We start from the raw sequence: 130,617 nt of genomic DNA, 5'->3' as shown, positions 1-130,617 counted from the left end.
ACAGACATTAAGGAGGGCACGTGATGTAATGAGCACTGGGTATGATACACAACTGATAAATTATTGAATACTACATCTGAAATGAATGATACACAATATGCTGGCTAATTGAATTTAAATTTTTAAAAAATGAAATAAAATAAAAGACTGAGTTCTCCTCTGCCTTTCGTTAGGGGTGTGAACTGAGAAAATCATTCCCTTCTTTGAGCTTGCATTTCCTTAGCTACAAAACTGGGAGAGCAGTGAATGCCCAGTTCTTGGTGTTTTGGGGAGAGCGTGTAAGGTAACCCTCGATGCCTCTCAAGCTGCCTGTCTCACTCCCTGAATTGCCTTTCCTACCTCCCCATCCCTTCTCTTTGATAACTTCTACTTCTCTTTGAAACCTTGGCTTATGTAGTACAGCTTCCGGTTAGGAATGTCTCTCTGTGATGGTGTTTAACACTCTCTCCTCTTGGCCATCATTGTACCCATCAGGCTTTTATACTGTAGTTACCACAAGATACTGGCACAGAGAAGGCGAGAGCCTCTGTCTTATTCCCACGTTCTGTACCTAGCATGGTGAAGAGTAAATGAAGAATCTGCTGAAGAGTAAATGAAAAAGATGTTGAGGAAAAGATCGATTTCAAAGTATTAAACAAATATAAGGTATTATTCTTCCCATCACACTGGTAAAGAGGCACTGAAACCAAAAGGCACTTGGTGTGACTGAGCAATAAATGTGTATTCTATTAGTCCTATTAGTCCTCTGATTCTTTGCCATTTTATTCATTACCACAGAATAATCTATCCTGACTGCTAGTCACCAAATCACTTTAGAAAAAAAAAATAGCAATTTCCTGGTGAAATAAACATGGGAATAATCAAAATAAAAAGCATAAGTGAAAAACTTGTCTAAAAAATGTACATCTGAGAGTTGAACCGTAACACAGAGACTCTAGTTACTTTATCAGTGTTGTTAAGTCTCTCTTAATTTGAGTCTCCTTCTTAAAATCTAGAGAAATTTCTCTTGTAGTCAGCAGGAACCGAATCCTGTACTTACCTCAGAAGGAAATTAGATGCAATACTTTTTGAAACAAGATATTTAGCAAAATCCGTTTTAAGAAAATGTGCGTGGGATCTTCTACCAACACAATCACTGCTAATGTGGTCTGTCCACAGTACCTCTTCCCTAAATGTGAATGGTAATGAGGACTGTCTTATGATTTTCTACTCCATGAGTGCAAGAGGGAAACGTTCTTTTGTGGGTTTAGTTATGCTTTCCATTTTTTTTTTGTTTTATTGTGAAATACACACACATAAGTACATGAAACATATATTTGCAAGGTAACAATAACAATAAAAAAACCCTCTGAAGTGAAATTGAGGGGTGCCTGGGTGGCTCAGTGGGTTAAAGCCTCTGCCTTCAGCTAAGGTCATGATCCCAGGGTCCTGGGATCCAGCCCCGCATCGGGTTCTCTGCTCAGCAGGGAGCCTGCTTCCTCCTGTCTCTCTGCCTGCCTCTCCGCCTACTTGTGATCTCTGTCTGTTAAATAAATAAATAAAATCTTTTAAAGTGAAATTGATAGAGCCACTACGCAGGCCAAGCAATAAAACACTGTGAAGACTCTACAAGTGCCCCATGTATTCCTCTCTTGAGAGGAAACCACTGGCCTGCCTTTGGGATAATTATTTTCTCACTTTTCCTTGTGTTTTACTGCAGCAGCTATTTTAAAATGTGTCGTGTCATTTATACTGTGGCAAAATTTATGTACAACGAAATGCACCATTAAATAATATAGTTTAGTGACTTTTGCAGGTGTATATGCCTATGTTACCACTACCCCAATCAAAATATAGAATTTCTGTCTTCCCGGAAGTTTCCTCATGTCCCTTTGCAGTAAATCCTCTCGGTCCCAACCCCAGACTACCACTAATCCACTTCCTATCACTATAGGCTAGTTCAGTCTCCAACTTTTGCATAAATAGAACAATACAGCATATACTGGCTTCTTTCACTAAGCATAATCTATGTCTGATTTTGATCTGTATATAAGCAGAATCATAATGCATGCTATGATTCTTCTGAGTCTTGCTTTTTTGGTCAACATTACATTTATAAAATTCACACATAAATTTGCATATACCTATAATTCATTCATTTTTATGACAGTATATAAACCACTGTAAGACTACAGCATAATTTATTGATCCTTTCTGTTATTAGTACAGTTGGGATATTCTATAGTTCCACTGGGAACACGTGCTGATTCTGTAGGTTGATTTTATATCCAGCTAGCTGGCTAGCCTTCTTATTAGTAATAGCAACTCCTCTATAGATTCTTTTGGATTTTCAGGGCATACATATATTCGTATTATCAGTGAATAATGACAGTGTCAATCTATAAAATCTCTATATGTTTTATTCATTTTTCTTGTTTGTGTGACTGCTCTCACAAGGACCTCTAGTACAAAGTTAGATGGAAGTGCTGATAGCAGCATCCTTGTATGGTTCCTGATCTCAAAAGAAAAGTTTTGTGGGTTTTTAAAAAATTTTAATTCCAGTGAGTTAACATACAGTGTTATATTCATTTCGCCACTTCCCTACATCACGCTGGGCTCATCACAGGTGCCCTCCTTAATCCCCACCACCTATTTCACCCATCCCCCTACCCACCTCCCCTCCAGTAACCACCAATTTGTTCTGTATAGTTAAGAGTCTGTTTTTTGGTGTGTCTCTCTCTTTTTCCCTTTGCTTGTTTGTTTTGTTTCTTAAATTTCTCATATGAGTGAAATCACATGGTATTTGTCTTTGACTTATTTTACTTAATATAATACTCTCTATTATTGTCATTGAATATGATATTGAATATAATACTCTCTATTAATGTCATTGTCATTGAAAATGGCAAGATTTCGTTGTTTTTTATAACTGATATATATATGTATATATATACATATATATGTATATGAACGGATAATTCATATACATGTATCCATTCATCCATTGATAGACACTTGGGCTGCTTCCATAATTTGGTTATTTTTGGCTTGGTAGGATGTCTCCTATCAAAAAAATAGAAAATAACAAGTTGATAAGGTTGTGCAGAAGTTGAAATTCTTGGACAGTATTGGTAGAAACATAAAATGGTACAGCTATTCCAGAAAACAGTATGGTTGGTCATTCCTCAAAAAATTAAAAATAGAATTACCATATGATCCAGCGATTTTACTTCTGGGTATATATCCAAAAGGATTGAGAACAGGATCCTAAAGAGATATTTGTATGTCTTCACGCTTATAGTACTACTGTTTATAATAGCCAAAAGGTAGAAGTAACCCAAGTGTTTTCTGGCAAATTAATAAACAAAATGTTTATTCCACACAATGGAATATTATTCTGCCTTACAGAGGAAAGAAATTCAGACATATGCTATAACATAGATGAATCTTGAAGACATTTTGTTAAATGAAATAAGCCAGTCAAAAAAGGGTTAATATCATACAATTCTACTCATATAAGGTACCCAGACTAGTCAGATTCCTAGAGACAGAAAGTAGAATTGTTGCCAGGAGCTTGGGGATGAGTGGAAGAGAGAGAATGGGGGGTTGTTGTACAATATGGAATTTCAGTTTTGCCAGATGAAAAGGATCCAGAAAACCTGATACTCTTTCATGATAAAAACTCTCGGTAAACTAGAAATAGAGGTGAACTTTCTCAATTTGATTAAGACCATCCACAAAAATAGCTACAACTAACATCATGCTTAATGATAAAAAAACCTGAAGCCTTCCCACTAAGAATGTACAAGCCAAGGATATCCCCTCTCATCACTCCTTTTCAACATTATATGGAAGTCCTTTTATAAAAGAAGAAAAGCAAGAAAAGGTATATAGATAGGTAAGGAAGACATCAAACTGTCTCTGTTTGCAGATGACATGATCATCTAGATGGAACACACAAAAGGACTGACCAAAAAAATAAAATAAAACAAAACAACAACACCAAAAAAACCCTACTGCAATTTAAAAAGTGCTTATAACAAGTTTGCAGGATACCGGGTTAATCCACAAGAATCAACTGCTTTCCTATATGCCAACTCTGAGCAAGTGGATTTGAAATTCAAAACATCATACCATTTAAGCACTAACACCCCCCAAAATGAAATACTTAGGTATAAAACTAACAATATATATAAGATCTATGTGAGGAAAACTACAAAACTCTGGTGGAAAAAATATCACAGAAAAACTAAATAATGAAAAGATATTTTATGTTCATGGATAGGAGGACTTTTTTAAAAAGATTTATTTATTTGAAAGAGAGAGAGAGAGCAGAAGCGGGGGTGAGAGGGAAAAGCAGACTCCCTGCTGAGTAGGGAACACAATGTGGGACTTGATCCCAGGACCCCAGGATCATAACCCCAGCAGAAGGTAGATGTTAAGCGACTGAGCCCTCTGGGCACCCCATGGATAGGAAAACTTAATACTGTCATGATTCCAGCTCTTCCCAACTTGATCTATAGATTCAATGCAAGGTCAATAAAAATTCCAGCAAATTAGTTTATGGGTTTTAACAAACTGACTCTAAGGTTTATATGAAAAGGCAAAAGGCCCAGAATAGTCAACACAATGTTGAAAGAGAAGAACAAAGTTGATGGACTTAACACTACCTGACTTCAAGATTTACTATAAATCTGTCGTAACCAATACAGAGTAGTATTAGTGAGAGAATATATAAACAGATCAAAGGAACAAAATAGAGAGGTCAGAAATAGATTCCCATAAATTTATTTGCTAGCCTTCTTATTAGTACTAAGATCAGCTGATCTTTGACCAAGGAGCACAAGCAATACAATAGAGCCAAGAGAGCCTCTTCAATAAATGGAGCTAGAGCAACTGAACATCCACATGCAAACAAAAAAAAAAAAAAAAAAAAAGGAGAACCCAGTAAGCGACCAAGAGAGAGACAAAAATTAACTCAAGATGGATCATAGATAGACCTAAACATGAAGTGAAAAACTATAAAACTCCTAAAAGATAATATAAGAAGAAACCTAGGTGACTTTAGATATAGTGATGAGGTTTTAGATACAACACCAAAGATATGATCCACGAAAGAAATAGTTGATAGGTTAGACTTAATTCTGCTCTTTTAAAGACAATATCAAGAGAATTACAAGATAAGCCATAGCAGGGAGAAAACATTTGCAAAAAAATTTTTATATAAGACTGTTATACAAAATAAAGAACACTTAAAACTCAGCAAGAAGAAAACAAACAACCTGACTTAATAATGGGCCAAAACGCTTCAAGACACACTGCACCAAAGACGATATACAAATGGTAAATAGGCATGTGAAGAGATGCTCCATATATATCATCTGGGAAATGCAAATTTAAACAATAAGATACCACTACACCATGTATTAGAATGGCTGAAATCCAAAACACTGACAACACCAAAGCCTGACAAGGGTGTGGAGCAACGGGAACTCCCATTCCCTGCTGGTGGGAAGGCCGTGGCACTTTGGAAGATTGTTTGGAGGCTTCTTATGAAACTAAACATACAATCCAGCAATCATGTTCCTTGGTATTTACCCAAAGGAACTGAAAACATGTCCACACAAAAACCTCCAATGGATGCTTATAGGAGCTTTATTTGTAATGGCCAGACTTGGAATGTCCTTCAGCAGGTGAATGGTTAAACTGTGATACCTCCAGACATTGGGATATTATTCAGTACTAAAAAGAAATGAACTATAAAGCCATCAAAAGACAAGAGGAACCATAAATGCACATTTCTTAGTGAAAGAAGCCAATTTGGGAAGGGTATATACTGTATGATTTCAAATTCGTGATATTCTGGAAAAGACAAAATTATGGAGACAGTAAAAGGATCAGTGGTTACCAGGGGTAGGGAAGTGAAGTGATAAATGGGCAGAGAAAAGAGGATTTTTAGGATAGTGAAAATACTGTGTATGATATAATGATGTAATATGTCCTTATACATTTGTCCAAACCCATAGAAAATACACACAAGAATGAGTCCTAGGATAAACTATGGACTTTGGATAATTATAATGTATCAATGTAGGTTCATCCTTAGTAAAAAATGTACCATTCTGGTTAGTGATACAGATGATGGGAAAGGCTATGCAGGTGTGCAGACAGGGGGGTTATGAGAAATTGCTGTACCTTTCCTCCAATTTTATTGTAAACCTAAAATTGCTCTAAAAAATAAAATCTTAAAATTAAAAAAAATGAGAGTTCTGGAAATGGATTGTGGTGATGATTGCACAACAGTGTGAAAGTACTTAATACCACTGAACGGTATACTTAAAAATGGGTAAGATGATAAATTTTATATGTATTTTACCATATTAAAAAAAAATTCTAGGAGGAATGTTGACTCAAACAACTTCGTTGACTGTTACTAGAAACGGAAGTTGGCAACTCACATTTATTTGCTTTGAGTAAATAACTATTCTTTGCCAACAATGATGCCATGTGCTTTCCATTATTACATCATATAATTAGTAATTTAAGTAAGAGCTACTTGTTTCTTCGGCAAGCAGCCACTGAGTAGTTACGTACTTTTGAAGTAGGTAGGCATAGTGCTAGATGCTAGAGATTGAACAGTAAACAGCATGAGCTCAGGGGTGTCCAGGTGGCTCAGTCGGTTAAGCGTCTGCCTTCAGCTCAGGTCATGATCCGAGCTCCCCAGTGGACTCCCCCACATGGTACTTCCTGCTAGGCAGGGAGTCTGCTTCACCCTCTCCCTCTGCCCCTCCCTGCCTCTTATGCTCTCTCACTCAAATAAAATAAATAAAATCTTAAAAAACAAAACAAAACAGTACAAGCTCAGTTCATGCCTGCAAAGGGCTAACAGTCAATGTTCTAGGGCAAGATACTGATGCCATTTCTGGACCACGCCTAAGAACAGAAGGGGAGCACCTCCCCCGGCTTGTTTTGTGTTCTAGGCTTCCTGCCCAACATTTACATACCTTATCTCATTGAATTCACCCAACAACTCTGAGTTAGGAATTCTTGCCCCCACATTCCAAAAGATAACCTTAAATCTCAGGTTTAACGTACGTGAGATTGTGCAATGGCTAAGGGAATAGTAGAGCTGACATGCAAAGACCAAGTCTGCTACTCCCAAGGCCACGTCCGCTCCATATGTGGGCTCCCAGCACAGTTCTGTGGCTCAAGCTGCCCAGCGGCAGCAGTTTCACCATGAATCTAGGAAAGAAAACAGTGAGGACAATACTGTGAGTTTTCTACTTAAAAAAACAAAACAAGGGGCGCCTGGGTGGCTCAGTGGGTTAAGCCGCTGCCTTCGGCTCAGGTCATGATCTCAGGGTCCTGGGATCGAGCCCCGCATTGGGCTCTCTGCTTGGCAGGGAGCCTGCTTCCTCCTCTCTCTCTCTCTCTGCCTACTTGTGATCTCTCTCTGTCAAGTGAATAAATAAAATCTTTAAAAAAAAAAAAACATATTCCGTTAATAAGCTGTCCTATATACTGCAACTTGCCCCTTTTTATAGTTTTGTGCTAAATTTTTTTCTCTCATGAACTATTTATTATGAACCCATCATAATAAATAGTAGTTGCCACTCTTTTTTAGGATCCCAATATCTCTACTCTATTCTGACATTTGAGAAAGTGTGCCCTTTGTAAATCATTTTGGGAAGCACAGCCGCCCTCCACACCTAGAAACTCGCTCCCCCATCGACCTTGTAGCAGCGAGGACGTGAGTCCAGGAGCAACGCTCCACTAATGCTAAAATGACCCAAGACTCTGAGTTTGAGACCAGCGTTCTGAAGAAGCAAGAAATGCCCAGAATCCACTTGGGGGATGAATGGTGACAGCAGCAATGGCTGTTGTCGATTCTGGGGGCTAAGTGTCTGCTGAGTCATCTAACGGAGACATTGACACAGCCATAGCTGGTAAGCTGTGTCGTCTCCTGCTTGAAGGCAAGGGCAGTGGTGTCTTCATCGCATCAGAGATCTGGGCATTGTCCTTGTGAGCTTGACCCTGGGCCTCCAGCCCTCCTGGCAATTCTGTGAGCCACCTAAAATCCTCATCATAAATTCTTTCTTCCTTAAAGCTGCCAGAATCTGTCTCTGTTGTTTGTAGCCAAGAACCTTAACTGTGAGAGTGGTGGTTTGTTTTAATACTCCTCTAGACAATCTAAAAAGGACCAATATTAAGCCATTCCCCCAATTTCAGAAAAAAAAAAAACAGATACTGGTGTATGAAATTTAAAAGTATCTAGGAACCACTGCTGTGTATTGTAGTGCTCTATGTTGTGCATTTAAAGCTCTATCTACTGAATTAAACCCAAATTGATTTTTCATTTGGACTAGGATAGTGACTAAACATAACTCTGGGTAACCATGTGGGCTGTATTATTTCGTTTTTACATGGCCAGACTTGCAACCAGTCTGTCTTCTTAGCAAACAATCCAGATAAACCATGTGTCTATATAATTGCTTTCTCAGCCATTGTGAATTGTTTGATCCAGTTAACAATATAGATCCGCTCCTCTTTTAAAAAGATTGAAACAGCATGTAATTAATTAACTAATTACCATATTGATTCATTATATTTACTTACTGAGCACAGCTATAGGTTTTTATTGAGCAGGATGCCTTGCATGCACAAGACACAAAGCTTATGATCTCAATTATAAACCATTCTTTCCATCTCCCCTGAAACCACCATTAGTGGGCCAACCACAATGACTTCTTGTCTGGGCTTTTATAACTGCTCCCTATCTAATTTCTTTTCTTCTAACCTCGCTCTTCTACAATCCATTTAACATCGAGGAATAGGGCGTTCTTTTAAAACATTAATTGGGTCTTAGGACTGCTCTGCCATAAATCCTTCCAAAATGTTCCAGTATCCTTAACCTTAAATCCGAAGTGTTTAATCCAACCTGGAAGGCCCCATGCAATCTGCCCATATAAATTCTAACCTATCGCACTCCTGCCCCCTGGTCCCCGCCCACAATGTCCCAATCATACGATCCCCTCAATTCCCGAAATGCTTTGATCTCTTGCCTGCCTCAGGAATCAGGACATACGATTCCTTCTGCCTGGAATGTGTCCCCTCCTAACTGTTCACTTGGCTAACCCCTACTCAGACTTACTGTTTTAGATTTCACTTCCTCAGAGACACCTTCTCTGACCACAGCACTGAAGATAGATTCTGGATTTTCCGTCTCAACACATCTGATTTTTTATATTTTCATTCACCGTTCTTATATTTCCATGTCTCTTTGTTGAGTGTCTGTCTCCTCTTCCCTAGTCTGTAAACATTAAGAAGACAGGGGTGACTGTCTTATTTACCACCTAGCACCTGGCAAAGCTCCTTGGATGGGCTCCTTGAACATTTGTTGACTGAAGGAAGGAAGAAATTAGCAAATGAATCCAAAGCTTATAAATGCCACATAAAAATGGTATTCGGGACAGGAAGCGCTAGAAATCACAGATAGGAGGGAACTCGACAGAAAGCTAAGGGAAGTCTCTTAGGGAAGATAGCACTCGAGAGAGACCCCCAAAATTTGGGTAAAATAGGCTTTGGTAAGACCTCTGGGGAGAAGCTTCATTGTTCAGGGAAGGGGGGTGGTGGCCTGGGGAAAAGGTGGTCTCTGAACGGCAAACAGAGAGGTCTCTGTAATAGAGTAATAGAGTAGCTTGATTTCGAGTGTATGGTGAGGCTATGAACTGATTTCTCATTAATCCTGCCTCTTAAGTAAACACATTCAGGGAGCAAATCTACTCAGGATATAAACTGCCGGGTTTGTGGTGTCGGCCCTGTGGTGGGCATGCAGGCTGGCTCACCCAATTCCGTGCCTACCCCTCGAAGGAGTGCGTTTGCGCCCTGCTGAAGGCCAGAAGCTCTGACTGTATACCCAGACTCAATCTAGACTCTGTTGGCCGATAGCCCCACGCCGGGTTTGGGAGGCCATGAACATCATGCACAAAGGTCCACAATTCTGCTACTGCTTTTTGCAAGCATGATGGTCAAAGCAATTGGTACCTGTGTTTGGTTTGTTTTGGTTTTTTGAGGCAGTTGTCGCAGAGATCTCAGAGTCTGGGGATTAACTTCCTGGCTATTGAAAGGCATGGTACGCTATCTCCCTTTGGCTCTAAAGTTGATTTAAATTGACAACTTTCTCTCCTCCCGCCCTGAAACTAGGTAGGGACTGCTAGAGGCTGGCCACGTGCAGGGTGTTTAAGGGTATCACCCTTCTTTCTTTCCCTGTTCTTCTTTACCCAGCTTACTTTCCGGGGTACGGCCCCTATGGGAGCGGAGAGCAGAGAGGTTGGAAAGAAAAGTGGAAAAGGAGGTTCTTACAGGTACTGCTGTCAGATGACCTCAGACTTTCTGGGTTTGGCCAGTGTGTCAAGTTGACTCACTTTCCAGGATTCTTTAGAGCCCCCCCTATCATGGTTGTCTGTCCCCTGCGGTTGTTCTAATTGGGGCCAAGTCCGGTGATTCCTGCAAGTCCTTGCTCTCCAGTCGAGCCCGAGGGAATGCGTGCGCTCCTCAGCCTCATTTCTGGTGAGGTCTCATTGTTCCTGCAGCGTGGCTAACGGACAAGATCTAGAACAGTTCTCCTACTGACTCTGGAGTTCACACATATGGCACACACCTCTGCCACAGGAAACATTCACACATTCCTCTTCCAGAAACCGGATACACAGAAGCCGTGTGTGGCAGGGCAACCACCCTCCCTCCTCCGTCACCAGCACAGTGAGTGAGCCCGCTCCAGCCTGTAACCCTCCAGGATAGGAGCCAAGCCACACCCATGCTGATTCTCTAACTGGGTTGTGGTGGGGGGTGGGGCAGGAAGGGACAGAGAGCTCCCAGAGGGATTCCCTTACAGCCCCTCTTGCTCAGCTTATGTTAAGAGTAGACACTGCGCCCCCTTAGGATGAGGCTTGAGATACAAAGCACACCAGCATCTTCTTTCAAGCCCTTCACACCATACCCTCTCTCAGTCTCTGCCCTGTGCCATTTTAAGCCCAGGAGTGACTCACCTAATCAGTAGTGGGAAGTCTCTGCCACCTACTCTGAACGTTTTGCGGTGTCACCTGTATCACGTTGTCACCTCGGGGGAGACAAGCATTTTAACACCTTTTTGCATTTAGCGTTATGTCTCCTTTACATTACGTCACCTTTAGCATTACGTCTCCCCACCTCTAGCTTCCGCCTTCCTCAGAAAGCATTGCTCTTTTTGGGCTATCCATCCCATCTTTAGCTCCTCGTGTAGATTCCAAGCAGCCCTAGACTAACTAGGAAAATATTCTCCTGGTCTATGGCTGTTCTATGCAGTCTATATTCTCCTGGTCTATGCAGGTTCTCATGGTCATGAGAAAAACAGCCCAAGAGCAATACTGAGCCATGGAGGAGGCAAAGCTGAGACCTGGAGCCTTGATGCTGGCGTGGTTTGGAGTGCTGCCCCTTTAAACTTCTTTTTTTTTTTTTAAGATTTTATTTATTTATTTGACAGACAGAGATCACAAGGAGGCAGAGAGACAGGCGGGGGGCGGGTGGGGGGGGGCAGGGAAGCAGACTCCCCGCTGAGCAGAGAGCCCGATGCAGGGCTGGATCCCAGGATCCTGAGACCATGACCTGAGCTGAAGGCAGACTCTTTAACCCACTGAGCCACCCAGGCGCCCCCCTTTAAACTTCTTGTAAGGGGAGATAAAGGTCTACATTTGACTCAGGGTTTCTGTTATTAGCAAACGAAAGGCTGTGATCTATGCATTCCCTGGGTCAGGTTTTCCAGCGTGAACGATTCATTGTGGAAATATTTGGTAGCGGAAAGCATTTGGTTGTGGAAGACATTTACTAATGGAAACCAATGGAAATATGGAGTGATGGAGAACATTAATGAGCATAGCATCATCACCTGTTTCTTCACTAGAACCAGGGGTGGGAGTCATTTTCCAAACCCAACAGGCTCCTCTCTATTTGAGGGGAAGGGGAAAATGTAAAGGGATGCCAGAGGGGCAGATACCCCACTGAGAATACAGGCAAAGCCTTCTCCTTTGTGACTGTTGTTTTAATGTTCTGGTTGCCTGGGCTCTGTTAACAGCACCTGGACAATTAACATTCATTCAATTGCTTCTCACCCTTTGAAAAAGTCCACTATGCTTGATTATTTCCTTTCCAATGAAAATTTTAACTTAAGTTGTATTGTCTTATGAAGCTAATAGATATTTTCCCCCCAAATAATACAGAGCTATTTTATAGAAAGATACCAAATCAACACACAAATTTATGAACTTCTTTTTTTTTTTAAGATTTTATTTATTTCTCATACAGAGAGAGAGAGAGAACATGAGCAGGGGGAAGGGGCAGAGAGAAAAGCAGGCTTCCTACTGAGCAGGGAGCCCAATGCCAGGCTAGATCCCAGGACTTAGGGATCATGGCCTGAGCCGAATTGCTTCTGCACTTTTCAACCGACAGAGCCACGTTTTAACAGACTGAACCACTGCTGAAGTCCCACGAACTCCATTTTTAATTAAATAAATGTCTTTAGGGGAAGTGGCTGTTTCCAGCCAACAAGGCCCTTTAGTTAACTGTTTTGTTTTTATTCTATTAAAGTATTTAATTCTCTCAGCCTGGTAAATTACTTATGCACTCTGTGTTTATTTCTGGGAGGCTCAGGATCTCTTTGTGAATATTTTAATGTGTTCAATGTGAAGAAACACAATCACATAAGCAATGCCACTTTGCTGCTAGCTACCTATAGCATCGATGATAAAAATAGACAGGAATGAGATAGTTAGGATGGCATCATCTGTATTATGGTTAGAGAAATGATCAATAACCTCTGAATGTCTTTGGCTTCTTCCCCTTCCACCACTTTGGCTCAGACTTTCATTATCTTGCTGGATTACTGCAAAGCCCCTGAAGTGGTATCTTCTTAATCTCTTGTCTTTCTCCTCTTCAGTCTAGGCTTCACGCTATTTCCAGATAAATCTTACAGGCACACAGCTCCCATAGCATCCCTGTCTCACTCAAGACCCTCCAGGGACCCCCCCACTGTCAACCCAAATCAATAGCTTTCAGGGGTCTGGTGTTCAAGGGCCATATAAATATGACCTGCACACACTTTTCAAACTTTCTCTCAATCTTCCTCAGCGGGTACCATATGATTTCAATCAACTGGATTGCTTGCGATTCCCCAGATATCCCTCATGCGCCTGCTTCTCTGAGCCATGGCTGTGATCTGTTTTCTATGATGACTGTTGTCGTTGTCTGTTCAGGCTGCTATCCCAAAATGCCGTCCGTGGGTGGCTTAAAGCACAAACATCAATTTCTCACAGTACTTGGTGTCTGGTTCATAAGCAGTTGTCTTCTTGCTGTGTCCTCGCATGGATGGTACTTGGATAGGGTTTCATGAGAAGCAAGGTCCCTCATTGTCTGAGAATGTCCAAAGTTTCTGGTGTAAAGGTGACCATTCAGGAGGAAAGGTGGGCAAGGGGTCTCCCAGGGGAGGGGGCTTACGTGGCTAGGTGATATGTCTCTGAGGGATCCCTGAAGGGCCATAGCGGCTTCCAACCAGAAGGTTCTACCTTGCCATGGCCACCAGACATGGGCTCAGATTTCACCCAGCTATACAAAGCAGTGAGGCTCTAAATGGTTAAAAAACCTGCTTGTTTGGGCTATTTTTTAAATAATTGGCTGTATAAAATTCTTGAGTGCGGTGCCAGTAGGCTTTTGAACTAATAGATCTCAGCCTGCAGGGAAGTAATAAGCAACCTACCGGTCAATACCCACAAACCATCTTTGGCTCATTTATATAACATTTTGGGCAATAACTAGCAGTCACTGCCAAAGCAACCATTTACAAATTGAATTAAGTATTAAACATTTACAATTTAGGAGGTGCTTTGGCAAATGACTTGACATATCCTACTTTGGAATTATAAACTAGGAAAGAATGAAACCGATTTGATTGGCGATGGTATTACTTAGGAATGGGGAGAATAAACTCAGCCTTGATGTCCCACTGTGTTTTTATTTAGAAGTTAAACCATCACTCACTCTCCCATTTATTTCCCAAATAAATCCACGGGAACTCCATTCAGCATTCAACTCAAGATGCCCAAACCACCCAGTAATTGTTGCCCAGTAGGATGGAAAACAGATCCTACCTCCCACCCCCAAAGTTCTATGATCATGCTAATGGTGTCCCCTAACGGTTGCCGTGTAGGTTAATTTCATGAAGGGACTTCTTCCCAAATGGAGGAGATGGAATATTGGGTAAAATGTATTATTCTTCCATGAGGTGGTGCACCATTAGAAGTGTTTATGTAGGGCACCTAGGTGGCTCAGTGGGTTGGGCCTCAGGCTTCCGCTCAGGTCATGATCTCGGGGTCCTGGGAATGAGTCCCACATCAGGCTCTCTTGCTCAGCAGGGAGCCTGCTTCCCCCCTCCCTCGCTCTGCCTGCCTCTCTGCCTACTTGCGATCTCTCTCTCTCTCTCTCTCTCTCTCTCTCGGTGTGTCAAATAAATAAATAAATAAATAATTAGAAGTGTTCATGTAATCACAATTTAAAATGTCCCATAATTCACATTATTCAGCCAGAGAGTACATCTTCTTTGTTTTGAAATTGGAAGCCCCTTACAATTTGGACTCATTTTCTCTAGTCCAGAGTTGCTGAAAACCTCAGTGATTTGTCTGCATATAAGTTCAGAAACACAAACAGATGCTTTAAAAAATGACACCTTAGCTATTTAGAAATTCGTAAGTCCCTTAAGAAGTTTCTGGGACATGGGTCAAAATAAAATATAAGATTTGGTTTACCATTTAATAGTCCCTCGGATGTTTTCTACGTTCATTTAAAGAGGTGGTTTTAATTGTGTGACTCTGGATGTCTAGTTTTTGCTCAATAAAAATTTATTGTAAACTTACTAATGCCAAGCACTGGATCAGAAAATGGGGACATGGCAGTCACCAAGTTCAACGTGATTGCTGTCCCCAAGGTATGAGGAATGATGACACAGCGGTCGTAAAACTGTCCCGACCTTTGCTTCCGAATGGAAAATTCTAAGGGGCACCTGGGTGGTTCAGTCGGTTATACAAATTGAAGATTCTGACAAGGTAAGACCAAAATAAGTAGTTTTGCTGTTTTACTTTCTTCAGTCTGCTCTTCCCTGAGGATGGAACTGATTGATTCCAGCTGCAAATCCTGCAAGGAAGTGCTTTTTTATTCTTTTCTTTTTCTCTTTTTCTTTTTTAAATTTTTTTCCTTTTTAAGGGGATTGACAGCTGTGTAAGATATCACTGGTCTGAGGACTCGAGTTTAAGCTCCAATTTGCTTTGCCAAGGTCCCTGATCAGCCTCAAGGAGGCCAGTTCTGGAATCCCACAGTCTGACTTATCAAAATATTCATTTGACCTTGAAAACATTCTTGTTGATACCATGCGGCTAGAAAACAAATGAAGTATTTGAACAAAATGTTTGCATCAATGATTCCAAATTGACACAAACCCTGTAGGTTGTCTAGGATGAGAAATCTCTCCAAGGCTCATTTTCTTCGGTGCCTGCAGGGTTTTGTTATTCTCTGTGCTCAAAGATGACAAGCAGCATGTTAATTAAAGAACTGACATCCTTCAATTTACTCTTTTCTCCCTACTTGCCACATTCCTCCTCTCCCAGCTCCCAACCGCACTCCTGCCGTTCCCACAGAAGTGTAAATGAAAGGTTTCTCAGTTTTTTCACAGTTTTTACATGAATAATTTTGGGGCAGATCCTGTTCTTCTCATCCACCACTTCGCAGCAAAGTCAAATTGTGTGCCCTGTTATGTTAAATTTTGATCTTTTAAACACAGGAAAAATCGTTTTGATAAAGGTTAATGCCTCCTTAATATTTATACACTTGAATCATATTGAAAATGCATTTTGAAATTCTGAAATCTTGAATTAATATGACAATGTGCACAGAGTGTGTGACACTATTTGTAATTCATTAGCACATACTTTACAACATATTAGCATCAACTGCAGAATGCTCTGTCGTGGGTCTGGCAAGCCGGTGAGTTTCGACCTCGTCTAGTCACTAACGCTTTAAGGTTTTGACGTAGACGTCCAGAGACAATTCCAAATGATTCTTGCAGATCAGGAATACATTAATTTACCCAGCAACCTGCTAGGTGTAATATATTACCCTGAGAAACATGCTTACCTAGCAGCCATCCAGCATATGTTTGCTAGTTTCAAGCAGATTTTGAACACCAGACTGCCATAATGGAAATGAATTGTGACACGATCCTGGTAAATTGGGGACTGCACCTGCTCTACGGCACCTGGCATGTGTCCTCCTTGCATAGTGAGTCTGCAGGTGATTAACAGCCCCTACGACTCACATCATTTTGAAACAGTGCCTGGATAACCCCACATGTATTGTCAGTGGCTCCTGCAACAGATGGAAATATAAACAGTGTTGTAGATTGCACGAGTTCCTTCTCTGCTGATGCCGAAACCCTCCAGAGTATTTATTTTAATGACCTGTGCTCCTGGGCATCTGAAAACCAGTCTCTGACTGACAGATATACACAGTGTCTAAAAGCAGTAATTGCAAGGCTATACTTCGTTTGACTCTCCCCTCAAACATTTAAATCCTAGCTCTGAAAAATTCTCAAGTGTCCAAAAAGTCCTTTGGCATCATGGAATATTCAGAGTTCCCCTGGGGGCTTGAAAACTTTCGTAAGGAGCATAGCACAGGAGTTTGTGTTTAAAAATATTTATAAGGATGTTTCTGGTTTTATTATCATTAAAGAGAAAGCTGGATCATCTGAGGTTTAGAATTGACAGGGCTCTTTCCTATTTATTATTGATCGCTGGGACCCAACTAATTAGAACTGTGGTACAATATTTATGAGCTGTTGTGTAGCGTGTGTGCACAAGCTTATGTGTGTGCAGGTACACATGTATATAGGTGCACAGATCTTTATGCACTTCTGAAAATACACAATTGGATGCATGAACGTGGTCTTACCTTTGTGATTGTTGTTGCCTATACAGTGGAGTTGTTCCTGCTTCCTCCCCTTGACCAATGTTGTACAGGTTTGTTGTCAGCCCCCTCCCCTCCATGCTGTTTCATCCCTCCAGTACTGTGTCAGGGACTGCTAATTTCTTCCTGATATTTATTTTATCTCCTTGCTGCCCACCAAAATACACATTTTCCAATCTTCCACACAGCTAGTTCTGAACAAATAAACTCCTTTTATTTTTTTTATTATTTTTATTATTTTTATTTTTTATTTGAGAGAGAGTGAGTGAGAGCACAAGCTGGGGGACAAACAGAGGGAGAGGGAGAAGCAGATTCTCCACTGAGCAAGGAGCCCGATGAGGGGCTCAGTCCCAGGACCCAGAAATCATGACCTGCGCAGAAGGCCGATGCTTAACCGACTAAGCTACCCGGGGGGGCCCCAAATGACCTCACTTTATACATTAAGACATAAAAGAACACTCCTGGGACCCCTTCCATCCACCTGCTGCCTGGAACACCAACTCAGCGGCTTGAGCCCCACCGCCATCTTGTTCAAATATCAAGTGAGCTCCACATGGTGACCTGGACAGACACTTGTGCTCTGACTCCCAGGGGACCTCACCAGTCCCAGGCTGCCCATCTTCAGAGTATTTTTATGTAAGGGAGAAATAAATCTCGATCTTCTTCAAGGCATTGTTTTTTCTGCTCTCGTGTGCTCAGACAAACTGAATCCCAACTGATGAAATTGCTCTGGCCACTTTTCTCCACACCTGCCCTTGAGCCCGTCTGTCCCAACTCTCCACCCTGCCATCCATGTTGCTGTGGTGCTCCTGGGGTGCCTGTGCTTGCCTGTCTACCCTTGACTGGTCACGTGAGGCCCCCGAGATCTGATGGCGGCCCTTCTGTCCAGCCTCAAGTCTGCAGTTCCTCCTCATCTCCAAACTGCCTGGCTCAGCAATACTGCTCTGCCTCCTCACATTCCCAGTCAGGGTTTGTTCTCTCAGTCTAGAATGTTCTCCCCATGCTCAAAAACTGGAGAAATTCAAGTCTCAGCTCAAATACTCAACCCCTCTTTGAGATCTTCCGGGATTTCCCCAACAAGAGCAAACAAATGCGCCCTTTCTCCTAAATGCCCCTGCATTGGGCTAACTAATGGTACTAAACTCCCTTGCATGCCTGTGTCCATGTTAAACTATAAGCTGCAGGCGAGTAAGGACTCCGTTACTTCTTCCTTGTACATCTTTTATCAAGCTCAATATAGTCACTCAAAGTATGAAGCTGAAAGTAAAAGGAATGAATGGGTGATGCTGCCGGGGACTCCTTCCATTAGGAAGCACTGTCCCCGCTTTAAATAACAGCTTCAACTCCTTAGTTGCCTCTGTGACAAAGAGCTTCAATAATACTAGAATTTTCTAGTCTCCTATCTTTTTTCAGATTTTATTTATTTATTTGACAGACAGAGATCACAAGCAGGCAGAGAGGCAGGCAGAGAGAGAGGAGGAAGCAGGCTCCCTGCTGAGCAGAGAGCCCGATGCGGGACTCGATCCCAGGACCCGGGGATCATGACCTTAGCCGAAGGCAGAGGCTTTAACCCACTGAGCCACCCAGGCACCCCTAGTCTCCTATTTTAATGTTTTTGTTTTTACCTTCTTCATTTTGAATCTTTTTGGGGCTAAAAGTGGCATAAAGTAAAAATAAGAACAATTGAGGTTTAATCAGTTCTAATAATGGCCACTGTGTTTTCAGCACCTTACAGCAGCAGCTTGGCCAGGCTAAGTATTGTGCTAAGTGCTTTATGTATTTTTTTTTTATTAAATTTTTGCCATAACCTTATGAGGTGAGTATCATGTTCAATCTAGTTTAAGTGAAAGGAATTTACTGGCTCATGTAACCAGAAGATCTGAGGGTATGGGTTCAGCTGGATCTAGGGGTTGAACGACACGGTTAAATGCTGGACATATCCCTCCCTACATCTGACTGTTCTTGTCCCTTCCTGCCTCTGCCTTGTTCCTTGTCCCTGTCCCTACCTCTAACTCCATCCTTGTCCGTATCTCTAACTCTATGCCCCGCCCCACCTCTAACTCTATCCTCATTTCCATCCCAGTCTCTATCGAGATCCCATCCTGATCCCCACAAGTCTCTGGAAGTCTCTCTTCCTATAGCAATCATGGTGGGCATCAACAGACCCAAACTTGTACCGTCCCCCTTAGCAACCCAGACAGCAAGGGAACATCTTCCTTATAGCTCTGGGAGTTAAATCTCAGACAATTGTCTGACTGGCTCTGTGAAGTCATCTGCCTATCTCTGAAGTTGATAGAAATTAGGGAGAAAGGTAATGTGGTTTGCCAGGTTTGGGTCATACCCAACCATGTGAATAGGACAGAGTGGGTTCAGCCCCTACCTGAACGAACCACATGGAGTGAGCGTCCCCACAGGAAAAGAAAAAAAAAAAAGGGAAGATTTCTACTACTGATATGTTCTCTCCTTACAGAAAAGAAAACTGAGCTCAGAAAGAGTGTTTCATTTTCCCAAGGACACACAGGAGGTAAATCATGAAGCTGGGATTCAAATCCAGCTCTGACTCTAAAGCCTTGTCCCCAAACCATTTTGCTGAATTATGTTATTTTATATAGTCCTAAAAAGTAAACTTACTAGTAAGCCTTCAAAATTTAACATGACCAAAAATAAAGAAAAAATAATTAATTCATCTAAATTTGTGAGACAGGGCTAAGGCTGTGACCAGAATTGTCATCCACATGCAACCCAACCAAAGTCAGTCTCCTTACCAGCGTACACTATTCCTTTTTATAATGGTTCATTAAAAAAAAAAAAAAAAATACAGGGGCTCCTGGGTGGCTCAGTGGGTTAAATAAAGCCTCTGTCTTCGGCTCGGGTCATGATCTCAGGGTCCTGGGATTGAGCCCCGCATCTGGCTCTCTGCTCAGTGGGGAGCCTGCTTCCCCCCCCACCCGCCCAACTCTCTCTGCCTGCCTCTCTGCCTACTTGTGATCTCTGTCTGTCAAATAAATTTAAAAAATTTTTTAAAAACAATAACATATAATTGTTCATAAACAAACAAACTTTGTACCCTTAGGGATTTTATTGTTTTTCTTTGGGGGGAAGATTTATTCTTTAAATAGGTAGTCTCCGGAGAACTATTTTCTTAATGATGCTCGGCTTCTTAATACCTTTTCCTGACTAAACATAATTATAGCAACATTAAACTACCAAGATGGATTCCCATGTATATACATTATACGTGTCTTGATGCTGTTCTTTTCTTTCCTGTTTGCATTTAATTTAGTATTTTTTTAAATATGAGTATAGCTGACACACAGTGTTACATTAGTTTCAGGTGTACAATTTAGTGATTCAAAACCATAGTCATACATCAGTTAGAATAGCTAAAATCAAAATGACAAGAAATAACAAGTGTTGGTGAGGATGTGGAGAAAAAGAACCTCGTGCATTACTGGTGGGAATTCAAATTGGTGCAGCCACTGTGGAAAACAGTATGGAGGTTAATCAAAAAATTAAAAATAGAACTACCATATACCAACAATTCCATTATTGGGTATTTACCCAAATAAAAACCACTAATATGAAAAGATATATGCACCCCTGCTTATTGTTGTTTATTGTAGCATTATTTAGTTAAGATATGGAAGAAACAAAGCATCCATCAATAAATGAATGGATAAAGAAAATGTGGTGTGTGTATATGTATATGTATGAAATATTATGTATGTAACCTAAGCATCCATCAATAGATGAAGGGATAGAAAACATGGTTGTGTGTGTGTGTGTGTGTGTGTGTGTGTATAATATTTCAAGCCATAAAAAGGATGAGTGTGTCATTTGAGACCACATGGATGGACTTATAGTGTACTACACTAAGTGAAATAAATCAGTCTTAGCATTATTTTTAATATTGGTCATGCCGTTTGGTTTCCCTAACACAATACAGGCTACTCTACCCACATACTTTCTATGTTTAATCGCTCATCCATAGGAATCCTAAAGATGTAAAACATGCCATGTAGATATTAAGGGATTTGGGTGCAGGGAATCATCCTAGAGATCATTAAACCCAATCATCTCATTTCACAGATGAGAGAAACAGATTCAGAGGTTAAGTGGCTTGCCCAAAGTCATTCTACTGGTTTGGCAGAAACTGGGACTAGGTTTTCTGGTGCTTTTTCTAACATTTTACCATTATTCAAATTTTAATTGTGCCTTATCTCATTTACCATGCACAGTTAGGTCTTCCTCTGTGAGACCTGAAATACAACCTTCTCTGAAACTCGGTGGGCCAGAAAATTCAAGCAGTGAATGTTTTCCCTGGCATACTAGTCATGTGATTAGTATGAAGATGAAGCAAATACAGTCAAATTCCAAGAAATATAAAGGTTGCCATTGAAAAGTACCAAAGATAGATAGATGGATTGATTTAAATTTTAAATTTCTATTTGTTATTTATTAGAGAGAGAGAGAGACCAGAAGCAGGGAGAGGAGGAGAGGGAGAGAGAGAAGTGGGCTCCTCACTGAGCAGGGAGCCTGACATGAGGCTGGATCCCAAGACCCTGAGATCATGACCTGACCTGAAACCAAGACTTGGATGTTCAACTGACTGAGCCACCCAGGTGCCCCAAGGGTAGAGTATTTATATAAATTATTTGAAATTTTTCTGCCCAGAAGATCTGTCTCCTCTCTCCCATTTATTTATATCCATATGGACTCATAGGTATTTATTGTATATTCTGAACTATAATCCAAAGCTACTTCATTTATTTTGTTTCTCAAAGTATTCTAATTTTGGCATTGGATGTTCTTTCAGCTGATTTCTGTATTGCTTTGACATACCTTCATATTAGTTGAGTTTGGTTTTGTATTTTGAGATGTTCCAGGCTCATCTTGTATGTGTATATTTCCTTCTTCAGTCCTAGAATCCGATATTTCTCCAAGGATCTATGGTTTTTATTTTTTAAAGGGCAAACAAGATATGAGCAGTAGGTATGTTCATTTCCACTTGAGTGTCATTGATTCTAAGCCCTCCTAGTTGACAAGCCAGGAAATATTTACGTCTATACTAACTCGTGTATATATAAATATCTGTAACTATTTATATATATAACCATTCATACCTGTATTAGACTAAACATGAATTCCCACTATACAAATTAAAGACCACAATACAGCCATTTATAAAACAAGACAATATGGCTTTAAAAATTATTTAAAACACAGAAATTCATATTAGGAAATTCAATTATTGTTACTGTGTTGTTATTTAATTTTATTGAAATGACTTCTATGAATTAAGAATGACTTTCTGTGTATCTCTGCGTGTCATGTTTTCTGGTTATCCTATAAACAATGGTTACCGCACACTTGGCTGAATAAAATTGAGTTAGAGATACATGAAAAAGTACTTCAAACAAACATTAATGAATAAACCTTCTGTCATCACGGTGCGGGCCTGTTTTAGAGAGATACCAGTGTTTTATCCATTTTAGTGTCACACTTCAACGATCACGTGCAACAACACACAAAGTGAAGAAAAATGACTCCCAGAACCCTCGTTGCTTAGGTCTGTGTGGCAAGACTACTCATCATGTTGCCACCATTATTGCCTCCTTTTGTTCCCAGTATAAAGCACTCTAGCCTTGTCACTGCTGAGGCTGAAGATGAGTCGTTACGCCTTTAATAAAATGTGATTCTGGGGAGGCTTCTGAGTTCCGCATTGAGGGAACGTGAGCTGGCCGTTTCCAGCTGGGGAAGAAGACCCAAACATTTCTCTCTTCTCCTTTTCACAGACTAAAATTATGAAAACTCTCAGATGCGTCCAGAAAAAGAAGCCAAGAAATGTGTAGCACGAGATCTAGTTCATGGTGCTCTTGCAAACAGAGCTATTTCCTGCCCACATGGTTGCCTTCTACAGTGTTGTGATTCCGAACAAGGCTTGTTAGAAGCAACTTTCGGCAATTTAGGGGAGCTATCTTCTCTAAAAACTAAATTCACATTATTCTGGTGGGACATTTTGGAATGCACCTGAGCGGTATACTCGCCTTCAGTCTGTGGTTACCTCCACATGCAGAAACCCAAATTATCTCGGAAGTCTTGTAAATTGCTTTGTAAAGAAGGCATCAATCTCATTATCAGTGGTGTTGTGTTGAAATTCATTACGCGGTCTTATTTCTGAACAGACTGGGGAAGTTTTCTCAGCTTGACATAAATCCTTAGATGGTAGAGAATGATGATCAGCGGTGAAATAAAAACCACACTTTCTTTTTTTCTCTTTTCATAGTTAAGTGTTTCAATTGCATTTCCTCACTTTAACTGGGCATAAGTCACTTACCCATTGATGGCTGAATTAAGTCTGCAAACCATGAAGGGGGAAAAAAGTTCATTTTTCTGAGAAAGGAATCGACAGCAGTGAGCAGTTACCCTTCAGGCAAGAAAAACATAATTTCAGTGTTCATTATTTAAAATTGTGCCGTTGTTTTCTTTTCTTGAAACCTCCTTTTTCTTTGAACATACGATATAGGGACACAACTATATAAATGTCTATTTCCAAGAAAGTCAGCTGAGCTTTGTAGAAAGAATGTGGGCTTTGAATTCATACAGACAAGAATTTGAATCTCAGCTCTACCGCTTAATAGCTATGATTGTTACTAACTTATTTATCTTCATTGGATATTAGTTTCCTCATTTCTATAGCGGGAAATAATAATGCCTATAGGGCTGCAGAAAAGATTAAATTAGATCAGTTATGTATATGATACACTTGGCACATAATAGGCGCCTAATAATGGTTGTAATTAGTTATTGTTGTTTTACCAGTATTATTATTTGTATATTTGTCATGTAGCTATTTTGCTATGTTTAAAACAGACAGGAAAGTATATGGCTACTTCTGGAAACAGATTGGCCTGAGCAAATTATATAATAAAGAGCTTAGTCAGAGAATACCTGAATGATAATCAAATAGTGATAAAGGGAAAAGGAAAAGCTGATTAGAATAATTGGTTGCTAAGGTATTTTTTCCCCCAATTAAAAGTCCATCCCATGGAGTTCAATGAAGACTTTCTGCACATCTGAATTTCAATGATTCCATCACCCATCCATTCAGAAACTGCCCATTTATGTCACATGACAGGCACTGGGGAAGAGGAAGTATCAAGGAATAGGTGGATGCAAGCAAGTCTTCATCTGAATTGTAAATATACCAAAAAAAAAAAAAAGCTCATCCATCTAAGCCAATGTTAAGAAATATAGATTAATAAAAATATCAGATACTTTCTCTCATAGGATTGAGAAAAATTAGAAAGACTAATAGCATGTAAATTGGCAAAGATATAGAGACACTCTCATCCAACCAGATGAGTGTAAATTGTTAAAATTATTTAGGGGAGGAAATTTGACAATATCTAAGTTTAAAATGTGCACAGCCAGACCAGTTTTAAGAATTCATCCTACAGGGACACCTTGGTGGCTCAGTCACTGAGCATCTGCCTTCATCTCAGGTCATGATCCTGGGGTCCTGGGATCGAGCCCCACATCAGGTTCCCTGTTAGGCAGGGAGCTTGCTTCTACCTCTCCCACTCCCCTGTTTGTGTTCCCTCTCTTGCTGTGTCTCTCTCTGTCAAATAAATAAATAAAACCTTAAAAGAAAAGAAAAGGAAAGAATTCATCCTATAGAGGGGCGTCTGGGTGGCTCAGTTAATTATGTGTCTGCCTTCGATTTGGGTGCTGATCTTAGGGTCCTGGGATCAAGTACCACATCAGACTCCCTGCCCAGCAGGGAGCCTGCTTCTCCCTCTCTCTCTGCTCCTCTCCCTGTTTGTACTCTCTCTCTCTCTTTCAAATAAATAAATAAAATCTTGGGGGGGAAAAAAAGAATTCATCTTATAGAAATAATATCCCGAGGACATAAAGATATATATGCAAGGAGGTTTGGTGCAACATTGTTTATAATTACAAAAAAGGAATTGGGGAGAACAACACACTTCTGTTACGTATTTCTGGGTGATAAGTTTTCCTCAAGATTAGCAGTTCAAAACAATAGTTCTTTATTATCTCCCAGTTTCTAAAGGTGGTGAATTTGGCTGTGGCTTTGCTAGGCGGTTCTAACTCAGGGTCCTTCGTTAGTCAAGATGTTTGCCAGGAGTGCAGTCTTTGAAGGCTTGACTGAGACAGGAGGTTCTGCTTCTAAGAAGGCTCACTCACATGTCGGTTGGTCAAGGGGGCCTCAATCCCTCTCCACACCAACCACACGACTCTCTCCCTAGAACTGTTTCTGCATTCTCATGACATGGCTGCTGGCTTATTCCAGAACGAGTGATCTAAGAGAGAGCAAGAAAGAGCTGCCATGCTTTCTGTGGCCTTGCCTTAGAAGTCACACACTATCATTTCTACAATACTCTACAGCATTACGATTCTATCCATTCTACAATATTCCAAGTCATCAAGTCCAGTCTAAGCTCAAGGAAAAGTGATTTTGTCTCCACTTTTTGGAGGGAAGTGTTGACTGATTCTTGGACATATTTTAAAACTACCCCAACTTGTCTTCTGGCCATAAATTATTAAAATTACTTTCACAGAGAAAATATACTCATCCCCTTCTAAGCCTACCCCCGTCTACCCCCCGAGTCTCAAAACTTTACAGTATCAGCTTAAAGTTCAGAAACATGTCATGTTAGTTGGATCAAGGAATGGCTGAAGCTTCTCGGTGTCATTCCTTAAGTGCAGTCCCTTTGATCTCAAGCCCTATGCACTAAAAAGATAAGATAACATACGCACCCAGCATACATATATGAGACAGGCCAAGGATAACCACTCTAGACATTCCTGACTAAAAAGAGGGGAAATGGGAGGCCCAAAGCAATCACTGTTCTAAGTTACAAGTTAGAAGTCTCTTGATTTGAATTCAGTCTTACTCCTGCCTAGGAATGATTCTCTGTGGCCCTTGGCTCCACATTCCGGCTGCTTGATTACCTCTTTTGATTTATTCTGCCTTTTCCTTGAAAGGTAGCCTGTTTTGGAGCTGTGTAGCTTTCTCAGTAAAATTTTGGATTCCAAATGCCTCATTTCACTGTGTAATATCTCTGTCTCCTTCAGTCTAATACAGTGGTATTTCTGTAATTATAATTATTTTTAGTAACCTGTGGGCCTGAAGGCTTGACACAGGCTGGCAGTCCCACTACCAAGATGATTCACGGAAATGTATATTGGCCGGGGGTCACAGTTCCTCACTGACTGTTGGTAGGGGCCCCTCGCTTCTTGCCATGTGGGCCTTTCTTTAGGGATACTTGAGTGTCTTGGTAACATAGAACTTGTTTCTCCTTGAATGAGTGGTCTGGGAGAGAGGGAGCAAAGGAGAAGCTGCAATATCTTTTATGATCGATTCTCAAATGACACACATTGTCACTTCTGCCATATTCTGTTCATTAGAAGTGAGTCACTAAGCCCACACTCAGAAGGGAATTATGCTCCAAATCTTGGAGAGGACGATCAAGAACAAGTGGAGTTATTTTATTTAGGAATCTGTCTTAAAACTACCTCAATACCCATTAAAATTAATGAAGTATGTAAAAAAAAATACTAACTTGGAAAAATGTTATTGATATACCATTAAGTAAAAAAGAACAGAGCAAGCTTTTTCTTTTTAAGTTTTTTTGTTTGTATGTTTGTTTTTTGTTTTTTTTAGTGGTGTTTTTTTTTTGTTGTTTTGTTTTGTTTTTTGACAGAGAGAGAGAGATCACAAGTAGGTAGAGAGGCAGGCAGAGAGAGAGGGGGAAGCAGGCTCCCTGCTGAGCAGAGAGCCCCATGTGATGCGGGGCTCAATCCCAGGACCCTGAGATCACGATCTGAGCCAAAGGCAGAGGCTTAACCCACTGAGCCACCCAGGTGCCCTCCAGAGCAAGCTTTATAATAATATGTATAGCATGATCCTGTATTTTGGGAGAAACAAATCTAACCTTACATATGTATGTATAAACACAGAACTATCTAGAAGCCTACAGACCAAAATGTTGATAGTGCTTACAGAGATCTGGTAGAGTGAATTTTACATATTACTTTGAAAAAAGAGTAATGAGGTGGTTGTTTTTTTGTTTTGTTTTGTTTTGTTTTTACTGCTTTGTGTTCTTCTGTGTTTTCCAAACGTGCTAAAAGAAACCTGTGTTGCTTATGTAATTAGAAGGTAGCAAGGTATAGAATTGAGAGAGATTTAATAGTTAGTTATAAATATTGAACTGAGATTGAAAGAGAACAGAGATGATATCCTAGCCAAGTCTCAACATAATGATCAAATTTCCAGGAAGAAAACCAGTTTGTTCCTACTGAAGATTTGATTTGTTAGAAACTGATAAAAGCAGACATGTCAATTGTGAAAAATATTATTTCAATTCTACTTGTGGTACTAAACAGTAAATGTTGACAAGATTGTAAGAAATAATATGTAACAAGGGATTTCTAATTAACACAGAAATATGGAAGACTGAACCATGCTTTACCTATTCATCCCTCCTAATACTCCACTACAGTGACAGGAAGGGGTTACCAACACATACATACACACACACACACACACACACACACACACACAGTGAGAGAGAAGAAGGGAGGAGAGGGAGATACAGATAGAGATGGAGGGAGAGGAGGAGTAGAGAGAGCAGAGGGAGAGAGTAGGAAAGAAGACAGTGGTATAATTTTAGCTGGATAACTGTTCTGGGTAACTCTCACAATATTAACTATGGATAAATGGTGACTAACTCCACAGGAAGCTGAAACCCAAGCCCACCAGGACTAAACCTAGAAGCATATCAACCCATGCCAAGGATTTAAAAAGAAAAAGAAACTGACTTTACCAAGTACTTCAGAATATGGGAGACCAAGTAGAGAAGAAAACAACAGGGTTGGTTGAAAGTCCACAGAGGATATAGATCATTACCTAGGTCCTCTCCCCAGCCAGGTAACTGCCTCTTCATGAAGTTGACAGAAAATCGGAGGTTTACTCTCTGAAGATGGCAAACCAGAGGTCTCTAGACTTAGTGCACTCAGCGTAAAAATAGTGCTACCAACTAAACACGGGGCCACTGAATGAAAGCCTCTATTCTAAACAACTTCCATGGCTCAGCTCTTAGATGCTGGCAGCCATGTTTAGGGGCAGGATATTAAAGGAATTCTCTCAGAGGAAAGTGATCAGCCAAAGAGAAAAATGGGGGAAGAAATAAAATGTTGACACTTGGGAGTCCCCTGGTGAAATGGTTGTGTTCTGCCCAATTACCCTCCAGTGAAGTCCAGTATTTAATAAGCCCTACCCTGTCTCACAACATAGGGCTTCTTTCTTAAATATGAGCCAAAATAAGAATAATAAGAGATTTGAAGGCAACTTTTAAGATCATGGAAACCAAAACTAATAGGAAAGATAACGGAGATGAAACTGACAAGAAGCAGAAGAGAAACAGACAATAATTATCTTCAGGAAAATAAGAAAAAGCATTACATCCATCACACACACACACACACACACATTATGAAAAAAGAACATTTAGAAAACAAAACAGACCACCTAGAGGCACCTGGGTGGCTCAGTCTGTTAAGCATCTGCCTCAGCTCAGGTCATGATCCCAGGGTCCTGGGATCGAGCCCCTGTGTTGGGCTCTCTGCTCAGTGGGGAGTCTGCTTCTCCCTCTGTCCCTAACCCTGCTCATGATCTTTCTCTTGCAAATAAATAAATTAAATATTTTTTAAAAAAACAGAAACACAACAAAACAGATCACCTAGAAATTTTAAAATATGACACCAGAAAGTACAATCTGGAATAAAATTTAGAATAAAATTTAATGACAGGTATATAGAAAACTATCAGGGGTGCCTGGGTGGCTCAGTGGGTTAAAGCCTCTGCCTTCGGCTCAGGTCATGATCCCAGGGTCCTGGGATCGAGCCCCATATCGGGCTCTCTGCTCGTCAAGGAACCTGTTTCCTCTCTCTCTGCCTACCTCTCTGCCTACTTATAATCTCTGTCAAATAAATAAATAAAGTCTTAAAAAAAAAACTTGCAGGAAACTATGAAATGAAAAAAGCGATAACTTAATTTTAAGGGAAACATAACATACAAGAAAAGAATATAATAAGATATTGGCTCCGATAAAAATAATTTTACATGTATAGAATAATGTAAACTCAAATACTGATCTATGAAAAAATATATGGTTATACAGATGGGTGGATGCAGAGAAATCTGTGTTTGGGGGGAGTTATGATTGTCTTCAATAGTGGGGACCAGCCTAGGTAGTATGTAAAATACAAAATTTAAAAATAGTAAAATAAACTCATCCATTAAAAAGCTGTGAGGTGTGCCTGGGTGGCTCAGTGGGTTAAAGCCTCTGCCTTCGGCTCAGGTCATGATCCTAGAGTCCTGGGATTGAGCCCCTCATTGGGCGCATCGGGCTCTCTGCTCAGCAGGGGGTCGGCTTCCTCCTCTCTCTCTGCCTGCCTCTCTACCTAGTTGTGATCTCTGTCACATAAATAAATAAAATCTTTTAAAAAAAAAGCTGCGATAGATATTTGTCATTTCTTTTCAGTCTGTCCAGCTCCTTTTGTACAACATCTTATTATATTTGGGAAATTTACTGCCATATGTGCTCCCAAAATAATCCCCCAATTCTGTTCCAGTGTCCTCGGCGGCTGGCATAGTCACCTGGGACCTGTACTCCTCTGCCAGACTCGCTCCCTTGAGAGTCTGCCTTAGAAGAGGGCACCTCGAGGAAGGGGCCCCTTGGGAGAACATTTGGCCAGTAAGGGAGTGGCAGAATCACTGAGCTTCAGAACATGGCCACAAGTCGAGTTTCCGAACACATTGGTACCAGTGGTGAAGCGGTGGTAGAACTTTCTTTTTTTAGGGCAGTGTGTCACATGGCTTTAACCTCTGTTCCTAGAAACTAAGCACCCCTGTGAGCTACCCAATTGTCCGAATTGGTCTGCTTTTGCTACTAACAACCCTGAGAACTGCTGGGGCAAAGAAGAACCAAGGAACTTCAAAAGGTCGTCTTGGGGGTGGACATGAGGAGCTCCTGAGGCTGCATCAGGAGACGACTATTTTTTATTATAAGCCTTCGTCTTCCTAACGGGCTCTTTAACCACGAATATTTGAGTTTCTAACTATGCATATGTATAAGTTTGATAAAAATTAAAATTGAAACAAAAGGAAAGAAAACAGAAACAATGAGAACAATCTTTTGGAGTGTGAAATGCACAACACAGACCCTTGGTCTGTGGGAGATACTACTAATGGATAACAGCTCTTTTTCCCTCTGGGGCCTGGAAACAAACTCACAAACCTTCCCAATATCTATTCTAGGTAATGAAGCTGGGTCGTCCAATGAAAACTATCTGCAGTCTTAGTCTCAGAGGAAATACTCAGTCTCTTAGAGGCCTGGACCTGCATTCCTGAACTTAAGTGAAAACAAACCCAGAATATATTTTATGGTATACAGAAATTCTGTACTACTTATATCCTGGTATACCTAATTCTGACAAATACCTTAATTAAAGGGTATAAGTCACCACTCTAGAACTGTATTACTCCAGTGAAATTGCTACGGTTGAAAAAAAAAAAAAGCCATTAGGTTTCTGAACATGAACATGAAGATATAGTTTGAAGCTTTACAGCACTATGACTAATAGAATTTTATTACTTGAGAGTTCTCAAAGTGCTGCATATCTCTTCACTGGCAATATTGGCATAACACCACAGAAGAAAAAAATGTTTCTTCAAGTCAACATATAGTTAATTCACGTTTGGAGATAAGGCTACCGCGACAACATGACAATTTAATGAGGTTTGAACAGCTTCAGGAAAGGGAATATTAAAAGGAATAGAAAAGAAATGTTTTGTGAGAGGAAAATAGAATACCAGAATTACCTGGATGATTTTTTTAACAGTCATTTGCAAGGATTTCTTGTCACTTCTTTTATTATAATTCTCTTTCTTTCTTTCTTTCTTTCTTTCTTTCTTTCCATTTCTACTACTACAGTGGTTGTCTTATTTGTCTATGATGATAATGAGTTTCTGTACAAAATTCAAGACGAATACTTAAATCCATCAAGCACAGCATCTGCTAAAAATCCTGGCATTTTGGAGAACTTGGGTAGCTCAGTTGGTTAGACGTCTGCCTTTGGCTCAGGTCATAATTGTGAGCCCCATGTTGGGCTCCCCACTCAGCAGGGAGTCTGTTTAAGGATTCTCTCTCTCCCTCTGCCCTTCCCCACAGCCCTGCTCCAGCTGTCTGTTTCTCTCTCTCTCAAATAAATGTATCTTGGGACATCTGAGTGGCTCAGTGGGTTAAGCATCTGCCTTCAGCTCAGGTCATGATCTCAGGATCCTAGGATCAAACCCCATGCCAGGCTCCCTCCTCAGCGGGGAGTCTGCTTCTCCCTGTTCCTCCTCCTGCTTGTGCTCTCACTCTCTCTCTCTAATAAATCAATAAAATCTTTAAAAAAATAAATAAATCTTTTTTTAAAAAAAACCCTTTTTTAAATTAAAAAGAAATTACTCTACCCTTAAGAAGGCAATGGAGCATATTCCTTACGTGTGGGCCACACATGGCGACTTTCTTCACAAGAGTATAGTATGGAAAGGGTTGGGGAGTAACTTTATAATGGAGAGAAATGACAAACACCCTCCCAGCCAGTGACCAAGATCAATGCCAACATAAATCAGGTTGGTAGAAGGTATCCTTGATATGATATGCTAAAAATGGCAGTTTATTTCTGTGATCTTCCTCCCCCAAACCCATAACCCTAGTCTAACCAGGAGAAAAACATTAGACAAATTCCATTTGAGGGACATTCCACAAAAATCCCTAACTAGCACTTCCTAAAACTGTCAAGATGATCGAAAACAAGGAAACTTAGAAACTGTCACAGCCAAGAGATATCCAAAGAGACACGGTAACTAAATGTAAGGTCTTACCCTGGATGGGGCCCTGCGATGGAAAAAAAAAAAAGACATCGGGTAACAACCAAGGAACTACGAGTAAAGTATGGACTTTATTTAATAGTAATATACCAGTATTAGTTTATTAATTATAAGAAAAGGACCATATTAATGTAAGATGTTGTTAATAAGATCTACCTGATTGGCATATCTGGAAACTTTCTGTATCATCTTTACAGTTTTTCTATAAATCTGAAACTGTTCTAAAAGAAAAGACACTTTTTTTTTTTTAAGTCACAACAATAAGACAGCAGAAAACACATCCATCGTGACTTTGGCCCTGGGTAAAGGGAAATTCTTTCTCTGGAAATTTCATCATGAGTTGTCCCTACACTTGTTTTTCATTCATTCATATTACCTGTGCTGTCTGAAAAGTTCCTATGAAGAATTTAATAAGTCACTCGGGGTTAGATAGGCCCCAAGGCAACTCCAAAAGCAAATGCAAATCCTCTTTGGAAGCATTTAACCCCAGTGTAACTCCAAAGATGTCTCAGAAATCAATTCTTCTGCCCAAATTATCTCATAGTCAAAAATCATAAAATATACACATAAAAATAAGACAACATGTAAGAACTAGTAGTAATAAATACTGAAAATTTTGATATTGGAATCATAAGAAACAAAATAAAAAATAACTGTGAGTAATATGTTTAAAAAACTAAAAGGGAAGCTTGGGGGTTACTGGGTATCTCAGTCATTGAGTGTCTGCGTTCAGCTCGGGTCGTGACCCCGGAGTCCTAGGATCAATCCCCATGTCCAGCTCCGTGTTCAGCGGGGAGCCTGCTTCTCCCTTTGCCTCCCCTTGTTTATGTTTCCTCTCTTGATATCTTTGCCAAATAAGTAAAATCTTTTTTAAAAAAATTAAAAGAGAAGCTTGAACATTTGACACAGAAATGGGAATTATAAAGAGTGACAAAGATGATTTGCAAGTTATGCAAATTAAAATTTTTTATTTCAAATTAAACAAATACTTCTTGGGTACCCAATACAGACCAGGACATATACTAGGCATGTTCATATATATATTATCTATTTTATTTTTATAACAACAAATAACTATATCAAAAAATACTAAAGCTATAAACCTTCATCTTAAAATATTTTTCATTGTTCTGTCTTCTACCATCTGCAAGCTTTCTTCTGATCTATGCTCTAGTTCACGAATTCACTCTGTACCTGTATCAAACTAGTATTACATACATCAATCGTGTTCTTAATTTTGGTTGTTAGTAATTTTTCTTAGTTCTAGAATTTCTATTTGGTTCCTTTTCAAATATGCTAAGTCAGTTTTTTTTTAAAGTATTGGTTTATTTATTTTTTATTTGAGAGAGAGAGACAGAGAGAGTGAGTGGGAAGGAGAGGAGAGAGAATCTGAAGCAGACTGTGTTGAGAATACAGCCAGACATGGGGCTCGATCCCACAACCCTGAGACCATGACCTAAGCAGAAACCAAGAGTCAGATGCTCAACTGACTGAGCCACCCAGATGTCCCACTAAGTCACTTTTTATATTTAGTCTCCCTAAAGACTTTTCCAATCTTGTCTTTTATGTCTTTAACCATAGAGTTTTACAATTGTTTTCTGATTCCAGTAACTAAGGTTTCCATGGTTTGGTTTCTGTGGTCTGTAGTTTATACTGGTTTTCCCTGAGGGTATCTTGTTTCCTGGCCCCAGATTATCTTTGAGTGTGTTTCGGTCACTGTATTTGAGAAATTATTCTTTGGAGTAATCTGAGGCCTTGAATGATTTGAATCTTCACCAAAGAAAATGTTTGCTTCCTTCCTTCTGCTGTCTTAATCACCAGTTCAATACTGCCTCAGCCTTGCTCTGACATTGAGGCTGTCCTAAACTACCCAGGCAATCCAAAGCTGGGTCGCAAGTCACTAAGGGTGCTTAATTATTTCCATCTTACCATATTCTTGAAGGCAAAGCCCTGTCGGGTTCCAATTTAAAGGCCGAACTCCTTACTTGGAGTGAGCCCAGGCTTTGTCTTTTGTTCCGTTTGCTTGGTAAGACCAACACAACTGCCACTCAGTTTTGTAGTTATTCCTCCCAAAGCATCAAACACCTTCCAGGCAAAAGTAGCATTGAGGCTGGGCCCACTTCTCTAGGTTATTTCTTGCCTTTTCCTAGACTTTGACCCAATAATTTCTCACTATTTTATTAGCTTGGTACTTGAAAAGCTTTAACAGAGATGAACTTCTAGGAAGAGTTGACTCCCCAGAGGGGGATCCAAATTCATTTTCCCCACTGGAAACTTTTCACTTCAGCATTGCCCCTCCTGTGCCCGATTCCAGGAAATAAGTTATTCCATCCATGAAACTTTAGCTCAAGTTGATACAGAATCCTACATTCCCCTTAATGCTCAAGAGAGGATGACTTTTCAAAACCATAGTGCTAAAACACTAAGGGTCTATAAGAGGGCAAAGTGAGGGAAAAAATTATGATTGCCATTTTCCAAAGACTTTGGTTTTGTTTTCTGAACCTACAATGAGTCCTGATGCTATAATTCCCATCAGGAGGACACACTCCTTTGGCACCTAAGCCCCCGGTCAGCCAAAACTAAGAGGTAAGGCCCTCCCATTTCCTCTGAATTCTCTTTGGAAAAGCAGCTGTTACTAGGAGAATTGATAGGACTGTGAATCATAATGCAGTGAAAGACCTCTCCCTGCCCATCTAAGGGTCCCAGGGATGCATTTCTCTTCTTCCAACCTAGAGAGGTTGGAGGAGACTTTCTTAGTCCCTCTCAAATCACATCCAAATAATTTAGAATCTCTGTCATTGCATGACCCTTCACACTTAACAAAGGGCTTTAGTACATTGGCCAGGCACCTGTATTCTGGGGCTGGTCTATCCAATATGGTAGCCACCAGTCACATGTGGTTATTGAGCACTTGAATATGGCTCTATGAACTGATTGTGCTGTAAGTATAAACTACACAGGAGATTTTGAAAACTTAGTATGGAAAAAAAAATGCACAGTATCTTAATAATTTTTTTATATTATAATTTTATATATAATTTTATTTATATTGAAATAATATTTTGGATAACTTAAGTTAAATAAGTATATTGTTAAAATTAACTTCACCTACTTCTTTTTATTTTTTTAATTTGACTACTAGAATATTTAAGATTACATAAGTGGTTTGCATTATATTTCTATTGGACAGTACTGTCCCTATGGTGATCTTGTTTGTAAAAACTAAATTTCCTTTTCCTGAATAGTTATATTCCCAACTAGAATATGTACTGAATATGTATTGAAGTATCTCCAGAAAATTCCTCAACTTGCTTCCACTTATAGAAGCAGCATAATATAATAAAAAAAAAGCACTCTAAAATCTCTATGTTTCTTATTAACTAGCAATGAAGGTAGTCAAATCATTTTAACTCTTCAGATCTGAGTTTTTTCATATAAAATGAAAAGGTTGAACCACATCCCCTCTATGGTTTCTTCTATTCTATGAGTATTTGATCGTTATTATGTTAAAATTTCTTCTAAAATATTTTCTATGGATAAGATAAACTTTTTATTGTAATGTCTATACAATTTCTGAATCTTCTCTTGGAGATATAAAAATAAGTATTTCCCTTGTAAAAAAGACAGACGTTAATTTATATAAGCTTACTTATGCTTAAGTGCATGTTCCTTTTCTGTGCTAGCATTACAAGTTATGCTGTGAAAACTACTTTGTTTTTCCATTTTTAAGGTTCAGTCGATGGGTACAATTATTATTTATTTTATATCATTGGTCCTCCAGCTTCTCCTCCACAGATCATTCTCATTCCTCAATCATACATGTCTCCTATACTCTCTTTTGACCGTTTCTGGTTATACTTTATGTTTTATTCTGTACTTACTGTGTCCTCCAATTCTCTTACAGGACTGAGCTCTCTTGCCATCTCTCACCAGCAGCCTGGTCACACTCGTCTCCTCCTTTAGACTCAGAGACTTCCTGCTTTCCTCATCCATTTCAAAACAATCTCATCTGAAAAGGTAAAATAATAGGTCCGCTTCAGGGTAAGTTCCAGTCTTTGCAGTTAGTATTTATTTGAGCGGTGAGGGGTGGTGAGGTGGTGGGAAGGTAGGTCTTTCATATCAGGCCTTAACTTTCATCCCCATATGAAAGCCTCTACTCCTATTAAATTGAGGGGAGTGGTTCCATCCTATATTTAAATCTTCTTAAACTCTATCACACACTTACGCTTTGCAAGCCCTGCCCACACCCATTTTTGTAAAAATGTGGCTTTAAACACATCTACAGTTACCTATGCAAAATTCTGTCTGCTCAAGAAAACTACTCAATCTTAACGTTTAGGCAGAGTTTGAGGAGCACGGCATTTAGAGTAAAATGATCTAGGATCGTTATCTTAGCTGCATTTGAGCTAGATGTATCATCTTGGACAAATTCACTATTCCGAGGTTCAGGTTCCTAATCTGCCAAAAGGAGCTGGAATAACCCCTGTTACACATGTCACATGGTACTTCTGAGCATCTAAAGAAATAATGAGCATGAAAGTACTTACAGTGGTAAAGCGCTACACAGCGTGAGTGATACTGGACATTCTGAAACTCCATGAAATTTTGTTCCTGCTTCCATTTTCCCTTCTTCGGGTCAGAATAAATACATTGACCCATTAAGTTTAGACAAGAATAAAGAATATGACTTAAGGTTTCCTGAATAATGGAAAGTTTCAAGTTAAGATGAAATGATCACTCTCTTCATTCAATCATAATGAGAGCTATGAAACACTTATTAGAACTAATGACCTAAATTACTTTACACAATTCATCTAGGAAACTCAATTTGTCAAGAAACAGCAGACGGTTTTTTGAAATTCAAATGGAACCTGGATGGAGGGATTGGGGTCAATGGTAAATTGACAGTCATTTTAAGGAGCAAATTAATGTTACTGTCATGAAAGTGGAGTGCAAAGAAAAGATTTTAAGAATTAGATGTTAATCAACCAGATTTCCGAGCAAGAATGATGTTCCTAAAATTGGTGCAAAAATATTTTCCAATTACAAATTCAAGTGCTTAAAAATATCACCCAAGGTATCAATAGAAAAAATCGCATGTATGTATACATGTATATATGCATATATTCTTTCCTGTTCTTTGAAATCAGAACTATGACACAGAGATTCTATCATCAACTATTCTTGGAATTTAGTGAAAAAAGAAAAGAATCTGGAATCAGTCAGTCGGTTCCCTCCTAACCTACTTAGGAGCTATTTCCTTCTCCCTAAAAAAGGGAGGCAATCCTGTCTGCTCCGCCTAACTGGCAAAGTTGTGAGGACCCAAAGGACCTGGGCGCTCTATGGGAAAGACAGGTGCGGTTGCTGCTGTTGGCTGAGCGGCTGTGGGCGGAGCAATGCAGCTTTAACCGAACCCCCTCCCTCCCCGCCCCGTTCTTCCGAGGGGAAGGACACCTTGACCTTGGCAAAGAGAAAGGTAGTTCTCTTTACCCCAAGTGAGAGTTCTCTTTACCCCAAGTAAGAAAGTTGGATGCTGGGGAGAATGGCTGGCTCATTCAGTCAGTAGAGCACGAGACGCTCTGATCTCGGGTTGTGAGTTCGAGCCCCACCTTGGGTACAGAGGTTACATTAAAATGGGATCTTAAAAAAAAAAAAAAAAAGAAAGAAAAGAAAAGAAACGTGGATTCAGATCCTTCCCCCCACTTTTCCTTCCTTCACTGAACAAATATTTCTCCAGCCCTGTTGGGTGCCCGACCCTGGGCTAGGGAGAGCCAAGAAGAGGAAAGGACCCAGGATACGGTCTCGGGGAAGACTGTCCAGGGGGCAGAGACCGCACGGGTAACCGGGGGAGGGCGAGGACCCCGGTGCCACCCAGCAAGGGTGCTCCGCGGCGGCTGCCGAGCCCATCCCCCCGCTCCCCTTCCCTGAGGCGGCCGCGGCGGCCGCGAGTTCGGCCGCGTCGCCATGGCAACCAGTGGCGGCGCGGCGGGCCGTACGGTGGCCGGGAGGGAGAGGCCCTAACGGCCTCGGAGGCCGCGCGGCGGGCGGGCCCGGGTGGCGGGAGCGCGGCGGCGGGCGGCGGGGCCCCTGGGGGCGGGCCGGGCTGGGGTTGACCCCGGCGTTCCTGCTCCCGGGGCCTCAGACCTCTCGGGAGAGCGCGGCGCGGCGCAGGTAACCCGCCCTGGTCCCCGGGACCCGGTTTCGACCCTCCGCCCTCGACCTCGCTCCTCGGCCAGGCCCGGGGGACCCCTACAGGCCGGCTGCTGCGCTGGGGGGCTGGACGTGAACCGTGCGCAGTCCGGGGGGCGGGGGCGCGCGCTGGCGGGGAGAGCCTCGGATGTCCCGAGGGGAGCGCAGAGCGCAGAACCCAGAGCCGGGTCTCCCCGAGTCAGCAGGTGTAGGTTCTAGCTTTGTGGCCTTGGGCAAGTCAACTAGCTTGTCTGTGCCTCAGTTTCCCTGACGTTAAAGTGAGTGATTGGAAGAACCTGCAAAATCAGTTTACTCATCTGTCTGTTCTGTCAAGTTTTCCCTCCCCATCCCTGCTACGCACCTCTCCGCTCCACAGAGTCTCAGAGCCTCTCTTTAAATTCCTTTAATTTGGAAATGATGTGAGCTGGGAAGCCTTCCTCTTCGTTCTACCATCTTGAATGCTATTTTAGTGGCTTCAATTCAGTGATTCAGAGCAGCTGAAGTTCTTCTCAGTACTTTGTCCACTTATCCTCATATGTTGTTGTAATTAAAACTTTGTTGCTTGGGAAAACTTTTTTTATCTTTCTTTTCTTTTCTTTTTTAGAATTTAGGCAAGTACTAACATCCAGATAAGCAGGTGCCCACAAAGCCACTGAGGAATTGTAGGATTTATATTTTTAGGCAACTCTTAATCCCTTTGTCCTAAATCTCGTGGTATATTCATTCTAACAAAGCCCAGAAAGGGCCAAAGAGAGAATTTACTCAAATAAAAGGCAAACTTTTAAGGGACAAGAAAGTTTGAGAACATTTAGCTATAACTCCTCTACAGCAGGAATTGTTTTACTCATCTCTTGTGATGAGCGCTTTGCAAGGTACCTGGCATCAAGCTGTTCTTCAGAAAATAGCCAGTGAACGCTCGTTTCAGCCAATACCACCTATTTCAACTTATGACTAAGCCGATGTCATAAATACAGGGGAGGGATTTTTAAAAAGGCCCAAATTTCTACATTTTGTAGAATCAAGAGCTACTACCCTTGGAGAAGCACACACACCATGGTTTGCCAGTAGTAGAATTTTCCTGTTTCAAAGGTTGATAAAGTAAGCGTTTTAGTAATCTAGATCATTTTCCCCCTAACAGATTAAAAATCAAGACACAAACCAGATGCAACAGTTTCTTGACATGGAGAACCAAACCCATAATGCGATGGGGTAAGTGTTGATTGAAAATTTTCTGTTTAATAAGTAAGTCTTTAACTATCTCCTAAACTCTCAGATAATGAATTTTGAAATTGGAATATTAATAGTAGGATGTACCGATTAGTATTGGTGAGGTAGATGGAGAAAAATTCAAGTGATTCTAATCAAGAACCTATGGTGTGAATCTCTCCAATTTTGACTATGGGTCTGTACTCGAAAATCACCATTTTCCAACTTTTAGTGAGTTTTTCTGGTGTTTTACGATGATGGCTGCCCACAAAGGCCAATGTGCGGGCTCTTGGGTTCCCAGCATGTCCCACCCAGTTCATTCCTTTCTTGCTGCACTGAGTATCCCAGGTTTCCCTCCACACTTGCCCTTAAGGCTGAGCTCAGTCTGGAAACATAACCTCATAACAGATTTGGCCAGTATAGACTCCAAACTACAGAGAACAAACTGATGGTCACCAGAAGGCAAGTGGGTGGTGGGATGGGTGAAATAGGTGAAAAGGATGAAAGTGTCTTTATCATGAAGAGTGCTGGGTGATGTATAGAACTGCTGAATCACTCTATTGTATACCTGACACTAATATAACAATATGTTAACTATCCTGGAATTAAAATTTTAAAACTTAATAAAATTAAAAATAAAAAGATTTGGGGGTACCTGGGTGGCTCAGTGGGTTAAGCCTCTGCCTTCAGCTCAGGTCATGATCCCAGGGTCCTGGGATCAAGCCCCACATTGTACTCTCTCCTCAGCAGGGAGCCTGCTTCCCCCTCTCTCTCTGCCTGCCTCTCTGACCACTCTTGATATCTCTCTGTCAAATAAATAAATAAATAAATAAATAAAATCTTAAAAAAAAAAAAAGATTTGGCTTCCCATACAACAATAAGAACTGGATATTTTACCAAAGGTTTCATGAAGAGATAAGGAATAAAATTTGTATAGCGTTCCGCACTGTAAAAAATTAAATTCCCTTTCACAGATATCTTGTCCCCACCCCTTCCATGCCACCAGGACCACAAAGGTTTCTTTTCCTGTTGTTTCATTAGTCAGCTGGCCACTGGCTAACCCCAAAGCTGGGGACTGGGAAGCGGGGGCAGGTGAGGGGTGAACATGGGAGGGACAGTGGGTAGGAGTGGTGCTCTAGTGCCTAATCTTGACTGTGTCTGACTTGCACTCGTCAAACCACTCCAATAATAACTCCTTTCAGTTGTTCTGCTCAGATCATGACTTTGACATCAGGCTAAAGGAAAACTGCACAGGTCTGGGTAAGAACAATGGTCAGTTTTCTAGATCTTGCTGCACACACACACACATCTTGCAACAGCCTGGCTGGGTACTGTTCTCATTGTATAACTAAGAAAATCAAATGTGCTTGTTAGACTCGAGTCTAAGGTCTTATAATAAGGAGACCCCAAAAATACAGTGGTTTAAATAAGATTGAAGTTTATTTCTGTTTCATGGACAAGTTTTGGGATAAGTAGCGCAGGACTGGGAGGGCAGCTCTGCCATCCTCCCTGCATGATTTTTATGTCTGGACCCGAAGCGATGGCTTCAGCTTCCACCCCTGTGCTCCTGCCAGAGGGAAAGGGCAAGGGCAAGAGGAGAGGAGATTTGGGTCCTTTTTGGAATGTGTCCTGGAAATAGCAGGCCTCACTTCTAGCCATTTCCTGTGGGCCAGAACTTCGTCCCAGAGCTACAGCTAGCTAGCTGCAGGAAAAGATTGGGACATGTGTTCTCTAACTGAGTAGCTCGATGGCCAGCTAAAGTCTAGGTGACGAAAGAAGAATGAATATTGACAGTTAGCAGCCTTTGCTATATTTCTGAGCTCAGAAAGGTAGAAAGAAAGCAACTGTCAATAAATATTGACAGTTAGCAGCCTTTGCTATATTTCTGAGCTCAGAAAGGTAGAAAGAAAGAGAAAGAAAGCAGCAAATTGCTCCGAATGTACAACTGGTTGATGGAAAAGCAGGATTTGAATTCAGATACATGTGGCTCTAATCCCTGCAGGCTTTGCTACACTGGAAATAGGTGGCAGTGAGATGTGGGAGCAGCCTGCCTACTATGTGCAGAAGAGCCAGGTTAGAATCTGGGACTGAACGGGTGTTAGGTCCCTGATGTGATGATGGCACTGAGGGCTAAGAGGCAGACTGAAGGTCTTGAACCTTCGGTTGGTACCAGATACCTCTTCACTCCTGCAGATCTGAGGCCATGGGGACTGCTGTTTGTCTTCATTCTTTCTTTCAGGGGGAATGTGTATAATATTGAATGCATGGCAAGCACAACATTAAGTCTCTTGGTTTATACAAAGATCAATAAGAAACAGACCTTAAAGAACTTAGAATTAGTCGAGAGTCATAGAGCTTGTCTGGGTACAATGTAACTGCAAGCCAGAAGTGAATGAGAATCACTAGAGGTTTCCATGAGGAACTACCCTACTCATCCCAGCATGCATGGGACCAGACGCTGTCTACCATGGTCTACAAAGCATGGGGAGCCAGGTTGGCTTTGCTTCTGTCCTTCATGCTATTGAGATAATATGTAAAAATCTAGATCATAAAGACAATAAAACCTCATGGGGGCATGTAAAAGAGCAAACCATGTCACCTACATACACAGTAATATTTTGTGGCACGACTTCATCTAACAGATATCTAGAGTCTACTATAAGCCATTGACTGGTCTCAGCACAAGGAAGAGAGCAGTGAACAAAACAAGGCCACTCCTCCAAGGGTTAGTGGGAGATATGAAATGTTTCACATGGTCATATGAAGAAAAGCAAAGCAGGCTAAGGTTGGGAGATTGAATGGGATGATCAAACAAGGTTCCTGGTAATGTGGTATTGGAGCAGAGCTTGTATTGGGCAAAGAGAGCTCTGTAGACAGTAGGAACAGAAAGTGTGAAGGCATAAGGAGGGAGCTTCTGCACAGAACATTTGTTGGGTGAATCATTATTTTCTGACACTTGGGTTAGCACAGGGTTTGATTTTAATTTTAAATCCATGATTCCCCCGATTATAGGTGTTTACATTTCTGTTGTATTAATCAACCTACACTCCTTCTAATCAAAACATCCATATCTGAGTTTGTCCTTTCCGTTTGCTTTTAGAGTGTGTGCCCAGAACATAAATTACTGCAGAATGAACGAAAGGTCTATTCGTATTGGGCCTGTTAAAGAGCACTAAGTCTAGATTTTGCTTTGTTTCTGTTTCCTTCTTAATTTCTACTCTGACTAGCTTGTCCTTATATGATTTCTCTTACTTATCTTTTTCTCCTGATTTTTGAGTTGAAAATCCTGGTTCAGTTATTCTTATGATTTCTGAATTTTATGATTTCTTTAAGTAATAAAAGCATCAAAACTCAAGTTTCTCCTGAGTACAGCTCTGCTGTGGGCCATACTATTGGTGTTTCCACTCTCATTTCCTAAATAGTCTGGTATTTCAACTTGGATTTCCTCTGTGACTAATTTGAAATATTTAAGACATGTAACTTCCAAGGGTGGGGGGGTAATTATATTTTTATTACTATTACTTTTTAATCTCACTACTGCCACTGTGGCCCATCCAATATTCCAGTTTTGTTTAGCGTGTTCTTATAATCTATTGCATGATCAGCTGTTAGAAATGTCCTTTGGACATTTGAAAACTCATGTATATTCTGTAATGCTTACATAAAAATGTTAACAAATTTTCACACAGGTCATCTGACCTTTTACTATGTTTAAATCATGTTTTTCAAATCCATCGTTACCTTACCTTTTGTCTATTTGATCTGTCAAATTTTAAGAAAGCTCTTTACCATATTGTAGTTTTGTCCAATTCTTATATTTGAAACGGTTTTTGTCTGGTGTTTTGTCTACCATTTTATTCTACGAATGAAATCTGAAACAGATTTCAGTGTTCTGTTGCTTAATGCATTGAGGTTCATGGATGTTGTATCTTGATGCATTACATGATGTAGTTTTATGAAAGAACTCACAAGTATAGGTTCATGTGTTTTTTTGTTGTTGAAATTCTGCTTCGCCTGATATTCATCTTGCCACCTCCCTCTCTTTCGTTTACTTTAGTCTGTCATGTCCTTCATCATCCCCTTTTGTAATGGAAGAAACTCAGTCTTTTCCTTTCTCTTGTAGGGAGAAACCAGTTCTTCTCTCCTATGTCTTTCTTCCCTGTGTGCCTTTATCTTCACAGAGAACACTTCACCTCTGACACTTCTGGTCATCAAATGTGTGGAGGTTTTCCCCCACCGAGCCATTGTCTGTGTTCCCCCACCCCGGGTGTCGTACAATTTAGCACAATTCTGACACTGCCTACCTGGAGATGGCATGGGGCCACACAGGGGAAGGGCTCAGCCCCACAAGACTGCTCCTGCTGCCACTTTAGATGCCAGGAGCAAGCCCAGGTTGCTGCCTGTGCTTCGGGCCATTGTAGATAGGACATTCCAGTGCCCCCCACCTAATTTGCCAGAGCGGTTCACAGAAGGTGGGGAAACATGTTTACCAGGATGAAGGAGAAAGGCTAGATGGAAGAGAGGCAAGGCAAGGTGTATGGGAAGTCGTGCTTGGCTTCCAGGCTCTTGCCAGGTGGGCCAGCCTCCCAGCACTTCCTGTCTTACTTGACCCAGAAGCTCTCCGAACCCTGTTGCTTTGGGGATTTCTATGGCCACTCCATCGGATAGGCCTAATGGACCATTAATTCCATTTGTAGCCTTTCTCCCTTCTCAAGAGAATGGAAGGTGGGGCTGAAAATTCCAAGCTTCCAGTAATGGCTTGGTCTTTGCAGTGACCAGCCCTCAGCCAGGAGACCGCCCAGTATTGCCTCATTAGAATAAAAGACACTCCTATCACCTGGGAAATTACAAAAGTTTCAAGAGCCCTGAGCCAGGAACCCAGGTCAAAGACCAGATGTTAGAGCAAAAGATGCTCCTGGTGCTATTATCACTAAGGAAATGGCAAGGATTTTAGCAGCACTGTGCCAGGAATCAGGACAGAGACCAGTCCGTATTTTCTATCATCTCACACTCTTGTTTTGAAATTTTTTATATCATATTGTGTTTCTTGTAAAGAACATATGATTAGATATAAAAATATACTCAATTGGAGAGTCTTTGCCATTAAAAAGAGGATTTATTTACTTATTCATTTATTTACTTATGCTAATATTTGACCCATTTTGATTTCCCCAAACTTACTAGTCTGATCTAATCTTCTTTTTCCTCATTTTCTCTTAGAAGCTTTACATCCTATTTTTAAGGATTTTTACATCCTATTATTTAAATAAATAAAGCTTTTATTTATTTATTTTAGAGAGACAGAGAGCCCAAGCAGGGGGAGGGGCAAAGGGAGGAGGAGAAGCAGACACCCCACTGAGCAGGGAGCCTGAGGTAACGCAGGGCTCTCTTTCAGGTTTGTTCTTCCCTCCTTCCTTTCTCTCTCTCTCTCTCTCTCTCTCTGTATGTGTGTGTGAAAGTTTATAGGATTTCTTTTTATCCTTCCAACTTACAATTTATCAGGAGAACTTTCTAGGTACGGATTCTTTTGCAGTAATCCTTCACAGCATTTGGTGAACTGTTACACAAGATTCAGATCTCCTCAATTCAGTGACATTTTCTTCTATTTCTTTGGTTAATGATTCCACACTCTCTTCTGTCAGTCTCATCTCCTAGAAGGATCTGATCTTTTTCTTTTCTCTTGTAATTTCCATTGTTGTCCTGGAGGAATTTCTTGAGTTTTCTCACTTTTATTTCAGCACTGACTTCATGTTTTTACTGCCTCTCCTGAGATCTTTAGTACCAGCAACCATGCCAGGACCTGAGTCAAAGTCAGAGGGTTAACTGACTGAGCCATCCAGGCACCCCTAAAGGACATTTCTAAAAAGGAATTTGATCAGAATAAAATGCATTAAGTAATCCTCAGCTCAACGAAATGCATATATAGAGTTCCAAAATGTATGAATTCCAGAGTGTTGCTTTTAAGAAATGTTTTTTTCCCTTGTGTAAGTGGATTCCCCTATAGTGGCTTACTTCTTTAAAATATCTTTTCTAACTGAAACAGAACATTTATCCAGATCTTTCTTTGTTGAGTTACACATATATATAGTTTAAAAAGTCATTTGGTTTCTTATCACTGTTATCAAAAAACAACAGTCTCCTGTTGCCTCCCCATTTTTCCATTCCCCAGAGGAAATTCTTCTGGCAGATTATTTTGGTATTTATCTCCGTATCTCTATATAACATGATTATTTTGCTACTTTTTGATTTTTCAGTTTTAGGCATTATCTATTGATGCCCATTTTGGTTACTTTTCCTGCCTCCACCACTTCATCCCCACCATATACAGAGTCTCACACACACACATATACACATACACACAGTCCCACACATACACATACACAGTCATACAAACACACATACACATATGTACAGTCCCACACAGCCACACACATGCACATACACGGAGTCCCACACACACAGTCCCACACATACACATATACAGTCATACACACATACATACACATAGTCCCACACATACACATACACAGTCATACACACAGTCCCACACGTACACATACACAGTCCCATACATACACATTCATACACATACATATACTCCCACACACGTACATACACACAGCCCCGTCACACACATACACATATATACAGTCACACACATATACATACGCAGTCACAAACATACAGTCACACACATACACACAGTCCCACACATAAATATACACACAGTCACACACAAACAGACACACACACACACACACACAGAGCCATACTTCTTATTCTTCCATCCACCCAATACACCCTAATTCTGATTTCATCAACATTCCCTTTGCCTCGTTATGCCTTTATAAATGCTCCTCACCTCTGAGACATATTGCATGCTGTGGCGACTCTTCCTTTCTTATAGAATGTTTTGTTTTCTCCTGGAGTTAAGAATTCTAGAAACTTAGCTATAATTTTTAAGTTTTCTTCTTCATGATTTCCTTCCAAAAATGTCTTTCTGTTTGCATTTGACCTAGTTGCGTGAACTGCTTTCCTCAAACGTCTGTAATTGCCGGCTGCTCACCCCTGTGTAAGATGGCAGAGTCAAAGCTGACAGGAAACTCCAATGTATACAGAAGCTGCTCATTGACAGGGAGCATCAAGGCATGTCATCAGCCCCATCTTGTTCAGTCTCTGTCTCAGGCTGATCAGATTCTAGAGAACACTCTTCTAAATTCTCCGGCTTAGAGGGTGTAAATTGGGCTGCCAGCACTTACCTTCTACTTCACTGGGTTGCTTCTTGGCTTTGTCTACTGCTGGCTACCATTATCTTTACCCTTGTAGGTTAAACATATCCCTTTGCCTTATTTTAGTAGGATTTGGGAAGGAAAAATATTTATGTTCATCTGTCTTCAACCAAAAGTCTCATTTTTCTCTACTAAATCATTTACTCTATTTTTTGATTCTGTGACTTACATCTTAGTCATTGATCTCATTCATAGAATCTTATCAAATCCTTCCTAAAAATCTGCTGCATGATCTGCCAATTTTTTTTTAATATGCCATGAAAGTCATATTTTCAAAGAGCCAAGGCAGATGGATAATAAAGCATAAACTTCTCACATCTAATTCAGAAAGATCTTTAAAGCAGTACTCTGTGTGTGCATCTTTCTTAACCTTTTATGTGTTCTTTCCCTCTGAGATGTGTTAATTCATAATCACAACTTTACTTTCCCAGTTGCTTAGTTTAATACAATTTTAATTATAATTTGTAAAACATTCTAGTGTAATTAATATATTAACAGTTTAATACATTGCAGTAAAATATTCTTTTTTAAAGATTTTATCTATTTTTTTGAGGGAAAGAGAGCACAAGCAGGGGGAGTGTAGAAGAGTAGGGAGAAGCAGGCTCCCGGCTGAGCAGGGAGCTCAATGTGGGGCTCCACCTCAGAACCCTGAGATTATAATTGAGCTGAATATAGCCGCTAAACTGACTGAGCCACCCAGGCACTCCTAAATTGTTGTGATTTATTCTTTTTCACATTGAAAATTCTTTTTTAAAATATGATTAATTCTCTTGTCTTCTGAATGGCCCCATTATTCTCCTTCTACTCTTTATTCCCAGCCACACATATTCCTTTCCAGAGTAATCAAATCTTGTAAATTGTACTTCCCGGTTTTTCTGAAGAAGAAACAAAGTGAAATAGACCTAGGGTAAAATCCTGATATTTTACTTTGAAGGTAGATCCTGAAATGTTAGATGGTACTTAGTGCTTATAGGAATTCACTGAGTGATTTTGAAAGGGAGGAAGAAACTGGGAAGGGAGGGAGTGGGGGTTGGGAGAAGGGAGGGAGAGAGCAGGGAAGAAACAAAGGAAGGGAAAGACTCCTTTGAGAGACAACTCAGCTGCTACTGAGTTTAGGCAAAGATTCAAAACACCACCAAGAAGGAAAACATTTGCATAAACTTTTTCCAGCACAATTTTTAAGTGAGGTTAATTGCAGTAACCTACACCATGGGTTAGGCACAGGGGCCGTTTAAAATCGGAAGTCACTGGAGGGCATGGAGGAAAGCAGTGACATTCTCTGACTTAGCGTTTTAAAACACTTACTCCGGTTACTCTGCAGAGAAGAGACCACAGCACGGCAAGAGCAGGACGGATAGACAAGCGAAGCCATTGTAGTAATTCGGGTGGGAGATGACAGTGATTGGGATCAGGTTGGTAAAGTAGTAATAGAAACAAATGGGTACATTTTTTAAAGATTTTAAAAGATTTTTAAAGATTTTATTTATTTATTTGACAGAGAGAGAGAGAGATCACAAGTAGGCAGAGAGAGAGAGGAGGGAGCAGGCTCCCCGCTGAGCAGAGAGCCCGATGTGGGACTCGATCCCAGGACCCTGAGACCATGACCCAAGCTGAAGGCAGTGGCTTAAACCACTGAGCCAAGTGCTGACAATATTTAGAGATCGTGGATTGGATATGTGGTGTGCAAGAGATAGATGGGCAAAGGATGATGCAAGACTCTTTACCCACCATCTGGAAGGATAAGACTGTCATTTATTAAAACAAGGAAGACTAGAGAAAACGCAAGCTTGGTTTGAGATGCCTGTTACACATCCAGCTGAAGATACCAAATCATTAGCTATGTATACAAGTCTCTGTGTAGCTTTCTGCTTCCCCACCCTCAGGGTGGGGCTTTTTTGTTTGTGGTCCCCTTATGACCACAAGATGGCTACCTGCCCCAACCATTACATCTCCTTCCAGAGTGGGAGCAGAGCAAGGGCAATAGGGTAAAAGCAGAAGAGCGCACACCAGCATTTTATTTTGGCTTCTTCCAGAAGCCAAAGCCCCAAGAAACAAAGATTTGGATGCATGTGGTTTCTTTGGGAGATGAAAAATGTGGTGTATTAGTTTCCTCTGACTGCTATATGACAAACGTGGTGTAAAACAACCAAAATGGATTCACTCACAGTTCTGGAGTCCAGAAGTCCAAAGTCAGTATCCCTGGGTCAACATCAAGGCATCTGGAGGGCTACATTCTCTCCAGATGCTCTGGGGAAGAATCCATTCCTTGCCTCTTCTGGTTTCTGGTGGCTTCTGTCAGCATTCCTTGGCTCCTGGCCGCATCTCTCTGACCTTTCAAGCCAGCATCTTCACGCCCCTCTCTGGTTCATCTCCATATCTCTTCTCCTGTGTGTGTCCCATCTTCCTCTGCCTCTTTCTTAGGGCACAAGCAGATGATCTAGGATAATCTCCCAACTCAAGATCATCAACTTATGCCAAGACCTTTCTTCTAAATAAAGTAGCATTTATTTACTTATTGCAGACTTTCAGATGTGATATCTTTGGGGACCGTGTTTCGGCCTACCACCTATAGGGACAGGGAAGTGAAATAAGAAAGGGCAAGTTATGAAACCAGCTACCACTGAGAGTGATTGAAACAAAACCTACTGGGGAGATTCTGGAACCCAGTCTAGAGCTCAGTCTAGAGCACAGCCCTTAGAGATATCCCATCCAGGGAGAAAGTGAGTATTTACATACCAATAACTGAGATTCACTGGTTGAGGATTGCTTCCGGGAGGGCTTTAATTTCCTGTTACCTCTGGCCTATCACACAGGTGGCACAGAGGACCCCAGTGGCAAGAAGAGGGATTCAAGCAAAGAAATGCAGGTTTTGTACCCTGGAAATCAGGCTGAGTGCCCCCAAGTGGAAAGTGTGAGCGATGCATAGGCACAAGGACCACCACTCTAGCTCTCTTCTAAAGAGCTTCATGGCTATTACCTCTCACAGGCCAGATTTTGTTGCATGGCCATGCCTAGCTCCAGGAGAGACTGGCCAATGTAGTTGTACTTTTAGCTGGACACATTTCCACTCTGAGTAACACTGGAGATCTGTTATGGAAGAAAGGAAGGGTGGATGTTGGGTGCAGGCACCTATCCAAGTGGGAGATAAGAATGGAATCAGACAAGTGATAAGGATGACTCAGACCAAGTTCTTACCACTGGACAGGGTGAGAAGTGATCAGAATTTAGGGTATATATTGGAGGCAATGCCAATAGACCTGTTATTCTGGGGGTTGAGGAAACACAAATCTCAGGTCATGAGGGTTTGGATCTTGAGCTGCTATAGCTGCAATGCCAATTAAAGAGACTGAGTGGACTGGAGTGGGAGCAGGTCTGTGGTGTGGGGGTTCAAGTGCTGTTTTGAATATGAGAAGTTTGAGATGCCTATAGACGTCTTGTGGGAATGTTGATGTTGAATGGTAGTTGGATATTGAAGTCTGGAACTCAGAGCTCTGGCTGCAGAGAGAGATTTGGAAGTTATAAGAATAAGCAGGCATTGGACGGTTCATTTCCAACATTCAGGAACCAGCATCTTTTTTATTTTCCTAATATTGGAAAAACAAATTTTATCAATGCTTAGCTAATTCTTTGCTGTTAGGATCCAGTGAACTAGCTGGCTCTAGTTTTAAATAAAAAAGGGGTTAAGTGGCTACCCTCCTTTGTACTATCACTGCAGTCTTTCATCAGATAGACCTTTTAGCAAGAGGGAGTTTTAATTGTCCCAGAGATTGGCTTATAGAATCCAAACTAACCTATATATAGTTTATTATTAATCATATCATGGTTCTCCATATTAATATGAAATGTGTCAGATATATAAGTTTATGGAGATAGTTTGGTTATTTGTATTTTTAAGTAATTATAAAAATCACCTGCAGAAAGAGGGTTGGTGTTTGCTAATATTTCAACTATCCTCTTCTATTATTCAGTGTGTGAGCCAAGATGTTACTCAGAAGAGGAGTAGTCATTATAGAAAAAGTTTTTAGAAAAAGTTTAACTGTAATACAGGTATTTACAAGATCTTCCATTCTTTTTAGAACATAAAAGCTGTTAGATATTAAATTTGTATATATCTAGAATTCCTTTTTTTTTTAAGGATTTTATTTATTTATTTGACAGAGAAAGATCACAAGTAGGCAGAGAGGCAGGCAGAGAGAGAGGAGGAAGCAGGCTCCCTGCTGAGGAGAGAGCCCAATGTGGGGCCCGATCCCAGGACTCTGAGATCATGACCTGAGCCAAAGGCAGAGACTTAACCCACCGAGCCCCTGTATCTAGAATTCTGATAAAACATTGACAGGGACTTGAAAGCTATCACATTGCATTTTATTTCTGTAAATGTCTCTCTTTGATGATTTTGATGAAGGCTCTAGAATAAAGCCTTGATAAGTACATGTAAGCATGCTTTTGAGGAATGTAGGGATTTCTACCCCTCCACATTCCAACATTAAGCTTATTACAGATGAGTGAGAAGAATAGACTAAGAATAAGCCACCATCTTAAATATGCAGTAAAGATAGGCGTTGTAAAGCTGGTAAGTCAGCACACATTAGTGATGACAGTAAATAGCATTTTTTGGACAATGAGAAAAGTGCTAGAGAAAAGCTATTTTTAGCTATAATTTGGTAGCCAATTTTGAAGGAAGGCAACTGTGAAATTGTGATGGAGGAGTCATAAAGTAGTAAGCCTTTCACTTTACTGTCTTGGGGGAACAGTCAACTATAGAGCAGGTTGACATCACAGATATGTCTATGAAAGTGGGTTCTGGGGCATCTGGAATATCTCCCATTTGGTTCTATTTAAGTTTCTGGGGTGGTACAGTATTTGATATACAGAACAGGGTCTATGAGCCACCACAGAAAAGTTAAATTATATTGGTATGACTAAATATATAGCAATATAAACTAAGTAATATATAATAATATATATTATATATAATAGATATAATATATAATATAATAATAATATAACTAAGTAATATAACTGCTTCATTTTAGAAGAGTTTCATTAAAATATCTGATATGATGGTCTATATTACCCATCAACCTTTTGGAGACTCATTCTCTTAGACTCTTCCATGTTGCGGAACATAGTCTTCTCTTTCTCTTCAGCTTATGCTTTCCTTTCTCAATCCCTCCACTTCCTCCACAATGATTACCATGTTTGTTTTTCAAACCCCCTCTTCTCTCTCTCAAACCCAAGATCCATTTCTATTCTGACATCTCTTACGTCCCCAAATGAACTCACTTTGTCTTTACAGACCTCTTTTTCCATTTCTATTTTCCAGATTGATGATGGGTAGGCAGGTTGTCCCTACATCCCCCTTGGCCCAGAACAATCACTGTTTTATACCTTTGTCCTGGCATAATTGTCATGAGTGCCTCTTCCACTTTCAAAATTGTCCTGGTTTGGATAATAGATAATATGGTCACCATAGCCGTCTGTCTGATGAAGGTCTGCCTTTGTAAGGACCAGCACGTAAGCCCATACGTGAAAGGACTTTGGAGTAACCTACATGTCCATGTATCTTACTCTAGCTCTTTTTACTCTGAATGACTCTCTACTTTCCATCTCCTGTCCCCCTACACTCTGGCCACCTACCACCATTTTAAACCATCAGCTTTGTATTTTGCTCTCTTCACATATTTTGACTCTAGTCCCCTCAGACTAGTACATCACCCTGCAAATCTCAGTGTGTCCCCTTCCTTCTGGTTTGAGACCTCTCTCCTGACCGCACAATCCTTCTCTTGGGAATTACCCCCTGGGGATAAACCCAGTAGTCAGAGCCAAGTTTTATATGTCTACAGTAGTGTATCAGCCACAATCCACCTACTTCTTAAAGCTGGAAGACTCAGAGGACTTTTTTCTTTTTTAATGCCTCCACCAACTTTTCTAAAATTGGAAAAATAAGACCTACTTTATGGAATGTTGTGAGGATCTGTAAGAGGAAGAACAGGAAAGTAATTAGCGTAGTGTTAGTCAGCATTTGACTATGGGAAGAAATGAAACTATGAATAGTGTTAGTGCCCAGCTCTGTGGAGAATGCTAAACTAAGCCTTTTGTATTTCATTTTGAAGTTCATTAGATTTAGGAGAAAATACTGATTCTGTGGAGACCAACTTGCTCTTAATTATCCCTGAAAAACTGAAGAAGGGAAGATACACTAGTAGATTAGTCAATTGAATTTCAAAAAGGAATATTAAATTTGACAGAAAGCTGAGCTGGATGTAAATCTGAGTTTGACTAAGTCTTCAGGAAGATTCTGGAAGGGATTATGGGTGGCTTGTGAGCATCCAAAGGAGGAAGCAGTGACCCCAGGACTCAGCACACACATACTAGATCAGCTGGGCTCACGGGGCTGATATACCGGTGCATCAGGGAGCTTATAGATAGAATCTTACTTGGGCTTTGCCATATTATTTTACAGGGCTTTTCATGACATTTTTATAGGGGGAAAAAAGAGAAAAGATTATAAATTTAAATAAGTGGATTAGAAACTTATTATAAGAAAAAAAATAATCACCTGATCCCTGTCACTCTGACGAGCTTGGTAGTGGAATGCCAGAGAGCCCTGTCCTCTGTCTTGTCTGGTATGATATTTTACAGTCACTTGTAGGAAAAAAATGTATTTATATATGAAACAACTAATGCTTTGCTTATCAGATCTGCAGATGACACAAAACTGAGAGGTATAGTGAATATATTTTCTGACAAACAGGATCCCAAAACATAATAAGCTCCTTGAGGAAGGCTTCTGTGGTAACCCATCTTGTCCAAGATTGTATTTAGTACCTTTGCTTTCTAGTCCCCGAAGAGCTGCACGTATTCATCAGTCTTGTATTGTCCCTGCCTTGCAGGTGTCTCTATGCACAGGTCATGTGTCTCTGTCTTCCCAGTTCCTCACACAGTGGGCAGCAGTCCCTGAATGGATGTTTGCTTCATTAACAAACCAGTGATGACAACACACGTTGAGAGGCTGAAACTATCACAATGAAATGTAATAAGGATAAATATAAAGCTCTGCCCTTAGAGCAGCCCCCCACCCCCCAGGATGAAACAAGCACAGGATAGTGGCCTTGTTTGTAGCATATGTGAAAAAGGTGTTCGGACATGACTAAACTCACCTTGAAATGGTATTATATCACTGCTTTGCCTTTCCCCTTCCCAGATTCAAAGCTAAGGTGATCTTTATCTGCTTGAATAAAAATGCATAGCACCAAAAACAGGATGTGAGAACCCCTACCTAAACTGGTTAGACAACACCTGGGGTGTTCTGTTAAAGTTCTGAATGGTACATTTCAAGGAGGAATCAACACAGGAACTCTTGTTCAGTAGAGAGCCACCAGGATTATAAAGGGTCTGAAAATCTTAACGTAGTCATTCACTTTTTCATTCATTCAACAAATGGTATGTTAAGCATCTAGTATTTTCCAGGCAGTATAGTAGGTAGTGAGGGGTGGAGAAAAAAGAAATTTCCACGGGCAATTGGAGGAAATAAAGATACTTATGGACATAAGCAAAGACCACCCAAATGAGAGCAAAAGAAGCCTATTTATTCAAAGCTTGCTATTGCAAGGGAGTCAGCAAACATCACTTACATTTGGCAGAGACTTGAAGGCTAGTGGGAAAGCTTTACAGTAAACAAAAGAGAAGGCTTTGGGCATGCTTTCTTTGGATGGAGGTTGTTACAGGGAAGACGGAGGCAGGATTAGTAGAAGGGGGGTGTTCTATATGATTAGTTTGGGGACTGTATTTGACTTTCTCCAGTTGGTCCTGAGTTGGAAGTGGGGGCAAAAATTAAGGAAGCCATCAGTCATTGACCGAGTCCTGACCATTCTAGGACTATTGCTATAGAAGTTGTGGGTAAGTGTTCTGGCCATTGTCTGTAGGAATGTTCAGTATCTACTACTAAATACTGAGAAAACCTGGAAGAATCTGGAGGTACAGATAATGTATTTGACATATTAATAACTGTATTCAAGTACTCAAAGGTCTACTGTGTTGAAAAGGCACTTGTTCTGCATGGTCCTAATTTATCAAATTAGAACCAGGGGGTGAAATAGCTCTTCAAAATAAGAAAGAACTTCTTAAAACTCATTGCTATCTGGCTACAATCTCAGATAGCGGTTACCTGGTAAAGGAGAAATTCAGACCTAGGCTGGTTGACCTTTTGGCAGTGATACTGTGAAACAGATCACAAGCCTTGGCATTCACCAGGATCACCTGATATCTTTGCTAGCGATGCAGAATGACCTCTGTTCTAGATCTGCTGAATCTGATCAGCAGGGCATCATAGATGATTCTCATACGAAACATTGTGAAAGACGTGCAAACACTGGGTGGGTAGTTGGACACGGTGACTTGTAAAAGTCCTTCCAATCAGTATAATATCCTGATTTTTGCATGGCATAGTCATAGTCAGGAAAGAAACCATACGCTCCTTTATTTAACAATATTGACTGAGTGGCTTCCATTATGTTGCTCTCTACTTTTGGCCTATATTTTAATTCCATTGGCATGGTGCGTTCCTACATGCTGAGCAAATAATGATGAAAAGGACTCATTTGTTCGTTTTTCAAAAATTTATTGAGTATCTGCTATGTGCTGGAGCACTGTGCTGAGCTCCAGTGAGATGGTGATAAAATGGCCCTTTCAGAGCTTACAATAGCAGAAAAACAATATAATTATGGCAAAGGTGATACACGTTGTTATGAAAAGAAAATGGTGTGAAAACGATTCTTTTTGTTCTGCTGGTTTTCCCCATGTCGTAACTCCAATTAAAATTCAATAAGCTTATTTATAGAGGAATTAGTACTTCCTTTCCCTCAGATTTTTTTTAGGTTTTAAGTGAAAATGGAGAGCCTTTGGGCCTTAGTCCAGAAATCCTACAAGACTTCAGAATGGCACTTTGTACTTAGAAGCTCTCTGATGTCAAAACTGCTGAGTCCTCTGGTGAATGAGCCTATCAAAGGGACACCCTTCGTTCAGGTTGCCTGGGCATTTTAGAAATTGATCCTGGGAATTCTGAGTTCTTTGGGTTCTCCTACCTCTTCCTAACCTTATTGCAATGGAGCTAATCTACGCTGTATCTTTCAAGTGAGTTCTTATTCAAAACATTGTGTCTTTTGCTATGTGGTACACCGAAAGGAGCTGAAGATGGGAAGCAGCTGCCTACGATCTTGACCTGGGTCTCCCACTAATTACTGTGTGACCTTGACCTCTCTGGGCCTGACATTTTTCAGAATATGCTAAATGACTTTTAATTACCTCTAAAATTCTGATTTGGTGAAACTAAATGGAGGAGATATTTCTCGCCTGCCTTTTCCTCCTGCCTTCCTTCCACCCACACAAATATATTAGAAGCCCCGTCACCACCATTGAATGGATACTGAAATAACTCGCTTTCTAATCCTGGATGTGTGTGTGTTCCGTAGGCTGAAATCTGAGGCTTCAACATCTGCCTGCATATCCAGTCTGAATAACTGGACTTATTCCAGGCCCCTGTGGAATACATCAGCTTCTTTGAAGGAGAACCCTGCCCTGGGAGCAACAGCAATCTGTCCTCACAATTAGCACCTCTATAAATCTAGCTATTACAAGGGTTTTGTTTCAATTATAAATAGACCCTCTGAGAACCAAGATATTGCCCCTTACCCGACTCACAGTATCCCCATTATCTAAAGACTTACATTATTCTGCCCACACCTGCCTGATCAGATTCCTTCCAAAGGGACACCAGTCAGATCACACTACAATCCCTGTCACCCAATTAGTACCCTTGAATCGGGCCCTTCCTAGCCTGGGGTTGCTCTTCTATCCCTGATAGGCATGGTTGGAGTCCCAGGTTGCCTGCCACCAAACTTAGTCAAGCTATGACAGACATAGGTACATGTTCATACATTTACATAGAAGAGCATTGGACCTTTTTCATAATTCAAATTTTCCATAGAATCAGTCCACTCTAAAATTGTTATTTTATTTAATTTTTTTCAGCTAACTTCATTTATTGTCACCTTATTTCTGATATAACATAATCTGCACATGTGTTTTCATTTTAGGACTTCCTTGTCCAAGTCAAAATTTTTGGCTCTGGGAGACCCAGGTGCTACCACATATACTAAGAAGAGAACAGAAGCAGTGTCTTTATCAATTATTGCATTATATTAGGACAGCAACTATAATTTAGGAGATGTCATTTTAAAAAAATTAATGTATATTCATTGTTTACTCTGAAATTAGCTTTCAGTTTTAGTTTAAAATTTAACCTCTGGCTTCCAGACTTCTTTCTATTTAAGTATTTGAACAATTTGAGGAAACAATGATCAGCACTATTCAGAGCAGTGGAATAATTTTTCTTGTCCTCACATTTCCCTCTTTTAAAATGTGTTTCACTTTTCAACCATTGCCAGAGCTTCTCCTTGTGAGGCCGAACTTCAGGAATTAATGGAGCAAATTGACATCATGGTAAGCAACAAAAAATTGGATTGGGAAAGGAAAATGCGGGCTTTGGAGACACGATTAGATCTTCGGGATCAAGAGTTGGCAAATGCACAAACATGCTTGGATCAGAAAGGCCAAGAGGTACTGAATATATGTATTGTTAATTCCTCAGGCAGTTATAAATAATATTTATTCTCTCCAGGGTATGTTTTTCATTATGTATACTTTTTATCAGGCAACAGCGGTAGCCTTTACTGCTTGGAATTCTGTCGTAGCGTGCTAAATGTGTTCCATCAAATAAGTGACAATTGGAACCTCAACCCATAAAAATTTGCTGATGCAGAAAAACAAAATGCAATCTATAAAAGTAAATAGATATTTAATATATATATGTGAAATAAATATTGTTTGCAAGTAAAGATGTCAGTGCTTTTGCAACTGTAGAAACAAGCTAGTTGTCCAAACTCTGTCTTTGGTAATGGCTAAGTCAAGTATCTCTTCAAATCTACTAGGAGAACATTTCCAGAAAGAAGTGAAATGTCAACACATGATTGTGGGACAGGGAAGAAAAAAGTTAGGTGAAGGGGGTGTGTGAATATATGTGGGCCCCCTCTTAAGAGGAGTGCCCCCAGCCTCCACAAGGTTGCTTACAGCAGGTGGAACGTACGAGTACTCTCGGGCTTCCAGACGAGTTCCAGAAAAATCACGAACTTGACCTAATGCAGACTTTTGTGTCTATGAATTTTTCTTCTGGGTGAGGCCTAAGAGAAGTATTTACTTTAATCTTATACAAAACCATCATCAGCCAACTTGTTCTTCAGCCATCTCTCTACCTTTGTTGGCCTCCCAGTAGAACTTCTCTCTTGACATAGTTAACTGAGTTATTTAGTTACTGGCATTTGGCTTCCCTTCAGGGTGGAGGCAGGTCATCAGGCCCGGAATATGCAAGAGACTATTTTCTTGCTCCCATATCTGTGATGACCCAGATGTGTACACAGGTGCTTCCCTTGCATTTTCAGCCAATTCTGCAAGCCAAACCCCTGGGAACTCCTCTGAGACATCATTCTTCTCTTTTTGAAATGTTCTTCTAAAAATGCAGCCCACACTCTGTGGTGCCCCCGAAGCAGAGCGCCCACTGAAGACAGTGGTGCCCAAAATAAAAACAGAACTGCATCCGCAGAGGCTCTGCCTGAGTGATGGTGACATGGCCTCCTGAAAAAATAATGCAAAGTAAATTCTAAACCTTAATGTCAGATGTGATGGTGACACGGATCTTTTGTCAGACATCCATACCGCCCTGTTCTTATGTGTACCCAGTGGAATAGCACCAGCAATGTGGGGTTTTGTGACTTTCATTATTAATAGCTATTTTAAGAACTGCAGTGCAAATATTTATTCTCGTTTGAGGACAGCAGTTTTACTTAAAGCATGCTCCTCCTTTGCACATTTTCTGCTTTCATCAGGCAAAATTTAGAAAAAAATCAAAATTAAGTTTTGTTCTTGCTGCAGGTGGGCTTACTTAGGCAGAAGCTGGACAGTCTGGAAAAATGTAACTTAGCAATGACGCAAAATTATGAAGGACAACTGCAAACCCTAAAAGCTCAAGTAAGGAAACAATGTAAATTAATCTCCTTTGATGATTTAACACATTTTGATACATGTTTTCACATATAAAATTATATCAAATTTATGTATTTATAAGTTGTATTGATTTTATTAAAATGGTATATTTTTAATACAAGTGAAGTTTTTATATTTAATGAAGGGCTATATGTTTGACTGTCTTTCATTGTTTTATTAGATTGTTTCTTTTATTAAGACTGTCAGCTCTTTATCCCTTTAACTGTTAGCATAGTGCAAGACTATTACCTTTCTATTCATCAGATGACTTGTTGATTAATTACATGATAATAGCTAGCAATATGAACAACAAAAATGACTTTGCTATTATGAAATAGATAATTGAAGAGAAAAAAACTGGTCTTTGGTACTTCGATACTGGTAGGGCTATAGGTCTTCTGAATAGGGATACTGATTTCTTTGTTATTTATTCCTCCACTTCCTCATTGTGCTAGCAAGCCAAAAATCTTCTCTCCCTTACCACAAATATTGCATAGGGCAATCATTATCTGTGCATCTCAGATCTAGTAGCTGCTCTTGTCCTTGCTTAACTTAATAAATGAATCAATGGGAAATAACAGTTTGATCATGAAATTTATGAAGTGCAAAGATTTCACAAGTGATAATACAATTAAGTGAGCTTGAAGTAGTTAATTATTTCTTAAGTACCTTCTTAGGGAAGTCATCAGCTATTAAGATTGGATATGAAACATTTGATACCATTCAGCATAATCTTAAAAGACTGGCCAGCTAGTAAATTTACACATTTTTCCTGCAATTCAAAGAGCTGCCACTAGATGGTAGCTTGAATTACAAAACTAAATGGTTTTTCTAAGACTAAGCATTTAACACTTAACTCAATCAACCTTGTTTTTCCTGTAATCATAAAGCTCTGAAATACCAACATATATATTAAATCACTGTATTTGTTCAGTATAAACACGATCTGGAATAAGTTTTTAAAAGAAATAAAGAAATGGAGATACAAGTGATATACCATCTCAGAATTACATTTCATTAGTTCAGTTACTGCTTACCAGATCTTTAATCTCTGGGTTTCTTTTCATGTCCATTGTTAAAAAGTTGTAAGGCTTGTTTACAGGTGCTGAGTGGTCATGTAATACATGAATCCCTGCCATTAGTTGCTTTGCAGCTTCATTTTATTACTTGGCTGCTGGCTAACCAACAAATTATTGCCTTATGGCAATTTCACAAAATTGTGTTCTGTGGAATGCTAATATTGAAAGTTTTAGGAAATGCTGTTTACTTCCTGGTGGCTCCTGGACATTCACAGTGCATGCTAGCATATGACAGGCTGTGCAAATTCCTGTTTCAAACAAATCCATTTAACCTTTTTAATCCAGCATTTTTCAAAACATATTTGATCATGGAACTGTATTTTTTAAGCTAAAACCGGCTTATACTGTAGTACACTATTACAGTGTAAACACTGTAAACATGTGTTTCATAGGATACATTTTGGAAAAACTACATTGTTCTTGAAAGAGCAGCCATCTGCTTCCACTACAGTTTTCTGCTCTTCTTTTCTTCTCATGTTAAAAGAAAGAAAAGCGTTAAAGAGGAGAGCAGCAGAGAATGAAAGAGGGAAAAAGAGAGAACTGGTTTGCATAATAGCTCGTAATATGTCATTCTTCTAACTAGAAAATGCTATCTTGTAGCAAACATGCTTTGGTTGCTGCTAGCTCACTCTACTGATTCCTTCTTTGAAATTCCTGGTTTATCTACAATTTCGTTTTCCTAAAATATTTTAAGGATATACTTTACCATACTCTTATTTGAATAACTCAACTCTATCAAAACTTTCTCATAGAAACTGCTTCTTTTTATTTTTTTTATTTTTTTTAAAGATTTTATTTATTCATTTGACAAACAGAGATCACAAGTAGGCAGAAAGGTAGGCAGAGAGAGAGAGAGAGAGGGAAGCAGGCTTCCTGTGGAGCAGAGAGCCCGATGCGGGGCTCGATCCCAGGACCCCGAGATCATGACCTGAGCCAAAGGCAGCAGCCCAAACCACTGAGCCACCCAGGCGCCCCAGAAACTGCTTCTTTTTAAAAGAGAATATTTTCTTTTCCTTCTATCCATTATGAAACTATGATTAAATTATATATTATATAATATATATATATTATATATATATATATATATATATATATATATATACATACATATATATTTGAGATTTCCACTTCTGGTAAGATGGAGTAGATGCATTTAGATCCTGCTAATTAAAACTAGAAAACCTGGACATTATTTATAAAATGAGAAGACTCTAAGAAGTAGAGGGAGACAGGCCAACTAAAACCTTGGTATCCAAGGAGTGACATAGTAGTGAGTTCCCTGGGATTTCTCTTTGCCCCTTATATCCCATGCTGGGGAATGGAGAAGTTGACAACCCAGGCACAAACAAAAACAATCCCAAGGAATGCCTACTTTCTGCAGCCAAAAGACCCAGAAAAAGACTACTTAGCAAGATTATACACTTTTAGATAATAACTGTTCCACTCCAGCCAACACCACCGAAAAAGACTTCAGCCCCAAACCCACCCCCAGCTCAGCACAGACTATGTAGACAGCCTCTTTCTCATCAGCTTATAATGAGGTAGTCCAGGCTCCGGAGCCTGGGTGGTATGAGAGAAGACTGGAGTGGAGAGCCAGGAATCTCGTGACCAGTAAGCGTTGGCAAGGCCCTCCCCAACCCATGGTGTTAATGGAGGCCATGTGGAGAGCCTGGACTAGTATGCCCATTTGGTGGTGAGCAGGCAATCCCCCTCCTCTCTGAATGGTATCAAGGGAAGCCTAATGAGGAATCAGGATGTTTACCACCTCTCAGTGGTAAAGAGTCCACTTGCCCTCATTACACTTTCACTGAAGGACAGGTGAGAGGCAATAATAAGGCACCTAGGCCCCTCCAGTCAAGGTGGTATCATTGAAGACTAGTGGGGATCCTGAACTCCCATTTCCACCCAGCAGGGATAAGGAACATCTCCCTCGGGTTACCGACTGAGGCCAAGAGCTGAACTCCCACTGCCCCCTGGCAGTGATGAGGCAGCGTCTCCCTTTCCTTGCCAGAGTGCTGTCAGAAAAGGATGGCTGAAACACAATCCCTAAAGAAAATCTAGTACAATACCCAAAATGTCCAAGTTTCAGTTAAAAAAACAACCCATCACACCAGGAACCAGGAAGATCTAAACTTGAATGAGAAAAGACAACCAAGAGATGGCAACACTGGGTGAATACAGATGTTAGAATTATCTAACAAGGATTTTAAAGCAGCTGTTATAAAAATGATTTAGCAAGCAATTACAAACACACCTGAAACAAATGAAAGTTATAGCCAAGAAACAAAACTATAATAAACAAAACTATAATAAAACTATAATTTTCTCTCAGTTAGAAATTTTACCTCTGGAAAATGAAATAGCCAAACTAAAAGAATTCAGTGGATGTACTCAAAAGTAGGATGAAGAGGACAGAGGAAATAGTTAGTGAGCTTAAAGATAACGGGATGGAAATTAACCAATCTGAACAACAGAGAAAAAACAGACTAAAAGAAAATGAAGCTAAGGGACATGCAGGACTATAACAAAAGATTGGAAATTTGTGTCATAGAGTCCCAGAAGGGAGAGGAGAGTGGGACTGAGAAAGTATTCAAAGAAGTACAGGTGAAAGTGTCAAAACTTGGTAAAAGATATAAACCTACAGATTCAAGAATCTGAGTGAAAGTCAAACAAGATAAATACAGAGAAACCAAGACTGAGACACATTGTAGACAAAGTTCTCAAAACCAACAGACAAAGAAAAAAAAAATCTTGGAAGCAGAAGAGAGAAATAACACCTTACCTACCTGAAGAATCAATTCAGATAACAGATTTCTCATCAGAAACCATGGAGGCCAGAGAATGTGGGACATTTTTCATTTGCTGAAAAACATAAATGTCAACCCAGAATTCTATGCCTAGAAAAAATATCCTTAGGAATGAAGGGAAAACCAAGTCCTTCTCAAATGAAGTATAACTAAGAGAATTTGTCACTAATAAACCTACCTTCAAAGAATGGCTAAAGAAAGTTCCTTTAGCAGGAAGGAAATGACAAAGAAAGAATCTTGAGATATCAGGAAGGAATAAAAAACAATGGAAAGCATTTTAAAAAATGGATAAAGCAATACTTTCCTTCTCTTTGAGTTTTCTAAATTGTTTGACAGATAAAGCAAAAATTATAACCATGTCTAACACAGTTCTTAATGTATGTTGAAGGAATACTTAAGACAATTATGTTACAAATGGGTCAGGGCAAAGAGAGACATAAAAAAAAGTAAAACCTCTGCATTTCACTTGAACTGGTAAGATGTTGACACCAGTAGACTGTAATGACTTATGTATATATAATGTAATACCTAGATCACCAATTGAGAAAGCTATTCAAATAGATAATATTCAAATACCCTATAGATAAACCAAGAAAGAGTTATAAATAATGCTCAAATAACCCTGAAGAAAACAGAAAAGCTAAAATAGAGAAACCAAAAACTGGAAAACAAAAAAGAACAACAAGAGTAAGGCTTAAGCTCTAATATATCAATAATTACATTAAATGGGAAATGTCTAAATACATCAGTTAAAAGATGGAGATTGACAGAGTAAATTAAGAAAATATGACCTCACAGTATGTTCTGTTCTAGAAACTCACTTCAGACATAACTATATAGGTAATTTGAAATAAAAAGGTAGAAAAAAATACCATGCAAATACTAATCAGAGCAGAAGCGGTGCCACGATAATTCTGTGGAGAAAGAAGAGTCTTTTCAACAAACATAAAGGCACAATTGAATATCCGTATGTAAAAGAACTAAGTTAAACCTAAACCATAAACAAAAATGAACTCAAAATGGATTAAAGACCTAACTGTAAAAACTTAATCTATAAAGCTCTTAGAAAAAACACAGAGTAGATCTTCATGACTTTGGATTAGGCAATGGTTTCTTAGATTTGGCACCAAAAGCACAAGAAAAATCAGATGAATTTAACTTCATTAAAATCAAACCACCTCTGTGCTTCAAAGGACACCATCAAGAAAATGAAGAGACAACTCACAAAGTGGGAGAAAATATTTACAAATGATATATCTGATAAAGGACTAGTGTCCAGAAAAAAAAACTTGTACTAGTCAATAATAAAAAGTAAATGACCTAACTTTAAAATGGGCAAAGATATGAATAGACATTTTTTCAGAGAAGCTATACAAGTATCCAATAAGCATACGAAAAAATACTCAACATCATGAGTCATTGAGGAAATGCATATCAAATTACGAGATACTCATTTACCCTGGCCAGAATGGCTATAATCAAAAAGATGGACAATAGCAAATGTCAGTGAGGATATGGAGAAATTAGAACCCTGTATGTTCTCAGTAATACTGGGAAATGGTGCAGCCACTTGGAAAGTAGTTCGGCAGTGCCTTAAAAAGTTAAACTCAGAGTTTCCCTATGATCCAGCAATTCCACTCCTACTTATGTATCCAAGAGAAATAAATATATGTATCCACACAGAAACTTGTACACAAGTGCTCATAGCAGCTTTATTTGTAATATGCAAAAACTAGAAAGAATCCAAAGTCCATCGATTGATGAACAGTGAAACCAAATATGGCATATCCATGCAATGGCATACTATTCGGTATTGATCCATGCTACAACACAGATGAACCTTGAAAGCGTAAAGTGAAAGAAGCCAGACACAAAAGATCATATAATGTATGATCCCACTAAAATGAACTGATCCGAATAGGCAAATCCCTAGAGAGAGAAAGCACATTAATAGTTTCAGGGACTGGGGGTAGGAGGAAATATATAACCATTCTAACATTCTAGGGTTTCTTTTTGTGGTAATGAAAATATTCTGAAATCAGGTAATCTGATCGTTGCACAACTATGGAATATACTAAAAACCAGTTAATTTTATTTTTAAATGGTGATTTTTATGGCAGGTGAATTATATTTCAATTTTAAAAATAATATGAGAAGAAGAAAACAAGTGACTATATTAATATCAGACGAAGTAGATGTGACTGTTCATAACTTTATTTGTGGGAGCCAAAATTGGAAATAACCAAAATGAATGGTCAAGCAAATGCAGTTCCCTCCATACCATGGAATAAGACTGAATAATAAAAAGGAATGAACTATTGATACAAGCATGCATCTTCTGGGCATTATGGGGACTAAAAAAACCCAATCTCAAAATGTCATATGCTATTTGATTCCATTTTATAACATTCTCAAATGACAAAATTATAGATATAGAAATAAATTAGTGGTTGCCAGGGGTTAGGGGTGGGAAGATGAGAGGTCTGAGTATCACTACAAAGGCAGGGAGGTCTCTGTGCTATTGGAATGGTTCTGTATCTTGATTGTGGTTGTGGTCACACAAATCTACACAGGTGATAAGATAGCATAAAACTATATACATCTATTGTACCAATGTCATTTCCTGGCTTAATATTATACCTTATAATTATACTGTAATTATAATTATTTCAAAGTTCAAAATAAAACCAAAAAACTTTTATAAATAGTTATCTAGAAATTTCTCCACAGATGTTGATGGATCATGCTGCTTCTAATCTATTATTGAAGGTATAACAAAACAAAACAAAAAAAAAAAACAGAAAAAAAACCAGAAAAAATAGTACAGTCTAAGTTAAAAGAATTATTGCTAAGAAAAAAATTGTATCAATTTGATACTTAAATTTATTTAAACTTCTATCAACATGAACAAGTAGTTTATGCTATTTGTAGCTTTTAAATTCAGTTTTCAGTTTCTTGAATAAAATATACATACTTGTTATTTTATAGAAGGGGTTACTGAAATTAAAATTGTCAACACAAGATGGCACTAAATAAAAGAAAAAACTTGGTTTTTAAAACTTGTAAGCTTTGCTACATATGGTTAAAACAAAGCTAAACAAAACATTTATGTTTTGTTAAATGAGTGACTCATTTAACTGTGCAGTTGATGAAGTCCCAAATTCACATGAAAACCGAATGGTGTTCAGCTCCAATAATTTAGTTTTAATAACTGGTCCTGTCTTCACAAATCAGAAGATTTAAGCATTACTGCATTTTCCAATCATGACTTAAATCATCAAAGATGTGCCCAAGAAAAGAACTCTTGTGAATTCAAGTCAGAAAAGCGAGTCACTGGGGTGCCTGGGTGGCTCAATGGGGTAAAGCCTCTCTGTCTTCGGCTCAGGTCATGATTCCAGGGTCTTGGGATTGAGCCCAGCGTCAGGCTCTCTGCTCAGCAGGGAGTCTGCTTCTTCCTCTCTCTCTGCCTGCCTCTCTGCCTACTTGTGATCTATGTCTGTCAAATAAATAAATAAAATCTTAAAAAAAAAAATAAAAGCCAGTCACAGTGAGACGTTGGCATTCTTTCTTACTTCCAGTTTTCCAAACTGACGAATAGCTTTGAGAAACTGAGACTACACCAGATGAAACAAAGTAAAGTTCGGCGAAAGGAGTTACCGCACCTCAAAGAAGAAACACCCTTTGAACTGAGCAACTTGAACCAGAAATTAGAGGTGAGCCATGTACTTTGTTAGTTTCTTTCCTGCACCGTCAGGATCGATTCCTGCCGCTGCTACAGGCTGGCGGTCTCCGGTCTCCGCTGTGCTCCATGGCATGTACAGCTGTGGTAACAAACACCATTACAAATCAGCTGCTCATTCAATGTATTTTCTTAGTGCACCTTCCCTTTAGGCACTTAGCGAATTAAAACATCACTTTGATTTATGCATCTTTTATACAGATCAGCATTTTTGGAGAGCCAAAAAAAAAAAAAATAGAGTTCAAAGAAACTGCAGATGTTGAGTGAAATTGAAGGACATCCCTGGGGTCAGTTAAATTGAATATCTAATAAATCTTTTAATGGCTATTTAACTATTGGGTACTTAAATCCCAATGAAGCCTCCCAACAGTTTTTGGAAGAGGGCTTGGAGTTTCAGGGTTTTTTTCTTAAAGAGGTAGTGCCACTCCAAGACAGCAACCACATATTACCCAGAGCTTCGGAGATCTCTGTCTTATTATTCACGGACTCACTTATTTTTATCTCCTAACTTCCCGACCTTGGAAAAAGCAAACCCATTATTTTTCGGAGCTCTTGAGCATTCCTGCTAGAGGTCATGTAACAGCAGATAGATTCTACTCTAAATTCCTGTTGTTTAACCTGAGACCAGCTCCTAGACCTTCCATTATTGTTCATTAATTGACCTCAAGATAGCCTATTCCATTTCTTCTTTTGCTCTCAAGCCCTAAAACCCAGCATCCCCCTTACCATCCCCAGCTGGTGATTTCCCTTCCTCCTACTTGCCTGATACATCATAGTTGGCCTCTCACAGTCACCCAGGTGCATACCTAGGAATTGATCTTTTCTTTTACCCCCCATATCCAGCCCAGGTTTGCCCTTTTCCCTGGTCTCCTGCCTCTTAACTTCCTCCTAGCTAACTGCCGTTGCCCTGTTTGATTTTCATCATTTTACTCTTCAATTCACAGTCCTTCTTAAACTTTCCCTCCAAAATATCTTTAAAAGAAGAAAGAAAAATCTAGGACCACAACCCTAAAATTAACCTGTTGCAAGAACTTTACTGAAAAACTTGGGTTTTAGCTCTTAAATTCCTATAAATTTTACATTCTACTGAATAATACAGGTTTTTAAAAAAAATACAAAATTACTACTGCTAAGTAAAATTGACTCTATAGGAAAATGCACCAAGTGCCACGTGTAACCAACTACCTGGCTCTTATGGTGATATGACCAGACTGGCTTCAGAAATATCCTGATCTCAGAAGGTGCCCAAAGATGTGCTTTGACTGAAAATGCTGAGATCAAGTCACTGATTAGCTTTTAATTGATTTCTCATGGGGTTTTATGGGACAACCACAGCCATACAAATTATTCAGACAAAAAAAGTCTGAAATTAATATTAAGTACTTTGTGTGAACACTTTTGCATTTAGGGAATGAAATATTTACATAGAATAGATTTCATGAATTTATAGATGAAATTAGTAGCAAAATATGAGCTGGAGCACCTGAGTGGTTGAGTCGATTAAGCATCTGACTCTTGATTTCAGCTCATGTCATGATGTCAGGGTCATGAGATCGAGCCTCATGTCAGGCTCCGTGCTGGGGGTGGAGGCTGCTTGAGAGTATCTCTCCCTCTGCCACTCCCCTCCTCTGCTCAGGCACTCTCTCTAAAAAATATATGTGTATGTATATATACACATATATACACATGTACACATATATGTGTGTATATATATCATATGTGTATATATACATATATATTATATATATATAATATATATATGACTTGATGGGTTTCTACTTATATAAAAATTTTTAAGCACACTGTATAGGTGGTTTAATCTGTATAATTATGGAAACACTTTTTACTTAGAGCCATATGAAAAATTAATGTGTAATGGGCTATTCCAGTTTTAGTCTGCATCTAAGCATGTTTTTCCTTTGGGACAAATGTTTATTCACTGGTCTAGTAACAGAGAAATGGGAAATAGCATGTTGATGTGGAAGAACATGACAGTTTATAATTTAGAACACTTCCTGACTGACTCGTTTATTTGCCTTGTGACCTGTAGGCAAGTTGTTAGCCTCCCAGAGATTTCATTTTTTCACCAATAATTGGGGTTAAAATATCTTATAGGTGACATTGTGGCTACATGAGAAGAAAATACACATTTGTATATATTTAGATGCACACTGAAGCATTTAGAGGTGAGGATACATGAGGTCTGGAAGTTGTCTTAAAACAGTCCAACAAAGAAAGGGTGGAGAGAGAGGGGGGATGGAGGTGGTTAGGTTGATGGTGGTCAAACTGGGTGAAGGGTACATGGGAGTTTTTTTTAAATCTCTACTTTTATGTAAGTATGAAATGTTCATACTAAAAAGTGAAAGCCATCTTACAGGTAGAGGTTTGTAGAGCCCTTGGCATATACCATCACTAAGGAAATGTGAGTTTGTCTTCCAGTATTTAGTAAAGGGATTAAAAACCATATAATATAATGGACTTCCCCTAGAAATTAATCTTAATGACCCTGACCCACTCTCAACCTTGAAGAACCAGAAAAGTTTTTCCAGCCGTGGGGAATTTACTCTGGAGGTTTAGGCAAGTCTACGGACTCTCTGAAACCTAGTAGGGACAACTCCAGCCCCTAAAAAAAATCCTAATAAATCTCCCTAGGTCTCTTTATGGTCCCATAACCTATGGATATGTTTGTGGGCTTGAAACCAGTTTTGAAACCAATACATCTGTAACATCAAGAAACCAGGACTGTTATGAGCACCTGCTGATATTTCTGTGACCCAAATTTCTAGCCTACTTGGCCTCATTCTTGACCTCATTTCTACCTGTTGTAGAATTCGTAAAGAGAATTTGCCTTTTCTTAAAGCATTCTGGGAAATATTTATTTTCAAGATTGAGATTGTCGGGTGTGTTTGCTAAATACTAGTATTATCTGAAAGATATGAACCGTGTAAGTCAACCTTGTCCATATTTTGACTTCTAACTCCAAAAATTCCTTCCAAAATTAAAAGTAAACAGGAATTTTTAAAATCTGCATTATACTAATTTGAAATATCAGCTATTTTATAAAGGAGCCTAGTTTTGTAAATTTGTCACTATTATTGAAGACCCTGTTTTTGTGTACCTAATTTTAAATTGTGAAATGTCAGAATCAAAGTCAATAACTTTATATGAACTGTTCCCATTTGTCTTAATAAACATGGTCCATTTATCATAGGGTATTATATATTCAAAGGGGGGCATATCTATATATAGTTTTCCAACCTTATGACTACCACTCAATTTCAGGTCATCTTTAATTACTGTAAGAGCCTCCTAATTTATAGCCTTCCTTGACTGATTGATTCCCAAAGCCATATCCCTTCCTTGTGTTAAGTTGTGAGCATTCATGTTCTACAAATACACTACTTTGAACAAAAACTTGTAGAACCAAGTATGTTGCATCAAACTCATTACCCCACTTCTTCCCCAGGGCAGCTCTGCTGGTATCCTAAGTTAGGACTGAAATAGCTGTTCTGTTCCCCCAGAATGAGCTGATTTTGGCTTTACCTTGGACAGTAGCCTTGAAATCCACAAGGGGACAAAGTCACTAAATCAGTCCAAGCCTCATCCCATAAAAACAAACAAATAAAATTAAGAATACAGGTTTGGTGATAAGAATCACAAGCTATATCTAGTAATAAACTCAAGATGAGTGACTTTATTTTGTTTTCCAAATGAGGAAAGAATGGATATAGTTGTTTAGAATGAAGATGTACAAATGAAAGAAGCCTTACTCATTGTGCTTTTAAGTGAATAATTTTCTTCAATTTATGTTTGTCCCCCACTTTTTAAAAAGGAATTTAGAGCAAAGTCAAGAGAATGGGACAAGCAAGAGATACTCTATCAGACTCATCTGGTTTCTTTAGATGCTCAACAAAAATTATTATCTGAGAAGTGTAATCAATTTCAGGTACATTACCTAATACTACCCTCTAACTTAGAAAAAATTAGAGGTTAACTATTACCATCTTTGTTACCAATCTTATTACAGATACAAATGCCAACTAAGAGAAAATAACCAGAGTAGATCTAACACTGGGTAAAGTCGCAAGTGCATGAAAATTTGTAATGGTGAATTTAGTCTACATGTCTCAAAGGATGGTACTTTTAAAAGTGACCGTTTGATTATATCATTAAAAAACATGTTTTTGCATGCCTATGGGCAAGTTGCTTAAAAAGACTGAGATTGCTTGGTTCCTGACCTCGAGAACCTTACAGCTTAGGTGTAGAGACAACACATGTATATATTTACAGATAATTAATGGCAAGTGAATAGGAAACCCTTTTAGAGTTCAGAGATAGTGAGCTGAGATAGTGAGCAATTGTCCTCCAACAGGAGTAGGACTGGGCTGGACCTTGAAGAATGGTTGTATTTTGAGAAGATATTTTGGGTGGTGGAAGTAATGGGAGTAAAATGACTGAAGCAAGAGAGCAAAAGGAAAATTATGGGTATTGAAAATGGGCCAGTTGGCTGCGAGTCCCTGTGGAAGGCGAGGAAGGGTAGGAGTTGGTAAGCCTGGTGAGTTGGATACAGATTATAATAAGCTTTAAAGTCCTGGCCAAGGAATTTGGAATTTTTATTGAAGCCAGTGAGAAACTGTGGTTTTTGTTTGATTTTGGTTTGTTTTCTTACTTTTCATTCTTTACATTCCTTAAATTACTTAAGTTATATATGGTCTCTGAATTCAACAATACAAAATAATCCAATGTAAAACCTATAACTTCATCTTCTCTATTCTTATTGATTTAATACAAATAATAGGTGTTTTTCTTTCTGTACTTTTTCTTTGTTTGTACAAACATGTAAAGTATGTATTTGGGGGAAGTTGTATATTTTTTCCTTTTTAAAATTTTGTTGTTTTACTTAATAATTATCCTTCCTCATGGATACTCTTTCAAGTCATTAATTAATTCTGAATAATATTTAATAGAATTTGGTTTCTATTACCATATGTATCATAGTATATAGTAGCTATACCATAATTCTTTCAATCATTTCCTTATTGATGAGCATTCAGGTTGTTTTAGGTTTTTTGCTATTATAATACTCTAACAAATATCCTTGTACATACATCTTTAAATGCTAATATTTCTCTTTTGTTAGATTAAAAATCCTAGAAATAATTCTTGAGCCACAGGGCATTATGTATATTCAAATTTTTATGATAAATACCAGCATATTACTTCCCAAAAGATTATAGTAATTTTCATTCATGGACATTTTGTGGGGGTACTCATATATTCACCAATATGGAATGTTATCAGTCTTTTTATTTTTACTGACTTGGACTGATAGCAGAATGGCTTGATTTGTTTTGCATTTCTCTGACTACTTGTAAGGTTGAGCATCTCTTCCTTTCCTTCTTAGACTTTTCTATTTCCTTTTCTGTGATTTCCTGTTTATAAATTTTGCCAGTTTTTCTTTTGTGTTGTTTCGCTTTTTCTTATGAATGTAAGAAGTTTTTGTACATTAAGAATTGTTGACCCTTGTTATACATGTTGACAAGTCTTTCCTACAATCCAAGTGTCTTTGTTTAATTTTGTTCATTTTGGTTATTTTCCATCCTATTGACCTTTTCAACTATTGTGTGATTGTAGCCACAATTTTCCTCTTCTGTACATTGTTTCTTACTTATTAAGACTTCCCTACTCCAAACCCCCTCCCCTACTCTGTGTCTTTGCTCTGAGGTTCTACAACTATGTTTTCTCTTTACATCATCTGAAATGGAGGTTTTAGAAAAAAAAAAAAAAACAAGACTGAATTACAAAGAGAAACTCCACTACAAACATACTGAAAGATGTTTTTCCCAAGCCTTTTCTCCCATTCTTGAATGTTATTTATGGAAGCTTAAATACGATGTTCTCCCTTTCATTAACACAGTCTTAATTAATCTTTCTCAGAAACAGGCACAAAGTTACCAAACTCAACTCAGCGGTAAAAAGCAGTGCTCAGAAGACAGCACCTCAGAAGATCCTCGGTTGATGTGCGACCCGGATCATAGTTGCGAAGCCAGTGAAAGAGATGAGTTCATTATTGAAAAACTAAAGTCAGCTGTGAGTGAAATAGCATTAAGCAGGAATAAGTTACAAGATGAAAATCAGAAGCTCTTACAAGAACTGAAGATGTACCAAAGACAGTGCCAGGTGATTCTTTATTTTACAACTGATACTGCCCATGAGTTGTAGAAATCGTGACTGAACTGGTATATAGATTAGAAAGCTAATTTTCTATGCCATGTGTAAATTCTGTTCCTAGTTCTTCTTAGTAATTCTCACTTGATAGGTAAATTCTCTAATCCCATAGATGCTTTTCCCCACCAGAGTGAACATGAGTCCTCCAGTAGTACAGAACGATGGCGTTACCAGGACAGAAGAGCGCTCACTCACAGACCCCGTGCCTAACACATGGCCCTCTGGCCACACGCTGCCCTGTGTCCCCAGATTCTCTCTGACCCTGTGCCTCCCTGACTTGCAGAAATCCTGGGTTGAAGACCCAGGAGACCAGTAAGGGTCAACAATTCTTAATGTACAAAAACTTCTTACATTCATAAGAAAAAGAGAAACAACACAAAAGAAAAACTGGCAATTACCTCTAATTACCTCAATGAGAGGCATGGAGGTCACTCCCTGGGATTTATCACTGTTCACTTTACCATAATCATTTACCAAGTAGTCTGGAGTTTGGGGTGGGGGGAGTTGTTTGTTCTTAAGAAATTTCTATCCTGGCAGATGTGATTGCTGGTTTTTCTAAGCATGAATTTTCTTCTTAACCCAGCAATCTTTCTGTCTCTTCTTCCCTCCCTCCTCCTTCCCTTTCTTCCTCTCTCTGTTCTTTTGTCCTTCCTTCCTTCCTCTCCTCCTTCTCTCTCTCTCTCTCTTTCTTGTCTACTTCTGCGTCACTAAGAAAGTAATACAGCATTCATCAAAATTGGTCATTACCAATTTCTTTACTCAATATATATTTCTTATTCATGGATATCCCAGTTAGTTGACAGATTCTATAGTTTTATCTCCAATTTTGGTCTTATCTCCTCCCTACAAGCATTTGGCCTCTTTCTACCAGCTCGAGCATGTCTGCTGGCCCATTCTTAGTTCCACTCCATCCCTTCCTCACGCTGAGATATAAACTCTGGAGGTCACTATCTGAGCAGACCTCCACTTCTCTAAGATATTCCTCAGGATCTTCTACCACTTAAATTCCCGAGGTCATTTCTTAGTCTTGGGCCAACTCCTCATTTCCCCATCCTGCCACATTATATATGGGGTTCGTTCTTTTCTTTCTTTCTCTACCGGCATCTACTCCTCCATTTCCTCTTTCTCCATGTCTGTAGGGGGGCTGAACACAAGGCTCCTGGTTTCTCCTCCTCCATGGTATTTCTAAGAGAAGGATATCTCCTTCATCCCTAAATCCAGCTTTGTGTGGGGGTGGGGGGGCGGGGCAGGGGTGTGATTCTAATACAAATTATCATATAGATGTAAACAAACAAAGTGAGCAAACCACAGATCCTAAGCCCTGAACAAGCCACAAATTGTTTAGAAATGGGGGTGGTACCAATGGTGTTTTCTCCAGCTTTGCTATACCATAAATCAGACTAACCCTTCCTCTTCTACTTGAGAGGCTGTCAGGTGGCTTCTGGTGTTCAGTTTGCCTATCAGCCCACCAGTCCTGACTGAGGGGTTTGCAGAACCTCTACTTCTGAGGGCATTTTCTCTCAGGGGCTCCCTTCTCAATCTCCCTGGGCAATTGGTCAGGCCTCTGTCTTTTATTTCAAGACATTCTGCAGCTGTCTATGTACTGCTAGAGTCTGCACCGGGATCACAGTCAGTAAGTTAGGAGAATATATTTGTGGGTCGTTCCCAAATATTCTCCCCTGGGCTTTAGGTCCTCCAGCACAGACTGAAGAGTCAGTCTTCTTTGTCCCTTTTTGAGGTCTTTTTGGTTCTGGTCCCCAGAGATCTATTTTCTGTTCTATTCTCTTTCGTTTTCCCTAACGTATTTCATGAGTGAGCCCAGTTATGGAGTCTGCTTGTATGCTTCAGTGAGGTTCAACTTCTCCACTAACATCAGTTCCTCTTAATCTCCCCCCCCAAAATTTTGTCTGGACCTATTATAGCATCCAAGAACATTCTCTGTTATAGGCTGAGGTTCAGCCTTCAGTTGTTGGGCTCACTTGGAAAATAGAAATGGCTGCTCTTACCCTGTATTCTAGAAACAGCCTCTGTTCTCCTTCCTTGGCGGCATGACTGACCTTCTCTATAATGCTTTCCTTGACCAGCACCACCTTTCTCCTTCTCAGAATTTCATCTGTTATATTTTTCCAGGAAGGGAGTTGAGGAATCTGGTTAAAAGAAAGAATATTGCAGATAGGAAAAGTGTACATTGAGAAACATTAATAAATTCACATTCTCAGTTCAGACTATAATCTCTTCCCTCTCTCCAAGTGAATGACTTATATGAACACTTCTCACACTGACACTCCTATTGACAAGAAGGGAGAAGGTGCAACCAGAGAATCTGAACGTGTAGCAGGAAGTAGAGACCTCAGACCACCTAATGGTCAAGGCCTCCCTGTCCTTTGGGAGATGTGTCCTTTGGGAATAAATCAACTCTCCTGACCCAAGTTCAGCAGGGTATGCCTCATCCTTCTGCCCAAGAGCCCTATAGACTTCTCAGGACTTACATACATGCACTCCTGAGAAGGCTCCATAGCTCGTCTGGCCTAAGGAAAGGCCATGTTATCCACTTTCACTTTTCCTGATATATATGTATATTAACATACATAATGATTTACCAATGTTCCTGAATATATACTAAAAAAATAAAAGCCCAGCCACTCATAGAAGTCAATCAATTGTGAAATAATTCATATTGATATTTATACCAAAGGTTATAAAATAACAGTATTAGTTGTCCCTAAACGTTATGCCTTTCCTTTAAATCGGTGATTCTCTAGTGGAGTGATTTTGCTTCCCAAGTGACACCTGGTGATGCTTGGATATATCTGTGGTTGTCATAATGGGGTAGAGGGATGCTATTGGCATCTAGTGTGTAGAGGCCTGATACACTACATCCAAAATTGCACAAGACAACCCCCACAACAAAGAATTATCCAGAACAAAGTATAGATAGTGCCGAGGTTGAGAAAACTTGATTTAATTTTGAAATATTTCTTTTTCTCATATTCTTCATGAGGAATTTTCTACTCTATTTTATGATCTTTTTCATAGTTAATGATACATTTTAATATGACCCTTATTTATCTTTATTTCTATGCCAATTTCTATGAGACAATTTGCCAAAGTTATTTTTACAGATTTTTGTTCACTAAACAAAAATAATTTAGTTATCCTTAGGTCTAGGGATATTATTAAATTTAAACCAAGAATCTCCATTTTGTATTTCACAAAAGAATCACATGTATTAAAAAACCAAATTATTCTGGAGTATGCTTAACATATGAAAGTATGTTAAAGCTTTAAGTGAAAAAGATCTTTGAGAAGTAATTTGGTTCAAAAACTTGAAGGTAGCTAACAGATCAGATTTCTATGCCCAAGAAAACACTACTTGTTTTTGATGTCTTTAGAAGACAAATGCTGAAAATAATGCTTTTATTTGCCCTTTTCCTTGTTTTATTTCTAAATTTGACCTATGTTTCATTCTCTTGCTTTAAAGCAAATACGAAATAAGAAGTTATCAATTATTTACTATTTGGTAGCTGGTTTGAAGGTTTAAAAAGCACTGCTCTCAAACCATTAGGCAAATTTCTAACTAAATAGATGGGCCTTAAACTTGTTTTACAAAATTCATATTTTACCAAATGGGAATAATTAGAGGTAAATAATCACTTAACCAGTACATATATTTAGAAAGAAGTTTCTCTTCTCTTTTTGCAAACCTGTCATGTGACAGTGTTCCACATCTCACACATGAATTTAGAAAGACAACCATTTCAATTTGAATTACTGTCACTTATAGTATATACAATTCTCTTTAGTTTACAACACACTTTAATGCCAGCTGCATCTGGATTTTCACATGAATCACATCTCACTTGTCTTTCCACAACTTTGAAATGTGTCTGCATACATATTAATGCCATTGCACATATTTATTTACTACGCTATACTATGCTCACATTTTTAAAATATGTGGCATTTCCCATTAAAAGTTAATGACAAAAAGAAATTGTTGCGTTTTTCTAATACCTATGCCCCCCCAAAACTGACCTTTTCTGTTGGCTTGTTAATGGATCCTTAAGGCACTAGAGCCACATTGTCCCACAGAAATACAAGTCACAACTATCATTTTACATTTTTCTAGTAATCACATTAAAAAAAGTCATAAGACATGGATGAAATTAATACATAATAGTGATCTATTTTATTCAAACCAACATATATCTAAAACATTAGCATTTCAGGGTGCCTGGGTGGCTCAGTGGTTAAAATATTATCATTTCAACATATAATCAACGTAAAAAGTTATTAATGAGATAATGAGATATTTTACATTTCTTTTCATACTAAGTTCTCAAAATCTGGTGTGTAGTTACACTTACAACATACCTCAATTTGAAAGACAAGTAGTCACTGGAAATACTTGATCTGTGTTTAGATGTCATAAAATTTACAGTTCAAAAAGTAGATTTACAGGGGCTCCTGGCTGGCTCATTCGGTAGAGGATGCCACTCTCGATCTTGAGGTTGTGAGTTCCAGCCCCACATGGGCGGGGGGGGTCATGTTTACTTAAGAAAAAAAAAAAGTAGATTTACATATTTAATTTGTTCCAAACAATCTTGATAGTATTCTGGTCACTGAACCAAGTACCAAAGAGTCCTTTTTTTAAAAAATATTTGCATCCACAGTGACAAATAATTAATTTGGATTTTATGCAAAAGCATGCCAATTTTAAAGCTACATCTAAGTTAAACAAATTCACTAATTCTGTGTCATCTCAGTATTATTGACATTGAATTCAAAGGGATATTGCATTAAGTCAAAAAACAACTCTCAATTTATCTGTATCAGCAAAGTTTCTTTTCTTGTACTTTTATAGTCAATTTACATAATTCTGTCTATTATAATTAAAGTATTTTGCATGTTCATCCATGCTAGAAAAACGTGTCAAATCATTATTATTGGTTTATATTATGAAAAGTTTCAATTTTGATAAATTCTCTTACCTGGGTAGCTAGATCACAAATAAGCTTATTTTTCCCAAATATCAGTCTTATAGGTATTCTTTTCCAATAACAGTAAACAAATAAACTATTATTATCACATTTTACTGAATTTTAATTAACTCTAGCCCATGGTGACTCTGCATTTCAATGGCCTGGAGTTAAAGCCTTTTTATCCTCTCCTTTCCCCAAGTGAAGCTTCTTGCCCACGTGTAGCTTCAAGTGGTGGCAAATCTGCAAGTCAGGGAGCCCAGATGGTGCCTTCTTCAATTAGCCAAAGTAATGGATGACATATACATCAAATCAATTTGTTTTTCTACTTGTGAATCTATTGTTTCACATTTCTTTTGTTTATTTTGAAATTTCAGCCTCATCTGAAAAATCCTCACTGTTTGAAACAGGGGCTTTATTCAAACACATCTTTATCTAAACAAGTTTATTAGATCACCTGTTGGAATATATTTTTACTCTTATTTCCAAGTCAGCGGGGAACTTGTGGGGCTAATGTATTGCAGTGAGGTCTTTCCACAAACGCAGGTCTCTAGGTCTCCCGGAAAATAATATAAATCTAAGGCTTTGGTTAAAAAAAAGTTTCTTTGGGAACTCATATGTCCTATACTGTCTGCATAATTATATTTCTAGGCTCTCTGAATTTGGGGATAAGAATTAATGAATAAGGAAACATGCCCAAAGCTTGTACATGAAATTTTATAGCAGTATTATGGCCAAAAAGAAGAAACATCAGATGTCCAGCAACTGGCAAACTAATAAACAAAATGTGGCATATTCATATAATTAAATATTATCCCTCACCAAAAGGGAATAAAATCCCAATACCTGCTATAACATGGATGCACCTTGAAAGCATTATGCTGAGTGAAAGAAGCCAGTTGCAAAGGCCACATGTTATAGGAGTCCATTTGTGTGAAATGTCCAGAATAGGCAATTCCATAGAGACAGAACATATGTTCGTGGCTGCCAGGGACAAGGGGGAGGGAAATTGGGAAATGAGTACTAATGGATATGGGGTTTATTTTGGTTGTGATGAAAATGTTCTGGAATTAGTGGTGATACCTGCAGAACTTTGTGAACATACTAAGGTCCGCTGAATTATATGCTTTCAATGGATGAATTTTATGGAATGTGGATTATATTCAAATAAATTTGTTATTGAACCAATGATTTTTTAAAGATATTTTCTACAGCCTTTATTAGCAGGGGAACCTCCCACCTTCATAACACCCCATCCTGTTTTAACCAATAAGCTGTTTCATTAATGAAACAGACTGTTTTTAACCAACAGTCTGTTTCATTAATTTTTCATGAAACAAATTATTTTTGCATTTTGGATGTTCCAACTGGACTAGTAGACAAAAGACCTGGATTTTTCTTTTCTAAAATCTGCCATTTTTGAGCTTTGTGAATGTGGACCAACTCTGACCTTTGATTTCCTCATCTACTAAAGTGGCAATGGAGCTGATGACCTGGGTCAGGTGTGCTTAATAAATATTAGTTTCCCTGTATATGTGAGTAGATGGAACCTGATGATTTGAAAGAACTCTGCCATAACCTTTCTCCCAGAGAACAGCCAAGTACTGCTGGAGAAAATCACTCAACAGGTCATGGCCACGAATCTCAAATGAGTACTCAGCACTGCCAGGAAGCCTCTTCTGCTGCTCCAGTCAGCAGATTCTCCCATCCTGATTGCTGGCCATGTCAGACCTTCTCCACTCTTAAACATCAATCCCATGGGCACACCTGGGTGACTCAGTCAGTTAATCATCTGCCTTCAGCTCAGGTTATGATCCCAGGGTCCTGGGATCAAGCCCCACATCATGCTCCCTGCTCAGAGGGGAGTCTGCTTCTCCCCTCCCCCTCCACCCCTTCCCCTGCTCATGCTCTCTCTCTCTCTCTCTCTCTCAAATAAATAAATAAAATCTTTTTAAAAATTCCTCTAATACCCCCACCTCCCCTACTCCTTCTAGTGAAATCTTTCTGTTTCACAAGAAAAATAGAAGCCAACAGAAAGCCACTGTCTTATCTCTCCATATTCAGATGCACAAACCTCCATTCTACATTCCATCTTCCTTCCTTCATTTTTTGTTTTAGGCGATTCCTCCACTTGGACTTTGGAACTCACTCCGCCCACCTTCCCAGGAACCAACACCATTACAATTATTCCTCCTCTCTCCTACCTGGACCCTTCCCAGCAGCTTTTAATCTTGCTCAAACCTCTTATCAACAAAATAAAACACTGGATTCACTGGATTGTTGGACAGTAGTGGACCCGCAGACCATGGTTTATAACTCACTGTGTTCGCCAGCTTTGAAATTAGATTCTTCTTGGCTATTGTCTTTAAATTAGGAATTATTGGCATTAATCCAAATTTTACACATTAATATTTTATTCATACCTTTAGAATCTCTCAAACTCCCATACAGTGTGATCAGATTTGTATGATTAATGATTACTCCTTATCCCTAGACTGTAAGCTCGCTGAGAACAGAGTCTATGTCTATATCGTCAGGGTTGAGCACATAATAAGGACTCAGCAAATATTCGTTGAGTAAATGAATGAATGAATGGAATTCTGTTAGAGCCAACCAAGGACTCAATACCACTTAATTTGGAATTAGGCTGGTTCCTAGATGTTAAATATTTTAAATATATTATAATCATGATATCCAAATGTGAGCACTGGACCTCTTTGATGTTTTTATATAGGCCATGGAAGCAGGACTCTCAGAGGTGAAAAGTGAGTTACAGTCACGTGATGATCTCTTGAGAATCATAGAAATGGAACGATTGCAGCTGCACAGAGAATTATTAAAAATAGGAGAGTGCCAAAATATTCAAGAAAGTAAAAAAAGGTATATTCTTTATACTCAGCAGGCTGAGAGAAGTAGTTCAAGACACAGTGTTTGAATATCTTAAGAGTTTGAGATTTAAAATGAGAATTAAGTCTTTGTTGTATTAACATGCTGTTAATTATTGAATAATATTTGGTATTAAAAATTAAATCCATGATTATTTCATCTTCAAAATGAATATATTTACTTAGCTAGAAAATTATATTCTTATTTATGGATACTTATGTAGCACAGTGAGTTGGACATTTTCTTAGAACTTTTATTTTTCAGGATACTGTAAAGAAAGTAGTATTAAGCTGATATTTAATTGCATATATTGATAAATAAGATTTATTCCATATTTTTAAATGTTTTTATTTTGATTGCCTATAAACCTGTTACTAACTTTTTCACTTGTAAATGTATTTCTTTTGGTCTCCATACTCACTACTTTGTCAGTTCCATTAAGGGGGTTTTGTTAGAGCAGATTTTTTTCCTCTTTTAAAATCAGACAGATATTGTATATTCCAGAACCACAAAGGAAATGGGACTGCTAAGGATAATGAAATATTTATACCTGTGAGTAGAAAGTCTGACTGTTCGAACCACTCACTAATGTTCTAATTCTCACTGGAACTTGAATCCTTCTCAGATCTGAAGGCTAATGATAGGATTTTAAAAACTGATAATCAAATGGTAAGGGATATTTTGCTGAAAGATGATTACCTGATTTTAAAGGCAATTGTTTAAAGTTGTGGGACTTGCTTGAATTTTTTTTTGAGCTCTACACTTACAACAAATGGCAAATTAACTTCCTAAAAAATGACCTATTGTGTATCTCACCAAAGACAGTAGAATGCCTATTAGCCAGTCAGCGCTAGAGAATACTGTATATGCAAGCTATAGATTTCATCACTGATCATTAATAAATCTACTGGGAAAATATAGCGCACAAGGCACTGTTCCAGTGTGGTGAGTTGATGAGAAATGTCTTTGTACAAAGGATGTGTATATGCCTAAATACGTAAGAAATTTCCCAGAAGAGCAAACCTTTCACCCTCTGTGTAGCTGTGGTTTTATGGAAGAGCACTGTAGGTACTTTCTGTGGTGCTGTCCCACAAGGCCAGTGCTGAACTCCAGACCTGGTCCGCTTTCCTTCAAGGTATGATATCATCTAAAATCTTGCAGTTATTCACATATTTGGCCAATACAATTCTTTTGTTATGCCTAATGCCATTCTCTGCTTAAAGTGGTATTTATTTTGGTCTCCAAACTTCAGCTTTGTTGTTTGGAGGGTATTCCTCAGTTCTAGTATTATTCTGAGATGTGATGGAAAGATAGATACTTATCTTTTCACAGCTTCCATTGTATTTCAGACTTTGGGCCTAGTCTTCTTAACCTTCATCTTTCCCATTGAAAGTTTCTCATGCTTTTGGTTTGTTCTTTTATGAAGGTGATTCTAGCCTTTCTATTGTTTCGGTTTCTTTCCTTTGGACTCTATTTTTCTTTCCAGTGGTATAAACACAAGGCAGCCCAGCCTCCTGGGTGTAGACACACAGTAGTTTTATACAAGTAGCATAGTAATGCTTTTTACTCATTTTCAGAACCTTTCTCAATAATGCTATGATTTTGTTAGATTTTCCTTTATCTTTAGCTACAGAAGCACCGTGGTGTGATATGTTCTGAGAATTATTAAAAATAATTCCAACACTCTTACCTAACAAATTATAATTCCTTCACATACTATGATTATTAGCTTTATATTAGCATGATTACTGTTTTCTTCTTTGAACTTGTCCACATTGACCTTCAGTGTTTGTTCCAGTTGCTCAGTGAAATTTACAAAACCACCATGAGGGTGTTTCCCCCACCCCCCAATTCATTCAGCATTCCATTCCTTGAAATTGCTTTGGAAGAATTGAAAAATAGGAAATGTCATTTTTCACCCCTTTCAAATAATAGCAAATAAGAAAAATTTAAGACTGATTCTGAAATAATGTTGGAAGAGAATATTGGATAAAATGCTCACAATATATTACTGAGTAGGAAACAAAAGGGGACTGAAAAATAATGTGTGCAGAACTTTCTAATTGTATGGGAAACATTTATACATTTATAACCACATGCATAGAAGAAAGATGATAATATACACAAAAATGCCAATAATTCTTTTTCCCTGATGATATAATAGCATCATATACTCTGATATCCTCTGTTTTCTTCAGTTAACACATATATTTGATAATCAGAAGAAAGGCAATACGGTCTAGATACAAGTACCTCAGGGATATCACTACAAACCTATGCCTTTTAAAATATCTCTTTCTTTTCAGTATTTACATCAGGTATTTCTCTGTCATTGCTCAGATTCTGTTTGTGTGGTTTAAGTTTGTGATATATGGAGCCTTTTAAAAAGTTCTTTGGAAATCTGAACTTATACTCCCTTACAGGTGGGTACATTCCTCAAAACACCAGACTTGAAGAGATTAGTCAAACAATAGAAAGCATGCTACTGTCCTTCCCTGGCTATTTTTATTTTCTGTTTCAATGATTTTTTTTTTCATTTACCAACTTCCCTTATTTAGAAGTGAACCCAGTTGTACTTCTCCAAACCTCCTATAGAAATTACACTGTTTATACTAGTTTCTGCGTTTCTTCTCTGGTATCCCTATGCGCTGGCAATTCCTTTTATAAATTAAGCAGCCAAAGAACAGATGTATTTGTGCTTTCTCTGGGTAGACTGTCAGATTTAGTTATTTTGGGTCACTTTTATGGAGTAGCTGCTCCCCTCAGACTTCTCTTGGCATAGTTCCTTTCCATGATGTACAAGCTAGTTAGATGTGTTTCCTTTTTTTAAAGGGGCTCCCAAGCTATTTTATTATAGGAAATAGTCTCCTTATATAAAAATCTTATCTACAAATGCAAACTCAGTATTCTGTCAATTTTCAAGGCATAATTGAAATTCCATATTAATTGCTACCTTTTTTTTTTTCACTCAAACCATTTGCACTCAGTTAAATATATAAATACTTATGGGATCTGAATGTATTAGAATTTGCAATCTGGAACTAGAAATTTTTCCAATAAACTAATAATCTATCTCTACAACCTACAACAGTCTAAATTGACAATATAACCATGACAGTTTACCAAGTTAAGTTTAATTTTTATTCGCATTGTTCAATTTGTAGACTTGAATCATCTTATTCACCTTCTACTAAAGAATCAGAAAGGAAGAGGAAAGAGCTGTTTTCAGTGAACCTAGATCAACCAAATCATGAAAAAGAATTGAACAAGGTATGGGAAAAAATGGGTTTCATTCTTCCAGGCTGAGCTGAAGTCCTTGAACACAAAATGGGTGGGGTGGGCGGGAACCTTCCTTCTCATTCCTTTCTTTTTCCTTCTATATTTTCCCCTAAGACAATAAGCTACCAGGCTGCTAATTCCAACATTCTTCTGCATGATGCTACAAAAAACACAAACCTTAAGTCCTCACTGTGCCACTGGGAGACTGACACTGGGCTCCATGACAAGTAGCTTATTGCAAGAAGTATGAGAGCCCAGACTCAGGCCTCCAACCATCGAGTAGGTACATAAGCTCGGGGAAGTTGCCTGGGCAAGTTGCCCATTTCTAGGATGAAGATGGAATGTGTAGTACCTGCCTGCTACAACTGTGATGCGGCTTAAAGGGGCTACTAATAATTCTGCTACTTAAATAGCAGTCCCCATGCACCAGGAGGGGCTCTGAGGGCCTAGCAAATCTCAGCTCATTGATTCCTCACAACAGTTTATAAAGTAGTATAACATCATCTTTTTGTACATTTGAGGACACTAAGGCACAGAGAAGTTGGGTAATTTGCCCCAATATTACACAGCCATTGGCAGCAGAGGTCAGATTCAGATCCAGGCAATCTGACTCCAGAGCCCATACCCTCCCCTTAAGTTAAAATCCATTTTATAAATGCATGTAAAGTGCTTGGAACAAGGCCTGCCTAGCTCAGAGGAGGTGCTGAGTGAGTGGAGGCTGCCACTGTTATTGGTTACACCCACGTTTGTCACTGAGCACCTAAGCCATGCCAAGTAATCTGCCAATAACAAGCAATACAGGGATGATTAAGGCCTGAGCTCTGTCGTCAAAGACCTTGTGGTTCTCAGCTCTCTACAAAAAGTATATTCTCTTCGCCCTCTAACAGAATCCAGTAGAGGCTTCCTTTCCATGAGCTTATCATGGCTACTACCCATGTCTTTAGTCTTTAGGTTTGAACCACACCTAAATAGTCAATGTTATATGATCTAAACAATTGTTAAAAGTAGGGAAAACCTGGGCATGGATTCAAATCATCATCTAGCCCAGGACAGCACCTGACATAGAAAAGTGAAAATAAATATTTGGAAAACAAGTGAATTAATATCAACGTGAAGGTCTCCCATAATTGTGTAGGCTCATAAATTCAGTTGCCATTTGTATAAATTCAAAATACATTTATTGAGCATTGAGTAGGACTATGGCTATTCTGCTTGTTTCTGTAGGAACTACAGTGATGCAAAAGACAAATTCTCTCTCCCACAGAGTTGACCATCACGTAGCTATTAAGTGTAGAAGAGGTGTTATAAACTAAAGATCATTTTCCTTTTATTTTTCACATAATCCTATGAAACTGATTTCACTGCTATTTAAACATATAACTTTAAAAAACTACATCTTTGCTGGTATCCCCAGCGAAGGCATTATGATACAAAGGTTGATTAAAGCCACCTAAAGTAGAGTTACACTATTCTTAACCCATAGACTCAGTAACACTTTGAATAATAGGAATCTACTGACATTGCACAGTTTCAGTATGGAAGGAGAGAAGGCAAGGCACAAATTATCTTCATAGGCTCTTGGAGACCTCTAGATAATGCACTGCCATGCAAGAAAGGTAACAAATGAATTGTGTATAAATAGCTAGAGCTCCCAGGAAGTGTTTGTGGAGAGCATTTTCATTCTCTTGTAATAAAAGCAACAAGAGCCACGTATTATGAATCCTGCAAGTGCTTGCTTTCTTTCTCTTTTTTCAGTGTAGAACTATTTTTGTCATGTACTTCGTGATAAAATTGACATTTTTAATAAAGCCAAAAGTCATTTAGAGCTCGGTAAATTAATCTCATTTAAAGGGAAGCTTTGCAGCAGAGCATGTTGTTTTAATATCTGAATGCTCTGAAAATAATAAAAACAGTTTACTCCTTTTTACTAATAGTATATTCATTTTTTTTTTTTTTGTATTCTGAAAGTTCCATTTTGAGAAAACATGTTAACCACACAACAGGGATGCCATTAGCAAAATCCAAACTGGGACAAACCACACAAAGAACCCCGTGGTTTCATCAAATAAATTGTAAAGAAAAAAAAAATTGGAGAGAGAAGATTGGAAATGAAAGGAGATGTTTCACACTGTCCTCAGGGTGAGGATATCTGTACTCTTCTCTCCTGCTCTTAGGAGCTGGGTAACTTAGGCCCAGTCCATTCCCTTCCTTGGGAGTCTTTTTTTCCCTCTCCATCTGTTCAGTGATGGGGTTGGGCTTGGACTGAGAGACTCCTAAGGTCATATCCAAATCTGAAATTCTTTTTCTTTTTTTCTTTTAAGGGGTAGAGGGAGAGGGAGGGAGAGAATTTAAGCAGGCTTCACACCCAGTGCGGAGCCCAACATGAGGCTCAATCTCATGACCCTGAGATCATGACCTGAGCAAAATCAAGAGTCAGATGCTTAACTGAGTGAACCTCCAATGCACACCCCCAACTCTGAAATTCTAAGATTGTTAATAATAAACATAGAATCCCACATGAGGGGTTGGTGGTATAGAGCTGAGGACAGATCAGGTTTTCCTTCTGGACTTGCATCCTTTCCACATTAGGTCATCCATGCTAGCTTTTCCACTGTGTGAACAACCTTTCAGGGTTCGGCTCCCAGGGGTTACATAGCACCGTGGTAATGTAACCTCCCAGAGGTTACATAGCATGGGGGGTAAGGTCTTGGAATCAGACGTCCTGTCAGCAGGAATATGACTTAGAAAGGTTACGTACTTAACTTCTCATTCCACAAACTAGAGAACTGTTGCAGGAATTAAATGAAATGATGTATATAGACTAGAACACACACAAACACAAAACAAGGGGCTTTATAAAGATATGAGCCAGTCCTCATATTTAGATCACAATTCGAATAAGCAAAAAACATTCATTACAGTCCTGACACATTTTTAAATTTGAATACTTCCTGGATATTTGATGATATTGAGGAATTGCTAATATTTTTAAGATATTGATATTCTGGCTATGTTTAAAGAGAGAGAGAGAGAGAGAGAGAGAGTGCCCTTATTCTTTTACAGATAGATCCTAAAACCTTTAAAGATGAAATGAAAAAAAAAATCAATTTTAGAATTAAGTGCCCTGGAGAAATTCATATAAATCTTTGTGGATGGGCTCCATTAAGCTCTCCAGCCTTATTTCTCACAACACATCGAGTCGTCACCACCCCAGGCTCCTTTTGCTTCACTGGGCATGGGTTTCTCCACAAACCCCGACCCCTGCCTGTCTTCCCTGCACTCTTTGCCTGGGGCACTTCTCCATCCCTGCCTTCCATCTGGCTTCCATTCGTCCTTCAGTATTTGTCTGATGTCCCCTCCTCCAGGAAGCCCATCCTGATATCCCCAGCCTGGGTTAAGCATCCCTCTACTGCATACTGCTGATGTGGATTGCTACTGTGTGTTGTAACTATTGATTTTTTCCCACAAGGGACTATGATTTTCATGATATTGGCGACTATGTACTTTATCTCCAAATCTCAAGAATGAGAGACAGTGAATGATTTCTAGAAAGGTGGTAAGAGGCTGGACCAAGACAGTAGTAGTAGAAATGGAGAGCGGAGGAGCAGTTTAGAGGTGAAGTGTGAGGGACAGAACTTGCTGCCTGTCTGCATGTGGTAGGACAAGGGTGGGGAGGAGCCCCAGGTGGTCCGGAGGTTGCTGACAGGGAAGGCCTAACTATGGTTGAGAACGAGACTCCACCTGCTTAAGGGGAGGAGGTGATGCATTTTCATAGACACATTAAGTTTGAAATTTATTATAATGTGATTCTGAAAAACATAGTGTTTAGACATACAAGGTACACATAATTTAGTCAAAAAAGGCACTGAATTTAAAGCTCAGAGTCCTAGGTTCTAGTCCCAGCTCTGTTGGTTAATAGCTTTGGGACCTTGAACAAGTCACTTAATCATTCTAAGCCAAATTTTTCTCCCTAAAAACATGGTTGATCCATCTGCCTCTGCATAGTGGGTCTAAGTCTCTTCTACCAAGCATTCCTCAGTGGTCATTTGATGGGTATAAAGTTAAGTTCTAGAACAGTATCTATAGTTGACAGCAAGGAATTATGCACTTAAATTTTTAAGAGGGTCTAAAGCAAAAAGGAACACAGGGAAACTTCCGAGGTAATGGGTATGATTATTGTATTGATTGTGATGATAGTAACATGAGTGTACGTCCAAACTCACCAAATTGTATACAATAATTATGTGCAGGTTTTGTATTCTAATTAGACCTCAGTTATGCTTGGAGGTAAGTGCTTGATAATATTTTCTTTATTTTCTTTGACTTCCTGTCAAAGTAGTTATCAAAGTAGCATTGGTAGTAAGTGATGACTTGCATACAATAGAAACTAGAAGTGAACAACAGAATTTTGAACTTGAAAGGAAAAAAAGTAAATGAGTCATTTATTGTAAGTATCTCTTTAATTCAGCATTGATCGGAAAAGGAGGGTAAAGTGGGGCTTGCCAAAGGTTTAAGACAGGACGGAAAGGCTGAGCATGGCTAACAAAAGCCTTAAGTTGCTTGATAAAGAAAAACACATGTTAATATTTGCCACAATGTCTCTACTGCAGATAAGAAGGCAACTCTATCAGGAGGAGGAGGACCATGGCTCTGAGCAGGAAAGAATGAGGAACGAAATCTCTGACCTAACCGAGGAGCTTCGTCAGAAGGAGATCACTATAGCAACTATCATGAAGAAAGCTGCCCTTCTGGAAAGACAGTTAAAAATGGAGTTAGAAATCAAAGAAAAAATGTTAGCAAAACAACAGGTACGCAAGCGGGCAGGACAGCCCTCAGCTGGGTCACTGTCTTGCCCAGTGGAGACCCTGGTTTTCCTCGAGGAAGAACAAAACACTGTGTTTTTCGGTATTGTGTCTGAGACTAGCATCATGGAAATGCTTGGTGGAGCCCCCTGAAACCTTTGCAAAATATCGCAAAGTGTCATCAAAACAGATCCAGGGCTAAAGTGACGACAGAAGATAATTGCACTGAATCTCATCCTAACATTTCCTTATGACACATATTTTGATCACCTCCCACAGAACGCTCCAGTCAAAGATTTCTTCCTGAATCTGTGTCCTGTAGTTCCATTAATATTTTTGTCTTAAAAAAAAAAAAAAAAAAAAAAGTCGGGCGCCTGGATGGCTCAGTTGGTTAAGCGACTGCCTTTGGCTCAGGTCATGATCCCAGGGTCCTGGGATGGAGTCCCACATCGGGCTCCCTGCTCCTTGGAGAGTCTGCTTCTCCCTCTGATTTTCTCCCCTCTCATGTTCTCTTTCACTGTCTCTCTCTCTCAAATAAATAAATAAAATCTTTTAAAAAAAAAAGTCTCTATTCCAGGTTTTTGTGGATACTTCTCACCCCCATCTTATGTATTTATTTTGGGGTTTTGTTTTTTTTGTTAAGATTTTCTTTATTAGAGCATGAAAGCAGGGTAAGGGGCAGAAGGAGAAGCAGGCTCCCCGCTGAGCAGAAAGCCCAATGTGGGGCTTGATCCCAGGACTCCAGGATCATGACCTTAGCTGAAGGCAGACACTTAACTGACTGAGCTACCCAGGTACCCCATATCTTGGGATTTTAAAAAAGGATGTTGAAACATGAAAATTAGTCCATATTTACTGAACATTGACTCAATGCACAGCACGGTTCATGGTAAAAAAAAAAAAATCAGCAATTATACCATTCTACTGTTAAAATACTGCAAATAACTTCAAAGTCTACCCTCCCTCCCTTCCTTCTGTTTCTTTCGAAATGCCCTCAATCTCATACTCATGATCAAATTGGTGACTTGTTAGTTAAAGCTAGGGTTTATCTGTTGTTGTTGTTTTTTAACCCCAAATCGAGAGGGTTTGAAAGTACCATTCAGTAACTTTCTAGGCATTTGAGGGTCACTTCACCAATAAGATGGCTATTTAAATCCTGTGTATTATAAAAATGAGAGTTGGCTCTTATCCAATGATAAATCTTAAACTGTGATTAATTTGTACAGTACACAGAAACATAGCGTAGAGGGGATAATAGCATTAGTTGTACCTGTACAGGAAAAGATATTGAAAACTGTTAGCAGTGATCTGGTAGCTGGATTATGGGTGATTCTCATTTTATTCTTTATACTTTTCTATGTTCTTAGTTTTTTTTTTTTTAGGGAGAACATATTTTGTGATCTACGAAAGTAAATTATTTAAAGGGGAGAGTTTTATATAGAAATGAAACCTATTGAATAAAAGAGCAGATACTATGTCTAAGTGCTGTCAAGTAGAAGAAATCAGGGAAGAAGAAATAAATTAGACAAAATGAAGTAGTCACCCCCCCCAAAAAAAAGGGTAGTTTGGCAGAAATATTAGAAAGAACAAAATTAAACATAAAAATCATGTTTGCATATTGTAAAACTTAATTACGTAGTGAAGAATTCCATGTTTTTTAAGTTGTGATTTTTCTGGTGCTAATTTTCATACAGTAGAAAATAGAAGTGAGAAATGGAATTTTGGAATTGGAAAGAAAAAAGTAAATGAGTCATTATTGTCGGTATATGTTTTTAATTTAGCACTGATCAGGCAAGGAGGGTTAAGTGAAGGCTGCCAAAATGAAAACGGAATGCAAATACTGATTTGGGATGATCATGCCTAATCAGTGTTTGTCTTCACTACACTCAGAAAACATTTAGGTTAATAAAATTAATTCTAATACTATTGTGGAGCTTCTATTATATATTTTGCACTCACTTTTACCTATCAATCTGTTTTCAGGTCTCAGATATGAGATATAAAGCTGTCCGAACGGAAAACACACACCTGAAAGGAATGATGGGAGATTTAGATCCTGGACGGTACATGGTAAAAACTCTGAAATCATTCAGTGAATCAAACCGAGAGATTACACAGTCGGTCAGGATTTACCCAGACATTATTTACTGAGCACCTCCTATGTGTCAGGCACACAGGGGTTGGGCCGCAAATTATCTGGCACTTGGATTGAACTTACTTTTATCCTCGGGCTAGAACATTCGAATTTCAAGTTTTCTCCTGTGTTCTTTTCTTGGATTGGGCTAAATTCTGATCCTTTCCTCCAACATGCTCCTCGCTTGCTTTTGCTCCTGCCATTATCTCTAAAATCCTCCATCCAACATGGCCTGACTCATGTGTCAGGCTTAGCCTTGATGAAGCCGCCCCTGAAAACCCAGTCAGAGTGAACTGGTCCATCCACACTTGATCTGTATTTTCGTCTCACTCGTTTGGTAGCCTGTCTGTTCCCAACTGAATGGTAAGCAGGGACCATGTTTTATTCATGTTTGTCACCCCAGCACCTCGCAATGTCAGGGGTATAGTAAGTGCTCATTGAATGTTGATTCAGTAAAAGGAAGGATGAACAAATGAATGACCGAGGACTGACCTTGTGGTTTGAAGCAGTTGCTCTATCAATTAACAAAGGGCTGCCTAAACAGGCTCTGTGCCTTTCATTTTTGTTCAGTATATCTGTTGACGGTTTGTTCTTAGATGTAAATAGGAGAACTTGCACTTAGTGAACTAAGGAAATACCACCGTTACTTGTTTAGCATGTATTTTCTCTGAGAGAAAATCCTGAAATAATTTTCCTGTCATTGAGAGAATGGAAAGGATCAAAGATGAGCGTGGCAGGCTGGTTCGGTTTCCTTGGCTATGACGGGAGGAAGGTGGAGCAGGACTTCTCCCTGATACTGTACTCCTGGGAGAGTAGGTACTCCTTCCCATGATGGTAAGCTTTTAGCATCAGAGAGTTAGAAGCATTCTGCAAGCATTCTGCCTTCTTTGGCCCTGGTGACAGATTCTGTGATTGGAGGACAGATGAATAAAAAGGAAAGTATATATGTTTCCCTATCTGTTCCATAAAATCCGCATGACATTTTGGAATCTTATTTCTAAACGCTTGACACACAAAAATTTAAATCAGGTCCTGCCCCCATGAGTATCTTTTTTCCCCCCTCTCACAAAATGTTTTTTGTGTTATTTTTCTTTTTATTTCAAACTAAATGCTTTTCAGTGTGAATTCTGCGTCATCACAACCCACACTGAGCCTGCTTCGTACTGACTTGTATAGGCATTTGGCTTTCTTCGTTGATTTTTTTTTTTTCCCAAGAAAGAAAGCACATAAAGATATGTAAAGAAGAAGCTGGTTATCCTGCTGCTATCCCCAGTCCCAGGTCCGACTGCAGCAAGAAACAGTGCTAGCAAACCAGTGTGTAGCATTCTATAACTTTCTCTTGCTCCTGCACACATATAGAAGGGATGAGCTGAGTGTCCCTCTCCAGAAATAAGTGTGTAATAAGTACATTATTCTAAACTGCTTTTAACTGTATGTTACGGACATCTCTATAAGACAGGAAGAAAGCATCATTTTCCCCTCATTTCTTAATTAATATATACTCATGTAGTATACATATAATTTTTAATAAATTGAACTACAACTTACACGCTAGTGATTTTCATGCAGTCTCTTTGTTCTCGCTTCTCCCCTTCTCCTTTGCTCTGTTTCTTCACCCGCCTCATACGCCCATCCATCAGGTAACACAGGTGAACCATTTGGTATGTATCATTTTGTACTTTTTTCTGTCTATGAATTCGTGTGTGTGTGTGTGTGTACATATAGGTATGTAATCATATACCTACTTGGGGGTTTTAACTTTTTTTAAAAGTTGGATTACATTTTGCACACTTTTCTGTCTTGTTTTTGTTCACTCAGCAATATGCTTTGCAAATTCTTATGCATCAACTGGTTTAGATCTATTTCATTTTGCATAATGGCTTAGTAATATCCCATGATGTGAATATATCAAAATTTATTCAACCATTTTTCAGAATCAATCCATTTAAAATTAATTCAACTCTTATTGGATTTTTGCACAAATAAACAATACTATGTAAAACATCCTCATACATATATCTTGGAAGAGCTTCCTAAGACTGGAATTACTGGGGGCGCCTGGATGAGTCAGTTACACATTCAACGTGATTTCAGCTCACGTCCTGATCTCAGGGTCCTGAGATAGAGCCCTGGGCTCTGCACTGGGCACGGAGCCTACTTAAGATTCTCTCTTTCCTTTTCCCTTTGTTCTCCCAACCCTCTCTCTCCTTTTCTTACAAAAAAAAAAAGAATGGAATTGTTGCTTTATATGCATTTTTTAGAGGAAAAAGAGAAAGCCGGTAGGCAGGAGGGGCAGAGGGAGAGAGAATCTGAAGCAGACTCCATGCTGAGTGTGGAGCCCGTTGTGAGCCTTGATCCCACGACCCTGAGATCATGCCTGAGCCAAAACCAAGAATTGGCTGCTGAACAGACTGCACCACCCAGGTGCCCTGTATGTTTTAATTTTAAAACATTTTTTGTCAAATCCTATTTCTCCCATCTCTGTGTGCATGCACCTTTTTCTTTCCTCCTCAGCAGTGAGAGGTGTTACTGCTCTTTTAAATTTTTGTCAGTCTGATGGATGTAAAGTGATTTCTCAGTAGTACTTTAATTTCTCTTACCCTGGATATAGGGAGTATATTTTTGTATATTAATTGGCATTGTACTATGAATTATATTTTTTGCTCATTTTTCTGTTGGAATGTCTTTTTCTTGTCAGTTTATAATAGCGTTTTCCTAAATTTATTGTATATAACTTATTTATATCTTTTTACCATATGAAAAGTTTTAAACTTTTATTTGTCGGGGCATCAGGGTGGCTCAGTTGTTTAAGCATCTGCCTTCAGCCTTCAGCTGCCTTCAACCCATGATCTCAGGGTCCTGGGATCGAGCCTCACATCAGGCTACCTGCTCAGTGGGGTACCTGTCTCTCCCTTTGCCTCTGCCTGCCATTCGCCCTGCTTGTGCTCTCTCTCTCCTCTCTCTCTGTCAAATAAATAAATAAAACCTTTTAAAAAAAAAAACTTTTATCCATCAGACACATGTATCTTTTTGTTTATACCTTCTGCATATCCATCCTGGAATAACAAGGTTTTTCCAACTTCTAGACAGTATACACTATTTTTTAGAGTATTTTCAATGACTTTTACATTTTTCATCTAAGTCTTTAATTCATATGGATTATAATTTTGCATATGATATAAAACAAGAACCCAATTTAAATTTTTATAGGAAAGTTAAGTTCAATTTATCCAGTTTCTCTAGATAATTTCCTGTTGGGTTTTATTTGGAATAAAAATAAATATACATATAACTTTGAAAGAATTAACACTTTTGGGACACCTGGGTGGCTCATTCAGTTAAGTGGTTGCCTTTGGCTCAGTTCATGATCCCAGGGTCCTGCATCAGGCTCCTTACTCAGTGGGAAGCCTGCTTCTCCCTTTGCCTACTGCTTCCCCTGCTTGTGCTCACTGTCTGTCTGTCTGTTTGTCTCTCTCTCTGACAAATAAATAAAATCTTAAAAAAAAGAATTGACATTTATATGATAGTAAGTTTTCTCATTCAAGAATATGACATGGGTTTCCATATCTTCATATCTCAGTTTATGCTCTTCAATAAGAGCTTACAATTTTCTTTGTATAGGTTCTGTGCCTTCCTTTTAAAATTTATGCTCAGGTGTTATATAATTCTTGCCACTCTTCTAAGTGGAATATTTTTCTTTTTTCCTTTAAGAACTTATTGCTAATGTAGCAAAAAAGTCAAATTGTCTTTTAATTCTAGTGGGAAGTTTTCTAGGGTTTTTTTGAGATATACAATCATTTTAACAAAAATAGTAATTTCAACTCTTTTTCTTTACTGTTCATATCAGTTATTTTTTTGTCATACTGCATTTGCTAAAACCAAGAGAATATGAAATAATGATAGTGATTGCTGACAAACTAATTTCTGATTTCACATGAAATTGTTTTAGAATGCTACTGTTTAGAATAATATTTGTTCTTGGGAGGCACCTGGGTGGCTCGGTGGGTTAAAGCCTCTGCCTTCTGCTCAGGTCATGATCTCAGGGTCCTGGGATCGAGCCCTGCATCGGACTCTCTGCTCAGCAGGGAGCCTACCCCCCGCCACCTGCCTCTCTGCCTACTTGTGATCTCTGTCTGTCAAATAAAATAATAATAAAAAAAAGAATAATATTTGTTCTTAGGTTATGGTCTTAACTCTTTTTATTCCTAGTTTTACTCAGAGTTTTTAAAATTTGCTCCTGGCTTTTACCAAACACCTTTTCAGCATTTATGACATCATCTGGATTTTGTCTGTTGGTTTGTTGTTGTATATAATAGACTGATTTCCTGATATGACCATCTTTGAATTTTTAGAATAAACCTTGGTCATTGTGTTCATTTGCTAGGGCTACCATAACAAAGTACCACAAATCAGATAACTTAGAACAATAGAAACTTCTTGTCATACAGTCCTGGAAATAGAAGCCCCAAATCAAGGTGTCAACAGGGCCACACTCCTTCTAAAACCTGTAGAGGATGGTTCTTCCTCACTTCTCGATAGCTTCTAGTGATTTTCCAGTGAGCTTTGGCAATCCTTGGCTTATAGATACACCATTCTGTCCTCTGTCCTCACAAGGCATCTTCCTTGTATTTCCCTTCACACAGCCTTTGTCTATTTCTCCATATCATCTTCCCTCCATGCGTGTCCATCTCTGTGTCCAAATTTTCCCTTTTTGTAGACTTCCTGTCATATTACATTAGGGCCCACCCTAGTGACCTCACTTTCACTTAATTGCTATGTAAAGATCCTTTTCCCAAATAAGGCCACATCCTGAGGTACTAGGAATTAGGACTTCAACATGCTTTTTTTTTTTTTTTTTTTTTTGTGGAGGGACAAAATTCAACCCTTCAACCTCAAACAATCCTATTCTAACAATTTTGACATATTCCTGGATTCTATATGACAATATTCTCAATACTTTCAAAATAATTTCTAAAAAAAAATATTTTCTCTGTCCCATAGGTTGCCTTTTCACTCTCTTGATTGTTTCCTTATTGTGCAAGAAGTTTTTTAGTTTGAAGTAGTCCCACTTGTCTCTTTGCTTTTGTTGCCTGTGTTTTTGGTTGTCATATACAACAAATCATTGCCAGAACCAACATCAGGTATCTGTTGCCCCTCTGCTTTCTTCTAGTTTTAACTTCAAGTCTGATATTTATATCTTCATTCCATTTCAAGTTAATTTTTTTTGTGAGTGATAGAATATAGAGGTCAGTATCATTCTTTTGCTTGTGAATATCTAGTCTTCCCAACATTTATTGAAGAGACTATACTTTCCCCACTGTGTGTTCTTAGTGCTTTTACTAAAGATTACTTGACCATACAATGTGGGTTTATTTCTGGTCCCTCTATTCTGTTCTCTATCTATCATATGCCTCAATCACCACAGAATGTCGTTCATTCACTCATTCTTTCTTTCTTTCTGTAAATATTTATTAAATGCCTAGTCTGTATCTGGTGGTATGGGAGTATTGTGAATAAGTCAGAAAAGATCCTTGAATTCATGAAACTTAATATTAGTAGGAAACCATATATTACCAGATATAGACAGTTACCTGGATAATTGAACCAGAGTGATGGGAAAGCTCAGAATTCAGGGACCCTGACAGGGATTACCTAACCCTGTTTTGGGAGCACTAAAGGGCATCTGGGGAGCAGTCAGTCAGATGGATTGGTGGGAAAGAGTCCTGGTGAGAGAACAGAATGTGCAAAGGGCAGAGATGAGGAAGAGTCAGGGAACCTGGGAGAACTGTGTGATAACAAGGAGCTGCTACTCATTCGTTGGGTGCTTGTCACATACATGCCTTATAATTTGCGGGATGCTTTACCCATATCAGTGCCTGTAGCCTTATAACAAGTATATGCTGAAAGTATGACGATCTCATTTCATAGAAAAAGGAGTGAAATCTTTAAGTTTTTCTTTAAGTTTTTCTGATTTCACATGAAATTGTTTTAGAGTGCTACTGTTTAGAATAATATTTGTTCTTGGGAGGCACCTGGGTGGCTCGGTGGGTTAAAGCCTCTGCCTTCTTCTCAGGTCATGATCTCAGGGTCCTGGGATCGAGCACTTACCACATAGGTGGTAAGTTGGTTTGAATAACTCCAAATGCATGATACTAATTGTTATTATATTCTGTGATTTTCTCTCTTTCTTCCATTTTGTTCACTGGCTCTTCACCCTACTGTTCCTACCCCTTCTCATTCCACAGGTGTTGCTGTCGGCTCTTGCTCCTCTGGTGATATGCTTTCTCTTACAGTATAGATCCAGCAACCACTCCAAGTTACTTCCTCTGCATTACCCAATGACTTCCAAGCTCTCCATTCCTCATACCGGATGTGCTTTTCTAACATAACCTTCCCTTTCAAGAACATGTGCTCAGTTCCCAGTAGGAAGTCAGAACTCTTCATATTCTGTGGCTTCCTTAATCTGGCTCTCCCACTTTGTTCTCATTTAGTGACCTACACAAATCCTCTGCTAGAGCTAGGCCTGTCTTAGCCTCATCTGCTTATGTGATGGTCCTTTCTCATGCTCTTTCTTGCTTCCAGACCTTTACACATGCTTTCCTTCTAGCGAAGAATTCCCTTTTCCTACTTCACATAGCCATGCCCTATTAATGTGTCAGGTGACTCAACAAAATTTGACATGTTATACAAAATCTTCTTTGATTTTCCTTTGCTCTGTTAAGTGTCCATCTTTGAAAGTATCATAACATCTTTTACTTAACATCTATCATAGCACAATGGTAAAATTGCCTATTTCTTGTCAGCTACCATCTCCTTACCAGTAGGCTCATTGAGGGCAGTTATGGTCCTAGTTCATTCACTGTTGTACCCAAGCACCTAGTTCAGTGCCTGAATGCAGGAGGCAACGAGAAAATATTTCGTTAGATGAGTGAATGAACAAAGCAATGAATGAATGAGTGAGAGAATGAATGAATGAATCCATTATATGCCCTCCACCTGAATGCTTTCCTTTACTTTACCAAAGCAAAGACGTAGTTCTACTTTACTAAATCCTGTCAGTCCCTTCGGACCTAGATTAAATTGTATCTCCTCCATGAAATCATCTTAATTACTCTAGACTCCAATTACTTCTTCTTTCTTGGACTTTATTTAGCAGTTATAACAATTTAACATCAAGTTTTGAATTGTCTTTTATATTTTAATTGTGTGGTGTATGTGTGCCTTGTCCCATCAGTCATAGACTCCTTGAGGGAAGAAGTGGACTATATTTTATACTTCCTCATATAGGGTTTGGTATAGGGTAGGGCTCGATGAATACTTGTGAATTTGTGGCTCTCACCAGTCGTGTAAGAGGCAACGAATAAGTTTGCATGGAAATTTTTGCTCACATCATTAAAGAGATTGCCAGAGCCCTGTTTTATCCCACCTCCTACATGATCTTAGTCCAATAGTTCTTGCCATTCATTGATTCAGAATACATTTGAGTTCATACACGGTGCAACATAATTTAATATGTAATTATACTTTATATGAGTCGCTTTTTAAATGCATGTTAATTTCATCTACTCAGTTTTATTGTATTTTCCATGAAGACAAGGTCACTTTTCATACTTGGTCACCTCTGTAGCACTTAGCACATATATATACTGCACATATGTATACAAGGTACATATTTGTTTAAAGATTGTTTAAATGACTATCATAAAATGGAATGCCACTGATGAATTGCCCTCAGTGTGATGCCTTATTAAAATAGTACTTAATCACATACACTTTATGTAGGATTGTAATTTACACAGAAAGATGACTTTATAATTGCTCTCTCTTTTTTTGGATATGAAGATTTGAAATTGACTTTGATAATTGAAATAGTCAAGCCACTCCCCAAAGAGAAAGATCTGGAGTGTCTATTGAATTTAAAAAAATAAAATAAAATAAACATAATTCTTTGTTCTTTAAGAGTTTACAATCTATTATGTCACTTACCCAGCAATCATTAGTTGAAAGATTTCACATTACAGAAAACTCCTGTTATGTGTTAAAATCCCATAATGAGATAGTTAATTCTTTCTGAAATAACTGGAATGGATAAATAAGCATGGAACTAAAGAATGGGCACTGAAATTTTACCTCAGGCAATAAGAAACAAAATATTTACATCCTTATTTTTAGGTTTTCTAAAATATGTGGTATTTGGATAGTATTCAAACAGTAATTGTTTGTTTTTCCTTTCTAGACAAGTGAAATTACTGATATTAAGGTAGGTCCCTCCAAAATCACTAGAACTTTGCAATTATCTGCTTGACTAACTGTGAAGCACCCTGCTTATTCACACTTAGGGAAAGAAAGTTTAAAAAAGGCCTTCCCCCTGCAGTAGGGGTAAGAGTCAGTCCTGTTCTCAGTTATTACTTGCTGCATGCGTGGGGCTATGGCAGCTCTTTTTCTCATCTGCAGAGTCCACTGACGGGACTAACTACCTGGTATGTCAGTTCTCCTCAGGTCTCATGAGATACTTAAAATAGCGCAGAAGTAGCTCTGGAAAAGATGTTTTCCTTGCATTTGTGCAAGAACAGTTACATAGAAAAAAGTGTGAGGGGTTGACCTTTATTCTCCTGCTGGGTAGCTAATGAAAAATCAAGTTTATCATTCTAGATTTTTGTGATTCCATATTTCTGTAGACCCAGAAGTATATTTAGTAAATTTTCCTTCATTTAAGACAGGTATCATAAAATCAGATTTTATCAGAACTTGGAATTTATGGTAATTTTTAACTGATTTGTCCTTCACTATCCATAAAGTTTGCTAAATAAAATTAGCCTAAAAAATTAGTATCCTCATAAGTATCTAATCCATCCATTTACATATTAAAAATTAATATACTAACCAAAAAACATGATTAAAGCTGGTCCTTCTGTAGAAATATTTTGTTAGCCTAGTATTGTTGAATATACATGAACTTAAAAAGAAAAAGTGTACATATAAAATATTATTATTCAGACACTTCAGTAACTCAACTGGCCTCGTGCTAGCATGTCAAAGCGCGTACACACTAAGAGGTTTTGCCATTTCAAGAATGCAATAGGTTATGGGGCGCCTGGGTGGCTCAGTGGGTTAAGCCGCTGCCTTCGGCTCAGGTCATGACCTCAGGGTCCTGGGATCGAGTCCCATATCTGCTTCTCTGCTCGGCGGGGAGCCTGCTTCCTCCTCTCTCTCTCTCTGCCTGCCTCTCTGCCTACTTGTGATCTCTCTCTGTCAAAGAAATAAATAAAATCTTTAAAAGAAAAAAAAAAGAATGCAATAGGTTAAAACTACAAACCTCTAAAATATGGGGGTAAAAATTTAGAATAACAGGTCTATAAAATAAAACATCAGGATCACAGAGGTAGAATTTAATCAGTGTCTGTTTTCACATGATAACCATCTAGTGGAGGATTATTTCCTGAAATTACTAGAAAATAATTTAAAAGAAACATGAAATGAGGGATCCCCAAAATGTTGTTGTCAAGGAAAATAGAATATGCTTTTAAATATATATCATGTAAATACATCACCTGTGTGATTTTTTCAGGTCATGCTCACAATACTTATTTAATTATGGTATATTTAGAAAATTACCAAGTCCTTTAAAAAATTATTACTATCATTCTTAATTACTTTAAACCAACACTAGGCCAAAAGGAATCACAGATGAAATCTACGTTTGTAGAAAAAACTTAAAGTTATAACTGAGAAGCAGACCATCAAGAATTATATATTTTGATGAATAGATTTTTTTAAGAATGAAATTTTGAATGTTTTCCATGACCTTTCTTGACTATATCTGCTCAAATGAATATTTTCCTTATGAAGGGCAAATTTTATAAGACCACATCCTTTGTATGTATTGCAAATCTGCTCTCATTTTAGAATAAAAAATCCCTTCTCTTATAAAGCATAGTACAAATTACTGTTTTATCTGCATTGGTGTATCTCAAATGAGCAAATGTGAAGAGGTATACTTAAGGGCATGGGCCTCCCAAGCAGAGAAATACGTCAAAGATCCTCCTTTCCAAAGGACATCTTGGTCAATAGCTGTATAAGCACACAACCCTATTATTTTAGGGGAATTTGCTCTTCCAGAGAATTTTCTTTCATTCTAACAATTCATGAGTTTCTGTAACACATTAGGCAGTAAACAGAAAATATAGTAAGCAGGCTTGTCCTTTGAAGAAAAAATACAACAAATGGCTAAATATTTTTCATACCTAATATGTATACATTTCTACCCTTCCTTGTCAATCCTGATACTAATACGGTAGTATATGAATAATTTAAAACACATGGTTCCATCCAAGAAATTGTAATGATTTTATGGAGTACCTAGCCCGTGACATGTTTGCCATGTCAAAGCCTCACATTTAGAAACTTCAAAATAAAGTTCTAAGCCATTTTCATCTATGGTCTTATGGGCTTTTAACCATAGAAGTTCGGAGCTTCAAAAATGATACTTTATCTATATTACACTTTTTGTGCTTAAATATTGCCCTCTGACAACATTAGAAGTATTGTTGAATCAGCAACTACACGACTCACAGATACCTAAATCACAGGACTAGAAAAGATTATGTAGACTCATTTAAAGCATTTTTACGAGTTTTCTTGGGAGAATATATCCTGTTTTTTAAAACTTGCGAAAAGAAAAGTTTAGACTCTCCCTAAGGAACTTCTTACGGCATTTAATTCAAAAAACACTGGAAATCTTTGTTCTTGCTCTACACCTCTCATCTTGTGATTTAAACATGTGTCTCATTCTTTTCTTAAGACCCATTAAAAATTGGGGGGGTGCTTATACCAGATAGTAGAACTCCATCATGAAGCTGTACTCCTCAAAACTAGGGTACTGGGACCATCTCAGCTGTTAGATCTTTGCTTTAAAATGGTCCAGAAGCAGACTCTAGTCTATATGGATTTTGTATATAATTTGTTGCATCACCCAAGAGTGGGGAAGCAATATGTGATTTTTCTCTAATGACATGTGTTCTTGTCATCAGAAAAGTCTTTCAAAATTGAAATGTATATTTATTCTTGTTCCATTATTAACACCAGAAGGCATACCCCATAGACATGAAAACTCTTAAATCCAGCTAATCTGTTCTAGATACAGAGAATGCTAATGCGTACATGGACACTAGAGTATGCATTGCTTTCCTGGGCATGTGTTCAATGGCAGCCGTCACTGAGTACCTGTGTTGTGAGGAGGTGAGGGGGAAGGGCCTTAGGAAGTACAGAGGAGTAGATCCGTATCTTTGGACTCCAATGGAAGACCCCTTCCAACAGATGTGTTTAAACGCACAGAATATATGCATCACTTATAAGAAACAGTTTTTTCAGTGATTTTTTTTTTAATTCTTTAGACTATGGACTTCACTAACAGGGAACATTCAAGGCATACATCTATTAACAAACTGGAACACGAGAATGAAAGGCTCCGAAATGATCTTGCAAAACTTCGTGTCAATGGCAAATCAGCATGGGCTAACCAAAATACCTATGAGGAAATGGGACAGTACACCTATCAAAACCAAGTCAAAATGGAAAAACATGAAGATAGGTATGTTAACTCTCTTATATAAGGACAAAAATGTATGCACATTTAATAGAAATGAATTTTGAAACAATTAAAAATAGAATTTTGTAAACTTGCTCTTCAGTTGTTAAAAATTTTATTTTGCAATGGTACTGCATAGTATAGATCTGTTGTTTTATATGAAATTCTGTGCTGTTGATAGCTTTCAAAATCTAACAGGGAAATGGGTAGTGTTATAGTGAATTTTTGTCTCTTCAGACCCTTCTTAGATACTGATGCAGCAATAAAATATATAAACAGATATCTTATTTTTAATGTCAAAAGAAAAACTAGATTTTCATATGTTACATATATTGTTCAAACAAAGTAGAAATATAGGACTATGTCACTTCTGACTCACTTCAAAATACACACTTTATTCCAACACTCCAACAGTAGCAACAAACCAGTGATTGCTTCCTAGGGTAAGAATTGGACAATGGGTAGGAGGTTTCCCCTGAGTGAAGAGAAGCATATGGGGAATTAATATCTGCTAGCCACAGAATCCCTTTTAAAGTGCCTTAGTTCAGAATTTAAGTAAATATGTCAACTATAAAATCAGACTAATTTATTCAACTTTAATAAAATATTTATGGAATCAAATCTGTCTCTGGAGACTTTTTTGTCTTTCTCCAGACTTGGAAAATTCTCAGCAAAATAAACAAGCTTCTTTTCTCACAGTACAGCTCTGAGTTATTAACATGCTAGTGTACATTGTGAGGGTCAAGAAGGGGTGTAGTATGCAACACTCCCCAAACTCATTTAATATCAGATTTATTAACATTTTGTGGTGCCACAAAATGGTGAATTGATAGGACCCAACTTCAATACAACTTTAGTTCAAGAACTCATAGTACTTAGCAGGAAGACCACACATACTGTTTTCATATAACATAATATTTACAACCTTGGGAAATTTATGGAAACTTTGTTATCCTCAATTTCCAATCAATAAATAGGGATAATAATTATATGTTTCTTTGTGAGAATTGGAGAAGAACACATAGTTCCATGTAAAACAAGTATTTCCATAAATGTTAGCCATTCTTATTGATATTATTATTACTAACAAAATTGTTAGCCTTTAGAATAATATGAATACTTCTTCAACAACTCACAGTGCCTAAATAGTTGGTGTTGATGGTCAAATGGCTGAATCTGACATTTCCTCAGAGATAGCTAGGATGGAGGAGGGGTGAATCCAGGCTCATCCTTGTAACAAAGCATGCCCAGTTCTACAGGTGGATAAATGCATAAATCCACAGGACATACCAAAAACTATGTCTGTTCAACATTCTTGTGGATGTTGTGTATGTCTCTCCTACTGGTATCACCTCATCCCTGAACAAGTTAGAGGATAGGTCCTAATTGGATGCAAGAAATGGCCACCTTTCAAAAGCGCTAAATTAATAGCCTTTCATCAAGTAGTTCAGGAAGGAAATGAGGACAGACTGGCTGCTACCAAAAAAAAAAAAAAAAAAAAAAATTGATGGCAGGATGCTGGCCAGGGCAGAGGTTGGGGATCTGGGGAGGGGGTGCAGATAAATGGAACAGGCCACTGAGACATGGCTGTGGGCCAGTTCTCTGGTAAATGTGCCCATGTGCTGGCCAGTAGAATTGAAAATCTGTCCAAAAGGGGTCTCATTTTGATTGTGGCACAGAAGTATATTTTCTAATATGGAATTAATCCTACTATGCAGATTTCTCCATGGGTCAAATCACAAACCCATGTATACGTTGTTTTTTTTTCCCCCTTGGCAAGAGAAAAGCAAACCCCTGAAGATATGATAAAGGGTCTTCCTGTGGGTCTTAGCCAGAACTGGACTGGATAGAGCACCCATTAGGGCCAGAACACTGTTTCCTGTTCTTGCTTGTTGGGAATAACTCTGAAAGCCTTAGATGACAGTACCAGGAGTTGTTATTTAAAAGACAGTTACTTTGCCTTTTGTTATTTTTAAAGAAGTAATTTTGGGGCGCCTGGGTGGCTCAGTGGGTTAAGCCGCTGCCTTCGGCTCAGGTCATGATCTCAGGGTCCTGGGATCGAGTCCCGCATCGGGCTCTCTGCTCAGCAGGGAGCCTGCTTCCTCCTCTCTCTCTGCCTGCTTGTGATCTCTCTCTGTAAAATAAATAAATAAAATATTTAAAAAAAAAAAAGTAATTTTATTGTTTGGATTGCCCCCTTTCTGCTTTGCTGGACGGCACAGAATGTGTTAAAAGTGCCTAACAAAAATAAGACAGTAGGGGAAACAGAAAGCAACATGAGGTAAAGTGCTCAGCAGGAGATTATCTTAATAAGCAGTTTGGACCTACTATTTCTGCTGCAGACCCTTGTGTCCTGCCAGTCTCATCTGTTGAAAGTTTCATTAAATTAGTTTTAATGCCTTGTCTGATTTCAGTGTTCTCCAGTGACCTGATTTTTAAAAGAAACAGCATTTCAAATGTTCTGAATAAATTATTACCATGTAGAACCCACTATGGGGAAAGCGTTGTTGAGTTGCAAGGACAGCGGGCTCAGCAGTAGAGAGCTGTAAAGTACATGTCTATTAATTTTAGCAAGTGAAAAATGAAATGTTCCTTCTTTCCCTCACAGCACAGCTCAGTGAAGCCAAATAGCAAAAGCTCTATGTACTCATGAGACATAAAAATCATCAGAAAATACTGAGTCATATTTACATAGCAATGGCTAATGCGGTGAGGTCTCATTAAACTATTTCAGAAAGGAGAAATCTTTTAGGTACAAGTATATGAAGAAAGTATTCCACAAAAAAATTTTTTAAAGACTTTATTGATTTATTTGTCAGAGAGAGAGAGCACAAGCAAGGGGAGCGGCAGGCAGAGGGAGCAGAAGACTCCCCACTGAGCAGGGAGCCTGATGCAGGACTCCATCCCAGGACCCTGCAATGATGACCTGAGCCAAAGGGAGATGCTTAACCGATTGAGTCACCCAGACGTCCCCCACAAAATTTTTAAGTCTGATTTTTAGCTGCTTCCTCCTTTTAGCTGAGGAAGATTGGCATAATACATTTTTTAACTTTTTTATTTTATTTAAATTGGATTAATTAACATATAGTGTATTATTAGTTTCAGAAGCAGAGTTCAGGGATTCATCAGTTGCCTACAGCACCCAGTGCTCACATCACATGCCCTCTTCAATGCCCATCACCCAGTTACTCCAGCCCCCCACCCCTCCGGCAACCCTCAGTTCTGTTTCCTATGGTTTGTCTTCCTTACTGATTTCATCTTATTTTATTTTTCCCTCCATTTCCCTGTGATCCTCTGTTTTGTTCCTTAAATTCCACACATGAGTGGGGTGCCTGGGTGGCTCAGTGGGTTAAGCCTCTGCCTTCGGCTCAGGTCATGATCTCAAAGTCCTGGGATCGAGCCCCGCATCAGGCTCTCTGCTCAGTGGGGAGCTTGCTTCCCCCTCCCTCTCTGCCCGCCTCTGTCCCTACTTGTGATCTCTCTCTCTGTCAACTAAATAAATAAAATCTTTTTTAAAAAATTCCACATATGAGCGAAATCATATGGTAATTTTCTTTCTCTGATTGATGTATTTCACATAATACATTTTTAAATAATCTTTTATCCACTCAGAAGTAGCTCAATTTTTTTTCATTCCTATTAGAATAAGAAGTTCTTCATGCTCATCCACTTAAAATGCAAAGCATTTTAGGATATTCCAAAAGATTTGCTTTCTGATAAGAAAGTTATTCAGCACTTTAAAAAATTATGAATAAGATATAATTGAATTTGGTGAGGAGGTATTGAATATTTTTAAAGTTTTTAAAAGTTAGAGTTTTGAAGTTTAAGGGTAATTTACAAGCTAATTTTGAATAGCCGTATCCAGAGTGATTAACATGACCAATTTTAATGACACCTCAATTTTGTAATAAAAGGGGCTTCATCTCTATATACAATACATACTTAAAAGTTAATGTAAAGTTTTAAAGGTTACATCATGCACTGGAGAGAGTTTAGTGATCATAAATATTAATCATTAAAATTGCTTCAAATCTAGTTAAGAAATAAAAAGATTCTAATATTAAGAAAACCAAAGTTGGTGGGTTTGTCATAACCACTCTCACAGAATCCCTTGTCAAGGGAGGAATAGTCATCCAGAAGCCAAAAAAGTAAGTTGAGAAAATTTTGTACCAAGGCGTTACTGAATAAGGAGCAAAACATAGCAGGCTGAACAGTTGTGGGCCAGGAAATAATGAGTAGTTCGTGGAACGGGGAGCATCACGTGGAGTGCTAGAAGGCAAGGTTGGAAGCAGGCAAATTAGCACTTGTGAAGGGAACCTGTTCATGCTAAGAATATTATCCTGTAGCCCAGGGAAAACTAACAGAGGACCAGGAACAGATGTCCAGTCAGACAACTCTGAAAACTGTGCACAGCTGACACCATGGCCTCAGAGGCAGAGCTCTGCTCCCACCAACAACTGGGTCCTGCCCTCCTGGCCTAAGCAGGCAGAGGCCTGGGACAAGGGCCTGTGGAAAAGCAAACTGAAAAGACCAGCTTGTGAGAAGGAAATAAAAGCCTTCAGAAATAACTTTTAAGATAGCTTTTAAACTGATAGACTGAGCATTTTTGCAAGACGGTTTTATGAAGTATTTGAATAGCTGCATTTTAGAAGAACTTTTCAGATATAAAGATGACTTAAAACAAAAGGATTTTACTCCATAATGTAGACTTTCCTTTCAATCTCTATATTTTATGGATCTTACAGTAAAACGCATGTTCACCTATAAGTTTCAGGAATTAACACTGTAAAACTGTATCGATACATCCAAAGCAAAAGGGGTCATTGAGATACTTCTATAGAATATTTAGGACAAATACTTTCCCTGAAATCTTTGTATAATTGAGATTATGAAGAGATATATATTTCTTGAGTCCCTTCTATAATTATCTTATTTTTCCCACTGTGCTTTGACGTGTAGATGTTACCCTCACTCAGTTAAAAGGTTCGACTGCAGACTCTGTGCAGATGTACCCTACAATTGTTATAATTCTATCCGAATTGTGGGCTGTTTCATCTTAGCATGCACATCATAAACCACGTTATTTCAGTTTAATTTGCTGTTCTGTTTCCATGGTAATTATGGTTTGGAAGAATGGATTTTAAAAAGGATATATTTCAAGATCAGTAAAAATGGAAAACATGTTGTGTTTGTTTTTATGTCCTAATTTACAGATGTCTCACTTAACTTTTATTGTTACTTGTATGCACCACTTTGAGAATGTTTACATGATAGGAAACAAGCCTGTATAGACAGATAGTCTTTGGATAAGAACAGAGAACAGAAATGTGAATTTTTTGCAACTGCAGAAAATTAAAATATGAAGGCTTTGAAAATGGTAAATCAATACCTGTGGAGAATTTGAATAATCAGTAAAAATGAATAAATAATCTTAAGTTGAAGGGATTCTTATGTTTTCATGGGCTTTGATGATTTTGATTGAATTTCAACCCCAATTTCATGAATTAATGTTCAGAAAGACATTTATTTGGTCCCAAGTAGCTTGTACTGTTAGGACCTCTTTATGTAAAATTTTATGGGAAATTGGTTCGGTTTTTTGCTTTGTTCTTCCTTTGTTTAGTCAGCATACCAAAATTTAAAATCTCACTGGTTTTTTATTCAGTCTTCTACCTTCTACCTTCTATTTTAGTACAAACAACCAATTCTGTACGGTACCTTTCATCCCAATTGTGAAGTTCATTTCTCCCAACAACCCACTTTTTATCAAAGAAAAAATTGAAGTCACAGAAAGACATAATTTCCTGCTCAAGGTCAAGGTCATAAAACTACTAAGTGTGGAAGAATTTAGGAGATAATACAAATTGAAAAAATGTTTTTTTATGGTTTTATTCAGAGAAATAGAGAAAATGCATGAGCAGGAGGGAGGGCAGAGGGGAAAGCAGACTTCTTGCTGAGCAGAAAGCCCAGCTCAGGACTCGATCCCAGGACCCCCGGATCCTGACCTGAGCTGAAGGCACCTAACTGACTGAGCCACCCAGGCACAGCAAAATGATGCAAATTATTAAGCCCTGTAGAAATTAGAATTATTGTACAAGGACTTAGTTTAGCATTAAAAAAAAAAAAAAAAGCAGCATAATTCTGTTAAGAAAGCCAGCAAGGTTAAGTGAAATAGAGAATACAAAAAGAGGATTATTTAGAATCATCAAGGGCAGCAGTGTGAGCTGTTCTTAGATTCTTCCCAAATTGGGTATCATGTTATTGAATTAAATGGCAAAGAGACCCAAAAGTAAAACACAGAAAGGGATGCAATCCAGGGAATAAGAATAGAAGAATATTTTTAACAATTACCAAGTTTCCGGTTCACTATTAATCATTAGAAATGACTCATCAGGAAGATGATTTTCAAAGAGATACCGAGATAAGAAGCCCAAAGTTTTTGTGCTTCCCCCCGCCCAGCCACCACCTTTAGACATCAGAGAAACTACCTTAGCCGCGAGAATAAGCAGTGTCCTTGGTGTAGCAGTAAACGAGGACCATCCTTCTCTTCTAGACTTAGCCAAGATCGAGAGCCAAACAGAAGTGTGACACCTCCTCTGCCACCTTTGCCATTTCAAACCAAAGAAATGACAAGTCCCCTGGTTAGTGACGACGAAGTGTTCCCACTGGTGAGTGGCTTATTTTTTTCCTTTAGGGAGTGATTACTCTTACACTGATACCTATATACTGATGTACACATTAAAAAAAAAAAAAAAGTTGCTCCGGATTGGACTCCGAGGTGGGTCTGCAAGTCATCTGGCCATGCCTTTCCTTAGAAGGGAAAGAGATCCATAATGCTCCATGAAGTGTTTCTGTCTCTGGCTATTACCCTCGAGCGCAGGCCAGAATTACTGGTGAAAATTTTAAAATTTTAAAAATTCAGATTTTTAAAAATTCAAATGCTTAGGACTCATCCTTTGACACTGCATGAGCCCTCAATGATCTGCCTATTTTAAAGAGCAACAAATGATCTTTTATGTCTGTTTTATTTTTTTTCTTTTTAAATTTTTTTCTTTTTTAGATATTTTATTTATTCATTTGAGAGAGAGAGAAAGAGAGCACAAGCAGGGGGAGAGGTAGAGAAAGAGGGAGAAACAGACTCTGCTGAGGTGGGAACCGATGTGGGACTCGATCCCAGGACCCTGGGATCATGACCTGAGCCAGAGGCCCACACTTAACCGTCTGAGCCACCCAAGAGTCCTTTTATGCCTGTTTAAAAAAAAAAAAAATTCTTTTCATTGACTCTGACATACATACAGAAATACTCACAATCAGAATTGTTCAGCTTGATGAGTTATCACAGAGGGAACATCCGTGTAATTAGCAGGCAAGTAACAAACAGAACATTGGTGACACTCGGGAAGCGCCTCTCGCATTCCCTTCCAGTCACCCCTTCCATTTGCTCCTAAGGTAAACACCACCCTGACTCTCAATGTCACAAATTAGTTGTGGCCATTTGTAAATTTTATGTAAATGGTATCATACTATATGTGTTCTTTATGTCTGGCTTCTTTTACTCAACATTACTTCTGAGGTCCATCATCCACATTGTTTTCTATGGCTGTAGTTGATCTATTTTTGTTTCACTATAGTAGTCCATTGTACATAAATGCTACGTGGGAGAAGACTACAATTTATCCATTTTGCTGTTGGCATGCATTTGAGTTATATCCTGCTTGAGAATATTACAAATAATACCGCTAAACACATTCTCATATGTGTTTTTGGCACACATGTGTACACATTTCCATTGGGCATATTCCCAAGAGTGAAATTGCTAGGTCAGGGGATATTCGTAAGTTCAGTTTTAGGAGGGAATGCAAAACTGTTTTCCTAATTGTTTGAGCCAGTTAATACCCCAATAAGTAGTATATGAGTGTTCCTGTTATATATTCTTTCCAACACTTGGTATTATTAGTCTTTTTAATTTTAGTTTTCCTGGTCAGTGTGTGGTAACTTCCTATTGTGGTTTTAGTTATATATCTGGTGAATAATGAAGCTGAGCTCCTTTTCATATATTTACCGGCCATTTTTATATTCTCCTTTGTAAAATGTCTGTTCAATTTCCTTTCCCAACTTCCTGTTGGACCACCTTTATTCTCATTGATTTGTAGGAGTTCCTTCTATATTCTGGATATAAGCCCTTTGTTGGTTATATAAATTTTAGATATCTTCTCCTACTCTTACTTGTTTCTTCACTTAATAACATCTTTTGGTAACCAGAAGTTTCTAATTTTAATACGCTCAAACTTCTGTGGTTAACATTTTTGGTATCCTATTTAAAACTTGGCTTGTCCCAAAGTTATAAAAATATTTTCTTCTAGAACCTTTGGCTCTTTACCTTTCATATTTACATTTACACCAGAAATCAATTTTTGCATATGGTGCAAGGTAGTATTATCAAACCCTTTTCCCATGAAAATATTCAATTGAATTTGCACATGTTTTCCATTCCTGTAGATGCTATTGAATTTTCTGTATCCAGAATCAAACTAATGACAGTTTGTTTTCTACTTTCATATCTTTATACCTTTTTTCTCTTTTTCTTGCTTTATTATACTAAGGCCTCCTCCAGTAAATGTTGAGTAGGAGCAGTGGTACAGACAGTATCCTTCTCTCATTCACAGTTGAAAAGAGAAAGCTTTCAGTAGTCCACCATTATGTATGATATTTCTATAGGTATTTTATAGATTCCTTTGAAAAGATTATGGAAATTCCCTTTTATTCCTAGATTGTGAACTTTGTTCACGAATTAATATGGAATTTTATCAAATGCTTTTACTACTGCTTTTGAAATGACCGAAAAAAAAATAAAATAAACCATATAATTTTTCTCCTCTGCTTTTCTTGTTAACCCAACTTTGAATTATAAACCATATAATTTTTCTCCTCTGCTTTTCTTGTTAACCCAACTTTGAATTTTTGGAATAAACTCCACTTGATTACTGTATTTGGTCTGTTCATATTGGCTTAGAATTTTTGCTTTGTGTTCACTAGAGAAATTAGCCTGTAATATTCCTTTGCTGTCCTTGTCAGCATTATGCTGACCTCATAAAACAGGGGGAAAATGTTCTTAATTTCATATTCTTATGTTTCTTCATTTTCCTTGACTTTCTGCATTGGTTTCTATACATAAAAGAGCCACTCTCCCTGTCTCAAGAAAATGGTCTCCGGTAGGTTGATTTCAGTCTTTTATTTTTCAAGTCTTGAATTTTTGTTTGATTCTTTTTTTACATTTTCTAGTTCTGTGCTGAAATTTTCTGCCTTATTATTTAATTTCTTGAACATAATATTCACGGGGTTTCTTAAAGTAAGTATTTACCTCAGAAAGTAACTAGTATTACTCTTACCAATTGCATTCACTTGTATTCAAAATATATTATGTAATTTTTCAGCACCTCTCCATGGTATACTCATATTGGATACAAATTATAAACATTGGCTACAACAGAAAATGTTTAAACTGGATGGCTATCCCATGAGTATTTTTCTGCTTTTCTGGAATCTATCCCCTTCTTTTGGAAGTAAGATTTAAGCTCTGGTGGAAAGAGAAGACTTAAAACCATTAACCCTTGAAGCCTTGAAATGCCAGAATTATTTGAACAGAATAAAATCTCAGATCGACAAAGTAACTGAAATAAATTTCCTGATTTAAGCTACGGGAACCACTAAGGGGATTTAGCAAATTCTGTATCAACAAAATTTGGACCTTTAAGGACTCCAAAGTAAGCATTATCCCAGGGAAAGCAAACATGATGAAATGCTAAATGTTCTAATGTCAGCAGTTGTTGGCATTGTAGGATCGTTCGTTTCTTCTCAACTATCACCTCATCCGAGGGGCCTGGGCAACCAACCAACCAGAGCACCTCCCTCTTTATTCCCTGACCCCTTGTCCTGGTTTTTGTTTTGTTCATAGCACTTCACCATAAACCATTTTACATCTGCTTGTGTGTTTGCCTCCCTCCTTTAGAATTTAAGCTCCATGAAAGTAGGGATTTTTTCTTTGTTTACCATTGTAACCCCTGCACCTAAAATAGGGTGTGGCACTAGTAGGCACATAGAAAGCATATGAGATCATCTGTTTTATTAACTTAATAAGCACTAGGCTTTCTTCTGTCTCTAAAATTCCGTGTTAATCCTTTGAGGAAATTCCTAGCTCCATAGTCACCAGGAAAGAAAATTCTCTACTGTTTTAAGTCTGGGCATGGAGAACTTAATCTGTGATGTTCCCTGAAAGACACAGCCCAGTCCACTCTTCTGGGTCCAGTGGTTCCTCCCCCCCCCACACACTTCTGCATTTTAATTTCTATGTCAATTCTGTTCCTTCCAAGACCATGAGGAACCTTCTAGCTGCTAATTAAATATGCCTTTAAGAACTCTTCTTCATCTTTTTTTCTTAAAACTCTCATGTCCTCTGGCTTCTATGACCCTATTCTTCACTGATTTCCCTGTTGTCTTTTGAATTCCTTTTTCCCAGTCTGCTTCCAAGCTTCTGCCTCCTATACATCTCCCTTAAATATTAATGTTCATCATTCAGGCATAAAATACACATATATTATAAGCATGAAGTGTATGGCAGGTTCTGTTCTAAACACATCTTTGATGAGACAGACAGGTCTACAGTCTGGCAAAAGAGAGGAATGCCCCACCCCATATCTCTGATCCAAAAAATGGATGAATGAATTAACAAATAGTGTCCCAGACACAGTGGAATACTATTCAGCCATAAAAAGGAGTGAAGTAGTGATACATACTACAATGTGTTGGATGAACCCCCAAAACACAAGGCTAAGCAAGAGCAATAGGTCCCAAAGATCATATATTTTATGATTCCATCTATATGAAGGGCTGAGAATAGGTGAATCATAGAAACAGGATGCAGATTGGTGGTTACCAAGGGCGGCAAGGGGCATGGGGAATGGGGATCAGTGGCTTAATGGGTTGAGTTTCCTGTCAGGAGGATAAAACTATTTTGGAACCAGAAAGAGATGGTTGTTCCATAACATTGTGAGTGTAAATTGTAAAGGCCACTGAGTGATTCATTTGGTTTTATTTGATGTGCATTTTACCTCAAAAAAGGGTGGGGACAATTAATGACTGGAAACAAAGGAATATAAAAAAAAAAATCCAATAGTGATAAATTGTATGACAAAAAGAGAAGCCAGTGATGTGACAGAAAGTAACAGGAGTGTGAAAGATTACTTTCAGTTACATGACCTGGAAAATGCAGAGGGGACACTGAGGGGACCTAAATTAAGTTGAGACCTAAATTAACAACAACAACAACAACAAATGATCCAAAGATCTGGAGGAGGAGGTCTGCAGGCAGAGGGAGTCCCTGGTGCAGATCCGTAAGGCACGATCAAGTTTGTTAAGTTTGAGAACCAGTCAAGGAGCAGGTGGAAGAGTCTGGACCTAGGAGGAGAGAGAGGATGGAATGAAATGGGGACAGAGAAGTATTCAGAAGAAAAGATCTGTAGAGACTATAGGCCAAGGGAAGGACTTTGAGTTTTGTTTTTAAAATATCTTTTAAGAAGACCCTTTTGATTGCCAAATTAATAATAAATTATAGAGGGGCAAATGTAGGAATGGGGAGAACAATTTTCAGGCTATTTCAGTAGTCAAGGCAAGAGATGATGGTGCTGGCTTGGCTACGGTGGAGAGAGAGAAACATCTGGGATCTGGGAAATGGGGTGGAGAACACACCAGACTGACAGGGGGTTGGCTCTGGGAGGTGAGGGAAAGAGGGGACTCTGAGATGACTCCTAGGATGGCATCCTGAGCACCGGGTGGATGCTAGTGCCACGTGCAGACATGAAAGACAAGGGGGAGGAGCGGGGTGAGAGGATAAAGCCATGATTTCTAGACAGGGCCCTGCATTCAATGTGTTTATTAGTCATGCGATGGGGATATCAGATAGGTGTTGGGATATGGGACTCTGGTATTCCAGCAAGAGATCAGAGCTGGAAACAAAGTATGGGAGTAATCAGCATGTGGCTGGCATTGAAATCTGTAGGGCTGGATGAGAATACTTTGCAGGGTATAAATGGGGAAACTGTCCCAAGACAAAGCCTCAGACCATAACACTTAGTGGTTCAATGGGAACCTTGAAGGAGAGGAGGAAAAACTGATGGCAAAGGAGGTGGGACCCATGAGCAACAAGGCTTATTTGCAGAAACAGCCATCAACAAGATACGATGAAATAGAATCCACAGTAGAGCTAGAAGTAAGAGTCTCTGAAACTGAGTATGGCCTAAAATATGGCTAGAGGTGCAAAAGGGCGTGGAGAGGTGAGGGAGCTCCCTCCTGAGAAGGAGGCACCAGGTAATGAGTGAGAAAGTGAATATCCCAGGGAAGGGCAGTAGGACAGTCAGGCAGTGTTAACTAACCATCTGACATTTGCGGTCATGGACTTCAAGTGGAATCAGTCCCTGCAGTGATATAACCCCCACCCGCCCATCTACCTGCCCCTCAGATGCAGGCATGGCTCAGGCTGTTTATTTAGGCCTGGGTTTTACCCAGTCCCTAGGACAGAGACAGGATACGGGCAGGGGGCGGGGAGGATGGGGGACAAGTTTCTGAATGGTTGTAAGGATGGATCTGGAATATAAGCAGAGTTAGAAGGGGATGAGTGACGTGAGAAAGTGGGGATACTAGACTAAGCTGGAAGGTAGCAGACGGGTTGCTGAAAATCTCCATTAATACACAATACGGTTATCATTGCTGACAAGGTCGAGAACATGAACATGGGATGGGGGCCTGAAATGAAGTTCTCTCCAAGATCCCATTTTTGAACTGATTTTTTTATTTGCATGTCTTGAATGATTTCAATCAGACTCAGGGCTTTAATTATCTATAACTTTGAAATATCTCTGATCCAGACCTATCTTTTGAGATCTGGACTGATGACCTATTGCATCTTCTATATGACAATCTGTCTGAGTCCCAAGTCACCTCTAATTCAGCATTATTCAAAATCAAAAGCACTTACTCCATTCATATATTAATTAAAAACTTTGTATATTTAAAATATACTCTGTGCCCAAATCTGTGCTAGAACCTGGGGAATCGAAAATAAGTAAGACCTTCACCCTAATGGGCCCCTTTTACTGTTTTATTTTTTCTCAGTAAATGGCATTGATGTCACCCACTCATCATTCAAGCCAGAAGTTAGGAAGTCATCCATCTGAGATCAGGTTTCCTAGAATCTGAGATGGAGATTCTTATGAAAGTGATTTACTGAAGGTAGTATTCTTGACAGAAGGAGAGTCAGGGAAGCAGTCTAAGGGCGGGGAGAAAAGCTAAACAAGGGTGAGGTCTCAGCAAGAAGTTAACTTGGCCTGGTCTCACCAGGAGCTTGGAGCATGAATTGCATGACAGAGTAGGTTTCCTTGGTGACAGGAAGTCAGGCGTTCCGGGCCTTGTGTCCATCAGTCCTTGCTTCTGGGAGGAGAGGGAATGGGCTGAAGGAGCTACTGCAACTTCTTGGATGAGGCAGGAGGCTCCAGCCCAGCTGAGGGTAGGTGTCCAGAGAACCAACACCCCCAGCAGCTGGGGAATGGATGTACTAGCCCACTGAAGGGAATCCTCATAGGGCACCAACAGCTTCTGCTACCATCTGCCTCTTGAACCGCTCAGATCATATTCTCTTCCTGTTGTTCATTCCATTCCGGCCTAGCTTCTCCAAGCTTCTGGCTGGCCGTAATTTCTGGGAAAGGCTCAAGAGGAGGGTTAGTGCAACGCAATACAGGCCTTGATGCTGCAACTGGTCTCAAGGACTTGACTGCTAGTCATCATCTCTTCACCCATTCTAGACGCCCATGCCCTTGCCAGGATGTGGCTACTTAAACAGTTAAAAGTAGGCACGAGGGTATTAAAAGAAATCTCAGTGGCTCATTTGAATATCAGACATGTTCCTTACAACCTCTGTTATGTAGCAATAGTCTTTTTTATTTAACATTTTCATTACTTATTTGACAAAAAGAGAGAGAGAGAGAGAGAGAGAGAGCACATACCCACAAGCAGGGGAAGCAGCAGAGGGAGAGGGAGAAGCAGACTCCCCGCTGAGCAGGGAGCCCAATGTGGGGCTCAATCCCAGGACCCCGGGATTATGACCTGAGCCGAAGGCAGACGCTTAATGGACTGAGCACGCAGGTGCCCCATGTAGCAGTAGTCTCTGTGGTGATTAGGGCCAGGTACCTCTGCTGGGGTAGTACCTCTTTTCTGAGCCTCTGATCTTGTTGGAATGAGGTGCCCAAGGTGGCTAGGTGGTGGCTAGTGCTTTAAGTTTAGTGAGAGTCTTATAGGTCTCTTGTTGGAGGCATTTTCCTCTCTGAGACCAACCACCTCGATACTCAAGATACAAAGACAGAAGGTCCAAATTCTCCAAGTGGGTCAACAGAAATGACAGAGAGTGGAGCCATTCCTCCATCTTCCCTTCTGTTCCCAGATTCCTGTGTTCTACCTGTTGGAAACACAGTAGTGTGTAATAGCCATTGGTTGACTGTCTACACCATATCCCGGAGAAGGGTACCCCATCCTCACAGGGTATAATTTCCCAGCTGATGTCCCAGCCCTGCCTTCAAGAAGTCTATCAGGCTAGCATCCTCTAGAGGGTGTTGTATGCAGGAAGCCCAATGAATGCCAATGTCATGCCCCACTGACATACTGCTCTGCTGCAAATTAGGTTCCTTTAGTATTAATCAGGATCCCACATCAGTAAATCGGTCTGTCTGTGAGCTCTCAGGTAGTGGTCAAGGCCAAGGCCCTTTGGGCAGGAAAGGCAAACCCATAGAATACATGTCAGTGCTGATAAGGATGAAACATTGCCCTTTCCAAGGTGTAAGGGACCCTGTGTGAACTGATTGCCAAGAGGCTTGTTGGTGTCCTTGAGAGATGCTGCCCTGTTAGGAATTCCTCAGCTTTGGTCTTTGTTGCAAGCAGATGAGATACTCAATAGCAACAGCTAGCTAACTTAACCTTGGCGAAAGGCAGACCGCACCATTGGACCCATCTGTAATTTCCACTGAGTGGCTAAGGACAGAGCTTGATCCAGTCATCCTACCCACTTCTTAGATGCTCTACCTCAACCAGGGCTCAGCAGCATTACAGGAACTGTTTTACAAATAGTATAGAGTTCTCTGGCCTTGTTGCAGAATCTTAAGGGCCTTCAATGCAACGTGCCTACTAAACTCACCAGAGGCTACACAAGGCAATTTTTTTCTATCAGAGACTCCTCTAGTGTGGGATCTGCTAAGTCATTTGGTATAAATTAGGACTTCACAGGTCACAAAGAATCAAATGAACACTCCCATATTACCACAAAGTGTGTAACTGGGCGCTCACGACTGAGGCTTTGTCAGCTCTAATCAGACAAATGAGCTGCGTTCCAGCACTAGGGCCTTCCCCACGAGGAAGCTTCTCGTACGGCAACATGCACCATGCTGCCGGCCCTCCCCACCTGGCCAACTCCAGACAGCAGTTAGCTCCCTTTTTCCTCTAGTCCTTAATTTTTTTTTTTTTTCCTATTAAGCTTTCCTTGCCCAAGTCTACTATAAATTCATTTTAGCTTTTTGGAGTTGCCTATTTTCAGGTGAGTAACCTCAGTTTGACAAATTGGTCAAGTATGTTTCAGGCAAGTTCCATGTTGTCCCTGCTTTTGCAGTTGGACACAGTAATATTCGTTTCTAGAGCTTTGGAATATAATGGTGCTGTGATGTTTTCGTTCCGTCAGGATTTCCCGAGCAGTCCCTGGATTACAAAAGCAGGGAGAGTTTAGCGTGGATTATCTCCCTGAGAGTTGCCCTTCGACCATGCCAGGGATGAAGCACGTCTGGAAACAGGAAGGTTTAGAAGGCTTTGTGTTTCCTCATCTAACATTTCTTTCTGTCTTTAGTCTCCCCCAGATATAGTCTTCCCAGCCTCTCTGGCTGCACAGCATTTCCTTCTGGAGGAAGAGAAACGAGCAAAAGAATTTGAGAAACTTCTAAATACGCATATTGATGAACTGCAAAGACATACAGAATTTACTCTTAATAAATACACCAAGCTAAAACAAAATAGACACGTATGAGCTTTTAAACTCTTTTATTTGCTTCCCCCACCCCAAGAAAAAAAAGCTCTGGCAAAATATTTACAAAGCTGAATAATGAAACTGAGAAATTTTGTTCTGTTTTCTTAAGAAATCATTTCTGTTAGGCAGCTAGAAAATATTTTGTTCGATAAAGCTGTTTGTATTTCTACATTTACATAGTAAATTGTTTGGCTGCAGAGTAATGAGAAAATAAACGTTGACTACTCCAAAAGAGATTTGTTTCCCCGTCTAAGGAATATTGTGGAATTCAATATGGGGCTTTTCCCCCACTTGAATCGTGTATACTGAAAACGCATTTCGTCTGTAATAACACAAAATGAGGAAAAGAGAATGCCGCCTTCCAAATACCAACGCATCGAGCACAGCTCACTTGTTCTAGGTCTGGAAACTCGAGGATTTTTAAGAATGAAAAGACATTATTTTGAGCTATGTCAACATCCTAAAATTTCTTTTAGGAAAAAAAAAAAAACAGTATAGCTTTACTGGTTTCACGTTCATCCTTGTAATGTCTCTGTTTTAACACAATGAGACATGGAACAAGCGATTTACACACTTAACATATATGTGCCAGCCAGAGATTAAAGCTTTCCTGTTAATGTTAACTACTTCATGGACATGAACAAGATCAAGAAGATATAAAACATTACTATTGTGACATTCTTCTCTGTAATACCTCTGTTGTTAATATAATAAAGGAATACAAAATTCTGTGGACTGAAAACATAACTGCCAAATCTGTATACAACAGTAATAGCATGGTAGTGGACAATAAAATTCAAGTTACAAGCATGTAAGCATGACAATCCATTCTTTCTTTAAAAATGACATTTATATAAAGATTATGAAAAATCCCTCTATAGTCACTCAAGGTAAGTCCTACAGCTTTTACGGTTTTCTTTTTCTCTTCGAAAAGACTAAATCTCAACATACTGAAAGATGAAGTCAAGATGTCTAGATAAGTATCATTGTCATGCGAGAAATGCAGAGCCCCGTTCCCTTTAGGAGATGGGACCGTGTACAGCTCTTGATATTTGAAGAAAGCCTTCACACAGCAATATCCATTCCAACTCAAAACAAGCCTGTGAAGTCAGCAAGGCTAGAATCCTTGTTTCTGGGAATCCAGCTGTTAAGAAACTTCTAGAATCAGGGTAATCAAGGGAGTCAGAGACGCCTGGCTTTTAATTATTGGCTCCAGCTCTTCCTACTTCCCAGCTATCACCTTTTGTAAGCAAGCAGATGGTGAGCAAGGCTTATCCACAGAAGCCCTGTTTCATGACAAAACATCTGAGGGGTACAAAGTCTTCAGTGTACACAAAAAAGTCTATATGAGAAAAATAACAAGTTATGGCACTTTAAAACTTTTTAATAATTTCTAGCCTGGATGCAAAATATTTTTCAGTGTTATCTTTAGAAGATGGGAAGAAAAAAAGTATGTGTTAGGAAAAGGGCGTTCCAGAAACAATTCTAAAAGCTTTGTATCCGTAATGCAAATGCAAACAATGCAAAAGCTTAAATACATGTATCTTTACAATCCCCTAAATCTGAATGCCACTTCATTCTTCTCAGGCTGGAGACATGATTAAAAACTGTGTGCTGAAATAAAGATCTAGCTACAGTGTTCATAGAACTTCGCAGAGTCAAGAGAGCATGAACTTGGAGCACGTCCAGGACTAACAGGGAATTTGCTCCTCTGGATTATTATTTCAAGTCCCTAAGCAAACTTCTTTTAAATCACTAGTTCAGCATTGCACTTAATACGGGCTTTCTTAAAACAGTAGTTTTCAGTATTTTTTTGCTTAACAGCGGGATTCATTGTTCAAAAGGAATCAAATGCTAAAGCCTAGCATAGATATGATCAAGATAAAAAGCAAGCCAGCTCTGTTTGCCTGCTGAGAGCAGGGAAGGAGCAAGGCCCCCCCCCCCCCACCCCCCCCCCCCCCCCACCGCACTCTCTGGCTCCTCCTTGGCCACTCCCACCCTCCAGAGACCAAAGGATACCAGTTATAGCCTCCTCCCTTCTCCAAAAGCCATGTTAGCCCATGATTTAGCTATAACATGACAGAAGGAGGAGAAGGAAAGAAAACCGGGGAAAGACCCCGGAGGCCATCTAACACTGGAATTTGGCTCAAGGAAGAAGTGAGACCTGAGTTAACTTTTGCCTCATAATAGCTTCAATATATACTTTAACTTCTCAGTTACTCAGGAGCATATTAACTGGCCTGGGAATTCAGCATATTTGCGGGAGGGAAGGTGGGCTGCTGGATAATCAGAGGTAACCCTCAATGTCAGTCAAGACAAGTCTGGATTGTCTGTTGACAGCTGCTCTGGCTTCGTGGAGCTTGGAGTCACCCACTTACCAGCCCCCGAGAGGCAGCCCCAGCCAGGTCTCACTCTGGGAGAACCACCAGAGCCAAGCATCCTAGAGGCTGCCTCATTAGAGGGCCTCCGTGGCAGGGGGTTTGTCCAGGTCCCTGCTAGGCCTCACCCACGGTTACCCTGGCCCAAGCAATCTAGAATCAGAATTTCAACAGTGGTATGGGGTTATCTCTTCCCCATTCCACCATCTGCACTAATATCAATTTTCTCTCCATCTATGTGCCTCCTGTCTCTCCAATGGGCCCGAAAGATCCTAGAAGAGAAGAGTCCTCTTAGGCTACCCTGTCTCCCCTGTTCTCCTAGCACAGGTCCTGGTCATGGGAGGCATTTGGTAAGTAGTGATTGATGGGACAATTGAATCCAAATATGGCAGTGGGGGAGGGCGATACCTTCAGCAAAGAAAACGAATAGAGCAAATTTGAGGCAGTTTATGGAAATGACAAAACACAAGACGTATGAAATTGCAGGCTGCACAAGAGTGTACAGACTATAAAAGTTTGTCTGAAACCTGATGGATGTGAGGGGGACCTTCACTATTCCTTCAGCTCACACAGGACTGTCTGTCTGAGTACACATTCCTTTTTATGTTTCAACTATGTCTAGTAGGACTCTGATACAGAACATTAGCCACGGTGCTTCATGGTCAGAGCAAATGAAGCCCCGAGAATCCTAGGACTTGAGCAATATGGTAGAAAGTGTATGAGGGATTTGGGCCCAAGGACTTAAAGCCCCGTTAGCAACTGAAATGGTGCCCGACACTTCCAACTCTGTAGCCTAGAGTGTCACCAGGAGCTAAACTCTAAAGGATAAAATATTTAAACTAATAGAAGGTTCTTCCCTCCTCTAACGAGGTTGCCCCGTGGCCCAGGGATGACAGTGAATGGACTATGGGCCTACTGAGTCCTGGCTGAGGGCAAATCCTGAGGGAAGGTTTTCATGACCTCCAGGGAACTCTCAGGGCAGAGGTGAGGCCAGAATATCGGCCCGAGTCACAGAAGTCACCCTGACAGCGTTCAGAAGCTGCCACTCATCACTGTCCTCCAACATGGGTCAAGAGGGGTCAGTCCTATAACAAGAATAAACATGAGTCAGAGTCAGGTGGGCCATTAGTGTCATGGCGGCCAACAATCTCATCACAGAGCAGCACTGCCAGGTAATCCAGAATCACGAGGTTTCAAACAGGGAAGTCTTCAGCAGGGCCACATGTAGAGTGGAGGAGGTACCCAGAGCTGTTAGCTAGCCCCATGACCAGACTAGAAATTCTTAGGTCTGAAAGGTTCTTGATGGTTAGGATAGCTTAGATCTGTTGGAGGCAAATGACTCCCCATACCTTGGCCCCTTGACCTCCAGAAAGGTTCCATTTCCTTATCTGTGATCAGTCATAATACTGTGTCCAAAAATGGTTGAGGGTTGAAAGAGGTAATACACAGAAAACAGTTAAGAGTCTGGAACACAGAGAGTACTCGGGAAATGCTAGCTGTTAGTCCTTATTGCCCTCCTCGTCCTCTGAGGCAACAGGTCTGAGCTCAGAAAACAAAATATATCCTCAAAGAACAATGCCATCATTTATGCAAGGCCATGTGCTAGGCACTATAATATAAAGTAAACCTATTTCATCACTAGCAGTTTTATTAAGAAATAATTTACGTGCCATAAATTTCACTCACTTCCAAGGGTATAATTCAATGATACTTCACTAAATCTACAAAGTTGGGCAATGACTACCACAACCCAATTTGAGATCATTTCCCTCACCCCAAAAAGATCTCTGTGCCCATCTGCGGTCACCCCCTCTCCTCATGTGCAACCCCAGGCAGCCACCAACCTGCTGTCTCTGACATTTACCTGAACATTTCCTACAAATGGATTCATATAATATGTCGATGTTTGCATCTGCCTTCTCTCATTTAGTAATTTTTGGTGGTTTGTATTTTAGCATGCATCAGTTTTTTGTTTTTGTTTTTGTTTTTGTTTTGCTGCCTGCTATTTGGTTGTACAAATAAACCATATTTTGTTTATCCATTTCACCCGTTGATGGACATTTATTGTTTCCAGTCCGGGGCTATTCTAAATAAAGCTGTTATGAGCATCTACCTACCAGTCTGTGTGTGGGTATGTTTTCATTTCCATTGAGCCAATTGCTGGGAGGAGAATTTCTGAGTCACATGGTATATTCATTTTTAACTTCTAAGAGAAACTGTCAAACTGTTTTCATAAGTAGCTGTACCATTTTACATTTCTGCTAGCAATGTAGATGCATTCCAAGTCTCCATATCCCCTCCCATACTTGTTCCTCTCTCTCTGATTATAGTCGTTTCAGTGTGTGTGAAGCGCATTCTAGTTTTGATTTACATTTCCCTAATGACTAATCACATTGAGCATCTTTTTGTGGGCTTATTAACCATATTTTTTCGTGACATGTCTATTCAAATCTTTTGTCCATCTTATAATTATTTCTCTTCTCACTGAATGATAAGAATTCTTCATATAGTTCGGATTTAAGTCCTTTATGAGATATCAGATTTGCATAGATTTTCTCTGAGTCTGTGGCTTACTTTTCATTTTCCTAATGGTGTCTTTTGAAGTGCATAAGTTTTTTATTTTGACGTAGTACAATTCATTTTTTTTCTTGTATGGATTGTGCTTTTGGCATTGTATCTGAGAAATATTTGCCCAACCCAAGATCACAAATATTTTCTTCTGAAAGTTTCATAATTTTAAGTTTTACATCAGGTTTGTGATCTATTTTGAGTTAGTGTTTTTGTATTGTGTGGTGTAGGAGTCCAGATTCAGCTTTTCAAATATGGCTGCCATTGTCCCGGAATCATTTGTTGAAAAAATTCTTTCCCCCATCAAATTGTCTTGGTACTTTTGTTGAAAACTTAGTTAACTGTAAATATAAATATAAATACACACACAGAATATATATACTCTGGACTCTTAATTCTGCTCCATTGGTCTATCTTGGAATCTACCCATTGTCTATCCTTAGGCCTGTACTACATAGTCTTAATTCTTGTGGCTTTGTACTAAGTTTTGGTAATGAAAAGTGTAAATCCTCCAACTCACAGGATTCTTTTTTTTTAAGATATTATTTATTTATTCATGGAGCGGGGGGATAGAAAGAGAGAAAGCACGAGCAGTGGGGGCAGAGGAAGAGGGAGAAACAGGCTCCCCATTGAGCAGGGAGCCCGACATGAGACCTGAGATCATGACCTGAGCTGAATGTAGACACTTAACCAATGGAGCCACTCAGGTGCCCCTACAAGTTTGTTTTGGTTGTTTTGGGGCCCTTTGTATTTCCACATAAGTTTTAGGACTAGTTTGTCAGGTTCCTGATGTTGCAAAAACAGGACTGCTGGGATTTTGATAGGGGTTAAAATGACAGTTCTCTCCAAATTGATCTATACTGAATCTCAACGTGGTGAGAATTACCATCTTCATAAGAGAATTGCTGTCCTAGGAGTCACAGGATGAAACCCATAGGGAAACTCTCTTGGGGAGGCACCCTAGGATAGATGCTACAAAATTGACAATTTAAACCGAATCTCTTCCTCCCTTGCCTGCCAAGGAGGGGGGAAATAAAATTCCCCAGGACCTAAGTGGTTAGAGGAAACCATACTTATTTTGACACTGACAGTCGATAACTGATCACTAAGATCTCTGCTGTGTCACAAGACCCTGAGGTGTGGCTTCCTGAATACGATTCACTCACATAGAATTGATATGGAAGAACCTATCAGAGATAAAACTTATTGGCTTTGCATGAAACACACAGAGTTTCAACTCAAACTCTGTGTGTTTCACACAAATGAAAATAAGTTTTCATTTATTTCATCAATATGTCTTTTGTAATGGGGATGCCTGGCTCAGTTGGTTAAGCAGACAACTCTTGATTTTGGCTCAGGTCATGGTCTCCGGGTCCTGAGATTGAGCCCCACCTCGGGCTCTGCAGTTGGTGGAGAATCTGCTTGAGGATTCTCTCCTTCCCTTTACCCCTCCCCCTGACTCGTGCTTCCTCTCTCTCTCTCTCTCTCAAATAAATAAATAAATCTTTTAAAAAATAGGTCTTCTATGGTGAACTACCTAAAAGATACGGTGAACTGCCTAAAAAATTATTATAGAAGATGAGGCCAAAGGGCCAATACTAAGACTACGCTATATTGTACTTGAGGTATGCACAATAGATCTGTCTTCATCAGACAATTTTATACTTTAAAATGATAAACTATAAAAGAATGGAGTTAACATTCTCCCCATTTGGTATGATCTCTTTCGGGTTTTTGTTTAGTTCTAAAAACAAGAATATTACAAGCTTTGAAATTCTTCATTTTCACCAGCTTGGGGAAAATTTTCCAAAAGTCAGTACTGTTTGAGCTGAAACTATTTCCAATCCAAACATATCTCTTGGCTGAGATAAATTATTTGATGGGTAATTCCCAAATGATTTTGATGGATAAAATTGTGACTAACCAAGCTAAAACAGCTCTTTGGTTTCAAAGTTTGCTACATACAAAGTTTGCTACATATATGTGTGTGTGTGTGTGTGTATATAAGTACATGTATGCCATATACACACACATGCATACATATACACACATGAAGCTCTGAAAATAACAAAAATGAGATAGGAGAAAATTTTTGGAAACAAATATGCTTATGATATAGGTTGTGATGGTGGTTTCATGGACATACACTTATCTTCTAATTCATCAAATTATAGGCATTAAATATGTACAGCACTTTGACTGTCAATCTTATCTCAACACGGTGGTTTAAAAAACAAACATGAGTCAGGAACATCTCAGAGCTTGGGAAATATACACGTAGTTATGTCACTATTTTTAATATTAAAAATATGAGTACTTAAGAAAATAGAGGATTTGGGGTGCCTGGGTGGCTCAGTGGGTTAAGCCGCTGCCTTCGGCTCAGGTCATGATCTCAGGGTCCTGGGATCGAGTCCCACATCGGGCTCTCTGCTCAGCGGGGAGCCTGCTTCCTCCTCTCTCTCTCTCTGCCTGCCTCTCTGCCTACTTGTGATCTCTCTCTGTCAAATAAATAAAATAAAATAAAAAGAAAATAGAGGATTTAATGGCCCAACATAATTAAGTCATTTTGGAAAATATGAATTTATTTCATTGAAGATATTATGCTACCTGGATAAGGTACCCAAAATTTTGAGTCTGTTGATAAAGCCAACCAGTTTATAGTACTTTGCTATATGACCCTTAGCAAACTAATACGCTCGTATATCCCAAACTTAGAGCTGAGAAAGCTAACAATCTTGAAATGGCAAGGGACACAAACAAAAAATCTCCAGCAAAGCCTGCTCTCTCTAAATAAAAGAAAAGGGGCAGCCTAGCAGGGCAGAAAACTTTTACACAATAATCACTTTGGGGCACCTGGCTGACTCAGTCGGTTAAGCAACTACTTTCTGCTCAGGTCACGATCCCAGCTGGGATTGAGGCCCTGCAACAGGCTCCCTGCTCTGCAGGGAGTCTGCTTCTCCCTTTCCCACCACTGCTCCCGTTGCTTGTAATCTCAATCTCTCTCAAATAAATAAATAAAATTAAAAAAAAAAAAAACAATCACTCCAATTCAGCCAAACACCCCAGAAAGAACCGTAGCCCCACTCTCACCCCCACAAACAAATGTAGACAGAGAGCCCAGATTTCCAGCCTTATCCCAAACTCCCTACCAGAGTAAAGGAGAAGTTGGGTGGCAGAACTCGCATCCCCGTCAGGAGGTGATGAGGCATTCCCCCTCAGCAGTTTCAGTGGAAACTACATAGGGAGCCCCCATGAAGCAGTAACAAGGCAACCCTAGTCCTCTCCAGTAAAGTGATAATCAGTGGAAGACATGGAAATCCAGGATACTTACCATGGCTCAGTGATGATGAGGTCACTCTCTCCCAACAGTGTCACTGGACTCCCATGTAAGAGGCAGTAGTGAGGCTCCCTTGCCCCATCCAACCAGAGTAGTATCAGCAAAAGACTACTGGGGAGCCAGAATTCCCACCCTTCTCAGCAGTGATGAGGAAGCCCTCTCCCTTTGTATTAACAGAGTCAACACCTCGACTTTTCACTACCATCTGGCAGTAATGAGGCTACACCCCAATTCCCTGCTCCAAAGTTGTGAGAACAGGCCTACCAAAACATAGCATTTAAATAAAATCCAGATTCTCACAATGTAGTGCCCCAATATTTAAGTTTCAATCAAAACTCACTTGTATCAAGAATCAGAAAGACCTCAACTTGAGAAAAGACAATCAGTAGAGGACAACAGCAAGAATGCATAGATGTTAGACTGATCTGGCAAAGATTTAAAGTAGCCATCATAAAATGACTCAGGAAGCAACTAGAAACACGCTTAGAAAAATGAATATATAGGAAATTTCAGCAAAGAAATGGAAGATAGGAAGTGAAACCAAATGGAGGTCTTAGAACTGAGAAATACAGTATCAAATAAAAACACAGCAGATGGGCCCTAAAGTAGAATGGAGGAGACAGAGGAAAGAATCAACAAACAATAGGAATCACCCAATTTGAACAACAGAAAGAAAATAGAATGGAAAAAAATCAACAGAAAAAAATCTCAGAAATACGTAAAACTATAACAAAGGACCTAACAATTGTCTCACTGGGATCTTGAAAGAGGAAGAAAGGGCAGGGCTACAAAAGTACTCGTAGAGATAATGCCTGAAAATGCCACCAAAACTGAACCAACCCCAAACAAGATAACCCCAAGGAAATCTACCCTATGACACGGTATAGTCAAACTTACAAAAACTAAAAACAAAGAAAAAATATTGGAAGCAGGAAGAAAGAAACAAGACCCTGTCTATAAAAGGAAAACAATTTTAAGTAAGCAGATTCCTAATCAGAAAACATGAGACCAGAGGTAAATGACATAACATTTTCAAGTGCTGAAAGAAAGAACTATTAACCCATAATATTATAACCTGGTGAAAATATACAGGAATGAAGAGGAAGTCAAGTCATTCTCAGATGTAGGAAAACTAAGAGAATTGGTCATCATTAGATCTACCCTAAAAAAATTAAGGTAGTTCTAGAAACCAACTAACTAACTGAATAAAAGGATGGATGGATGGATGGATGAAAGACATTCTTCCGAAGTGCCCTCAGAATATATGTCAAGGTCACAACATGAGTCATCAAACAAACCTCATCAAATTGAAAAGAAACTAATTAATAGTATATTCTATCACCACGACAGAATCAAACTAGATATTAATAACAGAAGGAAACTAGAAAATGAATAGGAAAAGAAAGAACTGAAAATCAATAACAGGAACATCTCCAAACAGTTGAAAACTAAACAACATTCTAAATAATCAATGGGTCAAAGGGGAAGTTGCAAGAGAAGTTTTAAGATATACTGAACTGAATGGAAATGAAATGCAACATAAACTTTGTGACAAACAGCTAAAGCAATGACAAAAGGGAATTTTATAGACTACATGAACACATTAGAAAAGAGAAAAAGTCTCAAATCAATCATGTAAGCTCCTCTGTCAAGTATCTAGAACAAAAAGAACACACTAAATCCAAAAGAGGCAGAAGGAAGGAAATAAAAATGATGAGAGCATAAATCAATAAAACTGAAAGCAGAAAAACAATAGAGAAAATCAGGGAAACAAAAAGCTGATTCTTTTCTTTAAAAAAAAAATCAATAAAACTGACAGATCTCTAGCAAGACTGACAAAGGGGAAAAAAAAAGGAAGAAGACACAAATTACCAACATCAGTAATGCAACAGGGGACATTACTGAAACTCTGCAGAAATCAAAAGGATACTAAGGGAATGCTGTGAACAACACTACTATGAAAGTCGTGAACACAAATATTTATGTGACAACTTAGTTGAAATGGACCAAGTTCTTGAAAAACACAAATGGCCACAACCCACCAATATCAAGTAGATCGCTTGAACAACCTTAAAACTATTGAGGAAAGTGAACTCATAATTTTAAAACTATCAAAAAAGAAATCTCCAGGCCCATGTGTTTTCACTAGGAAATTTTTTCAAAAGCTTGAATAAAAATGAACATGAATTCTGCACAATCTTTACCAGAAAATAGAAGACTTCCTAATTTATTTCTTAAGCTAACATTACCATGATCCCCAAGCTAGATAAAGACAGTCCCAAGAAAGTACAGACCAGTATCCCTTAAGAATATAGATGTAAAAAATCCTTAACAAAAGATTAGCAAATAGAATTCAGTAATCTATAAAAGCAATTATATGTCATGATTAAGATTTATACCAGGAACTCAAGGTTGTTTCAATATGCAAATATTAATCAATGTAATCTGCCTAAAGACACAAGAAGACTAAAGAAGAAAAATCATATGCTCATATTGACTAATGAAGAAGTAACATTGGCAAAATTAAACACCATTTCATGATTTAAAAAACTCAGAAAAATAGTAATAGAAGGAAACTTTCTCAACTCAATAAATAACATTTACCAAAAAACCTATGGATAATATTTTACTTAAAAGTGAAAGAATGTTCAGGTCCACAGCAAGTACGTCCATTCCCACCATTTTTACAAACACAGTGCTGGAAATTTCAGCCAGTGTGATTAAGTGTAGAAAAGAAAAAAAGGTACCCAGATCAGAAACAAAGAAATAAAACACTCTATTTGCAGATGACATGATTGTCTGTAGAAAGTCCCAAGAAATCTACAAAGGAAGTCATAGAAGTAAGAGGTGAGGCCAGCAAGCTTACAGAACACAACAGAAACATACTGAAATCAATTGTATTTTTATATACCAGCAATGAACACCTGGACATTGAAGTTAAAAATATAATATCATTTACAATCATTCAAATAAATGAAAGTAGGTATAAACCTAACAAAACACATGTAGAACTTTTATACTGGAACACTGAGAAAGAAATGAAAGAATATTTAAATAAATGATAATGATGGGTTGGAAGACTCATAGGAAAGATTTCAGTTTTCCCAAAATCAATATATAGGTTTACACAATTCCTATCCAAACTTCAACAAGATTTTTTTGGTAGACATAGACAAGATTATTCTAAAATTTATATAGAAAGGCAAAGGAACTAGAATAAGTAAAGGAATTTTGAAAAAGAATAAAGAAGATTCAGTCTACCCAATTTGAAGACTAAATATATAGGGAAAATAAGCAAGACATAAGACATGTTAAATTTCATACTTTATTTAAAAAATCAACTTTTTTTTTAGTAATCATCAAATTGTAAAATATACAAAAATGGATGATGGGCTTAAATGCAAAACTATAGGGGCGCCTGGGTGGCTCAGTGGGTTAAGCCTCTGCCTTCAGCTCGGGTCATGATCCCAGGGCTTATCGGGCTCTCTGCTCAGCGGGGAGCCTGCCTCCCCCTGCTTCTCTGCCTACTTGTGATCTCTGTCTGTCAAATAAATAAATAAATAATCTTTTAAAAAAAAATGCAAAACTATAAAATTTTTAGGACAAAAACATAGGAGAAAATTTATGGGACCTATGAGAGTTTTTACACACGAAGGGAAAACCGTCTATAGAAGGAAAAATTGATAAATAGAATTATCAATTTTAATTAGAATTTAAAACATTTGTGCTGCTAACGGCCCTGTTAAGGAAAAAAAACAAAGTGCTGGAGCCCTGGATGGCTCAGTGGGTTAAGTGACCTCTTCTTGTTTTAAGCTCAGGTTATGATCTCAGGGTCATATAATTGAGCCCTGCTTGGGGCTTGGTGCTCAGAGGGGAGTCTGCTCCTCTCCCTCTCCCTCTGCCCCTCCCCCTGCTCACACTCTCACTCTCTAAATAAAATAA

The 130,617-nt window shown here is 39.0% G+C and overlaps 1 protein-coding gene and 2 long non-coding RNA genes across 6 annotated transcripts; 1 reads left to right on the top strand and 2 right to left on the bottom strand.

The window, feature by feature from the left end:
• Nucleotides 1-24,897: 24,897 nt before the first annotated feature.
• Nucleotides 24,898-37,976, bottom strand: LOC101687068. Its single transcript, XR_006608733.1, has 3 exons — nt 36,532-37,976; nt 35,866-35,993; nt 24,898-25,343 (listed from the first exon to the last, which is right to left on the bottom strand). It is a non-coding gene; the product is annotated as an uncharacterized LOC101687068 (long non-coding RNA).
• Nucleotides 37,225-119,202, top strand: DEUP1 (deuterosome assembly protein 1). Of its 4 annotated transcripts, none has more exons than XM_004763575.3 (15): nt 37,225-37,339; nt 39,312-39,382; nt 57,114-57,285; nt 58,654-58,749; nt 66,229-66,363; nt 70,222-70,335; nt 72,327-72,569; nt 80,331-80,476; nt 83,647-83,752; nt 88,372-88,569; nt 90,547-90,633; nt 98,934-98,957; nt 102,091-102,287; nt 108,835-108,949; nt 118,216-119,202. In XM_004763575.3, exons 2-15 carry the CDS (start codon nt 39,336-39,338, stop codon nt 118,390-118,392), a joined length of 1,857 nt encoding a protein of 618 aa, XP_004763632.1. In that variant the 5' UTR covers nt 37,225-37,339; nt 39,312-39,335; the 3' UTR covers nt 118,393-119,202. The 4 variants fall into 4 exon arrangements, with proteins under 4 accessions (XP_004763632.1, XP_044943132.1, XP_044943133.1 ...); XM_045087197.1 differs by lacking the exon at nt 37,225-37,339 and adding an exon at nt 38,011-38,155; XM_045087198.1 differs by lacking the exons at nt 37,225-37,339; nt 98,934-98,957 and adding an exon at nt 38,011-38,155.
• On the bottom strand, nt 66,308-77,152 carry LOC123393898. Its single transcript, XR_006608734.1, has 3 exons — nt 76,992-77,152; nt 74,624-74,764; nt 66,308-66,471 (listed from the first exon to the last, which is right to left on the bottom strand). It is a non-coding gene; the product is annotated as an uncharacterized LOC123393898 (long non-coding RNA).
• Nucleotides 119,203-130,617: the final 11,415 nt, after the last annotated feature.

The sequence above is a fragment of the Mustela putorius genome, unplaced genomic scaffold, assembly GCF_011764305.1.
Source record: "Mustela putorius furo isolate JIRA1106 unplaced genomic scaffold, ASM1176430v1.1 tig00001069_pilon_pilon_pilon, whole genome shotgun sequence".
Classification (NCBI taxonomy): Eukaryota; Metazoa; Chordata; class Mammalia; order Carnivora; family Mustelidae; genus Mustela; species Mustela putorius.
The sequence above is the reverse complement of the archived record's forward strand: the minus strand, read 5'-3'. Positions and strand labels throughout refer to the sequence as shown.

Excerpts from the sequence above, each read along its gene's own strand:
- DEUP1 (XM_004763575.3), top strand. The coding sequence starts at position 39,336 with ATGCAACAGTTTCTTGACATGGAGAACCAAACCCATAATGCGATGGG. Across the intron at positions 66,364-70,221 it reads ACTTGAACCAGAAATTAGAG|GAATTTAGAGCAAAGTCAAG; the intron begins GTGAGCCATGTA and ends CTTTTTAAAAAG. Across the intron at positions 72,570-80,330 it reads TGTACCAAAGACAGTGCCAG|GCCATGGAAGCAGGACTCTC; the intron begins GTGATTCTTTAT and ends GTTTTTATATAG.